At 40.8% G+C, this 144,179-nt stretch overlaps 3 protein-coding genes, 1 long non-coding RNA gene, 1 other non-coding gene and 1 pseudogene across 10 annotated transcripts in view; 2 read left to right on the plus strand and 4 right to left on the minus strand.

Annotated features, from left to right (window-relative positions):
- Positions 1-7,610, minus strand: part of LOC141418883 (uncharacterized) — a 7,843-nt gene extending 233 nt beyond the window's left edge. The window contains exon 1 of the long non-coding RNA XR_012443549.1: positions 5,020-7,610. This is a non-coding gene — a long non-coding RNA (uncharacterized lncRNA). The remainder of the gene's footprint in view (positions 1-5,019) is intronic.
- A 48,434-nt stretch (positions 7,611-56,044) lies between these two features.
- LOC109684484 (zinc finger protein 280B-like) lies at positions 56,045-93,364 on the minus strand. 6 transcript variants are annotated; one of them, XM_074061157.1, is made up of 4 exons: positions 93,220-93,364; positions 82,482-82,622; positions 74,384-74,615; positions 56,045-60,592 (listed from the first exon to the last, which is right to left on the minus strand). In XM_074061157.1, exon 4 carries the CDS (start codon positions 60,522-60,524, stop codon positions 58,884-58,886), a length of 1,641 nt encoding a protein of 546 aa, XP_073917258.1. In that variant the 5' UTR covers positions 60,525-60,592; positions 74,384-74,615; positions 82,482-82,622; positions 93,220-93,364; the 3' UTR covers positions 56,045-58,883. The 6 variants fall into 6 exon arrangements, with proteins under 6 accessions (XP_073917258.1, XP_073917257.1, XP_020016463.1 ...); XM_074061156.1 differs by lacking the exon at positions 82,482-82,622 and adding an exon at positions 92,094-92,154; XM_020160874.2 differs by lacking the exon at positions 82,482-82,622.
- On the plus strand, positions 89,089-89,184 carry LOC141419133 (small nucleolar RNA U13; annotated as a pseudogene).
- Positions 93,365-97,656: 4,292 nt separating the features above from the next.
- On the minus strand, positions 97,657-98,689 carry LOC141418905 (zinc finger protein 280A-like). The gene is given in 3 exon segments (XM_074061311.1): positions 97,657-98,070; positions 98,073-98,213; positions 98,216-98,689. Coding segments are annotated over 3 exon segments (1,029 nt in total).
- A 15,514-nt stretch (positions 98,690-114,203) lies between these two features.
- LOC109684465 (melanoma antigen preferentially expressed in tumors-like) lies at positions 114,204-118,264 on the minus strand. The gene is made up of 3 exons (XM_020160867.2): positions 117,972-118,264; positions 116,878-117,483; positions 114,204-115,040 (listed from the first exon to the last, which is right to left on the minus strand). The coding sequence occupies exons 1-3, from the start codon at positions 118,262-118,264 to the stop codon at positions 114,473-114,475; spliced, it is 1,467 nt and encodes a 488-aa protein (XP_020016456.1). The 3' UTR covers positions 114,204-114,472.
- A 13,554-nt stretch (positions 118,265-131,818) lies between these two features.
- On the plus strand, positions 131,819-131,923 carry LOC141419074 (U6 spliceosomal RNA). The gene has a single exon (XR_012443745.1). It is a non-coding gene; the product is annotated as a U6 spliceosomal RNA (small nuclear RNA).
- The last annotated feature ends 12,256 nt before the right edge of the window (positions 131,924-144,179 follow it).

A 144,179-nucleotide genomic window follows, 5' to 3' on the forward strand; every position in this document is an offset into this window, starting at 1 on the left:
CATCAGTCATACAGAGAGTAAGGAGGTTCTACCTTCAGAACTATCCAGGAAATGTCAGAACATCTGCTCAGCTGGGATGAGCTTGAAGGTCAAGATTACCAGGGCAAGACTGTACTCCTAGAATGAACTTACCCTCCCAGGATCATCTCTGGGTTTCACTCAAATGTGGACCAGGACTTAGGACCTGTGGGTCAGCACCTGTATTTTCTTTTCAAGCACATTACTTTTCTGTAAATCAATTCCTGTTAGCTAAGAAGAGGGGGAGGAATAACAGAAATACTGTCTACCATTAAATAAAAACCAAACTTGATTTTAAAATTTATTTTTAAATTCTCTGCTTATAGCAATACTAATTAAAAATTTAAAAATTCACTTATTAAAGTACTACTTAGCCTCTTCATAGTTTTCACTTGTGTATTGGGACAGAGAAAATCAATAATTACTGTTCCTGATTCAAACTAATTAAATAGCCACAGTACCTTCACCTGCACCACCTGCTGGTTGCAGAACTAGAAAAGGAAAAATTATAATGCTGTTCCCTGAAGGGGACTTGATATTTCCTGTGTAACATTTCATGAGGGAAGACTCTAGAAGTGCATCCACAAATAATAGGGTTATATCAGTTTAATGGCAGAAAACCAAAGCAACATTAATAATGTATTCTAATTCACTCTAGATATTAGATTCCCATGTAAAATGGATGGGCCTTAAAAGATTAGGGGATGGTTAGGGAGGGAAGGCCAGTGAGGTTCTGCCTTCTCTATTACGGAACTGTGTGAGGAGGCTCCAGTTCAATTCTAAGTGTGCACCTTCCCAGATTCATTTCAGGAAGAAAACTGGGTTCATTCACCATCCTGGGATGAACTATGCTTGGGATCTGCTCCTGAACTTGTTCAAAGTCCATGGGGATGCAGATGTTCTTGGTTTTGAACTTTGAGTTGCACAGTCATTGCCCATTCAGGGTTCAGGACTCTGGATGGTAGTCACCACCTGTAATGCTAGTCCTCCAAACACACAGGTGTCTCCATGAAGTGTAAGAAACTTACACTGCTGTCTATAAATATGGGTTGCATCCACATCAGTGCAATTTTACCACTCTACTTAAGGGTACTGAATCTAGAATGGCAAAACCAGTTCAAATGAACCCATGCCTCCCTCCTTGGAGGTAATTTAGGGGTATGAGATACACATGGATGGCCAAACCTACCCCACCACTGGACTGGCCAATATACTTGGGAAAGTCACATTGCAATCCCATTTTTAGTTTAATGAGGAAGCTTCCTATGCAATTCTATAGTGTCTGCGCTAATTGATATTACCGTCAACAGTGTATATAAGGGGATCATTTGTCCCTGCATAGTCACACACATTTGCAGCTTTTGTTTTCATGCCAGAGGGCATTCTGACAAATCTGGTGGTATCTCAATGTCTTTTTGATTTGAATTTCCCTAATGCCTAATAGTTTGCACCTTTTCTCCATGGTTTTACTTGCCATTTGCATTTCCTTTTGAAAACTGGCCTTTGTAATGATTGGACTGGACTGCTATTTCAGTGTTTACATTTGTTACTTTGTGTTTACTTTTTTAAGTTCTTTATATATTCTGGATATTAGTCCCCTGTGAGATTAAGAGCTAGCAAACAATTTTTTCCACTCTGAAGTTTGTCTCTTTAATGTGTTGTTTCCTGTGCTGTAAAAAAGCGCTTTAATTTGATACATTTCATTTAACAATTCGTGTTCTTTTTTCCTGACCTATAGTCACTGCCTATGCCTATATATTAAAGTATTTACACTATATATTCCTCTCATTAGTTTAAAACTCTCCAGTCTTACATTAAGGGCTTTGCTCCAGTTTCAGAAGAGTTTTGCACAGAATGGGAGGGAGAGATCAAGTATACAGTTTCCCCAAGACCACTTATTACAGAGACTTCCTTTCCCCCATTGTATGTTTTAGGCACTTTGTAAACATCAGATGGTGTGTGTAGCTGTGTGAATTTAGTCTGGGACCCTCTACTCTATGCTATTGGTAGCCGTCATCACGCTTCCTTTGTGGCTATGGCTTTAAAGTATAATGGGAAATCGCGCATTGGGAAACCTTCAGCATTGCCTTCGTTTGTTTGTTTTTCCCCAGATTGCTTTTCTGCCATGGTTGGTGTCCTTTTCTCTTCTTGCTCCTCTCACTGCACAGGTATCAACAGGCTTCAGAAAGTCTCCATTCCTCATCTATCTCAACCACTTAGGTTCAGAGCCATGAGAAACTTTAGTCTAACTTATCTCCTTTATGGGAAGGTTCCCTCTCCCACCCTGTGCTAACTCAAAACTCCTCCCACTCTTCATCTCCTAGAGGAACTGCAAGACAAAACCAAACCTGACCAATGGCTTCAGTGTTGGTGAACATATAGTATTCTGGTTCTAGCCAAGGTCATGGAACTCTCTGGGTATTTCCTGAGCTAATAATCAGACTGAAGTAAGACCCAGAGCTCTGGGATTCCCAGTCACGTTTCTGAATCCAAAGATACCTCAGACTATACAGGGGTTCTCCACATCTCTAGTATAAAGCTTGAAGAGAAGTCCAATGATTGCTGTATTTATAGCTCATGGTAGCACAAGCAACTTTAGCTGCACACAGTGTTTCAGGGAACAAAGAATGAGAAAAAAAACTGGTTTCCTTTGAACATTGCTCTGAGCATATTTTCACTGATCAATTTCTGTGGAGACACCTTCAAGAGAGAATTCTTTATAGAAAGATTAGTCCACAAATATGGAGAAAAGAAACATACAGATTATGCCTTGAACCTGTAACATAATAAGGCATTTCAGAAAGCCTAATAAAACAATAAATCTACAGGCACATCCTCATACTCTCTTAAAGTCAAATAGCAAAAGTAGATACTATTGCGAGGTATGCTGGCTCAGGTTTCTAATCCCAGGAATTTAGGAGGTGGAGATAAGAGGATCATAGTTTGAGGCCAACCTCACCAAAAGCAAGAGGCCCTGTCTGAAACTAAACTAAAACAAAAAGTACTTGGTGCAAGGTTTAAGTAGTTGTAGTTCAAACCTCAGTAGCACCAACAAAAGGAAGAACGAATGCTATGGTCAAAGAGTGAGAATACTGACCAGTAAAGCCCAGGCACAATTAGCCACTAATCAGCTGCCTCATCCTATTCCATAAAGGGTGAACCCTGTGTTACATTTCCAGAGCTGTCAGAGTGACCCTAACCGTGTTCAGAGGCACATTCTCCTTTCCTGGAAACAGCTCAAATGTTCAGTGGACCTAGCCTTAACTACTCTGGCTGATGTGTTCCCTCAGACTCTTCCTTCTCCATCTTCCCTCTGCCCCTGCCTCCTTCAGGACTCCTCATCTCTCTGGCAAGCCAGGTCTTCACCTGTGTCTAGTTTAGTTTTCAGAGAATGTGTGAATGTACTTCCTATAGTTTCTATTCTCCAGAATCCATCTCTAAAGAGGATGATCCTAGAATCAGATAAGTCCTGACATCCCCATGATCTTATTCCTAACCATTTCTAGCACATCTATCTTAGCCATTCTCTTTAATAAGACAGCATAATTAATTTGATTTGTGAACACACTATATGCTCATCTAGCTGTTCAGTGTTCGCACTGGGAGGAAACTGAATCAACCTTTTTCCCTTCTCTGTTGTGTCTTTATCATTTCTTGTCTTCTTTTTTCCTTACATTCCCTCAGAGTGCACTGAACCCCTATACCAGGTGACAGGTGCAGTAATCAATAGATGAAGGTCAGCAGCATGTCCCCCAGAGAGCAATCTTTTTCCTTTAGACCAGAATCTCCATGATAGCAACTCTTTGCTCAGGTTCCTGAAGTCACATTCTTTAGTCCTCTTCCAGAGTAAAAGGAAAGAATCCTCATGGTCTCACAGGTTGAGAGACATCCAGTGACAACAAGGGACAGTTAATCCTGACTGTGGACTAGGTAGAACAGGAAGATGGTGGTCATGTGGTCACCCCGACCTAACTTTGACAGACATGACGACCCCACAGCTCTGGGTCTTCTGCCTGCATCCTGCATCTGCAGGGAGGAAAATGGACAAGCATCTCTCACTGCACTGGGCACTTTTTAAGATAAAGTGGGATAAGACCACATAATCAATTGAATGAAAACTTTCCCTGCTTAAAGCAAACACTGCTCCAATGGCAGAGGCCTTCAACCCTTCAACATAAAGGGCCTTTCTTTATGCAGGCTAAAGATTTCTGGATGGTCAAACAGAGAAATAGACTTAGGGATGGACTTGCAGGAAAAGCTGGCCGTCAAGGTGCATGAAGGCCATGAGAGGCACCTAGGGAACTTTGATTCATGCTCTGCCTCAGTGCATGTCCCCATATGGGAAAATGAGAATATTCACATCCCCTCTTTCTTCTCTCTTCTCTCTCTCACTGTCCCTCACTCCCTACCTCTCCAACCCACATAACCCCCATACAAACCTCCTTCTCTCTTCATGTGCACCTTCTGGCTTCTCTGGCCAGTAGTGAAGTCTCAGTCTGCCCTGATCAAGCCATCATCAGGATCACAGCCTCCAACCACAGAAAACACTAGTCACATAGACAGTGACTGGGTTCTAACATCACAACTGGACAGGAAATGTCAGAACACCTCTGCTCAAAACAGGGATGAACTTAAAAGTCAGGAATCCCAGGGAAAGTCTATTTTCCCCAGCCTGGATCTTGACATCCAAGGATCATCTCTGAGCTTCATTCAAATGTGGACTGGGACTTAGAACCTATACGTTTTCCTTTCAAACACATTACTTTTCTGTAAGTCGATTCAAGTCAGCTGAGGAGAGGGAGAGGTGTGACAGATGATACACTGTCGAATTTAGACTACTATGTGAAGTGGATGGTCCTTAAAAGATTGTGGAAGCATTAGGGAGGAAAGGCCAGGGAGTTTCAACCTGGGACATTACTAAAGTATGTGAAGAGGCTCCAGTTCAATTCTAAGTCTACAACTTCACATAATAATTTCAGGGAAAAAACAGGGTTCTCTTACCTTTCGGTGACAGACCTATGTTGGGGATCTACTCCTGAACCTTCCACAAAAGGTCTTTGGCAAACAGGATGAGCTTGGGTGTTGACTTCATAAGCCCCTAGTCAGGCCCACTCAAGATGGCGGACTCTGGGAGGTGGGTGGTGATGGTCCTTCAAAGACAACAGTGTCCTCTGTAACAATGACCAACTCATTTGGCTATCAACATACTTTATCCTGTGGAGTTCTGATCTAGGATTAAATTACTCAGTACAAAGACAGAAATCATCTAACTAAAGCCGAATTTTGAAAGACAGGAAAGATGACAGGAACTATCTTTCTTTGAAGAGGAAATACTGACATTGTGAACAATTACAGGACTGGAGAAGAAGAACCCTCACCCCGAGTTAGTGTATGAGCTGAGGTCTTCAGAATGGACATGTGCTCACTGTCATGCATGCTTCTCCCTTCACATCTCAGAACTCTGGAGCTTGTGCAGTGCCAAGGATAAATATTCTGCCATCCACCCATAGAAATGCCCCTCAAAGCAAGAATAAATAGTGAGGGGAGAAGCACAAAGGTACAGCTGTAAGTCCTGAAAGATCAGAACAAGAGAATCTATTTCACTTACCTCTACAGGCCCACACTAGAACTTTGCCTTGTGGTTCAAGTGTGTGCCTGCCACAGTTGTGACTCCCTATATTTGCTCTATCACAGACCAACAGCTAATTCAACTTAAAAACTTTTTGTCACAATTGCCAAGAAGTGCTAATTATCGCAACCAAAGGTTTGAGGTTTAACAGTGGCATATTTTAAAAAATATGACATGGGACTTTGCTTAATTATTTGCCTAGGATGGCTTTGAAGCACAATCCTCCCAATCTCCACCTCTCAAGCATCTGGGATTATAGGCATGAACACCATACAAAGCCTCACAAAGTAATTTTTATTCTTCACAGATTTTACTTTGTATCATGTGTGTTAATCACATCTTATTGTCTCAGCTGTCAAACTGGGAACTATTTCATTTCCTTTGTGTTCTTCACAAAAACTATGATACAATAAGTAATTAAAAACTTAGTATTGAAAATATAGGAGGAAGAGGAAGGCTTTAGTTGGTTTCAGAGAGAATGACAAACTACATTTAAATTCTTGGGCAAATTGAAATGAAAATTTCTTTCTGCTTGGAAAGTATTATTCTCTTTGGAGAGGAAGGACAACAAAGAAAAGCAGGAAATAAATGAGAAGCTGAGTCCTTGCATTTTTTACCTAATTTCCACATTATATGACATGAAATGGTTAATCTACACAAGGTCCTACACTATATACTACGACTCAGAAACAGATTCCCAGTCCCATATTCATTCTGCCCACTCTGAGGTCCATCAAATTAAACACCGTTTACTTTCCATGCACCAAACCAATGATCTGCCTATGCTGCTACTGCTTTTACCTATGATACAGGATTCACACAGCATTTAAAGCAAACTTATATTGGGGACCTAGAACTGATCCCAGGAAACACATTCTCCTGTGTTAAGTCACTGGTCCTAGGTCAAAACATAATGATTTGATTTGATATGAAAATGCTGATATTTTATCAATTAAAAATGACCGTTACTCATAAGATATGCTTCTTTCCAGTGTCTACGTCATGAGTGTGTCCACTGAGCTGGTGGCTGTACGTGCCACACTAGCCAATCAACAGTAACTGAGTGCATTATGGAGCTGAGGCATGGGTTGGGTATAAATGCTCTTTATCAAGGTACAAGAGAGTTACAACAGAAATACAGAACTCACTCAAGCTGGACACAGTGCTCACGCCCATAGCATTAGCTACTTGGAACATGGAAAGCAGAAGTTGGAGCCCAGGCTAAGGGGAAAGTCCCGAGACTCCATCTCAACCAATGATATCTGTGTGTTGTGGCACACACCTGTGATCCCAGTCACAGGGGAGGCATAAGCAGGAGTTGGGGTCAAGGCCAGCCTGGGCATGAATGTGAGACCCTGTTTCAAAAACACCTAAGGCAAATAAGGGCGGGGCCATGACTGAAGAGGTAGAGCACCAGCCTAGTGAGCACAAGGCTCTAAGTTCAAACTCCACTACCACCATAAAAGAAAGAAGCAATTATAAATATCACTTTAACTCCTTATTTGTTACTCCTCTAGGGTCTTTAGTGGGCAGAACTTGAGCAATTTAAGGGTCATGGACACAACAATATAAAATATTTTGCCCATTGTTATGTGTTTGGGGCCAGCATCTAAGACCTGACTCCAGAACTTACAGTGGTGGGCCACATTTTCCCACAGGGCAATCAGAGATGTATTTGTGTTTTTCACATCAGTGAGTATGCCAAAGTCCGCGTGAAAATCTTCCTCTAAGAACCCTGAAATTTTATATTGATGGGCAGCATCTAAAAATTTAATAGGCTGGGGAACTTCACAACATATACAGGAATGCTGAGCTCTCTGCACTAGAGCCAATGATCCCATGACTGAATCCTAATTTTATTTCAGTAATTGAGAGCGTGAGCATTGGCCCCCACAGAGGGGTTCATATTGTGACTTTTCCATTTATGAATTTGAGAGCTGGTATCATGCATTATGGAACGTTCATTTCCCCACCTAGAACAGTGGGAATATCAAAGAAAACATCAGGTAGCATTGCACCCAAGACAACATAATACAATATATAAATGTGCATTTATGAAAGACTTTTGTAAGCAAGAAATACCTACTGAGAAAACACATAATCTCTCTCTCTCTCCTCTTTCTCTCTCTCTCTCTCTCTCACACACACACACACAGACACACACAAAGTTCATAACCAAAAAATCATAGATTCGCACAAAGCCCCAGCAATCTTCAAGTAAAAACCTCACACCCACCAAAGGGGACCCACACATCTTCTTCCAGGAACTACAGAAGCTTGACTTGTGCACTTTTACACAGACTATCAACTTTCCCCTCAAACACTTTTATTATCCTATTCCCTCTGAAAACCCAGAATCAGGATGATTCCACAAAGGGAAGACAGTAAGGGTACTGCATGTATCATAGTACCTAGATATTTTTCTTCACCAGGTAACTTGAGATTACTTACCACATTCAGATTCTTTTAAGTTCATCTGCAGAAACAAAGACATTATGAGCAATAGGTCATAGTGTGTCTTGAAGCCATGTGAATGGAAGGAGGAGAGGAGTGGAACTTGATCTGATGTATCTACTATATATCCATATCTGCAAAGATTCAAACTTCCTTAGAGCATATTCTCTAGAAACATACATTGAAAACAATACATGCAAAGTTTCTCTTGTGGTCACCTGAGCTCATACATAAATGTTGAGGCAAATATTAAATTAACCACATAAAACGAGAAAAGTAGGGAGTACTGACAGGGGTGATTTAGATACTTCCACAGACATCTGGGGATCTAAAAGCTATACTCATGTCTAAGGCGATCTAGACACAAGAGGCTATGACACACTCAGAGAAGACCTGCTGTCTCACCTCTAGTTGAGTTTGAGGTGCCCCTGAAGTAGGAGAAGGCCAAAGTAGAATTCTAAACAATCAGTCTAAGTGTTGAATCTATTTACCAATGCAAAAATGATGAGCCTCTTTACAGATTTGAAAACTTACTGGTTCTAGGAAGTTAAAAACTGAGAGGGCTGGAGGCTAGGCTCTCGTGGTACGGTAACTACCTAGCAAGCATAAGGCCTTTTGTACAAACTCCAGTACCACCCAAAGCAGTAAAGAAAGTCAAATCACTATCTTTGCTCTACATAGAGACCTCAATAGCACACATTACAGACAGTAACAATTTTATAGAGATTATTCAGAGCATACTGTGGGCCCAGATTACACACAGTATCTGTGCTCATTTCTTCAAAAGTAGAAAGCATTCTGAAGAACCCTTTGGTCTTGGATTCCAGAGAGAGGTACTTTAGTGGCTGCCAGAGGGATGGACACGGCCTGGGAAGAGCTAAGGCCTTTTAGGGAGCCAGTCCCTAACTGCAGGGATCCCTGAGACAGATTGGGCTGTTCATGGGACAGGACTCTGGGTCCATTGATGGGCCAGAAGATGACTGCCTCTTACCTGGTCCTAGGACACAGGCAATTCAAGGCATGAAGCCCCCTCCCTGTCACTGTGGAGCCCCTGCCACTGGCACATCCCAGCAGCCACAGAGGACGCCCAAAGCCTTGAGCCTTTGCTAACCTAGCGTGGCAGCATGTTAGTGAGGCTACCTTCCTACCTTTCATTTCTACTCCAACTCAGGAAGCACCAACCTGAGAAGGACCAGCAGTCAGGGTGGAAGGTCACCAGCACGGCCAACATGGCTGACAGTCCCTTTCCCTGTCTTGAGATGAAAAGTACCCTACACTCAGCACAGCCCCCCAGAGTGGTGCTGTCTCCCTTCCATTCACTCCTCACACCACAACAGTGGTGGAGACCAGAGAGAAGCCATCTCTCCCAGGGAAGAGCCTCCGAAGGATCTGCTGAGTACAGGGTAGAATTCGCAGGTAGACGTGATCCCATTCTCTCCCTCTTGAACAGCTGGGGCTGGCAAGGGACAACTGGGGACTTATTCAGGTTCTGACTGAAACACTGTGTTTAAAGCTGACCAGAAGGACCTGGCACGCAGCTCAAAGTGAACAGCGCTGACAGACACTCCAGCCGAGGCAGGGATAAAAAGAGGCTCGTCACGAGGTCATGCACGGTCCATGCATGTTATGTGGAGCATAATGACCCTTACTTTCATGGAGGTAGCCAGAAGATGGGCCAGATGCCGAGTGGGCAGCTGCAGCAGGAGCCAAGCACCAAGCACATGGCTGTGTGTGTGCTCGGCTTACCTGGCTCCAAGGCCCACATAGAGAGAACAGAGGCAAATAAACTGGACAGAGCTTGCTTCACAGGGCTCAGACAAAAGAAAAAAAGTCTGCTGCAGCATTCTGAAGCACTGTGTCCAAATAATCGTTGATTTTAAGGTATACTGGAGTGAGCTGGGAGGCAAGAGGAGGGTCCATCAGGTCCTGGCTGCAGACTGGGCCTCTGCCCCAACTGGAAGCTGCAGAGCAGGACTGTCTCCTGGAGTCTCCTGGAGCATGCCATCCCCCTGTCCCTCGCTGACTTCTCTTCTGTGTTTGTGGAGGAGGGGGATAGCTCTGCAGAAATGAATGCACTAGACAATTAAGGGGCACACACCAGCATTTTATTTTCTGACTTGCTTCTACTGGTGAGAGTGTGAGAAGTGGTTACTGGTTTTGTGGCTCTCATTTTTCCTCGTCTTAGAGAGGATGGAGTTGTCAATTCCTTCAGCAGTTTTAAAATAATGATATTAACGGCACTGAGTAACAACAGAACTTACCATTGAATTAAATATTTTTAGCCACAAATGCCCATTTAACAGTATGGGACCAGAATGCTGAGGGACATTAGGTGGTGTTGAAAGTCACCGAGCTGTACTTAGCCCTGGGGCTCTCCTGCCTTGCTGGGCTCCAGCTCTTGACCTCTAGAGTCCTTCTAGCTTTTGGACATTCTTTTGAGGCTAGTTACACTGTGGATATTTAAAAGTTGTTTAAAGTTTTATTTTGAGATGGCGTCTCATGTTGCCAAGGCTGACCTTGAACTCCTGGGCTCAACAGAGATCCTCCTGTCTGTCTTCTGAGTAGATGGGACTACATGTGTGCACCATAGCACTCAGTCATTCTCTCTCTCTCTCTCTCTCTCTCTCTCTCTCTCTCTCTCTCTCACTGTCTTCCTCTCCCCATCTCTTTCTCTGGCTATACTGGGTTTGAGCTTGGGAGAGTCACTCTACCATTTGAGCCACTCTGTCAGACCTTTTTGCTTTGATTATTTTTGAGGTAGGGTCTTGCTTTATGCCTGGGCTGCCCTGGACGACAGTCCTCCTGTTTATGCTTCCCTGCATAGCTGGGATGACAGGCAGTGCTCCCATGTCCAGATTTTAGTGGTTGAGATGGGGTCTTGCAAACGTTTTGGCAAGGCTGGCCTTGAACCATAATCCTCCTGATCTGCCTCTGGAGTAGCTAGGATTACAAGCCTGAGCCACTGCTCCTAGCCTCATGAATAAGTCAGTCAAATGAGAGATGAGAAAAGCAAGCACTGTGAATGGGAGTGTTCAGGCACCTCATGAACTAATTTGTCTGCAGCTGCCTATGTCCCTCTCTGCATAAGCAGAGCTATTAATAAATGCCTGAGATATTAATAAATGACATTTGGTAAGTGGGTCTCAAGATTAGGCTGGTTCAGATAGTTCACATGCCCTGCATCACTGCCGTGTTTCAGAAGCTCGGGGAGCTTCCCACCTGAGCATCTGAAGAGCCCACGGGAACTGCCTACAGCACTCCAGCAGGCAGATGCTGGTGCTGTACCACCACCATAAAAATTATCTTTGTTTTGATGGATTGAACTTGAAGTACATTGTATGCATCTGTGGAATTATCATAATAAATCCTCTTGTACTAGCAATGTATGCTAATAAAAATAGTAAAAATAGGATGCAAAAACTAGATGCAAAGCTAGGCATGGTGGCCTGTGCCTGTAATCCTAGCACTTAGGAGGCTGAGGCAGAAGGATATCAAATTTGAGGGCTGCCTGTACTATATAGCCAGATCCTGTCTCAAAAAAAAAAGCAAAAATACAAGCCTCCAACAAAATAAATATTAGTAAAATCATCTAAAAATATACAAGAAGAACTATATACTATGGCCAAATGGGATTTGTTCCAGGAATGAGGGGTTGATTCAACTCTTGAAAATCAATATAATTGATCACATTAACAAGCTAAAGAAATATAACAAGCTCATACCAATAGATAAGGATAGAGGATTTAACAAAACCCAAGATTCATTTATGACAAAATTTCCACATACTAGGAACAAAGGGGATTTGATTTGATAAAAATTATCTCCAAAACTTTGTAGCAAATTTTGCACTTTATATTGAAAAACCAGATTGTCCTCTGTCATCATTCCTACATTGACACCATACTAAAAGACCTAGTAAATGCACAGATGGGAAGGAAAATACATGCACTGAGGGAAGGAAGAAATAAAAACTCTATTTGCAGAAGAAAACAGGAAGGAAGAAACAGAACTCTAGTTGCAGAAATCTCAGAGGCCATCTTTGGCAGCACAGGTAGAGGGGAGGCAGCTGACCCTGCTTGAAGAACTGGAGAAGGTGAGGAGTCTTCACATAAGATATCTGCTGTAGGCAAAGCCAACAGAACATTGCTGAAACACAGTTGGCCCTTGGGCACAGGGCACAGGCCTCAGATCTGGGGTATCAGAAGACAGCTGTGTGACTGGGAGGGATCACTATGAGAACAGAGGTCCACAGGAAAGGGAAGGGATGAGGATTATAGGAGACTTGGAGGAGGAGGAGGAAAAAGAGTAGGAGAAGAGGGGAGGAGGAGGTGGAAGAGGTGAGAAGGAGCAAGAGGAGAAGGAGTAGGAGGGGGAGGAGGAGGGGAAGCAAAATGGAGGTTGTGTAGGAGGAGGAGAGGAGGAAGTGGGGGAGAGGTGGAGAAGAAAGAAGAGAAGAGGGGGAGGAGGGGAGGAGCAAGAGAGAAGGGAGAAAGAGGAAGAGGAGGAGGAAGAAAGGGAGAAGACAGGATGAGGAGAGGAGCAGGGGGGAGGAGGAGGAGAGGAAGAAGATAGGAAAAAGAGGGGAGGAAAGGGAGATAAGAAAAAAGGGAGAAGGGGAGGAGGAAGGGGAGGAAGGAGTAGGAAGAGAAAGGAAGAGGGGAGGAAGAAAAGGAAAAAAGTTGAGGAGTGGAGAAGGAGCAGGATAGGAGGAGGAGGAAGAATGGAGGAGGAGGAGGAAGAGGAGGACAGGATGAGCATGTACAGGAGGACAGCAGGAGGAGGAGAGGAGGTGGAGAGGAGGAGAAGAGGAGAACGGAACAAGTAGGAAGCATAGTTTAGGAGAGGTGGTGGAAGGAGGAAGGAGGCAGGAAGAGGAGGAGTAGAGGAAGAGGAGGAGGGAGGGGAAGTGGTAAGATGGGGGAAGGGACTGGGGGGAAGGAGAGGTGGAAGAGGAGGGGGATGAAGAGGAGGAAGAAGTGGAGGAGAAAGAGGAGGAGGAGGGAGGTAAAGAAAGAAAAGAAGGTGGACAAAGTGGAGAGGGATGAGGAAAAGGAAGAAGAGGAGTAAAGAAGGGAGGAGGAAGAGGAGCAGGAGAGGAGGAGGAAGTAGAGGAGTAGTGGAGGAGGAGGAGGGAACCTAGGAAAATGGGTTCCCCAAAATCGAGAGAAACATGTTCCATGGAGGAAGTGCTCAGCGCTATGATCTGTGTCAGATGGGGCTAAGAGATTGAGTGAGATAAAAACACAACCCTGAAATCAGTAAAACACAAAGTATTGGTGACCTCAAAAAAGGCCATTTCTGTAGAGTGGAGGAAGGTAGGAGGGAATGGGTTTAAGAAAGAAGGTGAGGCAGCTGAATGGAGCAGAGAAACAATGATACCTGGAGAGGACTTTGGAGTTACAGGTCTGTGTGTTTAAGGCACAACATTAGGGCAGCTTGTGTGGATATTGACAAGGGGTCATCACAAAACAGAGCTCCAGACTCTAGGAGTGTAGCCAGGAAGAACTCCTTAGCTCCAAATGTACTTGACATTACAGCTTCAATATTCATAAAATTTTAATTGAACTAATTAATCTATACTTGTTTTCTTTTTTTAATTTTATTTTTTATTATCGTATTTTTGTTGCACTGGAGGTACGTTGTGATATTTGGAAAAGTGCTTACAATATAGTTAAATTCACCCCTTCCATCATTCTCCTTTGTCCCCTCTCCCCGCATTTTTAGAATAGTTTCAACAAGTCCATTTTTCCATTTTCATACACAAGTACATAACATGTACTTGTTATGTACTACCATGCTCACCCTCCTACACCCTTTCCTTATATCCTCCCCCTTCCTACTAGTACCAATCCCCAGACAGGACCTGTTTCACCTTCCTGCTCTGTGTTTTTGAAAAAAAAGTGTTTAAAATATCTATATGGAGAGTTTCATTATGACATTTCCACGTATATATGTATTATATCCTGAATTGGTTCATCCCCTCCATTTTCCTCCTTTCTACCTTAGTTCCCTTCTTATGGTGATTTCAACAGGTTTAAAAATTCTATATCCATTCTTGTTTAGAAAGTACATCAACCATATTCACCTTCTTAACATCCTTCTTTTACCCTCCCCCTCTTAGTGTGACCTGGTTTTCATTCTTGCTTTTGTGTTTATGTGTCTGTTCCTTGTTCAGTGGGATTTTACCTTGGTATGGTATGTGTTTGTGCATTGTGCTTAAGTCACTGTAACCCTCCTCCACTGCACTTCCTTGCTCCTTTCCCCTTTTCCTGTGTTGTTTCAGCTTGTTTTCTTGTGTCTTGTTCCTACACAGATGTATTTCATTTCTTTTCATTCTTTTCTTCTTCCCTTGGCCTCCTTTACCAGTCCCACTTTTGGATACATTACAGCTTCAATCTTTAAAAATTTTTAAATAAATGGAATGTCTGCTGTCTGCTTCATAATTCAGACATATGACACAGAACATATCCCAATTAACATTTTCCTGGAAGAACACATTCTTACTTGTTAATGTCCAAACTGTACCAATAGCTCTGTCCTTCAATATATTTTTCAGTTGATGTTTGTGTAAGGTTTACATTAAACCTTCAAAAATACAACATTTAAGACTAGATAGTTTTCTAGAAGAGCTTCATGTTGCTTTTAAAACAATTGATAGGTCACCAAGATAGCAACAGTCACTTTACAAAGCTTTGGCTGTCAACAAGATGTTCATATGTGTGTAATGCTGCAAGTCTCAGGCCACAAAACACTCACATCCTGAGTGTGAGGTGACCAAGAAGCAGTATTTAAAGCATTTGTACATCCTTCTATGGTATTTTGTAACATATCTAAGTGCCATATTGGGACAGAATTTTGGCAGGGATTTTTGTGGGCTTTGTGTACCTTGCAATTTTTCCCATTTAAAATAATGGGAAATAGATTCTTTTTGGAGAGTTTCTCAGAGAAGGTCTGGCATTTCAGGCACAGGTGCCTCATAGTCATTAATGGCACACGACTTTCCAGCTTTGCATTCCTTTTAAGTTTTTAAATTGCTAACCTTTAAAATAACATCATTTCTCTCAAGTCTTGTTCCAGAAAGAGGCCCAGCAGGTATTCTGCTTTTCTTATTATCCCACACAGAGCCGGGGCTGTGTGCAAGTTCAGTTTCAGAAGCACGTAGTGATGTGTTACTTAGAGAAGCTAAATGGAAAAATGATTTAAATGGGTCCAAAGTTGGAGATATGGTAAGAGTACAAAATGCAGGAATTATGCATACCTTACCGCCAAAATTTCCCTATTTTTGGGAGGAATCAACGTGCTGCCGGTCCCCTTGGTTTGTGTTGAGTATGGGCTATAATACATATACACACGGAAATGTCTGAGGAAACCACCTGTAGAGCTATCTTTTTATTTATAATTAGATTTTTATTTTTTTAATTGGAAATGAGGAAGTTTATTTATTTACTTCGGCAGCACTGGGGTTTGAACTCATGGCCTCATGCTTGCTAGGCAGGCACTCTAGCACTTGAGCAACTCCATCAGCCTGTATAGCTATCTTAAACAAACGTCATCTTTAAAAAACAAAATCGGAGAACAGGAGGGCAGAACAGGTCCTGCTGAGGGGCTGGTAGCAGTGGGAGGGGTGGATGTGGGGAAAGGGGGTAGGAGGGTGAATATGGTGCAAACCCTGTGGACACATGTATGTAAATGGAAAAGTGAGACCAGCTGAAAGGATTCCAGGAATGGGGGTGGGAGGAGGGATAAAGGAGGATGGAGGAGGTGAATTCAACTATGATGTACTTGATATGTTGGAAGAACTTGTGTAGATGCCACAATGTACACTCAGCACAACAATTTTACAAACAGCACAGTCAAGAATTCCTCCATAAGTGAAGGACGTCCCTTGAACATGATTGACTGGGTCGGTAAGTGGCGTGGGTGTGGCCCCCAGAGCAGCTTATGGGCTCCCATACATGTGAGTCTCTGTCCTGTTACTATAGCGCATCAGCTGGCCTGGATGGAGGATCAGTGATGGAGGGGTAGACAGGTGACTGAATGCCAAGCGCCCATTTTTCAGCGACCAGCCTTCTTTTCACAGTGAACTGACGTTTCGGATAACCGTTAGGGGGCGCGCGCGCGCCGTCCGAGAACCCAAAGCAACGGCCGGGCTGGCGCTGTTGGTCCTGAGCCCCGCAGAACCCGGGAACTGCGCCTGCCTGAAGGGAGGGGCGTGACGCTCGGGGGCGTGGGGCGCTGGGAGGGCGTGGGGCGGCAGAGGGCAGGCGCTGTCTTTGAATCCAAGTCACGCAGGTGTCAGCTCCGACATCTTTTGAATCACCTGACATTAAGAATAGGCCAAGTGTTGTATAAAGTACTGTTTTGTTTCTCTTTTGCGGGAGGTGTCATGGGGTATGCAGACTAGAATCAGGAAACTCAAATCCCAGATTGAAAACACTGCAAATTAGTCATAATCCTAGTTAGCAAGCATGCGTTTTCGCCTTTAATTTAAAAATGTCTGGGAATTAAGACCAGAAGTTTTTCAAAATCACCTTGGCCAGCTGGAGTCTGGCGGTTCTTTCGGCTTCTGACGAGTGCACGCGGGCGCCCCCTAACGGTTTTCTGAAACGTCAACTGTTTGACATGAAAATACTTGGGTTGCTGCGAAGCTGGCACTTGGCGTCAAAGCCACCTTTCTGTCAATGCAGGGTCAGGGTGTTGGTAGGGTGGTCAGGAGTTACTGGACCTTTGGGTAGTTTGGGTGCTGTAACCCAGGCGTGACACAACTTGTGCAGATAAAGAGTCCTTACATCGTCCAGGGCCAGGCAGTCCCTGCTTTAGGTGCTGTTTATGTATTGCTTCATTTAATTCTCAAACAAACCCTGTGAGGAGCTGAGGAACAGAGTGCAAATAAGCTGCCAAGGTCACTGGAGGATCTGAGACCTGAGCTTAGGCCAGCCTGGTTCCTGAGTGGGTGTTGTGGCTCGACCGCCTCTGAGTCAAGTTAGCATCTCTAAGTATCTGAAAACGGTTGAAGAACAAGTTAAAAGAAAGAGCTCCATTTCCACCACCATTGTATATAAGGACTATCAAAAAACAAAATTTCTGGAGTACATATCAACCCTCTCCCCTTTTTGGTACTGGGGTTTGAATTCGGGGTTTCACATGTGCTAGCCATAAGAGCCCTTTTTAAGATGTACTAATGAACTCCAGAGTCCACGCAGGTGAAGAAATAAACTTAGAAAATGGAAGTAAAACGCAAAGAAGTAACTAGGGCACCAGTATCACTTGTGATGGTTATTGTGACCGTCAATTTGGTTGGATTAAGAAGTGCGTAACAGATTAGTAAAGTACATATTTGGAAGTGTCTGGGAACTGTTTCCACAGAGGCTTAGGCTGTGAGAGCTCTGACCTGATGAATGGATTGATAATAATGCATTATTGGCAGGAGGTCAAATGTAGGATCTGGGCCTTAGTTGGAGGAAGTAGGTCAGTGGATATGTCTTTGGGGGCTGTATCTTGCCTTGGCCCCTTTTTGTAGTCCCTTTCCCTGTTTCTGGCCACCATGTGAGCTACTCTGCTTCACGACATGCTCCCTGCCATGCTGGACTAAATGTAGGCCAAAAACCCTTTGTTCCTTTGGGTTGTTTCTGTCATGTATTTTGGTCACAGCTATGCAAAAGCAACTGACACACCTCTTCTCACCTGTAAAATATTTGCCAAATGTCACACTGAATTTTGCTTTTCTCAGCCTGGGGTGGGGAAGGAACAGCAGACAAAGCCTAGGACCTGCTCAAGGTAGAGAGATTGAGAGCTCGTGGAGTCAGAAGTCAGAAAGGAAAGACTTAGGGTAAGGGTTGTGGGGGGAACAGAATGTATCTCCCCAAAATATGGAGGATATTATACTGAAAGTGATGAGGCAGAAGCACATGCCCTCTATTTGTCTAAAGTCAGGACACGGATTTAAAAGATAAAAGGCATCCTGCTCCCCGACCCCCAAGAGGGGAATAAAGGACAACTAGTTATCACCAAAGTCATACTTTTGTCTTACAATATTAGTGCTCTGGGGATTTGAACTCAGGACCTTGATGTCTGCTAGTCAGGTGCTTTCTTACAATATTAGAAAGACTGAAAATTTAAAGAGACAATAATGAAACATACAATAGTTGCTTGGTGAAATGAAAATAGGTACAATCATATTTAGAACATGGTTATAATGAAAACATGCTTTTCAATTTTAGATAAATATTGGCACAATATATTTATATTATCTAGGCTCAGTGATTTCTTTATGAAATATTATAACTTCATGAAATATTATAAGTAGAAACAATCGCCCAACCCATTGTAGACAGACTTCTGCTACAAGCAATGTGAAGACTGATCTTGAAGGACGAGGGTCGGGGTGAGGCAAGAAGACCAGAAGGACTCAAAGGTGGGGGGACATTGTGGTATAGGGGTAAGCATGCTTTTTACAAGTGGAAAATTCTTGTCCTTCTTTACAGTCCATAGGAAAAGTGAACTAGGAAAATGGGGTGAAACAGCCCATACCCAGAGAGACTTTGTGAAAAATATTTTGAATCTTTTTGTGGAAAGTATGTACTGGAAGAGTTTTTTAAGCATAAAAGTGCCTATATCGGCCACATGTACATGAACTATGACATAGAATATCAGGAATGGGATAAACTGCAAAAAGTCATGGGGAAAACATAACCAGGAGTTCAGTGTGACACACGGGAGCAGTGCACATGAGGCTGGACAGGAAGTGGCACCGACTGTGGAGGCTGCAGACAGTGTGGGGACATTCAGTGTTGACATCCCGTGGGAGGTGAAACACTCTCGCAGGCAGGAGTGGCTCCAGATGCCCAGTGAGCTATGCTCCCGGTGGTGTCGGCCATATGAAGATATCCCTCTCTGGCTGTTCACTGTGTCTCCCTACTAGTGCCTAGGTTCCTTCAGAATAGAATTTATTATTTTAGTTTTGGCACTTGTGTATATACAGAGTCCAGAACACAGTCCGACACAAAGGCCAAACTCGGTATTGGTATCTAGAGTGATGAATTCAGTGTAATAGGAAATCCAGTAAGAAGCATAGAACTAAGCAGTTGAGTGGGAATCTTCTTCCAACTGATACCTGACTTTCTAGAACAATTAAAGTTGTGTCATTTATTATTAATTGTATGCTCCCTGGAATGCTTTTACCTAACCTGGAATTTCCTCATTGTCACTACTGATGCTTTCCAGTCCCATTTCCCCACAAGCTGCACATCTGGAGGAAAATCAAGAGAGAGGGTGGTGTCTCCATTCCTGCCTATAAGAAGTTAAGCAATAATGGCTCAACTCTGTCATTCCTCAGGTTCACAGACTTCCCCTGGAGCCTCTATAGCCAGCATTATATAGTAGCTAAACTGTTTTCTCTCATTGACTCCCAAACCCTTCTCAGCAAGACTCCAGAATTAGTATTGTCTAGAGTAAAGCCAGTAAGTTATTTCCTCACCACATGGATGGATGTACATCATTGCCAAATGTCGTGAGGGATGTTTGCAACAATTATCAAAAAGAAAACACTATGAGGATCTAAGCAGGCTGTATACTTTATACAGGTTGTGTTTATCTTTTTTGTTATTGTTTTATTATTCATATGTGCATACAATGCTTGGGTCATTTCTCCCCCCCTGCCCCCACCCCCTCCCTTACCACCTACTCCGCCCCCTCCCTCTCCCTCCAACCCCTCAATACCCAGCAGAAACTATTTTGCCCTTATCTCTAATTTTGTTGAAGAGAGAGTATAAGCAATAATAGGAAGGAACAAGGGTTTTTACTAGTTGAGATAAGGATAGCTATACAGGGAGTTGACCTGCATTGATTTCTATACAGATTGTGTTTATCTTGATGTCTTAAAAAATCAGAGAGGGAACTGTGGTTCAATCAATGGTCACATACCTGAAACTACTGAAGAGGACACCAGTGAAAAGGAAAGAGCTTTTCCTGAAGAGAGTACTTTTCAAGTGCATGTCGCTTTTAAAATATACAATCCTCAATCCAAAGAGGAAAATTATTGCTGAGGGAAGTACTTTTACCATACATTTTTTTATGGATGTGGTGAATTTAGTTGTTCTGGAGTCAGGTATCAGTTGGGAGGAAATTCCCACTCAACTCTATTCCATTATGAAAACTATGTCTTTCAAAGAATAATGTGCATGGTCAAACTTTTATATTAAATTTGATAGAAAATAGAGGTTCATTTCTAGATTAAGGCACACAGAAAAGTGTTCTTACTTTGTCCTACTCTGATTATTCATTCTGTCTGGCAGAAAATCTAGGAGGAAACATAGTAACTGTCAGTATATTGGTAACTGGTGATGTGAATCATTCTGGGAACTTTCTCGGTGTGGACATGAGACTGGTATATATGGAACTGAACAACAATGGACTGAGCTGCTGCTAGGCCAACTTCCTGGGTGGAGGAAGGATGGGAAAGGAGAAGAGCATCAAAGAAATGAGACATAGATGCCTTGGCCTTGGAAATCATGAACAACACAGAAAAATTAATCTGGAATGCTATTGAATACACATTGATTCAATAGTAGAGTCCTATTATTCCTCCCATATGTTTTGAAACTTATTAAACTGTTAGAGTCTTCTTGACACTTCCAAGACCATTTCAGAGTACAAGCATCAAATCTTGCTGTTTCAGAGGATTTCTCAACTGATTATAATCCAGTTTTTATCCATGAAAGAGACTCCATTCTAGCAAATACATTCTGTTGCATTTTCCACTAATTTTTGCCATTAGGATAATCAAATGTAGAAGATTTGACAATGTTAGAGGATGACAATTTAGTAACAGTCCACTTCTCATAGGTTTAGGTACATATACACTTTGTTTCCCTGAGGCAAGGAAAGCTAGGAGGTTTTGTGCCATTCTTCCTGAAGAATGTCCTTGACATCTGGCTTCATTCAAAGAGGTCAAATACACAAAGCCTTTGTTACCTACTCTAGTGAAGCTAACAGCCCTGACCAAGAACACTGTCTCTAGTGAGATTATTAAAATTAACATTTTCTTCAGAAAAAGATGAAACAATTAAAAAGGAAATTAAGAGATATGAAAGATGATGGCAAAATGGCAATGGAGTGACATTGCCTGCCATTCTTTCTCACAGATGTACCCCTAAAACAGCTGTTCTCACACCTAACTCCCTGCAGAACCGCCAAGAAAGTGAGTACTGGTGGCAAAGTAGTTTTGATTCCATTAACAGCCAGGGAGTATGCTAGCAACTGAGGCAAAGCTTAGATTCACAGACCACAAGTGCAGAAGTCCCATAAGTCCTGTGCAGAGAAACCAGCAAGAGAAATAGCATTTAGTGGATCCACCTAAATACAAACCCCCACTGGGATAAAAAAATAGAGTCTTTAGGTTTGATGGGGCACTGCTACCAGCCACAGAACCATCTAAGAAACCATAGCAGCATGTACTTTAGCTATGGGACGGAAAGTATAGCTTTGCTTGCTTCTGACCCAGGAAGGGGCTGCCGCCAGAGCAGACAACAGGCTGTGAGTTGGCTAGGTCTTGGGAAAAGAAGTTATAAGTTAGTGGGAACTGTGAGACTGGAGGCTAAGGATGTAGAACACAGATGCCTTCAACAGGCATTCAGATTTTTTATTTGCTTGTTTGTATTGATTTTATTTTTTTTAATATCCTTCCCATTACCACACATATTAACTAAGGTCTTCCCACATGACAAAGATTCTTCTTTGCTCCTATATTCCTCTAAATATACTGGAGCAGAAGTGGTGATAGGACTTCATTAGGATTTGCCATGATCTCAAGGTGATGATTTATTATCTGTGATGGCTTTTGCAGCTAAGCTCCCTCTCCCTGTGTGAAGTAGCATCAAGCATTGAAATAGAATGTTTGCAACAAGGGGATTGGACTATGAGCACATGATAAAAGCGAGAGCACACAAGGGAGGGGTGAGGATAGGTAAGACACCTAAAAAACTAGCTAGCATTTGTTGCCCTTAATGCAGAGAAACTAAAGCAGATACCTTAAAGCAACTGAGGCCAATAGGAAAAGGGGACCAGGAACTAGAGAAAAGGTTAGATCAAAAAGAATTAACCTAGAAGGTAACACACACTCACAGGAAATCAATGTGAGTCAATGCCCTGTATAGCTATCCTTATCTCAACCAGCAAAACCCCTTGTTCCTTCCTATTATTGCTTATACTCTCTCTACAACAAAATTAGAGTTAAGGGCAAAATAGTTTCTGCTGGGTATTGAGGGGGGGAGCGGGAGGGGGTGGAGTGGGTGGTAAGGGAGGGGGTGGGGGCAGGGGGGAGAAATGAACCAAGCCTTGTATGCACATATGAATAATAAAAGAAAAATGAAAAAAAAAAAAAGAAATAGAATGTTTGACTACTAAGCCACAAGCCACTAGTCTAAGGACAAGAAAATATACCATGACTCAGCTACTATCCAGTCTTAAATAATCTTTGGGAAATCCCCAACTAAAAAAGACACAGGAGAGTGAAGCCTCCAATCAAAAACTAGGCCCCATATATGTAAATACCAGTATAGGAACACAAATTTTATGAAAAAATAAGGCAACATGATTCCTTCAGATTCCAATAATGCCACAATAATAGACTTAAACAATTGTAAGGAGGAAAATTTTTCTTTTTAAAAAACATTTTAAAAATTATATTATTGTACATGGGAAGAAGAAATTTCAAACAATTCAAAAATGCAAAGACAAGAATGATCAATGAAATTAAAGAGAAGTATATGTATTTGAATGCATCCAAAGAGGATCCAAATAAGCAACTAACTGAACTCAAAGAGAATACAAACAAATAGCTGAGTAAAGTAAAGAAGACAATGCAGGATATGAAAAATGAATTCAATAAATATAAAATTCTTGAAGAAAAATAAAATTGGAAATCTTGGAAGTGAAAAGCTCAATACCCCAAATAAAAATTCAGTTGAAAAAGCCTACTTTATAGAACAGAACAAGTTGAAAATAAAAATATCAGAGACTGAAGACAAAGAAGAGGAATTGGATCAGTCAAAGATAATAAAAAAATACTATGCACAGGTAAAGTACATAATGATATGTACTGAAAGTTGTTGAATAGTGGGGGTAGGTAGGAGGGAAGTGGTAAGGGAGAGTAACAGAGGGGACTGAACTGACCAAAGTAAAGCATATTCACAGCTGGGATACATTGAGAAACCCCTCGGAATATGGACTTTAGAATTAATATTGAAAGACAGGACTGTAAAATAGGTACATTTTGGGGGGATACTTGGTGGGGAGGGTGAAAGGAGGACATGAAGGTAATGAGCTTTGCATACATATAGGAAACAGAATGATGAAACCTCTTGCAACTGCTTTAAGTGGGACAGGGAGGGGGTAGTGGTAGGGGAGATGGAGGGGGCAATCTAACCAATGTACAATGTAAGGGTATTCAGAATTGTCATAACAAATCCCTCCTGTACAATGAATGTATGTTAATAAAAATGAAAAATCCTAAAAGCCAGTGGCTCACAAACTTAATTCTAGCTATTTGGGAGGCTGAGATTGTTAGAGTTGTAGTCCAGGCCAGCCCAAGCAAAAATGTTTCCCATATCAATGGAAAAAAGCTGGACTTGGTGGCACAAGTCTGCCATCCTAGCAACAGTGTGAAGTTTAAAATAGGAGGCTCACTTTCCAGATCAATCTGGACAAAAAGCAAGACCCTATCTCCAAAATAACCAGGGCTGGAGGTGTGGCTCAAGTGGTGTAAAGCTTTGCCAGTGAGAAGCCCTGAGTTCAAACCCCAGTACTAAAAAACAAACACAAAGAACAACTAAGACATGCAAGACCTCTGGGACACCAACAAAATATCAAACCTACAAAGAGATACAAACTAAAGGCATAGATAACTTATTCAATAATACAATAGCAGAGAACTTCCTCAGTCTCAAAAAGGGAGGGTCATCCAGGTACAGGAGGCTTTCACAACACGAATAGGCAAGATCATAGACACCCCCAGAAATAATTAAAACACTAAATATATAGAGCAAAAAAAGAATAAAGAATACGGAAAACTTTGAGAGAAAAGTGACAAGTCACTTATAAAGGCAAACCCATCAGAATAACATCAAATTTCTTAACACAATGTCTAAATGAAAGGATAGAAGGACATATTTCAAGCCTTGAAAGAAAATACTATCAACCTAGATTAACATATCCATCTAAATTATTCTACATAATTAAAGGAGAAATAAAAACCATTTTTTTAAAAATCTAAAATAATTTATGACTACCAAAGCAGCACCATAGAGGATATTTAAAGGAATCCAACACACAGAAGAGGAAGATAAATGCAACCATGAAAATATAGGAATGAATAAACCTCACTAGGCAAGTAGATTAGCAAAGGAGGAATAGGAAAGAAGTGAGCATCATAAGACTAACACGAAATACTACATACCTTTCAATATTAACACAGAATTTTTATGGTCTCCACTCTCCAATCAAAAGACATAGAATGGCAAATTGGATTAAAAAGCAAGATCCAATCATTTGTTAACTACAAAACACATCTCACTGACAAGAACAAACATAGGCTTATGGTAAAAGGGTGGAAAAACATCTTCCAAGAAAATGGACCCTCAAAGCAGGCAGGAGTAGTTATACTCATATCTACTAGAGAAGACTTAAAACCAAAATTAGCCAGAAGAGACAAAGAAGATCACTTCAAATTAATAAGGGGAACAATTTATCAAGAATAAATAAAAATGTTAACATATGCCAAATGTTAGTACACCCCACTTCATTAAATAAAAAATACTGAACTTAAAAGCATAGCCAGACATCAACACAATGATAGTGGGAGACCTTAATATACAACCTCTCACCAATAGATAGGTTAACCACATCAAACCAAAAAAAAATCAACAAAGAACCTCATACTTAATTGATACTATAGATCAAGTGGAATTAACAGACATCTACAGAGCATTTCCCCCATCAGCTGCACAAAATCCATTCTTCTCAAGAGCCCATGGAACTTTCTCCAAAATAGATCATATTTTAGGACACATGAGCAAGTTTTAAAAATATAAGAAAACTTAAACAACCCCATGTATTCTATCAAAACACAAAGTAATAAAATGGAAATCAAAGTGGAAAGAAATAAAGACTGGGGCAGAAATGAATGAAATGAAAACTAATACAAGCAACCGTTATCTAAACAAACCAAAAAAAAAAAAAAGGAGGAAGAAAACCCAAATCAACAAAATTAGAGATGAAAAAACGGATATCACAACTAATACCAAATGAAATCCAAAGACTCATTAAGGAATACTTTGAAAACCTATATTCTAATAAACTGTAAAATCTTGAAATAGTGGATAAAATTCATGTGAACTGCCTAAATTGATCCATGAAGATATCAACCACCTAAACAGATCTATAATTAGCAATGAGATTGAGAGTAATAGTCTCCTGGGCTGGCAGGAGACTTCCTGAGTTAAAATCCCAGTGCCATCAAAAAAACCCCAAAACAAAACAAAAAACAAACAAACAAACAAAAACCAAAACAAACAGTCTCCCAACAAAGATGAGCCTAGATGGGTTGTTTCACTGGTCAATTCTACTTCAATCCTCCTCAAATTATTCCACGAAATAGAAAGTGAAGGAACATTACAAACTCATTCTATGAAGCCAGTTACCCTTACTAGACAAGGACATGAGAAAACAGAAAATTGTAGATCTTTTTTTTCTTTTGCAGTACTGGGGATTGAACCCAGGGTCTTGCATACGCTAGGCAAATGCTTTACCCCGGAGCTACATCCCTAGATAGACCAATTCTTTTTTTTTTATGAATACATACACAAAATTCTCAATAAAGCACTTGCAAATCAAATTCAACACTACATTAAAAAGATCATACATGCCAGGCTTTGGTGGGTGGCTCATGCCTATAATCCCAGCTACTTGGAAGGCAGAGATCAGGAGTATCATGGTTTGAAGCCAGCTCAGGCAAATAGTTCTTGAGATCCTATTTTGAAAATACCCAACACAATAAAAAGGCTGTTGGAGTAGCTCAAGTGGTAGAGTGCCTACTTAGCAAGTGTGAGGCCCTGAGTTCAAACTCCAGTACCATCAAAAAAAAATCAAACACTAGTTTCATTCCAGAGATACAAGGATGACTCAACATATGCAAAGCAATAAATGTAATATACTACCTAAATTAAGGCCAAAAATCACATGATCACCTTAATAGATACAGAAAAAGCATCAGATAAAATTCAATATCCCTTCATAATTAAAGCACTGAAGAAAATAGGAATAGAAAGAACCTACCTCATCATAATAAAGCCTGCATATGACAACACTGTACTAAATGGGGAAAAACTGAAACTATTTCCTCTACAGTCAGAAAGGAAACAAGGGTGTTTACTCTCTCTACTCTTATTCAACATAGTACTGGAATTCCTAGCCAGAGCAATGAGATAGGAGAAAGAAATAAAAGGGATACAAATAGCAAAGAAGTCAAATTATCCCATACTTAAAAAGGACAAAATTATATAATTCATAGGAAAATGGTTGGACTATAGATCATCATATTGAGTGAAATAAGTCAAGCTCTTATGTGGAATCTAGGTCTAAAATGACAATAATAAATAATGAAAATGGCACATGAATGTGAACGGGGGACTCACTAGGGGATAAAACCAGTGGGAGGTGAGAGCTATGAGAGAGAGGGATCCAGGAGGTGGAGAGGTTTGAGGTATATTGCATGTATATGTATGAGGACAGCATAACGAAGCACACCAAATTGAAATGGTTTTTGAGAAGTGGGGGAAACTGTGGAAGGGGCTAAGTGATTATAATACAAGGATGAACTTTTTCAAACTACACTGTTGCATCTATGGAATTTTCACAATGCAACTCCCTTGTACTATTAATGATTTCCTAGAACAAAAATATAATTAAAAGAGATACATAAACAACTGTTTATTGGTAAAAGCATGATGTTTTTACCTACTTAATAAAGTTTTTCCACTTGATTTTTATGCAATCAGACATACAAAATAATTAGGTCTTATAGATTTGTGTTATCACGTTATTTCTGTCTGACTTATCAGTTGTTGAAATATACTCCATTTCATTTCATTGGTGGTCTCCACAAAAGGTAGCATACAGTAAATAACCAAAATGTTTGTTAATGAAAATGTGGGAAGAGGAGGCAAGTAAACAGGCAGGCTTCAGTTAGATTACCCAGAGGATAATCAAATTAATCTAATTAAAAACTTAGATTAATTTGGACATTTTTTTCTGCTTGGAATGTGCTGTCCTCCTTTGTGGAAGAAGGATGGCAAAGAGGAACAGGAAATATCAGAAAATCTGAGTCCTTGGCTTTATACCTAAATTCCATGTTATGTGACATGAAATGTCAAGCTACAGAAGGTCTTACACTATATACTATGACTCACTGCCAGAGTTCCATCATTTCTTCTGCTCACTTTGAAGTCCATTAAATTGCACCAAGACCATTGGATCTGTCTATGTTGTACAGAATTCACACTTCATTTATAGCAAACTTACATTGGGGTCCTGGAATTGATTCTAGGAAAGACATTCTATTGTATTAATTCACTAATGCTAGGTCAAAATATAATAATTTGTAGAAGACTTGGAAATAGTGATATCCTACCATTAGTCATATGATACATTTCCTTCCACTCTCTAGTTTCCATCTTGTGTGTGTTTGTCAACTGAGTTAGCTGTAGAGACCACACAAGCTAGTTAACAGTGAGTTAGTTCATCATGGAGAAGGGCATAGATTGGGTGCTAATGCTTTTTAATGCAAGTATTCAAGAAAGTTGCCACCAGATTATGGTAATCACGGTAGACCAACTTTATTTGTCACTCCCATAGAGACTTTAATGGGCAGAATTGGAGACGTTTATTGCTCATGGTGACATTATCAAGTATCCTAAAATATTTAGCCAAATTTTGTATGTTTGGGATCAGCTTCAAAACCTACAGGGGTGGGGCCACATAGTCACTTGCACCTGCAGGGATCTGTGAACTGATCAGAAACATTACAGCATAGTTTTTTCTTTCTTCTTTTATCATTTTTACATTTACTTACATGTGTATACATTGTTTGTGCCACCTTCCCCCCAACCCGCAACCCCCAACCCCCTGTTTCCAGGCAGAACCTGTCTGCCATCTTCTTCTCTGATTTTGTTGAAGAGAAAACATAAGTGATAATAAGACATACATAGTGTTTTTGCTAGTTTGAGGTAAAGATAGCTGTACAGAGAGATTCCTAGCATTGCTTCCATGCACTTGTGTATTGCAATTCACATTGGTTCATTTCTACCAGACCTCTTTGCTACTTTTTGGTCCCCTTTCCATAGTGGCCTTCGCTAACATAAGATTACTTTATTTGCTCCTCAACAGGGAACATCTCAACTACATTCAAGCTTTAGGTTTCCTTCCCTTCCCCTATTCCTCCCGTGTGCGTTCTCCCCTTAGTGTGTGACCCATGTCCAATAATATTACTGCATTTGTTTTAGGTCTATAACTCACATATGAAGGAGAACATGCGATTTTTGGCCTTCTTAGCCTGACTAACTTCACTTAAGATGATGTTCTCTAGTTCCATCCATTTGCGAATGATAAAATTTCATCCTTCTTTGTGGCTGAATAAAATTCCATTGTGTGTAAATACCACATTTTTGTGATCCCTTTGTCAGTTGTGGGGCATCTTGCCTGTTTCCATAGCTTGGCTATTGTAAATAGTGCATTACAGCATATTTTTATATACTGTACATATTTATATATGCAGTGATTTTTATCTGAGTGAATCTGCCAAAGTTTGTGGGAAAAATCTTCATATTACTACCCTCATTTATATGACGACTGAGCTGGACAGCATCTATGAACTCTGTAGGCTGTAGTTTTACAAGGGTTATCCAGGAATGCTAAACTTTGTACCACGGCCAGCGACCCATGGCTGAGTTACAAGCTCATTTCTGTAGTTGGAAGAAACAGGTTGGTTCATGTACCTTGGTTTACGTTTTGGCTTTTTCACATACAAATGTGAGAGTTTGGGTCATTCATTTTGCTGTTTTAGTTACTCCAATTGAGCAGTGAGGATCACAAGCAAAACTGCAGGTACAATTGTAGTGAGGATTGGATAGGTAATGTACACAGGGTGCATGTAAAGGATGTGTTTGTGATGGATTTTATGTTTTAGCAAGGTGTTGAGGGCAATTGTATTGTCTAAATGGGAATTACCTCCTGAGAAAACACATCACCTCACACACACAGAGTTGCAAATACACTCACAATTACAAAACACAGAATCACCCAAGGCCCCATCAGTCCTCAGCTACACAACCCCACATAAACTAAGGAAGGCACAATTGCTTCTAAGGATTGAAGAAACTTGGCTAAAAGATTTATTTTTCAGAACTGGGGTTTGAACTCTGGGCCTTTATGCCTGGTAGGTAGGCACTCTACCACTTCAGCCACCCCGCAAGCCCTGGCTAAAAGTTTTTTTTTTATCCAAATGACTTTTTGAAAATACTTCTAGTATCCTGATCCCTGTAGAAACCCAGAATCAGGGTGAATCTTCAAAGAGAGGCCAGTAAGTTTGCCACACCTATCTTAGCATTAGTTTTTTTTCCTCACCAAGTAATCTCAGAACACTTATCAGATTCACATTGTTTTGAGTTCAATTATAGAATTAAATACATTATAAGGACCATGTCATGGTTACTTGTTTATAGATGGTTTTAGATCTCTTCCTGAATATTGCAAAGATATGAGAAAAACCAACAAAGTCAAAGGCTCTCAAAATGAGGACAGGGTACATCTTTGGAAAACATATGGGCTTTTCCTGGGAGATGTATATCTCAACCCCATTTATATAATCAATTACTCAATACTTAATCCAAGTATAAGTCAGAGGACCCCTAGCATACCATTTTTAACCTTCATGTTGTTACATGCAAATGTTCTTTTGCATCAGATGTCAGTTGGCAAAGTTTTATTCTTTCACATCTACAGAAAACAGAATCTAATACCTGTAATGTATGTATCCACTTTCTTACAAAGAAGGGTCACCTTATTTCAGTGGATGGGGACTTTTCCTCCCTCTCACTACATGGCTTCTCAACTGGGCTTTCCAAAATACTGAGGAAAGCACAGACACTGGTGTTGCTCATAATTTGCTCATAGAGCTCTGCTTAGCTTGCACAACAGTGTATGGTTGTGCTCTAAAGCACAGATTAGGCTGCTGCTGGAGCATCCTCCTCAGTAGAAGAGACTAAATGAGGTCAGGAAAGAAATGAGAAACTGATCCATTGACATTTTGTTAATGGAAAAATAAGGCAACAAGGAACAGTCAATCTTCAAAGAGAGTGATTGCTTTGAAACTCAGATAGGTGATGTTCTGAAATCCATGAGACATTCTGAACTATAATTTATGCTCGGTGGCATCTAATAAAACTCCCAAGGACTATGTCATGGACTGTGATCCAAGAGTATTCAAAAGAACATGATCTAGGGAATGGTATTGGTGAATACGGCAGAATAAAGACTGCCCAAAATTTTCTCCTCCACAATACATCTTAGATATTTCAAGATTCTGGAAATTAACAAAAGTGTTCTGTGATACAAGAAGCATTTATTTAAGAAAAATGACTGACTCTCAGAATGGCAATCTTTATGGTATTTTAACCTGTCCTAGCCCCATGCTCCACTATCTAGTGCTGTGGTTGGATTGAAAAGTAGCAGTCACATTCATGATGAAAACCAAAGTCCTGAAGCCATGTACTTTGTTCAAAAGCCAAGTTCAAAGTCTTCACAGGCACCTCTTATCTGTGAGCCACTGTAAATTTAAAGTTACATATAGCAGATTTAATATTCCCATTCCAAAAGGAAAGAATAGAATAGCAAGAAAGAGTCAGACCACAGCAAGACTGAATCCTAAGAGGGCAAACACTAAATCTTGTAGCTCCATGTCTGGCACCCTGGGCACATGGCACTGCTGTGTGAGCTCTAAGGGACTTGGGAAGCCCACCCCTACAGCTTTGTTGTTTTCAGCCCAGGCGGCCTCTCTCTTAGGCTGCCTCAACTCATTGCCTGACGCTTTCTTGGCAGATATTCCACATTCTGGCATCCCCAATATGCTGGTGTCTCCACTGCAGCTTAGACTTCACCTCCAAAGCCTCACACATCACCCTTTCAGGGCTGGCTGGAGGACATTGCCTGAAATTCCTTTGAAATCTGAGTGGAAGCCTACATGATCCCACAATTCTTGCCTTTTGCTTGCTTGCAAAACCAGCATCTTATAAACGATGACAAGATCAGCTCATGGTAGCTGAGCCTCCTTGGTCCACAGCTGCAGCAGCCTTTGAGTGCCTGGGCAGCTTAAGCAGGAAAACACTTCCAATAATGTTGGAACTGATAAAGGGGACACAGAGAGATAGACTGAATGCATTTTATATTATGAGATGGACCTAACGTCCATCTCGTTTTATATTGGGGGTCAGGAGAGCATGGTATAACTTAAGGATATGTGTTTGGGTGTCAAGTTAACAAAGGGTGGACTTGTGATGGTTAATCTTGATTGAATTGAGAAACCCCTAGATTATTAGTAAAACACACCTCTGCATATGTCTTTAAATGCATTTTCAGAGATGATTGGATCATGAGGGCTCTGATGTAATAAATGGACCAATATCTTGATGAATTCATCGACATGATGGTATTATTGGAAGGTGGTTAAAAGTAGGAGGTGGGGCCTAGTTGGAGGAAGCAAGAGACAGGGGGTGTGTCCTTGACTGCTTCTGGTCAAGTGACCACACTGAGACCAGTGCCTGCTTGTCTCCCAAGTTGCCTCAAACTCCAAATCACTCTAAACCAACTGTCACATGACAGTTGTGCAAAGGATAAACTTCCCTTTGCTTGACCAACCCTGGATAAGCCCTCAATGTGAATTGACAGAAAAAGTGGCCTGGTTGCTTGGGTGGTTTGATGAACTGTGTCTGTCCCACCAGTGTCTTAAGGACTATTGACCTTGCAACTGTCAGTGTAGCCTGGACTAAGCCTGGCTAAGGAAAGGCAGCTGCACTAGCACTGAGTGTGTACCTTCCCCATCAAAGTTCAGCTTCTACTGTACAAACTCCTCTTCTATCCACAAACACTGCAGGGGTAGAGGACACAGTCCCAGCCCCTCTTAAACTCCTCCACAGCTACAGCCTGAAAATTACTGAAATTTCAGAAATAATGATATCTAGTCAGAATTCTCAATGCTACATGTGTAAATATATGGAGGGCATTGAATCTTTATGCCAGCCAACATAAAGGCAGTCCTCTTAATGGAGAGTCCTTAATGCAGAGGAACTCTGAGCACAGTATAGCTCATCTTTAAAAGGGTATTACAACAAGAATGATGAACCCCAAGCTAATAACCAAGTGGTTGTTGGAGTTCTTAGTGATCACTATCCCTAAACTGCATAGCTCTTAGAGGTCATCATGAATATGTCGTTGTCTACCTATGACACACTCTACCAGGTTGTCCTGTGTAATGTCTCCCACCTTCACAATCTATAATCTGACCAGAAGCATGTGGAAGTTTTCTCTTTTCACACTCTTGACCATGTTAATGTCTGTAGACGGATGCATGATGTCTCCTTGGATTTTCAACACTAAAGTTATCATACAATGGACAGTGTTTGGGATCTCTGTAGGTCTGAGTTATTGGCAGGTAAGTCTAGGAAAGATGGAACTCTCTTACATAATGACTAGTGATCTCTTGTAGGGGTGATAAATGGAGGTTGTAGTTTAGAGCATCAGCTTTGGACCACACACCCAAGTACACATTTTGGCTCTCTTCCTGAATAGCCAGAGAGCTTGGTCATCTGTCTCTCTGTCTTAGTTCATTTATATGTGGAGAGGCATAGTAAAAAGAAACAAATATACCTATGTATGACTGTGATGAGGTTTGAGCTTGTTAATGTAGGTAAAATATTACTCTGATTTTTTTAACTGAGAAAGTTGCCACTGGAAATTGTTCTGGATAAGTAAGGTATTTGTCTAGGGGAAACACATATAGCTATGCCCTGATGCACAGAAACCTATACCAGCTAAAGGGATAGCTGATTCCAGGGTCAGTAGATACACAGCTAGCACTGTTACTAGAAAATCACTTCCTTTTACTAAACTCCCAATCCTTGTGCCTACCAGGTAGCTCTGATCATGATAGTACTGCAGACAAAAGCCATCCGGAATTTTCCACAGTTCTTATCTCAGTTGTGTCTTCAGACAATGAGTAACCCTAGAATACATACATTTTCTCCTTTTTCTTGAGGTTACCTGCAATCAGAGAAAAGAAAACACTCTGAGGCCTAGATCATGCTGAGTTTTTTGCTTCTCCTGGTGACTTTAGGTAACCAAGCTGGGAAAGGGTGGTCAAGTCAAAGGCCCTGTATTAATCTGTGATGATTTACTATCGCAAAATATCTAAGGCTGGATACCTTATAAAGAAAAGATATTTATTTCACAATTTTACTGATCCAAAGTCCAAGATGAAACAGCCCCATCTGTTTGGCCTACAGAGAGGATTCCCCTGGCTGCATCACACACTGCAGAGAAAACAAAAGGGATCCAGTCATGTGGAGAAGTGTCCAAGCATGTGGGGTGGGCTTGCTTTATAACAATCCACTCTTGTGAAATGTAACTCACTCATTATCGTTAATCCCTTCTGAGGGGGTGTTCCCCATGTCCAAATTACTTATACTAGTCATCATATCTTAAAAGTCTCACCACCTCAATACTGCCATACTGTGTATTATGAAGCTTCCACCACATGAGCCTTTAGGGAGCAGAGTCAAACCATATCCAAACCACAAAGGCCCCAGAAGCAAGAGTAGAGGATACCTATGGAAAATGTACAAGGTTTCCATGGATGATATGTTTGTCAACTTTTTTTTTTCCTGGTAGTGTGGTTTGAACTCAGGGCCTTGTTAGGCAGGTGCTCTACCACTTGAATCATGCCCCAGCCATTTTTTGCTTAACCTAAAGAGGAACACTTTTTCCAGAAGAAAAGGGCCCCTAACATACAGAGTACAACCTGACATGGCCAATTTTGTGTACCCTCTTTAAGTTAGGCGTTAGTTGGTATGAGTTTACCTCCTACTCTTCCTCCTAAGTAAACACTCTAATAACTAAAATGTACATGGTCACTTTTATTTCTCATATGTGATATCAATTTTAAAAGTAAATGAACCATGAAAGTAACACTCTATCTTAGACAAAGAATGGCTGTCTTACCTGGACCAATTGCATCCTTTGACTCCACTTGAGGAAAAACGAAAAGGACACAAAATATCTGTCAGCTCATCAGAAGGGCTGCTCATTAATTACGAAGGGAACTTTGCTTGATATGGACAAATAATGACTTAATGGCTTTAGCTGACTAACAAGCATGAGTTGAGCTGCTGGACCAGCCACCAGGATGGTCAAAAAAATAAACCGAAGGGAAGAACATGAAAGAAATGAGGAATACTGTTTTCAGCTTCCTATGTAATGGCAATCTAAAACAACGGAAACAATCCCCTCTGATTGAGTAAACACTAAATCTTATGATTAAGTGACAGAGTCATATCACTTCTTCAGATCATTCTGAAGGTCTGTAGAACTGACACTATTTTCTCTTTTTTAAAATGAAATTTTATTAGGATATATTCATAACATGGGGGGAATTCATGGTGACAATTCCAATTAGACTTATATTGTACATTAGTTACATTGTCCTCATCATTTCTCCCCCTCAACCTCTTCCCCGCCCCACTTAAAGCAATCACAAGAGGTTTCTTAGTTCTATTTCATATAGGTATATGAAGTCCATCTACCATATACCATCACCTTAATCTCCTTCATTCACACTCCCCCCTCACTCACCCCCGCACTGTACCTATTTTACAGTCCTGTTTTTCGTTAATATTTAAGTTGATGTTTAAACCAGTGTAAAGATCAGCTAGAGATGAATCAACTTGGGATATAACATATTTGTACATGGAAGCAATGCTAGGAATCTCTCTGTATAGCTATCCTTAACTAGAAAAAACGCTTTGTCTTTCTTATTATGCTTATGTCTTCAACAAAATTAGAGATAAGGGCAGAACAGGTTCTGCCTGGAATCGAGGGGGCAGGGGTGAGAAATGGCCCAAACAATGTATGCACATGTGAATTAATGAATTAAAAAAAGGGGTGTCTCAATGTATGCCCACAGTGGGTATACTTTGCTTTATTTTGTTCAACTCTTTCCATTATTCTCCCTTACCTTTTTACCTCCCACCCCCCCCCCCATTTTCTTTTATTTATTTATTTTCATTTATTCACATGTGCATACATTGTTTGGGTCATTTCTCCCCTCTGTCCTCTCCCCCTCCCCCCCCCACTTCCAGGCAGAACCTGTTCTGCCCTTATCTCTAATTTTGTGAAGAAAAGACATAAGCATAATAAGAAAGACAAAGCGGTTTTGCTAGTTGAGTTAAGGACAGCTATACAGAAAGATTCCTAGCATTGCTTTCATGTACACATGTGTTACAACCCATGCTGACTCATCTCTAACTGATCTTTACACTGATCCCCTTCTCATATTGACCTCTGTCGCTTTAAGGTTTCTGTACTAGCTCCTCTGGAGTGGGGACATCAAACGCTTTCATGTTTTGGGTTTTGTACCTATTCCTATATCTCCCATATGTGCTCTCCTCTTGTCATGTGATCCAAGTCCAACAACATTGCTGCATTTTCCCTACATCTAAAGTCCACATATGAGAGAGAACATATGATTTTTTGGTCTTCTGAGCCTGGCTAACCTGGCTCAGAATTACGTTCTTCAGTTCCATCCATTTACTTGCAAATGGTAAGATTTCATTCTTCTTCATGGCTGAGTAAAATTCCATTGTGTATAAGTACCACATTTTCTTGATCATTCATCAGTAGTGGGGCATCTTGGCTGTTTCCCTAACTTGGCTATTGTGAATAGTGCTGCAATAAACATGCCACCCCCATTTTTCCACAGCTTTCAATACACATCCTTATTTTCTCTACCTTCACATCTTAGGTTACACGGTATTTCTGATACTCTACCATTCTCTTTTTCCTTTCCTCTTCCCCTGAGTTCCATAGAGCGGTTCCTCTGTGACAGACATGTTCTACAAATGAGTTTGTGTATGATCATGCTTGATTTTGTGTAATGTTTATCTTTGGCTCTGTCTTCCATGTAAGAGAGAAAACATGCGGGTTTTGTGTTGCAGAGCCTGGGTTACTTCACTTAACATGATGTCCTCCAACTGCAACCATTTACCTTCAAACCACCTGTCATTATTCCTTATGGCTGAGTAATACTCCATTGACACTATTTTCTTGACCTCTATCAAGCCTATTTCAACCTCCACAGATCCTCATATGTAGATTAAGCACTTATCATTAATTAAATAGGATTTTGCCATTGATAGTGGACACATTTTTATTAAGGAAATAGGTTTAATACCAGGTATAAGACATAACTATATTTAATGACTAATTATTGAAGAGTGGAAATACCAGCATTATTACATTTTTAAGTAACCACTGCAAATCATACATTTTTCCTCCTAGTCTTTCTTTGCTACGTCATATATTAGTATGCACTATTTGAGTTGCTGTCTGTCTTCAGACCAGCCAACCAACAGTGAAATAGGGTGAAATGAGGATCTTTGGCCTCTGTTGATCTCTGAGGCTCTTTAACACAACTCTACATGAGAGCTGCAGCAAGGGTGACACATTAAGCTGATAAAAAGGTGAAACACTGACTTATCTGTCACTGTCCCAGGGTGTGGTAGCTAACAGGGCTTCAGCACTTTTAGGGGACATACTTTTTACTGCCATCAAATATCCCTAAAGGATCTACCTATTCATATCAGCTTTGGGCTGGTACTGAAGAGTGATCCAGCACTGACAGAGCCTGGGGGTTCCAAATAGTATGTCTCCATTCTTAGTACCTGGAAGTGGACTAAAGGTTCTAGGGCTTTCTACGTGATAACTTGATAAAATCTGTGACTTTAGTGTAATACCTGCCCTGGAACATACGATTACTAACACTACCTTACGAAGTGGACAATGTGTAAGATTTTATAATGCTGGATAATTATAGACATTTATACAGATGCTGGACCCTCTTGCATGGTGGGGACTAATGATCTTGCAGCTGAGTGATGAGCACGGGTCAATTGCTCAAAGCCCCAGCATTGTGGGCAGCATGTCTAGGTTCCTATCTTGGTTGTTTCACTTGAAAGCATACAAACTTGAGTATATTCATCTCTGTGTCCTTTTTCTCTACTCAGGAATGGGGATAGTCAATAGATCAGGAAGAATATCTGAGGTGTTATTGAGTGACTTAATGAATGTAGGTTACGCAGTATAAATACCCAGGAAGGGTAATTATTGGAAAAATGCCCTGCCATATATCTCACAGCTTAACATGAGACCCGGTATGCCCCAGGATTCTAAATTTCCAGGTAATTGCTCTTTATATGACATATGCCTGATTGGCCTGAAAGCAGTCACTTTAATTTCACTCACATTCAGGTTTGAAGGAATCACATAAAAGTTTCAGAAATTATGTCTCTGTCTGCCTGAGTGTACACTCAGTGTCCACTCCAAAAGAATGCTTCAGTTGCTTGGTCATGGTCAACAGGTACCTGTTTGAATGAGATGAAGCCCAGTGTACAAAGTGGAGCAGTGAGATCATGAGTCTAGTGTTATAGCATCTGTGAAAAACGCCACCTTACACTTTTTATTCCTCGCAAATACAAGTGCCCCTGCATTTAGACAAATGTCAAGACACGAGAAAGCCCATAACTTAGATTTATGAAAGGCTCTGAATGGTCAGGAGAAATAAGCCATATGATACATAAAAACAGTATGTATTTTTAAAGTTACAGGTCTATCTGCAAATCTAAACAATTATTTGTGTATATAAATCTTATTGATCATATCGAGGTATATCCTCATGACTGTCAGTCAGTATTGACTCTCTGTGTTCTCAGTCACCAGTCTCTATTTCTCTACTTTTTTGTATTGAAGGAATGCTCCCCAACTCATTTTATGAAGATACTATGATGATAATGTTCAAAGCAGACAAAATCAGTATACAAAAAGAAAAAAAATTTCAGGTTGTTGGTGGCATAGCAGAGTCTGTGATCAGAAGATTTCCATATTCTTTGTGCCCCTTAGAGACGAATCCATCACAGGACATGTGGGTGCAAATGGAGTTTATTAAAAGTTAGGGAAGGAGATTACAAATGGGAGCATGGTGGGTACAGGTGGAATCTGCAGGCAGAGAGAGCATGCTTCTCTTCTCCAGGTGCTTTTAAACCTACACTAACCTAGGGGCAGGGAAGAACCAGGTGATTCCCATCCAATAATCAATGAGTGGGGAGGGGCATAGGTGGTTCCCAGGTCAGGTGAGGGAGGCCTGAGCCAGAGCATGGTCAATCTGAAATATAATATTAACTTTCTATGAGTCCTGAACTTTCCCTAATTTTAGCCTGCCTCAAGACCAGTGTCTCTCAAGTTATAGGCATAAAATTCATTAAATTCTTATCAAATTAGATTCCACAATATGCAAGGAGAATCATATAGCATGGATAGCTGTGGTTTACTGGATGACAGCAAGCCTGTTTCAATATTTGAAAATCAACCAATATAATCTACTATCTCAATAGGTTAAAGAGAAAAGAAATCACATGATCATATGAATCCATGCTAAAATCTTTGACAAGTTCAACAGCCATTCATGATTTAAAAACCAACCAACCAAACCAAAAAATAAAAAAGTACAAATCTCTTGTTACAAAGGAAAAGGCCTAAATAAACTCTCTAGCTGCACTAGTTCTTAGATGACTTAAAAATCACTAATTCTGGTGATTAATAACTCACACATCTGGGAAATACATTACTAATCTCCCACCAGCTTTGATGTAGCTACACCTCTGCTGTGTGGGTTATCATGATGACATTTTCCTAGGTTACTTTTCAGGGACTTGAAGGCCACATTTGCTGAAAACATCAACTCTTCACTGGGCCTGCAGATACCCCATAATGGGGCTGGAACAAGATGAAAAGCCTCGGAATCTCTGTCTTCATATTGTATCTATGTCTTCAGGCTAAACACCTACCTGCTGCCATGATCAAAATACCAGACCATATAAGGAGGGAACAGAGGTTCCTGGAAGATCTTCACCTATTCCCAGAAAGCACATGAATATTTCTCCCTTCATTAGCCTATCTCTCTCTCATTGTTTCTATCCTACATCTGTAACTTCTCATCTCCCTGCAGAAGAATCAAATCTTTTCTCAGTTACACACTCAGAAAGTTAGGAATAGTGGAAAACTTCCTCAATAAAGTTATACAAAACCCAACAGCTCCCACTAAATTTAATGACAACATACTGAACGCTTTGTGCCTGTCATCATGCATGCAGTTGCATGTTTTTGCAGGACATAATTGTCTCCATTTGGCATTTCAAAATAACAAAAGCAGCAGCAGCAGTAGCAGTAACAGTGATACTCATATAAGAAATGAGTTCAGCAAATTTCCATGACATAAGATTAGTATAAAAAATGATTCACATTTCAGCAAATACTAACTATAAAAATATGGGGACTTAAATAAAATACAATACCAGGTATAATCTGACAAAAATGAAAGAGATATAAATACAAAACCAAAAAATAAGACAAACACCACAAAATGTGTACAAATCTTATATCCAGAGAACTTTACAATTCTGAAAACAGTAAGCAAAGGAAAAGATCTAAATAAATTGAGAGCTGTATTACATATTCATGAATTCCAGGACTCAACATAGGAAGAAGTCAATATTCCTTAAACTGATGTACATATTTATTGCAATTCCTATCAAAATCACAGCAAGATTTTTATAGTTGTAAAGATTATGCTAAGTTGTACACAGAAAAGCAATGGAATATCCATGACAAAAACAATTTTGATTTTGCAGTGCTGGGGATAAAATTCAGAGCTTTGCTTAGGTTAGGCCTTTAAATGTTTACTACTGAGCTACATCCCAGCCTTCTTTTAAAGCTAAAACAATATTTTAAAAGATGAATAAAATAGGAGAAATAAGACTAAATTATCAAAAGTATTATCTACAAGACACAGATGCACCAGAATATAAGGACATTATTGTTGGCAAATGACATGTTTAGATAATAGGTATGTGCCTAAACTCATCTAAATGCATATACACAATGGTAAAAAATCAAAACTATGTGGTATTGTTAGGAAGAAAAGACATATCAATGAAACTGGTATGGCCTGACAACATTTCAAAAGTTATAGACACCATCTCTCTCCACTGACCTCTTGAATTACTCAGAGCAACCAGAGAGGGCACAAGAGGAGCTGGTCATATGGTAGACGAGGACTTCCTGGACAGCTCCTGAATTCCCAAGTGCAGTGATGACCACCCTTTTATTAAGGAGATGAATCTTGGGCCTACCATCTGCTCGTTTTCTCTGATTCTAAAAATTCCCCCACTTGTTTGGTTCTAGTTGATGTTGAAATGCATCACAGTTATTTGGAAGAAATCAAAAGTGTTGCCCAAAGATAGCTTTTGCTTAGCATAACAGAGTCTCCCAAGAGCCACCAGGAAAGATGTTTTCTCCTGCTTCCTGTATGGTGATTGACTCCTGGAGCCCTGGGTTCTTCTGCCATATACAGGTTACTCATCTCTCCATTCTCTACTTATTACTAGGAGCAGGGAAACAGGAAGGGGGAGTAATTATATTATTGGTACATAGGGTTTTTGGTGGGGGGGAGGAATTATAAAAAAAACACCCAGCATAATGTTTGTGGAAAAAATTTCCATCTCAACAACTATTCCTCAGGAACTGATTGTGATAATGAAATTCTGATACTTCAAGAAACTTAGGCTCAGTATTATGAAAAATATGGTTCTATCTTGGCCCATGGCTGGTACAGAAGAGAATAAAGAAGCTGAGACTTGGGATGTCCAGGCAGAATGATCCTGTCAAGAGGCTCAGTCTGTAAAACATCTTTAGGGAGGCTGAGTTTCCAGGATTATGACAAAAAACCAAAGAAACTGAAGGTGACAAGCAGTGACCTTTAGTGGAAGTCAGAGTGTTGGACCAGATGTGATAAAGAGAGTGCAATACAACACAGAAACTTCACTTTAGGGCAAGGATGAATAGGGCCTAGAGAGTGGACAGGTAGACCTGGGCACTGAAGCAGCAGGGTCCTGGGGCTGTCCCTGAGGGTCCTGGGAATGATCACAAAACAGCCGGAGCTCACTGTCCCAGATACTATCCCTCTAAGCCTCTGGGGTGTCTAGGTCACACTTCTCTGTGGTCTTAATACCAGCACAGCTCAGAGGGCCAGGTTCACACTCTATGCTCAGATGGGCTTGCATAGCTCAGGAGAGAAGAACAGATCTACAAGAAGGGCCAGTCTCCACCTAGAGTATATAGAGTGATGAAGAAATGTGGAGTCTCTGGACCTCCCCTACAGGACCTCAAAGAACAGAGGTCAGAGGCCCACAGTCTGGACTCCTCCTTTGTCCCTCCTCCCTCCCTTTCCTCACTATGGCTCCTAAGAAGAGGGAACTCAGAACAGCTTGAGGCTTCCCACCCAGCTCATGGCCTCCAATCCTAGGCATTATCACCAAATTCTAAAAGCTATCTCTGAAAGTGTAAGAGAATATGTTCACGTGCCACGTGGGATTTGAAGGGTGATGACTACACCCCTTGAAATGGGTGAATTGCCTCTCAATGCCCAAGTGCAGAAGAGAGAAGAATTAGGAATTAGGAGTCTGCCTATGCCTCATTGCTCTTCTCTTTCAAAACTGCCTGTGTCTATGTTGTTCTAGAATTTATGTATGGGAGTGGAAAATATTTATATTTTTCTTTTCCCTTTCTGCAATTTAAGTCAGTGAAAGACTGAGAGGAAGAGAGAGAAACAGAAGGAGTGGTCGGGGGAGGGAAGATCCTGAGTGGGGAAAAGGTTTTGCTCTTCCCTGGGGATAAGGAAGAGAGAGTTGCTCCTGGTGTCCTGTCTTCCCACTGAGCTTCCTGTGCTGCCGCCTCCCATTAGGGAGGCTGAGTTCAAGGATTGTCCTTTAAGCTTCACTGTGATCTGAGCAGACAAGTCCAGGTGGAGCAGGGCTGGGTGAAGAAATGAGATTAAGAGTCCATCTTTTTGAGGAGGATAAAATGGATGGTGAAGACAAAATATGGGTATGTCTAAATATTAGCAAGGGACACTGTGGCCTGTCCCTGCGGGCTCTGTGCTATGGATTTCAACTGAGAGCCACCACCTTGCTCTGATCACTTTGCCCCTTGCTCATATGGACCAGCCACTCTCCTTACAGGCTTCTGGGGAGCCACAGAACCTGCCCCCCATGTCCATCCCCACCCAGGATCCGTTTTCCAGACTGAACATATTAAGGGGCTCAGGGTAGGGTTTGGACAGACCACAGGAGGCTGATTTGCACAAAGGGCTCCTGCCTCACCTTGTGTTGCTGGAGAAGATAAGAGGTACATGGGGAGCCCAGGCCCAATTAAGCATCCCAAGGACACACAGCTATACAATTATCTCCACCACACCTGGGCTCCTTTCCTTCTTATTCATCTTATTTATTGCACAGGAGTCTAGAGGCTGGGGACACATCACTGACAGTAGCACATTGTCATCTTGTCTAATATTGAGAAAACCCCTGCAATTCAAGGGTGAGCCTTTGAGTCCATGATAAGTCAAGACAGAACCAGAGAGTGTTTCCACTCTGTCTGACTTAGGATAGTCAACTGTCCAGAGGTCTATCCAACTATTTACTGAGTAGCTGTTTTATGGTTAGGCCTAGGTGAAGGGGCTCAGGATATAGGGTGAATAAGATAAGGACAATCCCTGTACTCAAACAGAGGGCACTACCTGATGGTAGCCACTCAAGTAAAAATAATTTGGCCTCAGGAGAAATTCCTATTTGGGCCCTTACATAATGAACTACACTTAGTATAAAAAACAACTAAAAGTTTAACTCCTCAATTTATGGTGGGTCCATGTCCCAATAACCCCACCATAAATTAAAAATACCATAAGTAAAAAATACATTCAATATACCTAACCTTCTCCAAACCATAGCTTAGACTAACTTTCCTTAAATGTGCTCAGAATGCTTACATTAGCTTACAGTTGGCAAAATTATCTAACATAAAGCCTGTTTGATAATAAGCATTGACCTGTTCGTGTAATGTATTGAATGCTACACTGAAAGAGAAAGAGAGTCCTCATCTGGGTGCACTTCTGCACCATCACAAAATTGTAAACTGAACCATCATAAGCCAGGAATTGCATGTACTCTTGTACAAATATCGAAGTCTAAGCCAACCACAGCAGCTGAGCTACTGCCAATTACAGACGGTCACATATTCAGATAAGGTGAATATTAATCCATAACCACTTGGGCTGTCTCTGGGCCTCAGTTTCTATTTCTGCACCTCGCTTTCATTTTCTGTCCATTCATGAAAGGAGTTTTATGTATGGCCAAGCTGGCTAAAATTAGATGAAAAGTATGTGTTTCTGAAAATTGAGCATTAGTAACAGTATTATACTGATGCAAAAATATAATTTTGTATTCTGTTAAGACAAAGTTTTCTTAGTGTATTGATCCGCTCTTAATAGGAAATAATGAAATGTTTTTCTTTACTTTTGAAGTAATTGACCTAGGAAACAAAGCATCTGTTTATCAGGGAGAGTCCCCACACTTCAGGTGTCTTTATTAGGTTACTGATTACTTAGAAAACCAGTCTTCTCTTTAAAGAGCTAACTACAATTATCTTAATTTCATATTTGTCTTTTAAAGTATTTAACCTATTTCTCTGGTTAAATGAACAACTATTATTTCCTATTTTGACCAAGTGTTTTAAATCTTTGATACTTCTGAAAAACTTCCCCAAGTCAAATTCTAACTTAAGTCATTTATTTAAAACATCAAATTAATTTTGAGATTTTTCCAGTTGAGTCACCAGAAAGCCACAAAAGATATGTCTCTCGCTTTGTAAAAGAGAGATATTAAACTTAACTAAGCTTATTTGATAAGCTAAATTACATGGGAAGCATTGTCAAATAATCAAGTAATGCTAAACCATGTTTGGGTTATAGTTACACAGATACTATTAAATATATGTTTCAGAGTTTTGTGAAATTGATAGAAATCTAATATTCTTGGTACAACACCATCAGTCATAATTCTAATTTGTATCTTAGAATGTTGTATGCAGCACAAATCACTGAATTTGCTTGTCAATTCTGTTATCTTTGTGATAAAATCTCATCAGATCTTTAACTTCTGTCATGTTAAATCTTGCTGTCCACTATTGTTTATTCTGGTGCTTTGCTGAAAGCTGCTGGCAAGTAACTATCATTCTATAGTTTTGCTGTGTCTTAAGGAAATTCATGAAAAGAACGCTGACAAGTACAGCTTTCCAATAGCTCTAAAATCACACTTCTGGACTGGGTAAGAATTCCAGAGCGCTAATGAAGAAATTGACTTCTATAAACTTGGTAACCTAACATCAAGCAGAAAGAATTAAGTAAATGACAGAGAAATACCTGGGCAGATTTTCATACTAAGTCAATCTACATTGAAATTGTTAAGATACACAGTTTGCACAAAGTCCATAAGATGGATCCAATAGCTGATAACCTATTTAATAAGCAGTGACATGCACTTGGAGAAATAAAATTGGTATTTAGAAGGATGTAAATTCACTATTAGGCATGGAGGGCCTGAACAGCCACTGTCTTTCCTGAGTCCTTATAAGCTTCCATTTATTTAGTTTTTTATTAGCATATAATAGTTGTGCAGGGGGATACAGTGTGACATTTACATACGTGCTTAGAATATATCTTTTTTTTTTTTTGTGGCAGCACTGGGATTTGAATTCATGGCCTCATGTTTGCCAGGCAGGTGCTCGTACTGCTTCACTCACTCTGTCAACCCCCTTTTCTTTGTGATTTTTTTTTAAAGATAGAATCTCATGAACTATTTGCCCAGGGTTGGCTTTGAACCGTGATCCTCCTGATTTCTGCCTCTTGAGTAGCTAGGATTACAGGTATGAACCACCAACGCCTGGCTGTTAGAATATATCTTAATTAGATTCACCTATTCCACCATTCTTCCTCAACCTCCAACCTCTTAGAAAAATTTCAACAGGGTTCGTTATTCTATTTTCCTGCGTGAATACAAAAATACATCCACCATATTCATCCTCCTCCCCCTTTCCTATGTCCTTCTGCCTCTCGCTGGCACCCACCCTCAGAAAGGACCTGTTTTACTCTTCTGTTCTTCCGACAAACCCTAAAGTTCCTACAGACCTGAAAGATAACCTTAGGTTAGTGGCAGCAACTGTAGTTGCTAAATAAGAGGTTGCCAATATATAGACAGATTATATCTATACTGACCAACTCTAATTAAGCCTCTTAAAGTGCAGATCTGCCCCAGGCTTGTGGGTGCCACCAGGAACATGCTGCACCACTGGCAGGTGTTCTTTTTCTCTTTTTTTGTGAAACTGACTGCCCCTCACACACTGAGAGAAGTCTTTGGCAAAACAATGTGAGAGGAGCCAACCAAACCTGCCCAGTGGGGAGCCGTACTGTGCTTGCCACCTAGCCAGCATGTCTGTCCTAGGGAGGGACAGGAACCAAGGGAAAGCCTCTGCCTAAACAGACTCACTTATACAGTGGCCTGGGAGGGGTGCCACCCAGAGGGAACATATGAGAACTGCAGACTAAATCCTGAGTAATTGGAGGGGAGTGTCTCTAGTACTCACCGATCACAGAAGAAACCCACTCCTCTCCACAACAAGGAAGAGATGTGGACTTAAGTTGCAATTTGTCTATCCCTCTTTTATCCCATTTTTCTTCCTTTTCCAATTCTTCTCCTCTTTTTCCTTTTCCTTCTGTTCTTTTCTTCTCTCCTTCCTCCTCTTCCTACCTTCCCTATCTCCTACTTACAAACCACTTAAAAAGTGGTTTATCTACCACCTTCCTATATTACATCATTTCTATCCTTCTGCAATCCCTGACAATAGCACCCTACTCCACAAGAACTGAACTACACTTTTACACAGAGTAGGGTCTTATTAACGTGCGGCCCCACACTTCACACCAATTCTTCCCTACCCTCACCCTCCTTCTTTTTAATCTCTTCCACTTCCATTATTTTTACTAAGTTTTAATCTCTGTGGAAACAGCTTTTATTTTTCCAGCACCCCTCTGTTTATAGATAGTACTGCCAAGGGTTTTATATTTCACATAAATATCTATTTGGCATGAGTGCATGAGTTTGTTATTGCTAAGTTATACACCCTACTCAGTGGATAGCAATGACACAACAGCCTAGCCAATAACCAATCCTGCCAGAACATAAAAATTAATTCAAGGGAAAGACTCTAGGTGACTAAAAACACCAAACAACTAATCAACAACAGATGAGCAAATCTGTTGAATCCCATGAACTATGGGAACTAGGAAAAGGCAGGAGAATATGACTCCTCAAAAGGTCAGCAAACACACAACAAAGGATCTGACCAACAGTGAAGAGGATGAAAACTCAATCTCTGAACTCAAAACAATGATAAGGGGCTGGTGGAGTGGCCAAAAAAAAAAACCCCAAGAATGATAAGAATGATTAAGGAGATTTTAGAGTACATTCAAAAATGAGTCAATGAAATCCAAGAGAATATGGATACATAGTCCAAGAAGGCATAGAAAAAACTAACTGAAATAAAATGCAAACAAAATATGAAAAAAATCAAAAAAGATATAAAAAATAATAAAGATATAAAAAGTCTCAAAACAAAAAAGACCAGATGGAAACCTTGGAAATAAAAAGCTCTTAAGTCAAACAAAAAAGAGACTCCACCAATCTGCAACAAGTGGAAGACAGAATTTCAGGATTTGAACACAAAGTTTATCTAATAGAAAAACCAGATGAATACAAAGAGAAAAGAATAAACATAATGAAAGGAATATGCAAGACTTCTACAACTTCATTAAAAGACCAAATTTACAAATCATGGGCATTGAAGTAGAAGAGGTACAAGCCAAAGGCACAGGAAACATATTCAACAAAATAATAGCAAAAAATCTCCCAAATCTTGAAAAAGAGACACCCATTCATGTATAAGAGGCCTCTAGGACACCAGACATTATCAAACTAGAACCTCTCCATAGCATATTATAGTTAAAATAATAAGCACAGAGAACAAAAAAAGAATATTGAAGGCTGTAAGGGAGAAAAATCAAATTACCTATAAAGATAAACCTATTAGTATAACAGATTTCCCAATAAAATTTTTAAAAGCAAGAAGAGCATGGAATGAGGTATTCACATATTGAATGAAAACAATTACAAAACTAGAATACTCTACTAGACAAAGCTATCATTCATAATTGAAGGAAAAATAAAAATCTTCCATGATAAAAAGAAACAAACAATGTATGACCACTAAATCAATACCCCAGAAGATACTCAAATGAATCTTATATACAGAAGATGAAGATAAACACAGCCACAAAAATGGGAATACTTAAATCTTAGAATACAAGCAGGTAAGCAATTGTAGAGTAGCAAAGAATCAACTATACATACACACACACACACCCAAAGCAAAAAAAGTGGCAGGAATTACCACATACCTCTCAATATTAACACTAAATGTTAATGGCCTCAACTCCCCTATCAAAAGACATAGATGGGCAAGCTGGATTAAAAAGGAAGACCCAGACAGGAGATGTGGCTCAAGTGGTAGAGCACCTGCCTTGTAAGTGCAAAGTCCAGAATTGAAACCTGTCTGCCCTCCCACAAAAAAGGAATACCTGACGATTTGTTGTTTACAAGAACTCATCTCACTGACAAAAACAAACATTGGTTTAGGGTGAAATGGCAGAAAAATATTCTACAAATAAATGGCCCCTGAAAACAGGCAGGAATCTAAGTCTACACTTACATCAGATAAAGTAGACTTCAAACCTAAATTAGTCAGAAGAGACCAAGAGAACCAGAGGGGAATGAAGAGAACAGAAACTCAGATCCAGACTCCAACAAAATGAAGATAAACTATGCCAAAGGACCCAATGAAGCCCACAAGAATAATTTAAAAGAAGACATACTACAAGTACTCAATGAGAATTTTATAGAGATGATACTGGATAGGGTTAACCAAAATGTACAGGAGACACTCAAGAAATTCCAAGACAATAAAAATAGAGAATTTGAAAAAGCAAAAGAAGAAATAAAGGAAACCATAGAAGCACTGTATAAACACCAAAGTGAAAGAGAGAACACAACGAATAAATGGATAAATAAACTCAGGACAAAAATAGACAGCAATAAAGAAGAAAACTGCCAGGATATGGAAAACCTCAGAAAAAAGAACAAAACAGACCTGCAAAACAAAACGGAAGGCCAATCCAGCAGAATAGAACAAACAGAAGACAGAATCTCAGAACTTGAAGATGAAATGGTAATTAAAGGAAAAACCGAAGAACTATTAATTAAACAACTCAAGACCTGTGAAAAGAAAATGCAAGAACTCACCGACTCCATCAAAAGACCAAACTTGAGAATCATGGGCATCGAAGAAGGAGAAGAGGTGCAAGCGAAGGGAATGCGTAATATATCCAACAAAATAATAACGGAAAATTTCCCAAATCTAAAGAAAGATATTCCCATACAAATGCAAGAGGCCTCCAGGACACCAAACAGACCAGATCAAAATAGAACTACTCCACGACATATCATCATTAAAACAACAAGTTCAGAAACTAAGGAAAGAATATTGAAGGCTGCAAGAGAGAAAAAACAAGTAACATACAAAGGTAAACCCATCAAAATCACAGCAGACTTCTCAACAGAAACATTAAAAGCAAGAAGAGCGTGGGGTGAGATCTTCCGGGCACTGAATGAAAATAACTTCAACCCCAGGATACTCTACCCAGCAAAGCTATCATTCAAAATAGATGGAGCAATAAAAGTCTTCCTTGATAAGCAGAAACTAAAACAATATGTGACCACAAAGCCACCATTACAAAAGATTCTGCAAGGGATCCTGCACACAGAAAGTGACACCCAACTTAACCATGAAAAGGCAGGCAGCACCAAACCACAGGATAAGAAAAAGCAAGATAGTAGAGAGTAACATCAAGTTAGGTACACACAATCAAACCTTCAAACAACTAAGACAACTAAATGGCAGGAATCACCACATACCTATCAGTATTAACGCTTAATGTTAATGGACTTAATTCACCCATCAAAAGACACCGTTTGACAAAATGGATTAAAAAAGAAGATCCAACAATTTGTTGCTTACAGGAAACTCATCTCACCGACAGAAATAAGCATATGCTTAGGATGAAAGGCTGGAAGAAGATTTACCAAGCCAATGGCCCCCAAAAACAAGCAGGAGTAGCAACACTTATCACTGACAAAGTAGACTTCAAACCTACATTGATCAAACGAGATAAAGAAGGACATTCCATACGAATAAAAGGGGAAATAGACCAAAAGGAAATAATAATCATCAATCTGTACGCACCCAATGTCAACGCACCCAATTTCATCAAACATACCCTGAAAGACCTAAAAGCATATATAAACGCCAACACAGTGGTTGTGGGAGACTTTAACACTCCATTATCATCAATAGATAGGTCATCCAAACAAAAACTCAATAAAGAAATCCAAGATCTAAAATATGCAATAGATCAAGTGGACCTAGTAGATGTCTACAGAACATTTCATCCAACCTCTACACAATATACATTCTTCTCAGCAGCCCATGGAACCTTCTCCAAAATAGATCATATCCTAGGGCACAAAGCAAGCCTCAGCAAATATAAGAAAATAGAAATAATACCGTGCATACTATCTGACCACAATGCAGTAAAAGTAGAACTCAACAACAAAAGTAAAGACAAAAAACATGCAAACAGCTGGAAACTAAATAACTCATTACTTAATGAAGAATGGATCATCGATGCAATAAAAGAGGAAATTAAAAAGTTCCTGGAAGTCAATGAAAATGAAAACACAACCTACCGGAACCTATGGGACACAGCTAAGGCAGTCTTGAGAGGAAAGTTTATAGCCATGAGTGCATATATTAAAAAGATTGAAAGATCCCAAATCAATGACCTAATGATACATCTCAAACTCCTAGAAAAACAAGAACAAGCAAATCCCAAAACAAATAGAAGGAGAGAAATAATAAAAATAAGAGCTGAAATCAACGAAATAGAAACCAAAAAAACCATACAAAGAATTAATGAAACAAAAAGTTGGTTCTTTGAAAGAATAAACAAGATCGATAGACCCCTGGCAAACCTGGCTAAAATGAGGAGAGAAAAAACCCAAATTAGTAGAATTAGGAATGCAAAAGGGGAGATAACAATAAACACCATGGAAGTCCAGGAAATCATCAGAGACTACTTTGAGAACCTATATTCAAATAAATTTGAAAATCTTAAAGAAATGGACAGATTTCTAGTTACATATGATCATCCAAAACTGAACCAAGAGGAAATTAATCATCTGAATAGATTTATAACACAAAATGAAATTGAAGCAGCAATCAAGAGTCTCCCCAAAAAGAAAAGTCCAGGACCTGATGGATTCTCTGTTGAATTCTATCAGACCTTTAAAGAAGAACTGATACCAACCCTCCTTAAACTGTTCCACGAAATAGAAAGGGAAGGAAAACTGCCAAACACATTTTATGAAGCCAGTATTACACTTATCCCAAAACCAGGCAAAGACACCTCCAAAAAGGAGAACTATAGGCCAATCTCCTTAATGAACATTGATGCAAAAATCCTCAACAGAATCCACTAGAAAAAAGCATAGGGAAATGCTTCAGAACATTGCAATGAGCAAGAGTTTTAGGACAAGACCCCAAAAGCACAGGAAATAAAGGCAAAGAGACATGGGATTACATCAAACTAAAAAGCGTTTACACAACAAAACAATCAACAGAATGAAGAGACAACCTATAGAAGGGAAGGAAGTATCTGCAAACTTTATATCTGACAAGGGGCTAGTATCTAGAGTACATAAATAACTCCCAAGATTCAACAGCAAAAACAAAAACAAAATAAAAGACCCAAATAACCCAATTACAAGTGGGCAATAAACCTGAGTAGACATTTCTCAAAAGAAGACAAACAAGTGCCAACAGGTATATGATAAGTAGTCATTATGGAAACACACATCAAAACCACAATGAGATATCCCCTCACCCCGTAAGGATGGCTATTATCAAAAAGAATAAAGAAAGCAAATGCTGGAAAGGTGTGGAGAAAAGGAAACCTTGTACGCTGTTGGTGGGAATATAAATTTGTACAGTTGTTATAGAAAACAGGACAGAGGTTCCTCAAAAAAAAATTAAAACTAGTACCATATGAATCTAGCAATCTCTCTGAGTACACAAAAGGAATAAAATCAGTATGTTGAAGAGACATCTATACTCCCATGCTTGTTGCACCAATATTCACAATAGCCAAGAAATAGAAACAACCTAAATGTCCACCAACAATTAATGGATAAGGAAAATGTGGTACACATACAAATAGAGTACCATTCAGACATTAAAAAATGAAACTGTATGACTTTCAAAACATGGGTGGAAATGCATACCATTATGCTTAATAAAACATGTTAGCACAGAAAGACGAGTAACTACATGATCTCACATATGCAATATAAAAACATTGATGTCACAGAATTTGACAGCAGAACTGTGGTTACCAGAGGCTGGAGAGAGTAGGGATGCAGAAGAATGGGGAAAGGCTTATCAATGGGTACTAAGTTACAATTAAATAGGTATACTATTGACCAGTAGGGTGACAACAGATGACAATAATGTATTGCATATTTTTAAAAGCTAGAAGAAATGATAAATGGGATGATAGATACGTTTAACCCGATTTAAACATTAGGCCATGTGTAAATGTATTGAAACTTCACATGGTGCCACATTAATGTGCAGTTTTAAATAAACTTAAATAATAAAAAATGGAAGATTACCCACCCTTCCTGCTCAGCATCGCTGTTCACATTCTCTTGAGAAATGCAGCACAGGCCCTATGCATTCCCTCAGAGGTTGAGCAGTTTGAAACTCAGGATTTCAAACTTAGGGGTTCTGAACTCACTGGGCTGTGTAAAAGGCCAAACTCAGATAAACTCAAAGGTCACAATTTCCCCAACTCGTCTTCTTGCAATGGTGTTGCTTTCTGAGCTGAGGACAGGTGAGAGAAGTGGAAAGCCAGATTTGTACCACACACAAACCTTTCATCCTGGAGGAAAAACAAGAGCCAGCAAAGCACTCAGCATCAGCCTGTGCTGCCAGTGAGTCGCTGGGACACTGGTCTGTGGCCTGGACTCCTTTTCTCTTCTTCCTACTTCTTGCTTACCACCCAGGTTCATGAAGATTTCAAGAGACTGGCCTTTGGAGTGATCCCTCTGCCATTGTCTCTTATTCCAAAAATGTATCTTTTTTTGGTTTCAAGATACAATTCTCAGGTTATGGTGACTTGAATTTAGTTTGGATCTGGGGAGTGTTCTCCAAAATCTCATGTATTAACGTGTTGGTCACCAGCTTAGGGCACTACTGAGAGGTAATGGAAACATTAGGAGGTGGGGCTTAGTAGAAAGCAGTTATGTCACTGGGGAAGAAGGGGCCCAGTCCCTTCTCTCTTTGCTTCCCAGCCACCATGAAGTGAGCAGCTTTGCTTCATCATGCACACCCCGCCATGATGTTCTGCCTCACATAAACCCAAAAGCAATGGAGCCAGCTGACCATACACTCAAACCTCTGAAACCAGAGCCAAGATAAATCATTTCTTTCCTGTTTGTCTCAGATATTTTGTCACAGCAAGCAAAAGCTAACTAACACAGGAGCTCAATGATACCATGGAGAGGAGAGTCACTTTAAGTCACCAGTGGTCACTATCCATACTAGGTACAGTAGAAAGCTGGATGAGTCACCAGGACATGGATTCGTGGAACACAAAATAAACACTTGAGGTCCCCCTCCTACTTCTTTAAGCTCATCACTGGGGACAAAGCTGCCCTAACCATGTCAGATAAGGCTGCACTAGTTAGGTTTTCTCAAGTAGTATGAGTTAGCAATTATGAAACTATATAATGTTCTTTAGCCTAATAGAAATTAGCAAATAAGAGGGTATATTATGACTAATGAGGGCCATTTTTTTCTCACAAAAAAGAAGGAAGATATAATGTGAAGAAAAGGTTAGAATGAATCTAGGTGTGTTGGAATTAAATAGAGGCTATCAGTATCGACCTCTTTCTAGATAGATATGGGGAAACTACATATATAGTATACATTCAGAACCCAGTGAGGGGATCTTTTATAAGGCTAAGGTATTAGATATAAAAATTCATATGTAATGTTTATGTCATCACCACCAGGAATTGATCTCAGTATACCAGAACCTAGAAGGAAAGTTTCATACTTTCTCTTGAGCATGTTGGCTCTTCTAAGGAAAAGAAGTTCTAGATATAGCCTTATGTTGAGAACACAGGTCTAAGCAAGTTCCGATCCAGATTTCCAGGGAGAATATTATGTATATACCATGCTATAACCTGTTGTTGCACCTGTCAGTGGTGTGTGTGTGTGTGTTTCACTGGGGGTCAAACTCTGGGCCTCGCATATAATAGACAAATGCTAGACAACTGAGCTACATCCATAGCCCTACTGGTGTATTTTAACTGCCTATCTACCCATGGAGACGTGGCTATCTGCCCTGATGGCCGGTTTACTACTGACTCCAAACACTACTACCACCTGTATTCATGTAACTGCAGCTTCTTCTACTGAAGTATGTTCCCCATCCCACTTTGCGCTTGACCATGTGTTCACTTTGGGCAGTGCGATGTTAGTGAACCTCATACTAGTTCAAGTTTGACTTGGAACCTTTATTGGAATCTGGTTGAGTAAAAGGCTCCTGTTTTTTGTAGTAAGGAGATGACATTCCGGGAGATTATATCTTATCAATTATCTTTCTTCCTTTTCAGGGCTATCTCAAAGCAAAGGAATCAGGACACATGAAGAGTCCTCCATTTGGAGTCATGGGTAGGACAATGGACAATTTTGGTCTTCAAAAAAACCATCATTAGTTTGGCTTTAAGAAGCCAGCAGCTAGGTGCTACTGAAAAGGTAAGGGAGGGTGCTACCTGGTAACAGAATAGCTCCACACCACAATTTGAAACTATGTTTAGTTTTAGTATGTGAGCTTTCAGAAAGTCAGTTGCCATTCCACCTCTGTTGCATTTCATATTTTTATGCACTTCATGTAATTCGTGAGAAACCGCTGTGGCTAATCTGAGGACTTATGATTTTATCCCACTCCATCAGTTCGGTTGCAGTGTTTATATCTGGAATTTAGGGTGTACATAAGTATGTGACTGTCCTGATTAGTGTGCTTCATCCGAGAAGCACCAACACAACACTAAGAGATGTTCTCCAAGACTGCAGAAGCAAATTCTTTACTATTGTGTTTTATTGGTAGAGAGCACTGAAGAGCTAAAACTATATGCCATACATGTCAAATTTGAAAGCGATTGTATTAATCAACACTTTCCTGAAGCTGTTAAAAACTATGCCTTATTTTTGGTAATCTTTTCTGCTTTTTGTATTATTAATTTTACTCATCAAATTACCTTCAAGAAATCATTGTTGCAATATTTAAAAACAACTTATGTGTACCAAGTTCATTTTCTGAATGAGGAATATAATTAATGAACTATTTTAATGAAAATCAAAAGTCTGCTTCTTAGAAAAGGTAAATCAGAGCCAGGTACCTGACAGTGGCTCACACCTGTAATCCTAGCTATTCAGGAGGCAGAGATCAGGAGGACCGCAGTTTGAAGCCAGCAAATAGTTTGTGAGACCCTCTCTTGAAAAAACCCTTCACAAAAAAGGGCTGGTGGAGTGACTCAAGATATAGGCCCTGAGTTCAAGCCTCAGTACTGCAAGGAAAAAAAAAGGTAAATCAGAAACATTGATAAAACGATGATAAATCTGAGGAAGGGAAGTATCTTTTATAAAATGAAAGGAAATAGGATTCTAAGTAATGAAGATAATATTCTACCCAAGTGCACTGCTTTCGCTTAAAGAAAGGAAGGTTTATTTTGTCTTGCAGTACTGGGGATTGAATCCAGGATCTTGTGCATGTTAGGGCAACTGCTCTACCGCTTGAGCCATGTCTCCAGCTGCCCTTTTTTGTTTATTTTGTGACACAGAGTCTTGTGGTATAGCTCAGACTAGCACCAAACTTGTATTCCTCCTGCCTCAGTCCCGAGTGGTAGGATTACAGTCATGCTTCACCATGACTGGCCTAAGAAAGGTTGGTTTCTAATAAGAAAGTTGTGAATGCAGCCAAGCAAAACCTTGAGTCAGTGAAGAAAAAGTAAGTAATTGTCTCAATATATGTTGTAAGCGATCCAATAAAATAAAACAACTCTTTAAGAATCCTAAAAATGGAAATAGTAATTCCTTAAGCAATATACTCATTATCTTTAATAGTAAATCATTTTCTATTAAACCAAGAACAAGAGGTCCACCACATATATCATTGAGTAGACGTTCTGGCCAATGAAATAAGACTAAAAATAAATACAACCAGCAGTAGGTACTAAATAAAAATTAAATAGAACTAAAAATATATCATATTATTGGTAGAAAGAAAACAGAGCAAAAAAAGTTTTTCACAAAACATTTTATTACTATAATTGTTATTTTACTTAGCATTGTTCACAACATTAATAAAATAAATTTCATCTGGAAGAACAAGCAGCAAAATAGACAAAATTCACAAAGGTTAATAAAATAGTAATCTGGACAGATATCCAATATATTTGTAAACAAAACAAAGTGACATTGCTTTAAAAAATATAGCGCTATAAATACAAAAACGGAAAACTTCTGAAAGACTCAACTTACAATATTAATTTTCTTTTGGTTGTAGGCACAGAAATTGACTCAAGATAGCTCAATTCTAAGACAGAAGCAAAGCCCTTGACAATGATTTCTTCTCAGCTTTTTAGTGACTATATAGAAAACAGCTGAACTGGAGTGGAAGCAAATTGCCTTTAGAGAGAAGGAATAAGTAAGGCTTTAAACAGCAGAGATTTCTACTTACTTACTCTAAGAACCTTGGTGAAACTCAATGAATCAAAGGTGAGGAACAAGTCATGCAGACCTGGGGAAAGAACATTCCAAGAAAGGGAAAAGCAAGTGCAGCCTTTGAATCAGAAGAGATGTGACTTACTTCAGAAATAACAAGGCCAGTATGTCAAAACAGTGCATCAGCAGAGAATAAGGTAGTAAAGCAAGGCAGACAAAGAAAGCAGGAGGTAGCCAGGGGCCAGACCACTGGAGCTTATAATTAGCAATAAATGACAATTTGTACTCCTTAGGAGCAAGCGCTAATGAAATATCACTTAACACTAAGCAATCCCTCAAACATAGAACTAAAATAGTTCTTATTTTTCAGTAGAAACAGAGTATACAATAATACTCTGTAGATTTAGTTACACACAGTACAAGTTTCCACCAGAACACACTGGATAAATGCATACACTTTCTACACCTGAAGAAAGGGTTTGGGATCAAATTTTAGCAATGTCCCTTGGCCTAAGTAAAATAACTGAAAAGGCCTAGTAAAATCTCCAATGTGCAAATGAATCAGTCAAGCATGAAGTAAACAAATACAACAGAATCTACTCACAACCACTTCTCTGTAACCCTTCCTTCCTCAACTCTAATGAGGATGCCACGGTCTGATGATTATCTCTTTCCAGCTCTCTGTGAAAACAGAAAATTTAACTAGATTGAAGTAGCCCAGGGTAGCCTGGAACTCATGATTCTCCTGCCTCAGATTCCCAAGGGCTGGGATGACAGGTATACTCCACCACTCATGATGAGATAAGGTACCTTTAAGGGAAGGAATGAGAAAAGTAGAGATGTTTACAACCAGTGTGCTAGATTCCTTGACTGGAACAGAGCGATGGTGCTCTCTTGAGGATGGAGGAACAACAGATGGCACCAGACCCAGAAAGACAACCCTGGGAACTCACAGAAGCAGTAGAAGCTGCTGATGTTTAGGAACCAATATTCAGAAACTATATTTGATGCTTGGGAAGGGCAAGGAAAGAAGGTCCCTCTACAGTATAGTGATATATCAAATAGCACAATATATCCAATGAAGGATAACTCTAAACCTTAGTACTTAGTAAGTCTTAGAGTTAACAACAGGACATTCCTTGCACACTGGTGCCCTTTAAGTAAGACCCAAACAGTGATAGTGCGATCAACTGGGAAATAATACATATAACAAAGAAAAAACTATTAATTTATACACTCACATCCAAAGCAATACACAAAATTTCAAGCTTCACAGTGTTCAATTACCTTTAGATACACATTTACCAAAAAATACAAGGACAGGTCCTATACTGGGTTTAATTTTAATCAGCTGCCCTGGGCTATTTTTGTCCACTTTAACCACTGTTCTTGGACAAGCCCCCATTCCAGATTAACAGCAGCAGAACTAAATTTAGCACAGGCCATGAACTGGAGATACTATTTGTTCGGCCATTCTCAGTTAAAATGTGAGTCCAGTATAGTTTAGACTATAGATGCCAGTGCTTCTTTCTCTACAGTAACACAGCTTTGTCACTGCTGCGGTTGAGAGTGAGATGGCCTGTTCATTCTCCACTAATGGCTAGTGAAAGGGGGGGGAGTAAATCCGTTTTCTCATTAGATCATTCAAGAGGAAGTCCATTGGCACCAGTTCCCATTCTGTTAATTACTGTTGCTTCTTCATATGAAGCTAAAGCTATAGCAGCAGTCTGATGTCTGCAGAGGATCTTCACAAACTCCGGCATTTTACAAGAATGGTTTTGCTTCTTTGATGTTCTTCCCTTAGGTAAAGGCACTATGGAGCAGTGTTTCTTCTGCCTTGGCTCCAATATTAGCGTGAACGTGTGCCTATCTCTCATTGGGACAAGGAGCCACTGCTCTCCCTTGACTAACCAGTGCCTTTCTGATATCCATTCATACCATATCTAGGCTTTCAGAACCAGGTGATTTTATGCCAGCAAAGAAGCACTTCTGTGAGTTCGTGAGCAAACTGGCCAGGAAATAACAAAGTCACTCCAGTCTGATTAGTGTTAATAATGAAATCTGTAATATGTGGAAAATAAAATTAAATACTTCAAAAGCTGTACAAATTCATTATGTAGAACTTCCAAGCTTATGAATAACATGAAATACCAAAATAATAAATAGATTTCCACTTTTGTTTTCCTTTCTCTAATTCAAACATACACACAAACACTTTTCATGTGTTGAGCTAGTTAACATGAAAACTAGGTAATATATCTTAAATACCTCAAAATTCAATCAAACAACACTGCAGAAGCTGGGAACGTGACTCAGTGGTAGAGGACTTGCCTACGATGTTCCCCAGCACTGGGGGAAAAATACTGCATTATCATGAACTTAAAAAAAATTCATTAGTTTCACTGTTTTTGATGCTACTGACTGATGTATTGTTTGCGTTTTTGTTTCTACAGAAGTTATTTCAATTGAAGTATTTGCTTTTGGTTGGTCAAAACTAGAATTAATGCAGCTTTTTTGAAATTCTACTTTTAGACTTGGGGGAAGATAGTTCACAGTCAGTTGTGCTCACAGTAATGGATGCTATGTTTGCTGACTCAGGCTGAACAGGTCCCAGTGACACTTGAATAATGACTTTTGTCTCGGGAGGCAATCCTTCTAGTTGCTTAGGCTTCTTAAACATTTGATGACACTGGGTCTTATGTTCCATTTTCTCCTTGAAAGTTAAGAACTGAAGCCGACATTTAGAACACTGGTGAACACTCCTTTCCCAGTGTCCCCTATAATGACACATGTATGGTGTTCCAGCTTTGAATATTTTGAGACAAAATGGACAAAGCAGATTTTTAGTGTTCACATGGCACTTTGTGAAATGTGCTTCCACATCGGCAAAGGCCGATGACCTATAATTGCAAACCTGGCACACATAGGGCATCTCCCCAGGCTTATGATTGTCCTTCATGTGTTGTAAGAGAACCTGATCTGTTTCAAATGACAACTCACAGATTTTACAGATAGAAGAGGGCTCCTGGGTAGTGTGCACACTGTCAACATGAAGTTCTAGCTGGAAGGGAGTGGGAAACTGGCGGTGGCAGTGCTGGCAAGTGGTGGGGTTTTCCCAGCTGTCACTCCTCTGCTTCTCGAGTTCCAAGTAACGCTTTACGTGATTCATAAACTTAACATTTTTTAGAAATTTCAAGCAGCACAGGCATTTAAAGGTTGCATAAGTCTTTTGTTTTGGATGCCCATCTCCTTTATAATGTCCATAGTAAAAGTCACTCAATAACATAATTAGATTTTCTTTTTTGGGATCAGCATTCTTGTTCGGACTTGCTGGACTTGAAAAGTCTATTTTTGTCAATCCATTTTCCCTATCAGGATTTAAATCTGTGGGCTTGAGATGGGCACTGTCCTTTGGAAAAGCTGTTGGAGAAAGTACTTCATTCTGAACATGGCTCAATGAGGCAGGAACATCACTGGAGGGTGTACTTTGCTGAGGACTCACTGTATGAAAAATGCCCAAAGGGGACAAAGTTGAAGAACATCCCTCTATGATTCCATCACTGAGTTTAGGTCTTTGGGGATTTATGCTATTTACTTCAGAAGTGGAACGTCGCTTTGCTGTACAAGGACTTTCATTCACGTCTCCTACTGAAAGTCCTGCACTTACTGGATGATGCAATGAACTTGTGAATGTAACCACAGGAGAACATAACTCTGAAGATCTAGCAGGCACGACTTGTGGTGAATTATCTTTATAATCAGGTATAGACAAAGGCTCAATAATAATAGGACTATCTGTTGATCTTGATTCAGATGGAGATGCTGGCAAGACAATCACTGTTTCTGATGTGGAGGCCATAGGACTTGTAGGCTGCACTCTGTGAGCATTTTTTTTCCTAAGGCGGCCATACTTTTTTCTCCTTGAACATGAACCTGGGGTGACTCTGTTCAAAATGTTTGAAACCACTGGTTTTGAATTTGAAGTTACCCCGACAAAGATCAGCTCAGCATCTTCATTTACACGTTCCACCCCAACAAAAATCAGTTCAGCATCTTCATCATCTATTTCTTTGGTTTCTTTTAATCTCTTCTCTGGTTCTGGATTTTGTTCTTCCTCACATAACAAACATGGTTGTTCCATTTTTTACTTTTTTCATTCTTGAAGGGTGTGGTCACAAGTTCCAGTGCTTCATTTACATAAACTGCCACCTAAGTACAAACATACTACATATCAGTAAGTAGAGAAAAATGCATTAGCACATTTAATTCTCCTCCAAAACTCTGAGGTAGTAATAAACATCCTTATTGTACAGGCAATGGCACTGAAACTCAATGGCAGCTTAAAACCTGTAAGATACAGGCTCTGGGACTCCAGAATCTTTTTCACAGCTTTGTCCTAAACTGACTATGATCTCTTCCATTTGCAAAAATATCCTCCTGCAATTAATTTCCAGGGGAAAGCATATGGAAAGGATAAGTATTTTTGCAAAGGCACCATTGTGCAGTGTTTAAAACATGGGCTTTAGAGCTGGAATTCTCAGTCCACCACATGCCAGCTGTATCTTCTTTAGTGAGTTCCTTGCTTTTAAGTGTATCTTGGTATCTTGAGGCAAAATTCTTATTTCTTAGACTTACGGTAATAACCACTTTTTATAAAGCATCAACTGTTCCATGGCAGTTTGTTTCACAGAATTAGAGGAAAAACATATTAAATGCATGTATCTCAACTGATCCATTAATATGGAGGAGAGACATCAAATTTATAGAGTAAGAGTATCTACACATAGCCAATAATGTCAAGTGCTTGGTATATGCCAGTCATACAAATTAGGAATTAACTTTCTTATAATCTCAACTTGGGACTTATTTTTTTCATTTTTTTTAGCATATAGTCATCATACAGGGACTGGGGGGAATTTGTTGTGACATTTCTGAGTAGCCTTATATTGTACATTAGTTAGATCACCCCCTTCATCTCCCTCCCTGCCACTCCCTTCCTGTCCCACTGAAAGCAATTACAAGGAGTCTCATCATTCAATTTCTTTTATGTATATGAAGCCCATCAACCCTATTCCTTTGTCTTCATCACTTCCATTTACCCCCAATTCCCACCAGTACCTCCACATATGGTGTACCTATTTTACAGTCTTACTTTCATTATCAATTCCAAAGTCAATGTTCACAGGGGTTTCTCCATGCATCCCAGCTGCAAATATGCTTTATTTTGGTCAGTTCAATCCTGTCACTCTCCCTTACCCCCATTATTTGATAGCTTTTAGTACATATTGTTATGTCCTCCACCTGTGCATAGTATTTTTTTGTCTTTGACTGATTGATCTAATTCCTCTTATTTTCAGTCCCTGATATTTTTATTTTCAACTTGTTCTGTTCTATAAGCTAGACTTTCGAGTTTTTATTTCACTTATTAAGCTTTCATTTCCAAGATTTCAATTTTATTTTCTTCAAGATTTCTATATTTATTGAATATATCTTTCCTATCTTGCACTGTCTTTATTTCATTCAGCTATTTTTTTTTAAATTCAGTTAATTTGTATCCTCTTTGAAAGCATTCAGCTACTTACACATCTCCTCTTCAATTTCATTGCTTATTCTTGTCATTGCTTTTTTGAATTCATTGTTTAAAATTTCTTCTTCCTTACAATCACTTAAGTCTTTTGGTTTTTGAAGGAGTCATGTTGCCTTGTTTATTTCAAGTAACTTGTATTCCTACATTGTGTTTACACATCTGGGGCCTACTTTTTCGGCTGAAAGCTTCAATCTCCTGTGTTAGTTGGGGATCTCCCAGAGACTACTTAAGACCAAATGACAGCCGGGTTGTGACCTATTTTCTTGTCATTAGATGTGTGGCTCATTAATAAAACACTTTATTTCAATGCTTGACACTGGATTCAACCCCCTACTCCACACAGGGAGAGGAAGGTTGGCTGCAAAAGCTATCACAGGTAATAAATCACCACCTTGAGATAACAGCAAATCCTAATGAAGTCCTATCACCACTTCTGTTCCAGTATATTTAGAGGAATATAGGCGCAAAGAAGAATCTTTGTCATGTAGGAAGAACTTAGTTAGTAAGTGTGGTAGTGGGAAAGGAGACAGGATATCACTAATGAATAATACAAACTGAAGGACTTCACAAATCAGGAAGGGGTGGCTGCCTAGCTTCCTAGTATGGAAGTGGAGTGAGTGAGACAGATCTAGTTAATGTGTTGGGGAAGAAAGAAGAAAGAGAAATGAAGAAAATTAAATACATAAAGACAATCTGGCATCTAAATTACCTGCTAAACTACAGGTAACAAAAGTTTATGGATGGGAAGAAAATGTGGTATCTATACACAATGGAATTTTATGCAGCCATGAAGAACAAAATGTTATCATTCGCTGGTAAATGGATGGAATTGGAGAACATCATTCTGAGTGAGGTTAGCCTGGCCCAAAAGACCAAAAATCGTTTGTTCTCCCTCATATGTGGACATTAGATCATGGGCAAACACAACAAGGGGATTGGACTATGAGCACATGATAAAAGCGAGAGCACACAAGGGAGGGGTGAGGATAGGTAAGACACCTAAAAAACTAGCTAGCATTTGTTGCCCTTAACGCAGAGAAACTAAAGCAGATACCTTAAAGCAACTGAGGCCAATAGGAAAAGGGGAACAGGTACTAGAGAAAAGGTTAGATCAAAAAGAATTAACCTCGAAGGTAACACCCATGCACAGGAAATCAATGTGAGTCAATGCCCTGTACAGCTATCCTTATCTCAACCAGCAAAAACCCTTGTTCCTTCCTATTATTGCTTATACTCTCTCTACAACAAAATTAGAAATAAGGGCAAAATAGTTTCTGCTGGGTATTGGGGGGGGGAGAGGGAGGGGGTGGAGTGGGTGGTAAGGGAGGGGGTGGGGGCAGGGGGGAGAAATGAACCAAGCCTTGTATGCACATATGAATAATAAAAGAAAAATGAAAAAAAAAGTTTATGGAGGGGGAGCTAGAAATAGAGGAAAATATGAGTGAGAGAGCAGTTGTAATTGTAGACAGAAGGAAAGTACAGATGGGGAAGGGAGATTGGAAAGGGAAGGAGAAGATATGGTTTAAGATTGAATACCGAAAGGTGGGTGTTGTGATTCACATATAATGACTAGAGAAAATGAAGGAAAGAGAAGCAGAACTAAATAGAAAATGAGAGAGTACAAAGTTACCTTAACCAGATTAAACACACACACACACACACACACACACACACACACACACACACACACACAAGCAAAAAAAAAAAAAGTCTGAATGTCCAATGAAGGCTTCTGCGTTCTGGGTCCTCAGCCCCGCCCCCAACCCCAGCCTCACAGTTTCCACTAAACTTATAGCTTCTCCTTCTCCCAAGACTTAGCCAATGCACATCCTGTTGTCTGCTCTGGTGGCAGTTCTTTCCTGGGTCAGAAGCAACTGAGCTATGCTTTCCATCCTACTGCTAAGGTACTTGAACCTGAAGACAGTTCTTCTAGTATAAGAGAACTAGATCCTCTGCTTCTGATCTTTCAGGACTTTAGCTGAACCTTTGTGTCTCTCTCCTCACTGTCTAAAGAGTCTCCTAGGAGCAGATTACAAAAGCTTTGGTGTCCTGAGAAGCAAATGGAGAAGCATGACCTTGAGCATATTTACAGCCTGTACTCTTTACGCCAACCATAAACTCTAATTTTTCAAAAAGTCAAGAGCACTTCTTCAAAGTACTTTCTTTTCTCCAAAGACAGGCTGACGTAGATGATTTCTATCTTTGTACTGAGGGGTTTAATTCTAGAATGGATTATTCTCAGAGCATTAGTAAGTGTTCATAATAAAGTAGGCTGAGAAGCATGTAAGTTGGTCAGTGTTATAAGGACACTTTTATATCTGGAGGGTCATTTTCACTGGTAGTAATGGATACCACCCAATGTCATGGCTCATGAACAATCTGACTCCAGAACTCTAAGTATTGACTCCTATGAGATCTTCCTCCTGTGAACTTCAACACCACCAACATCCTGTTAACCAGAGACATCAAAGACCAAGAGCAGACCTCTGACAGAGCTCTTTACAGCTGGACAGTAAGAGAACCGACTTCCTCCTGAAATTAACCTGCAAAGGTACAGACCTAGAATTGAACTGGAACCTCGTCAGTTCTGTAACAGAGAGGGTGGAAACCATCACTTTTGCCTTCCCGCCTTAATCCTTCTCCTAATCTTTTAAAGACTATCTTTTTCATATGGTATTCTAAATTCCACAGAGCAGCATCTGTAACATCTCACCCTCTCCTCTACTCACATGAATTGACTTGCAAAAAAAGTAACATTTGTCTGAAAAGAAAATGCAGGTGCTGACTCAAGATGTCAAGGTTTCAGGTCCTGGTCAATTTTTGAAGAAAGGGAGAGAGATTGTGTTCTGGAAAGAAAGACCCAGAATAAGGATTTCTCACACTTTGTTTCATTGTAATCTGTTGTGTTCCATAAAAACCCTTCACACCTCAATCCCCTGAAAGGCGGAGATTTGAGACTGAAAATTCTCCTCTATGTTCCTCAGGACTGAATAAATCTGGTTCCTCCTACTAATTTCTGTCTTCTGGTTTTTCAGTATCATGCCAAGCAGCAGTAATCTTAGATTCAGCAACAGTTTCAGTGAAATAAATAATAGTTCGAGAGTTGCAGGATGCACAGCGGAGGCATCAGTTTCAGGTTATGAATGGAGCCCAGAGATGTCCAGGGAGGCCAAGCTCCAGACTGGAGCAGGGAGATTCCTGGCTTTCAAGCTTATACCAGCTGAGCAGATGTTCAGGCCTTTTCTGAGCAGTTCTGATGGTAGTACACAGTTACTCTCAATGTAACTGTTGTTTTCTGTGGTTGGAGACTCTGTATCTGGAGACTCTTAAGCTGTGGTCAACAGACTGAACCTTAACTCATGCAGCATCAGAGAAGCTAGAAATTAATAGTCCAGTAAATACAAATGTATATACAAGAGAGAGGAGGTGAGAAAGGGAGAAAGAGAGAGAAAGAAAGCCTCACACCCTGAGAGCTGGCTCTTAGCTTGGAAATCATCACTGAGTATGGTTCTCTGTTAGGCCCTCCAGAACTCTGAAGCCTGAATAGAAAGAAGGTTCCTTGTATTGAAGGTCCCTACCATTGGAGCAGGGTTTGCTTTAAGCAGAGAGAAAGATTTTGGATACAATTGGTTCTGTGCTCTTATTGCACTTAATCAGGAAAACAGGCCCAGTGGAATGGGAGACACCTATCCCTTTTCTTCCCTGAAGATGCAGGATGTAAGCACAAGACCCAGAGCTGTGGGGTCCTCAGATCTCAGGTCAGTAGTGACCACAGGGCTCCCATCTTCCTATTACATCCACTCCAAAAGCAGAATCCACTGTGTCCTGGGGTCCACAGATGTCTCTCAACCTGTAACCAGGAGAAAATTATTTACTTTTACTTTGGAAGAGATCTAAAGTATGTGACTTCAGGTACCTGAGGCAAGTATTGTAGAGGTTCTGTCCTAGAAGTTCTTAGGAACTGGACTAAAGGAAAACAGTGGCCTGCGTGGGAGAGGCTGCCAACCTTCCTCTATTAATTACAGAAAAAGAAAAAGAAGAAATGGAAAAAAAAAGGGGAAGGAAAAAATTCAACAGCTTCCACATGCAAACATTCAAAAGCTGGATGAAGACCTAATTTTTTATAGGAAATCAGATTAACTGTCATATTAAAGATAATGGCTTAGTAGATGGACCAGAAATACAGGAATAGGCACAAGGACAGAAATACAATTTTGATGGTTTCAATACTGCTCTGGTTCCTGGTGACCATCCTCCCTGGAGATGGAGCCTGAAGAATGGAATATAGCAAGAATGTTCCCACATTTCTCTGAAAACGAATGTGGTGAAGACTTCACTCCCCAGAGAGATCAGGACACCCGAGGGAGGCAGGGGCAGATGGAAGATGAAGAGGGGATCAGCCAGAGAAGGTAAGGCTGTATCCACTGGACATGTGGGCTAGTTCAGAGAGAATGTACCTGTGAGCACACTAAGGGTCACTCTGTCAGCTATGGAAATGTCACTAATAACAAGGGGTTCACCTTTTATGAAATAGGATGAGGCAGCTGTTTAGTGGATGTGCATGACTGGGCTGCAGTGGTCAGTATTCCTAATTGCTGATGACAGAATCTGTTCTGGACTAACAACTCCAGACACTGAAGATATGCCTTGGAATTTATTGTTTTATCTCTGTGGCTTTCTGAGATGCTCGACTGTGATAGACAGGTTAAAGGCACAAACTAGGTATTTCTTTCCACCCATACTCATGGATTAATCTTGCAGTGTAAAAGTTTCTCTTGAAAGTGCTGCCACAGAAATTTATCAGTGAAACTATGCTCAGAGCAATGTTCCTGGATCCAGGGGTTCTTATCTCACACCTTGTTATCTGAATCACTATGTAAAATAAAGCTGCTTCCACTGCTGATGAGCTGTAGCACAGCAGTAATTAACCTATTCCTCAGGCTTCAGCACAAAGATGAACAAAATCCCTGCACTGACTGTGGCATCTTTGGATCCAGAGAAGTGGCTGAGGACCTCAAAGCCCTGGTGTTATGTGAGTTTGAGTATTAGGTGAGGAGAAAACCATCAGAGCTCCCTGGCCTCTGCTAGTACCAGACTATTATAGTCACCGACACCGAAGGCACTGCTAAGGGCCAGGTGAGTCTAGCAGATGTCCCAGAAGATGCAGAGGGGAAGAAGTACTGAGTCACCACAAGCTGGAAGAGGGAACCTTCAAACCTTCACAAATAGGAAACAAAGAGTAAAATTTCTCATGAGTCTGAGCCTGAGTGGTTGATGTGGACTAGGAATGGAGACCTGCTGAAGTCTGTGCGGTGAGAGAAGAGCAGGAGGAGGAAAGACCACCAAGCCATGGCCTCCTGATCCCTTTTCCCACCCTTGCAAAAGAGGGGCTGTCTGTGCAAAGGTGTTTTCATCACTACTACCCCAGCCCTTCTCTGAGTCCTGGTGCAATAGCTCAGATCACAGCAGACTGAGGAGGATGGAGGTTTGCTTTCCCATTGGGGGAACCCTGGGAGGAAGCACCAGCATCACATGACAATGGTCTCTGCTCAGAGAACTTTGCCAAGTCAGAGAGAACACAGCTACTGAGTCCACATCAGTGAACACAAGGCCCAGTCCTCTTGCTAGGGCTCCTTTTAGAGAACAGTCCTTACTGAGCAGTGTACGGATCACGAGGCAGTCCCAATGTACTTGCTTGGACATTTAATTAGTCTGATGAAAGGGAAGAAGCACAATAGAAAATGTAAGATATGCAGCTGCATGCCATGTATACAAGAATGAAGTCCAGAGTGGCATGCATATTCTCTTATATTTATTTCCTTCCTTCATTCAGTGCAGAAGTGTGTCTTCTGTTGACAATGAGGCAAAAATCTCTCAATCCTTTCTCTCATATATTCCCACTAGTATTACTGGTGGGATTGTGAGTTGTCACAATTTTTTAGATCATAGGGTAGATTTTGTCTCTGAAGTTAACATTTGTTGGTAATTCAGTAACTCTTAATTTAATTTGTTACATGATGGTCACAGAACTCCTGGAGACTGTCCTCGGTGCTGTTTCCTCCAATATCCACGTGCTCCTGTGGTTCCTTAACTCAGTACACGAGGCTCATGAGTCCTCTACTTTCTCCTCATGGACCAATGGGATCCACTGCATTCTACTAAACAACCGTTTTCTTGACCCTGTGTTCAACTCTCTATCTTGAATTAACTCAGAATCACAATTCAAAATGTCCAGAAACAAAAATCACGCTCTTTTTCCTTAGTTCTATGCTTCTCGCAGGGATTACTATTACAGTGAATTCCTCTGGTCATTCTAGATACCAAAACTGAATTGGACCTTTCTATCTGGCTGTGTTCTGGACTCTGTATATATACAAGTATAGAAACTAAAATAATAAATTCTGTTCAGAAGGACTGTAGGTGCTAGTGGGGACACACAGGGAACAGTCACAGAGGAATATCCTCATATGGCTGACACGACCACAAACATACCTACACTGGGCATCTGGAGCCACTCCTGCCTGCTGAGTGTGTCTCACTTCCATAGGATGTCAACACTGAATGTCCCCACACTGTCTACAGCCTCCAGTCTGTGCCACTCCCTGCCAGCTCCGTGTGCACGGCTCCCCTGTGTCACACTGAACCCTGGTGTATGGTTTTCCCCATGACTTTTTATACTTTATCCTATTCCTGATATTCTGTGTCATAGTTCACATACATGTGGCTGATAGAGGCAATTTTATGCTTAAAAAATCCTCTCAAAGGCGCTTTCTACATAAAGATTAAAAATATATTTTATATTCAAAGTCTCTCTGGGTATGGGCTGTTTTTTCATCCCCAGCATCCTACCTTACCTCTCCTATAGATTGTACACAACGACAAGTATGTTTCACTTGCAAAAGGGTGTTTAACCCAGGACCACAGTCTCCTCCTACCTTTGAATCCTTCTGCTCTTCCTGCCTTACCCTGACCCTCTTCCTTCAAGACCAGGTTCCACAATGCTTGCGGAGAAGTTCTGACCACACTGAGATGGGTGATCATTTCTATTTATAACATTACTTTATAAAGAAATCTCTAAATTTAAAATTTTAACTACTTATGCTAATACTTCTTTTCTAAAATTGAAACATTAAAATTTTCAGCAAAAACACAAGGATGACTGTGCTATATCTGACAGTAAATCTATTTCACTCTACAAAGCAACTACTGCACGTTGTATTATTGTTTCATTAAACATTTGATCTTTTCTAATATCATAAGAGAAATATATGACTTTGGTTATGACTACGTGTCCAGTCATCAGTAGAGAATTGGAGATTCTGCAGCATTTGAATGCAACACTGACTTTAATTGTGAGCAATTTTGTAAAGTGTCCCACCAGTGAGCCTGAAGGACTATTCATCATCATTTCATGTGAAAACTTCTGTTAAGGAAAACTTAGTATGTTTGGTGGTTTGAACACCAGACTCCGTGTCCCTGTCTTACACCACGATAGCCAAGTACACAAACTTCAGTTGACTACTTCCCACTTCCCAAGTCAAAACTCAACAATCATGCAGTTGGAGTTTTTCACATGGAATCTTTAATGTGTGATGGGTTTCTGGAAGGCTCCCACTCTGTGCAAAAATGAGACACAGATAATGAGATTAATTTTAACACCTGGCTCTGTCACTGTACAAACTGATACATGGGTTTTCTGTAACATCGAGCATCTTCTGAGTAGTGAGTGAGACACCCAAGGTGTAGTCCTGCTTACAGTGTAACCTGAACTTGGCCCTGTCAACCCTTTGGGGCCTCATTCCACCCTCGTGAACTTTCAGGTCATTATAACCATGCAGACCAGGGCTCATGTCCTATTACCTTTATGTAAAAGTAGGTAATGTTTACAATGTTGGAATTTCCTCAGTGATCATGCCTGAGTTTATGTTAACGAGGTGATTTATAATATATTCCTAGATAGTTTAAGGAGGGAAGATGGCCATACCAGAGTGTAGCTTTGAGCACAATATATCAGAGCAATATCCTGACCTTCATGGGGGTGAGGCAGATGGAGACTGAGTTTAATACCATCAATTATATTTGAGCTCCCATTTCTTAGTTCTTTTACTATTATAATTTTTTGATGGGACTGGGGCTTGAACTCAGGGCCTCACGTTTGATAGGCAGATGCTCTACCACTTGAGCCACTCCACCAGTCCTGGACTTCCATTTCTTGAGTAAATTTCCTCTATACCAAGGTGCTGGTAGAGCCTTGTAGCCTGAGAATAGGGAAGCTGCAAGCCTGGAAACTCCCAGAACTAGACCTCAGTGTCTCTTAAACTGATTTGTCCTCATCTGTATCCTTTATAATAAAGGATGCTATTCTCAAGAATAGTACTTTATTAGAATTCTGTTACAAATTCGGAATTACCAAACCTATGGTGTCTGTGGGAACTCCTTAATTTGAAATGGTGGGTCCCCTGAACTTGTGATTGATGTACAAGTGGGGAGGGAGAGAGAGGGGCAATAATATGAAGGATTGTGCACACAATCTGTAAGATTTGACATCAATGCAGGTAGTTAGCATCAGATATGCAATTTTAGATCAATTCCAGCTGACGTTTCTGAACTGCAAATGAAAAAAATTCAATCTGTAGTGAGCAAAGCCCCAGACACACAGCAAGCTCAAAGATGGAGACAGCATTGCACTATCAATGCACCTGTGCACAGCTGTATAACCTGGAGAGTCAAATTAAGGATACATGTCCATGTATAAACTCACATGTACCAAATACTTCTGAGAAATACTTGCACACAGGGGAACATTTATACTGAATTAACTTCCCAAAGTACTTGGGATGGTAGAAACTCTAAAGACAGGTCAGGAGGTTGCCTCTGAACTATGAGGATAGTAGTGAACAAGGAGGCTAGGCAGTTAGCTGAAATTAGATGGTATAGCTAGTACAGAAAAATGCCTGAAAAAGTCCATTATGACCTCCCTGTGGCCTTAAAGGGCAGAAAGAAGGAAAAGCAGGAAGAACCAAAATGAGGACACTATAACGACTACTAGGATTTTCAAACACTCCCCCCCTTCCCACAAGTATAAAGGGCACAACCAATTAGCATAGAGATTGACCAAGCTCTGAGGAAAATGGATAAAAACCTTAGACCATGTCACTTCTCTGACAATGCTCTCTTGGGACCCCTGCTAGCTCTGGGGGCTCGACTCTGCTATTTTTCTATCTCAATAAACTCTTCTACTTTAACTCACTCAGGTTGTCCATGATTATCATTCTTTGACATTGGAAGACAAAGAACCAGAGTTCAGACAAAGCAAGTTAGCAACAAAACTACCCCCACCAGTAGTTAAGGACAGACGACCTGCCAGGTGACAATGACTCTGGATAACAACTTCTCCAGAACCCTGAAGAATAAGGACTGAGATAATGACCAACCAGGCCACACCTGTGACTAGGACTGTTCATGCGTACTTTTTGTGATTCTTTGCCTATTTAAAGCTAAAGTTCTTATCTGTACCCTGAAGATGGCTGAAGAATGGGCTGAGTGCTTACTTTGCCTCTTCCCTCAGCATGTCCCAAGCTGTGAAATAAATCTCCTTCTCTGCCCTTCGCCATGTCTCTTTATTTGGCGTATAGGGGCAAATGGTCAAACCTGACATGTGGAAGCGCAGGAGTTTTGGCTTGGGGTCCAAACTCTAGTTTCATTTTCTCAAACACAAGTTTGTGACTGTTGTGGCTATGTGTTGCATGATCAAACCCAAATCTGTGATTGCTTATGGGAAGATCAGCTCCAAGTGAAGATGTTTTTCCATCAGGATATGAAGTAAGTGTTCCTGAGAATCACTGCTCTACAGTTGTCTTATGCTGCCTGGCCAGGGTGCCAAGGTAATTACGTTTCCAGGAAGTAATGCTGACCTCAGAGAATAAGCTGGAAAGTACTCACTCCTCTTTACACACACACATTTTCTCCTGTTCGTTTTTCCCAAATCATTTTCAGCTTTTTGAAAGAGTTTATGAAAATTCAGTTTATTTCTTCCTTAAGTTTTGGACAAAATTCACTGCTATCTTCATCTGGGCCTGGGTTTCTCTCTCAATCTCCCTTCTTCTCTCTTTTCTTTCTCTCAGAGGTTACTAGGAATTAAACCTAGACCAACTGCTCCCCAAGCCCCCAGTTTTCCTTATGGGAAGGTTTTATTTAAGTACAGTTTCTACAATTTCAATGTATTTAAAAGACGTAGGGCTATTCAGTTATCATTTCTTCTTGAGTGGACTCTGGCAATTTATGTTGTTGATGGACCTTGTCAATTTCATCATGTTGATTTACTGGCATAAAGATGTTCCTAATATTCCCTTAGTAGCCTTTTGTATTTGCAGGGTCTTTCTCTTTAGTGTGTGTCAAGTCACCTGTCTCACACCTTATATATGGTATATGGTAATTTTCTTTTCTGATCAATTCCTGTTGGAGATTAATCAGTTTTATTGATTTTCGCCAAGATGAGCTTTCTGATTCATTGATTTTTCTGTAATTTTTTTCTTTAATCCCCACTTTACTCTTTATTATTATTCTTAAATGTCTTAACTTTGAATTTAATTTGCTCTTTTTCTAGTTTCCTAAAAATCACTAATTTGAGGCTTTTCTCTTTTTTTATTGGCAGTGTTGAGTTTGAACTCAGGACTTCATGCTTATTAGGCAGGTTTTCTAATACTTGAACCACACTTCCAGCCCTTTTTGCTTTAGTTATTTTTCACGTTTTTGCCCAGGGCTGCCTCAGACCACAATCCCACTACCAATGCCTCTCTGAGGAGCTGGAATCACAAGGTTGTACCACACCGACCTTGTTTATCGTGATGGGGGTCTCCTTAATTGCCTCCTGCATCCATAAACCACCATCCTCCCGATCTCTGTCTCCCAAATAACTGCAATCATAGGCATTTGCCACCTGGCAGTGCATAAAATGAACTGATTTTTTTTGTTCTTTGCAGTACTGAGGCTTGAACTCAGGGACTCGTGCTTGTTAGGCAAAGGGTCTATCACCTGAGCCACACCTCCAGCAAAATACATTTCCCTTTTGGTTTTTTTGTGTGTGTTTGTGAGGTACTGGGGTTTGTACTCAGGGTATCGGGTGTTCTACAATTTGCAACATCCCCTAGCTCTGCCTTTCTGCTGTTAGAATAGTTAATGCTGTTAGTTTCCCTCTGGGCACTGCTTTAATGACAATCCACAAATTCTGCATTATTTTATGTTTTCATATGCTTCTAATTCCCCTTCTCTGGCCTATGAGTAAAGCGGGCTTCCATAAATTTGGGTATTTTCCAGGATCTTTTTGTTACTGACTTCTAACTTAATTGTATTATGGCCAGAGAATATACTGTGTATAATTAATTATTTTATGTTTTTAATGAGTTATAATATGGTTTATCTTCACAAATGCTCCATGCATACTTGAGAAAATTTTGATTTCTGCTTTTTTAGGGTGGAATGTCAGATAGACAGCTATCAGGTCAAGCTGGCAGATACTGCTATTCAAGTCTACGATATTCTTATTTTTATGTGTGTGTGTGTGTGTGTGTGTGTGGTCTTTTTTTCTGTCTACTTTATTCTTGCTGATTTTCTTCTTGCCCATTTTATGAATTTTGATCAGAGAAAGGTATTAATATCTCTGATAAATGTACATTTGTCTATTTCTCCTCACAGCTAATTCGTTTTTGCTTCATGCGTTTTGAAGCTTTTCAGATAATGGATATGCATCTTGTATTGAGTGGCTATTAAACCAATGCTTGACCTTATACTTCAGTTATGGTATTTTTCACTGCCAGACATCTGTTTGGCACTTTTTTACTAAGCTACTGGGATATTTTTGTGCCCATACTCTCTAATTCCCCTTATTTATGTATAAAACATACCTTATATTGCTTGGATTTTATCTTGTCTTTGTAGCTATGCATTTTTCTATCCATTGTTTCTGCAGGTTTCAGTCTATTTTATGTGCTGAGAGTTTTGGCTAACTTTTTGGCGGTACTGCAGTTAGAACTCAGGGCCTTGAACTTGCTACCCCAGTGCTCTACCACTTGAGCCATGCCCCCAGCCTTTTTCTCTTGTTATTTTTCAGGTAGCATCTTGAACTTTTGCCTTGGTATCTTCCTACCTGTGCCTCCCATGTCACTGGGATCACAGACACACACCATCACTCCGGGCTTACTGATTGAGGTTGGGTCTCCAGAGATTTTTCCCTGAGCTGGCTTCAAACTGCTGGGGTGACAGGCATGGCCCACTGCACCTAGCTGTGTTGCAATTTTTAAAATTAAGACCTTATGTCTGTTGAAACTGTCTCTGAGTCCTTCAAAGATAATCTGCTTTTCTTCTGCCAGTCATCTGGAAGGAACCAAAACCTTGACATGACTTTACATTTTTACCTTGAGACTTTTTTCCTCGGTTGTACTGGAGTCTGAACTCAGGGCCTCATGCTTCTTAGGCAGGTGCTCTACCACTTAAGCCACTCCTCCAGCCCAGCTTGAGACTTTTTTGACTGTCCTGATTGTGTGAGCAAATCAACTTTAAGGATGACTTGTGGTTATACATATACTCTTAGTGGAGATGTTTCTTTAGATGGAAAATCATTCTTGCCGTTCTGGGGACATTGGGAAGCTGCAGAGAGGACAGGAAGGCAGAGATTTATTCATAATTCATCATTGATGGAGATGAACTACAATTTCGCCTCCACCCTCATTATTTCACAGTTGGGACCAATCTCTATAACAAAAGAGATAACAGAAGAAACACAAGTTCATTAATGTGTGCAGTTCACATCGCATAGGAGAATCCTCAGTGAAAGGTAACTCAGAACAGTGGCTTAAAACTCTTGGCTTATATAGCATCTCCAACCAAGAGTTATACAGTTTTAGAGGAGTGACACGAGAAAAAAAATGAATTTAAGTTGTCATCAGTGATTAACCATGATTCCCATCTTGGTAGTGGGGGAGCGTAATGCCTTTTATCTTTTAAATCTGTGTCTGCCTTTGGACAAATAGGGGACATATACTTCAGCCTCATCACCTTCAGTACAATAATACTCCATACTTTGGGAAGATACATTCTGTTTCCCCCACAACCTTTACCTTAAGTCTATTCTTTCAGACTTCCTCCTCATGAGCTTTCAATTTCTCTACCTTGAGCAGGTGTTTTTCTCACCCCAGGCTGAGAACAACAAAATTCAGTGTGACATTTGGAAATATCTTACAGGTGAAAAGAGGTGTGTCTGTTGCTTTCGAATAGTTGAGACCAAAATAACTGACAGAAACAACCTAAGGGACGAAAGGTTTTTTTGGTCCAGAATTTTAGGGGTTTTAGTCCAGCATGGCAAGGAGCATGTCATAAAGCAGAGTAGCTCACATCACGGTGGTCAGAAAGCAAGAGAACAGGACTGCAAAGGGGCCAAGGCAAGATATGGCCCCCCAGGCCACACCCCCACTGACCTACTTCCTCCATCTAAGCTCCACCTGTTACCACCTCTCATTAATGCCATCACGTTATCAATCATTAATTAGATCACAGCCCTCATGGTCTAATCCTCTGTGGAAACACCATCACAGACACACCCAAACATGTACTTTACTAATGACCTAGGCATTTATTAATCCAATCAAATTGACAGAATTAACCTTCATAAGTGACATTGGTGCAGTAGTTACTTCTTCGGGGTTCCTACTTCTGTTTTCGAAGGTTTTTTTTCACCTTGGTAGACTCTATAGTTCATTAGTACATCTTAAAAAGGGCTCTTCTGGTTAGCAGATGTGAAACCCTAAATTCAAACCCCAGTTCCAAAAAAAGGGTAGGGATTTGATATGTACTCCAGAAGTTTTGTTTTCCACTAGTCCTTATCATAATGGGGTAGAGCTGGATGAGAATTTCCTACCAAATGATAGCTGACTCTAGGACAACTAAGTCATCACATCCATGATAAGATGTATGGTGGAAGCTCTTCCCTCAGCACTCATTTTCCTCCTTGGACTAAGGACTGCATACTTTAAAACCCACATGCACTTGAGAGATACACTCTTTGGGAATAGCTCTTGGCTTTTCACTGGTGTCCTCTGCAGTAGTGGCAGGTATGTATGTGACCATGGATTCAACCACGGTTCCCTGTCTGGTTTTCTAAGACATCAAGAAAAAACCAAACTGTATAAAGTGTACAGCCTGGTCTGATCTTCATAGCGTTTTCTTTTCTCTAATTGCAGGTATTCCTCACAACATTTGGAAGAGATGTGTATTCGTCCACGTGGTAAAGAAATAACTTACTTTCTAGACAATACTCATTCTGAGGTCTTGCTGAGAAGGGTTGGGGGGTTCAATGAAAGAAAAGAAAAGAATTTTTCTAGTATAGAATGGAGGCTCCAGGGAAAGTCTGTGAACCAGAGGAAAGACAAAGTTGATGTGAGCCATTATTGCTTCACTTGTTACAGGCAGGAATAGAGAAGCCACCCTCTCTATTGATTTTCCTCCAGATGTGCAGCCTGTGGGAAATGGCACTGGAAAGCATCAGTAGTGATGAGGAAATTCCAGGTAGGTAAAAGCATTCCAGGAAACATACAATTTATAAAGAATGAGGTAACTTTAATTGTTCTACAAAGGTATCATTTGGAAGGAGATTCCAACTCAACTTCTTAGTTTCTGGCCAGAATGCCAGAATGAGGTCATTTTTTTCCAACTTGTTTTTGACTTTTTACATACATTTTTGACTCAAACCAATAGTAAAAATAAATAAATAAACATGAAGTCCTACTTACACAGACACATATAAATAATAATACACCTGTGATCCCAGCATTCAGGAGGCTGAGGTATAGGACCACAGGTTTTAGCTTGGGCTACATAGTGAAACCCTGTTTCAAGAAAAAAAAAAAAAAAAAAGGCTCACCAATGAACCTCTAGTAGCAGTTTGAAAAATACTAAAGACAACAACTCAGTGATTTGTGAAAACATGTCAAGATTCATTGTAGCCTAAGTGGACCCTTCAATCTAAAAATTAAATGGGCATCTAATATATACCATGTAAATTGCATTAAACTTAGTTAGAATATTACTATCTAATTTTGGAACATATGGCTATTATTTATTCTTGTAAACATACATATCATATTGAAAGTCAACTAAAGTATGTAACACTAAGCATAATAAATTTCTTTTCCCCACTAATTCACTTACATATTTGGGTTGCCTAATAGTAGTGAGATACTGTGCCAAGCACTAAATAGATCATGAGGAATGCATGAAACTTACAGTCTGTGTGTCATGGATTGTATGATTTCAATTTCAAAATTATGATCATGTAAACAATGAATGTATAATGTCAGAAGAATAGAGAAAGAGCTGAAAACACTGCTCTTTGAAGTCAACTACAGTAAGTTTGGTCTGTCTGTATATAGCTTTAATCACCTAACTCCTGATGAGGCCTCTTAGCTCAGTGCTTCTCAGCCTAAGCATTTCTGACATTTTGGACCAGACAGTTCTTTACATGAGTAGCCTTCAGGTGCACAGATGTTTAGCAGCATCCATGGCCTTTACAGATACCACAGCTGTGGTAACCAAACGTGGCTCCAGGCATTACCAAAGGTGCTGTAGGAGAACTCTTGCCCAAATCCAGCCTTCTTTTCAGGGTCACTTCCACATTTCTAGTAATGACATTCTAGGTAATTCTGCCTGCATGCTCTAACATCCTCTTTAAAGAAAAACACTTTAAGCCAAGTGCTGGTGGCTCATGCCTGTAATCTATGTACTCAGGAGGCAGAGATCAGGAAGATCGAGGTTTGAAGCCAGCCTGGACAAATAGTTTGAGAGACCCTATCTCGAAAAAAAATCACAAAAAAGGACTGGTGGAGTGGCTCAAGGCGTAGCCTGAGTCCAAACCCCAGTACTGCAAAACCAAACACACACCCTCTAATCAGAACTAATATTCTCTCTGATTATCACAAGATCAGAGGATAATGTGAGAACTAACGTCACCAGACTTATCTGAGGATGAGTTTATAACCTGAAGAAATTTCTTATATTGGGTTTAAATAGCCCTAAAATACACGATTCCTGAATTCTTTTTTTTTTTTTTTCCTTTTTAGCAGTACTGGGGTTTGAACTCAGGGCCCCATACTTGCTAGGAATTCCTGAATTCTAGTTCTGTGTTTGTTTGAAAAGAACTCTGACTCAATGCTACCTATTTCTGATGATGGTGCTATTGCTTAGATCCTAAGAATGTACTAAAGCGTCTCAGTGGATTCACTTTTTCTCTATTCTGAAAAACCTGTTCAAACCTTCCTCTCCTCTCATCAAATTTATCACAATACCTTGTAAATGATTCTAAATAATTCTCAGAGCACGGCTCATTCTAGCCACTTTTCATTTCCATTCCTATTAATGTTCCCACCTCCAACCCGAGGCCCATCTACGTTTAGATCTACTTCATATTTGTATATCTGTACTATAGTCAAATTGTTCTGTATACTCTCTTCATCCTTTAAATTATACAGCACACTACTACTAGATTCTTAAAACACCAATATTGTTCCTGTTCCTAAATGTTAAATGATCCAACTCTAGAGAATATATTTTAGATTGTGTTATGGACCAAATTCCCCAAAATTCGTTTGTTGAAGCCATTACTCCAAAATGATGCTCTTTGGAAATTTGGCCTTTAGATTTAGATGAGGTCATGAAGGTGGGGCCCTCATAATGGAATTGGTGCCTTTAAAAAAAGAGACACCATCCTGTTTCATCTTCCCCTCTCCCACAATATGAGGACATAGCAATCGGTCACACTCTACCAGATGGAAAGAGAGCTCTCAGTGGGGAACCAAATTGGCTAACACCTTAATCTCAGATTCTGAACCTCTAAAAAAAAAAAAAAAAACAACTTCTGGAGATTTTTAAAATTTGTTTTGTCGCTAGTACTGGTACTAGGTTTGAACTCAGGCATATATATAACTTAAGTTATATTCCAATTACACTGATGGACTTTCAGTCTGCTGATTAAGCTTGGATTTTTGGATGGTGTCCATACTCTGAATCTAACAACATATTCAATGTGAAAAATGAAAAGTGGCCAGGTGCCAGTGGCTCACATCTGTAATCTTAGTTACTCAGAAGGCAGAGATCAGGAGAATCTTGGTTTCAGGCCAGTCTAGGCAAACAGTTCGTGAGACCCTATCTCAAAAATATCCAACACAAAACAGGGCTGGTGGAGTAGCCCAAGTGGTGCCTGCTTAGTAAGAATGAGGCCCTGAAAATTAATGCGAGTCAACTCCCTGTATAGCTATCCTTATCTCAACTAGCAAAAACCCTTGTTCCTTCCTATTACTGCTTATACTCTCTCTTCAACAAAATTAGACATAAGGGCAAAACAGTTTCTGCCGGGTATCGAGGGGGTGGGGGGGAGAAGGAGAGGGTGGAGTGGGTGGTAAGGGAGGGGGTGGGGGCAGGGGGGAGAAATGACCCAAGCATTGTATGCACATATGAATAATAAAACAATAAAAATTTTTTTTAAATGAGGTCCTGAGTTCAAACCCCAGTACCACCAAAAACAAAGAAAAATGTAAAGTGAAGCAAGAATCAGGAATAAAGCTAGGAAGTTATATGAGTGAGTTCACTCAGAAAAATAATAGCCACAGGCACTTTTCCTGTAGGGACACACAGTCTCCTCTACATTAATGGATCAATGGATAACCTCTATTTTTAAATTTATCGGAATCTTGAGATAAAGACTGGAACAGCTGGTCATGCAAAGATCTACAAGATCTAAAGATTTAGTCCTTAAAAATAATTCACATCTCCACCAAGGAAGTCACTAAGGGCTAAGGGAGGGGTCAATGAGAGTGTTTCATTCCAAAGATAGCAGAGAGTCAGTAGATGGTGATCCACCTCCCAGGTTATTCATGTGCGTTCAAACAATGACTCTTCTAGTGGGGCTTTGTTTTGGTCACACAACAGTTTTCTGCAGGCATTAGTCCTTCTTGAGTAAATCTGAGATTAGATCTTAGGCCACTACCCACACCACCTTCCCTTGCTTATCACTTTCTTCATCCCTCATGCCCCACTCCCTTAATCGCTCTATATCCACAGCACTCCCCCAACAATAAGTCCACACTTTTGCTGCCTTAGAATCTAGCAGCCATTACACACAGATCCTTGGAGGAAATGGGAGCTTCAGGATCCTTAGAACTGCAGGGAGCATTTACATTCCATTCTTGGGGAACAAAAATAACTTGTCAGGTGTGGTGGTGCATGCCTGGGTACAGTGTGACCCTATCTGAAAAACAAGCTGAAAGCAAAGGCCTTGTGCATGACTCAAGTGGTAGAGTGCTTGCTTAGTAAGCATAACCCGAGTTCAATTCCTAGTACCCCAACAAACACATAAAAGCAACCAAAGATAAATTCACCAAAGACAGTTGAATGGAGGGAAGGGGTAGTAAATATTCAAACCTGGACAACAGCCAAGTGACTGCAAAGATGGGCACCACTGAAGTGCACTGCCACAGGAAATGGGACAGTGCAATCCTGGATTCAGAAGAACGCCTTGCTTAGAACCCACGAGGAGGCCAATAGTTTAGGGAAGACTTTCCTCAGAATGGTATGTTTAGAGTCCTTGTGAGGCACATAGAAAACCAGCCTTTTTCCCTTTTCCTGCCCTTCCTCCCAAGAGCAGAAATCTACAAAGGAGCTATGGATCAAGGCGGCAGTTCAACCTAAAAGTGACCTGTTAGTTGAAAGGCAAGTTCTTTCATCGAGTGTTTAGGAAGGGTTTGGAATTATCAGGTGAATGAGAATGATTTACACAGAGGTTCTTGTGGAGGAATGCACACACATACATACATATACACAGTCAATTTGTTAAAGCAACAGGGTAAGGTCAGACTAAGGACCTACAAAATTGCCAAAATTATCAAAATCAAGTTTCTCTGATTCTGGAAACTAAGCAGCAGCTTGCAAAAATCAGAGGATTCCTCTAGAAAATGCTTTGGTGGTTTCTCAAAAAAGGTAAACATAAAATCTCAAAGAATAAAAAAGAAGAAAAAGGAAAAATGAATTGTGGTATATACACAAAAGTTAATTCAGCCAGAAAAGAAATGAGCTATACTGCCTCATGCCTCAACATGGTTGAACCCTGAAAACATGCAATGTGAAAACATGTCACATGTTGTATGATTTCATTAATAGGAAATATTTACAATAGATCAACCCAAAAACTAATCACAAATTGGTGGTTGCCAGGAGATAGAGGAGGGAAAATGGAGAGAAACTGCTTAATAAGTAAGGGGTTTTATTATGGAATGGCAAAAACATGTCAGTGCTAAACAGAGGTAGCAGATACATAATATCGTAAATGCATTAAATGCTATTTAACTGTTCATTTTAAAGTTATTTTGTGCTGGGCACTGGTGGTTCACACCTGTAATCCCAGCTACTTTGGAGGCTAAGATTGGGAGGATCCTGGTTGGAGGCCAGCTCCTGCAGGGAGTTTGAGAAACTGCATCTCAACTGATAGCTGGGTGCAGTGGCCCACGCCTGCCTTCCCAAGCTATGTGAGAGGCTGAGATCGAGAGGATTGTGGTTCCAGGTCAGCCTGTTCAAAAAGGTTTGTGAAACCTCCCTGACAATTGAAAAAAGCTAGGTGTCCTAGCAAGTGCCTGTCATCCCAGCACAGTGGAAGGGCAAAAATGAGATCCTTTTTCTAAAATAAGCAGAGCAAAAAGGCTGGAGGCATGTGTAATAGAGCACTTGCCTCACAAATGTGAAGTCCGGAGTTCAAACTCCAGTGCTGCCAAGAAATACCATTTTGTGACTTTCACCAAATTATTTTCAAAAATAAAAAGGAGGGCTAGTAGCAAGCATTAGGTCCCCGAGTTCAACCCCCCAGTAATGCCAAAAATAAAATAAAAAAGGGGATACTACTACCAACTATACAAAAATAGAATTATAAAGGAATATGATGAACAATGGTAACAGATTACAAAATCTACATGAAATGGACGAATTCAAGAAGACACAAACTATGTAACCAATCCAAGAAGAAACAGAAAATATGAAAATGCTAAAACAAGACATCAAATTGGTAACCAAAACTCTTTCCCAGGGTCTAGAGGTGTGGCAAGTGGTAGAAGTCCTGCCTAGTAAGCACAAAGCTCTGAGTTCAAATCCCAGTACCACCAAAAACTTTCCCAAATAAAAGCCCCAAATCAAATGGCACTGGAGAATTATACCCAATGTTTTGCTGGGGGTTTTGCCTGTTTGTTTGTTTTGTTTATTCACTGTTTCTAGTGCTAGGGATGGAACCCAGGACTTCTTCCTGCATGCTAAGTAAGCAAGCACTCCACCACCCCAGTCTCCATCAAATGTTTGAAAAAGAATGAAAATCATTCCTCCTGAAACTTCCAGAAATTAGAAGAGAAAACTTTCCAATTTATTCTACGAAGCAGTAGTATTGATACAAAAATCAGACAAATTACTCTGGGCACCAGTGGTTCGTACCTGTAACCTGTAATCCTAGCTGCTCAGGAGGCAGCGATCAGGAGGACTGGTTTGAAGCCAGCTCAGAAAACAGTTTGAAAAACCCTTTTCAAAAAAGGGCTGGTGGAGTGGCTCAAGGTGTACTGAGTTCAAACCCCGGTACTACAAAAAAAAAAAAAAAATCAGACAAATTACACACACACACAAATACTATAGACAAATATATACCTTATAGAAGAAATAAAACGCTAGCAAACAAAATTCAGCAACACATAGTAAGTATTATATACTATGACCAAATAGGATTTATACAGAGAATGCAAGGTTGGCTCATTTTATAAAAGCAAACCAATATACCATTTTAACAAAAGGAAAAAAAAAAAGGACACCTGCATGCAGAAAAAGTTTTTGACAAAATCTAACAATTTTACATGATTAAAACAAACAAAAAAAGCAACGACAACAAGTAACTAGGGAACTTTCTCAACCAAAGGGATTTGTAAAAAAAATTCCCACAGCTAGGGATGGAGGTATGGCTCAGTGATGGAGTACTTGCTCAGCATTCCTGAGGAACTGGGCTCAATCCTCAATATTGCAAAAGCAAAGCAAAACAAAACCACCAAAGTACGGGTACTAGCCTAAGGAGAGAAAAACAGATCAAGTGTAACAGAATTTAGAGACCAGAAAAAAAGCCTATATATTAGGAATCAACTGATTTTCAGTAAGAGTTCCAAAATAATTCAAAGGGGAAACAGGGAGTAACCTTTACAATAAATAACACAGGGCAACTGGATAACCACTGTAAAAGAATAAAGCTGGATACCTGCCTCACATTATTTACAAAACAAACAAAAAACTGGAAATGAATCACAGATATAAATCAAACAGTTAAAAATTACAAAATGAGAGAGAATAAGACTTCATCAAATTTATTTTGAGCTGGGGCCATGTGGCAGAAACCTGTAATCCCAGCACCAGGGAAGCTGAGGAGAGAAGATTGTGAATTCAAGGACACCCTGGGCACAGAGCAAGACTCTGTCTCAAAACACAAACAAACTAACAAAAATCAAGAAAAATACTTTGGTGCTTCAAAAAACACTATGATGAGAGTAGAAAGACAATCTGGGAATATATTTGCAAAGCATATATATGACAAGCAACTTGTATCTAGTATCTATAAATACCTCTAATAATGGCATAAAAAGATTTAAAAATGGTTGAAGGACCTGAATAGGCATTTCTTCAAAGATGAAATGCAAATGGCCAAAAAGTCTATGAAAATATGTTGAACAGCACTGAAATCAGAGACACACAAATTAAAACCACAAGACATCATCCCACATCCACCAGGATGGCTACTAACAATAAAAAATAATAAATAAACAGAAAATAACTTTTCCCAAGGAAGTGGAGAAACTAGAGTCCTTAGGCACTGGTCCTGGACTGTGAAACAGTGCATCTGTTATGGAAAACAGTTCAGAAGTTTCTGGCAAAACTAAAGATATAACTATCATACGATCTAGCAATCTCAGTTCTAGATATATATCCAAAAGAACTGATAGAAGGGTCTTGCAGATACATTTAACACACCCATGTCCACAGCAGCAGATACATTTAACACACCCATGTCCACAGCAGGACTATACACAATAGCCAAGAGGTGGAAGAGTTCAATGCCCGTCAACAGATGAATGAATAAACAAAGCGTGGTACACACAAGCACTGGAATACTAGTCCACCTTACAAAGGAAGGAAATCTTGTTACATACAACACAGATGAATCTGGAGGGTATTATGCTAAATGAAATAAGCCACCACAAAAAGATAAATAAAACAGTCAAATTCATATAAACAGAAAGAAGGGGAGGGGGGAAGAAGGTGGATGGTGGTAATGGGCTGAGGAAGGGAGTAGAGGGAATTGGTTGTTTAATGGTTATGGCTTCAGTCTTGCAAGATGAAAAAGTTCCAAAGATCTGTTTTACCCCAATATAAATATTACACTTAAATTACCAAACAGTACACTTAAAAATAGTAAGGATGGTAAAGTTCATGTTTTTTTTCCATATTAGAAAAACTGGGCAAAGGATTGTCTATTTTTCTTTTTCATTTATTTATTTATTTGGTGATCTGCTTTAAAGAATTGGTTAGCAGTTACTCAAAATTAAATACACAGCTATAATATGATTCACCAATTTCTCTCCCAGGTATTCCCAAGAGAATGAAACACAGTAAGTGAAAACTTGTTCATGAATGTTCCTAACAGAAATATTGATGATGGTCAAAAAGTACAAACAATTAAAATGTATGTAATTAATTAATGGGTAACAGTAGTATATCCACACGATGAATATTATTTAGCCAGAAAAATAAATGAAGCAGAGATACATGTACAACACGGGCTGTTGAATAAAAAGCCATGCACAAAATGCTACATATTGTATGATTCCACTTAAATAAAAATGTTCAGAATAGGCAAATTCATAGACAGACATAAACCAATGGTTACCTTGTGCTGGGAAAAAACAATGAGTAGTATGAAAAAATGGCTCCCAAAATATCAAGTTCTAGTCCCCCAAACCTTTAATAAAACCTTATATGGATAAAGGGTCTTTGGAGATATGATTAAGGATCCTGAGATGGGGAGATTAATCTGGATTACACAGGTGGGCCCTAAATGCCATCCCAAGTTTCCTTGTAAGAGAAGTGGAACTGCTGAGCATGGTGGTATGTGCCTGCAATCCAGCACTTGGGAGGCAGGGGCAGGAGGACTCTGAGTTTGAGGCCGACGTGGGCTACATAGTGAGACCCTGTCTCAAAAAAAACCCAAAAAAAAACAAAAAACCCAGCACCAGCAAAGAGAGATTTCATACACACACTAGGACAAGGTAACGTGAAGATGGAAGTTTAGAATGACATGGTCTTAGGCAAAGAATGGCACGTCCACAAAGTGGAAGAGGCAAGGAGTGGATTCTCCCTTAGAGTCTCTGGAGAGAGTAAGGCCCGACCAACATCCATGTTGATTTCAGTCTCATGAAACTGATTTTGGATTTCTTGCCTCCAGAACTAAGAGAATAAATTTTTGTTTTAAGCCTTCAAGTTTGTGATAATTTGTTACAGCAAGCACAGGAAATTAAGGGAGTGACTGATAGTCTGAAGGGTTGAGGAAATGTTCTGGAATTAGATATCGTTGATAGTTGTAAGATTTTGTGAACACGCCAATAAATTATGTCTCAAAGGGAAAATGCCTTAACGTTTTCCCTCACACACACATGTAACAAACACCACCCATCAACTGACACTAAATTTTCAAATCCCCTATGCATACTCCATTCATAACGAGGGTTAGGTACTTCAGATTATGGTAAGAATGCAAGCCTATCTATTTAACAAAGAGACTTAAACGAGATGGATTAGTCGATTTATAAATTTGTAGCAGGAGTCCCATCTTTCCAGGGATGGAACAATTAGGTCTTACAGAGTGAACACATCTCTAATATTAATGACTTGGAAGTCCAAGTTGTTTTAAGCAGCATTACCAAATATCCTGGTTTGATCATGGCAGTCCCAGTTGTACCTACTGTTTTTCTATACTTATTAATAGCACCACTTTTCACTCTTGTAAAGTACCCCAGTTTAGGTGGCAAATTATATAGCCAACCTAGTTATAAGCGTTCTGGAGGCTGTGATAGTCCTGAGAACACACAGGTAGGCTGGACCCTGTCATGAATTCTTATGTAATTGAGCTTGTAGCTCTCCGCTACTGGGAAGCCAACCAAGGGAAAAATCCTTGTAAGATTTTTTCAGAATATCCATACTTTGTTTTCAGCTTGTATAATACTTACTTCTTAAGATACCAAAAGTTAGAAATAGATATTACATCCTTTTTTGACAGCACTGGGGTTTGAACTCAGGACCTCCTGCTTACTAGGCAGACCCTCTATCACTTGAACTGTACCCTCATCTCTCTCTCCCTCTCTCTTTTTTTTTTTTTTGCTTTAGTTATTTTTCAGGTAGGGTCTCTTGTTTTTATCCAGGGCTAGCTTCAGACCATGATCCGCCCATCTACTGCCTTTCACATAGCTAGAATCACAGGCATGGCCGGCACGCCATGCTTATTGAGATGAAGTCTTGCTAATGTTTTTGCCTGGGCTGTCCTTGAACCATGATCTTCCTGATCTCTGTCTCCTGAAAGGCTGGGGTTAGAGACATGAGCCACCATGCCCAGCAGCTGTTTTCTTTTCTTGATGGTAATGGGATTTGAATTCAAGGCTTTTCACTTCCTAGGCAGGTACTCTATCACTTGAGCTATGCCCCCAGCCCATTTTTCTTTTCTTTTTTGCTTTTTTTCTCAAGGCATTTTTATTAGTTGTACAAGGAGGGTTCACTGTGATATTTCTGAGCATGATTACATTGTTCATAGGCTCACCCCCATCATCTCTCTCACACACCTGTCCCCTACTTAAAGCAATTCAAAAGGTTCTGTTGTTCTATTTCATATATGCCTATAAAATACATAACCATGTTCACCCTCCTTTATTCCCTCCATTCATCTCCCCCATTCCCTCACACGACCTATTTTACAGTCCTGTCCTTTATTCTTAATTCCAAAGTCAGTGTTCAAAGGTGTTTCTTAATGTACCTCAGCTATGAATATACTGTACTTTGGTCAGTATATTCTTACACCCTTTCCCTCCTATCCCTATTATTCAGCAGCTTTCAGCACATATTGTCATGTACTCTTGTACATTGCTATGTCATCTACCCGCACAGATGCAATGTATTTCGATAACATTGACTCTATTGTTCTCTTTTCCTTTCCTCTCCCCCCAAGTTCCACTATTACAACCGTGTTCTATACATACATGCAGATATGATCATGCTTGTTTTTGTGTATACGTTTATCTTTTGGATCTATCTTACACATGAGAGAAAACATGTGGCCTTTGTCTTTCTGAACCTGGCTTACTTCACTTAACATGATGTCCTCCAATTCTATCCATTTACTTGCCAACAACGTAGTTTCATTCTTCTTTATGTCTCAGTAATATTCCATTATGTATATATACAACAGTTTCTTAATCCCATTCATCAGTTGTAGGGCATCTGGGCTGTTTCCATAGCTTGGCTATTGTGAACAGTACTGCATTAAACATGGGTATGCAGGTGTCGTATTCCTACTCACATGTATTCTTACTTACGTGGTAGTTCTACTGTTAGTTTTTTAAGGACTCTCCATATTGCTTTCCATAGTGGTGGTTCTTCAGTATTTTTCAGATAGGGTCTCACATTTTTTGCCCGGGCTGGCTTGGACCACAATCCTACTTATTCTTTGACCATGACTGGCCTCATTATTACTTTTTGATATATTAAACTGACTCTAAATTAATATTGCTGCCTTATCATTCCTGGGAGCAAAAAGTAAAACAAAAAAAAAAGAGGTGGGGAGCAGTAGCTTAGTGGTAGAGCACCTGCCTAGCATACATGAGGCTTTGGGTTTGATCCCCAGAATCACAGGAAAAAAATAAAACTTTGATAATGTTTGGTATTTACTACTTTTGGTGAATTATAGCTGTAAAACATATTCAATCAGTAGAATTAAAATATATTGTTGTCACGAGAGACTCAGAAACAAAAATGATACAAGAATGATACAAAGATGACACATCTATACCAACTACATGGGAAGTGGCTAGGAAGATTAAGGCTTAAGAGCACCTCAGGCAAAAAGTGAGACTCTTATCTCAAAGAACAAGCTAGGCTTAGTGGTACACGCCTCTAATTCCAACTACAAGGGAGGCAGAGGTATATGGATTGTTGTTCAAGAATAGTACTAGGCAAAAATGTAAGACCCTATCTGAAAATTAACTAAAGCAGAAAGGACTGGAGGAGTGGGACAAGTGGCAGAGCAAGTACAAGGCCCTAAATTCAAAACCCTAGTACAGGCAAAAAAAAAAAAAAAAAGTTTTCACAGCTTTGAGTCTCACAACTGCAGAGAAAAGGAGAAACATCAAAGTAGTGTCTGAGAGAAAGTGATAGAAGATCATCCATTCATTCCACTATACCTTGGTGAGCTTACTAGGGGCCAGGTGCTGGGGAGGGAATACAGGAGTGAAGCAGACAAAACCCTCTCTTTAAGGAGCTGGCACCCCAGTTAGGAGTAATCAGAAAATAAAAAAGAACGTTAGCAGTCGCAGCAGAAGGAGGTCGTTACATAAATGCTAGAGGAAAAATAAGGTGGGAAATGGAGGCAGGTTGCTGTGTATGTATGATGTGGTTGTGTGTGTCTGGAGAAAAGTATTCCAACAAAGGGAACAAAAAATAGCAAGGCTCTGAGACTAAGCACGCTCAACCATGTGAAGACTGGTCACGAAGCTCACGGAGGGGAGCCAATGGAAAGGGAGAAAAGTTAGAGAAGATACCAAAACACGTGCAGACTGTGTATAGTCCCCCAAGATCATGACAATCAAAACCATATGGGTCATTTTAAGCTCTCAGGATTTTATGCTGAACGTGGTAAGAGATTACTGACAGATGTTGAGTGACCTGACTTTCATTTTCATAAGATTGTTCTGGATACTGTGGGGAAAATAGATTGTAGAGTATAAAAACAGAAGCAGAGCAAATTAAAAAGCTACTGAAAGCGTGATGAATGAGTGTTCACATGGCTGTGTGACACAGCCTCCCTCAAACCTTTCTACAACACTGGCATGTTACCTGTTTGATGTATTAAAAAAAAAAAAAAGCAGCAGCAACTGAACAGCCAGGCATGGTGGTACACACCTAAAATTCCAGTACATGGGAGGTAGAAGCAGGAGCATCAACAGTTCAAGGACAGCCTGGGCTACATATCAAGACCCTACTTCAAAAAATGAAATTAATTTAAAAAAAAAAAAAGAAGCTACTGAAGCTGGGCACTGGTGTCTCATGTCTGTAATCCTAGCTACTCAGGAGGCAGAGATCAGGAGGATCAAGGTTTGAATCCAGCCCAGGTACATAGTTCTTGAGACCCTATCTCAAAAAAACCCATCACAAAAAAGGGCTGGGTGAGTGACTCAAGGTGTAGGCCCTGAGTTAAACCCCAGTTTGCAAAAAAAAAAAAAGCTACTGAAATAATACAAACAAAAGATGATAGCAGTATCAGATAGGATGAAGAAATGGAGATACTAAGAAAGAGTTACATTCTAGATCAAAATCTTGAAGAACAACAAGATTTATTGGTGGATTGTATTTAAGATGTACAGGACAGAGGAGCTAATACAATAAACTTAAAATGACAGAGTTTGGGAAGGTGACCAGGAAGTAGTGAAGGGGTCTGGGGGAGATGAATCAATTCAGGTTGTAATACACTTGTGCATGGAAGCAAAGCTAGGAATCTGTCTGTATAGCTATCCTTATCTCAACTAGCAAAAACACTTTGTCTTTCTTATTATTGCTTATGTCTTCTCGTCAACAAAATTGGAGAAAAGGGCAGAACAGGTTCTTCCTGGAAGCAAGGGGGGTAGGGGGGAAAGGGAGGGGGTGGGGGACAGGGGGAGAAATGGCCCAAACAATGTATGCACATATAAATTAATGAATAAAGAAAAAAAAAAGACGAGGAAAAAGAAATGTGCAGGAGAGGATGATGACGTACAAGAGGTGATGCTGAGCAGGACAATGTATGAGAAGAGCTCAAATTTGGAGTGGGATCTTAGCATGTAACATTATTTAAAACATAAGACTGGATGACAAAACATGGGAAGAGTCTGAAAAGAAACCCTGGGACATTCCATTGATCAGAAGAGATGAGAAGGAGCTAACAAAGGAGACTGAGGAGGAACAGTTACAACCATTTGGGTGGAAGGTAAATTAAAAATGTGAAGCAAAAAAAAAAAGAATAAAAAAAAAGAAAAACAAAATAAAAAAAAAAATGTGAAGCATACCAAGAATTAAAATAAAATACTATTTTCAGGCAGGAGAAAATGAACATCTCTGATAAATGCTGCCAACAGACCAAATAAAACCAATAAAATCAACTAATACCTTGGATTAAGCAATGTGGAATTCAGTGATAACCTTGACAAGAGTAGGCTTAAAGGAGAATGGGAAAAATGGAGATAGAAAACAGACAACTCTGGAAAATGTTTCCTTAAGGACAAGCCACCAATATAAAGTAATGGAAGAAGAAGGGGGAATCCATCAAACAATGGACTCTGAAATAAATGTGACAGTATGGTTCATTCTCCATGGAAATTTACCCAGAGAGACAGAAAACTTAACCCAAGACAAAGAGGAAACTTGTTAGAATATCCTTGAATACGTAAGTGCACCAGTAGAAGTTCTGGCTTAGCAAGGAGCCAATAAATCACCTAGTCACAAAACAATGCCTGAAATTATACAGAGAACTAGAATGGTAGATAAATGCATTTGGTACACAACTTCCAAAATGGCCCAAAATGAACCCTACCTCCTGGTATTCACATTGTGATAGTCCTTTCCCACAGTGTAACAAGGATGACCTGTGGGACCAAACACACACAGCAGAAATGATGGTATGTTTCATCTGAAAACAAGTACTAAAAAACACTCCTTCATCTTGCGTGCAAGCTCTCTTGAATCACTCATTCTGAGGGAAACCAGCTGCTATGACATCAGTAGCCCCATGGAGAGGCCCACAGGGTGAGGAACTGGGGCCTCCTGCCAATAACCAAGTGAGTAAGCTTAGAAACAGATTGTCCACTCCTAGTCAGCCCTTCAGGGACTGCCAATCAAGCCAAAAACTTCAGGCAACCTTATGAGAGATTCTGAGCCAGAACCAGCCAGCTAAGCCACTTCTGGATTCCAGACTTTCAGAAACCATGAGGTAAAAGAAATGCGTTATTTTAAGCTACTACTATGTTGCAAGGTATTTTTTAATAACTGATAACTACTACAATGGGTGTTACTGAGTTGCAGTCACAAATTTCTAGGCATAGAATTTTTCTATGATCTTGCCAACTGTCACGGAATGAATTCAGATGACCTACCCCATGAAATACAGTCTTTAAGAAAAAGGACAGAAGGCTGGTTGTCAGTGGCTCACGCCTGCAATCCTAGCTACTCAGGAGGCGGAGATCAGGAGGATTGCAGTTCTAAGCCAGTCCAGCCAAACAGTTTGTGAGACCCTACCCCAAAAAAACCCATCACAAAAAAAGGATAATAGAGTGGCTCAAGGTATAGGTCCTGAGTTTAAACCCCAATATTGCAAAAAAAAGGTATAGCGATAAAGAAGCTAAGCCCATTTTTAACAGATACACATTTTCCCTATTGAACTACCTCAATCATTAACTGAAATCTTAGGGTATCTGTATCAACTCATTTTAGCGCATAAGATGATAAAAGAGGTCAGTTTTACACACATCTATGGTGTTTCCTTTTTCCTTTCAGAGTCTCAGGTGAAAGAAAATACTGCCACCACCACTTTCTCCTTTTTTTAAAAAAGAAATGTGGAGGGCTCCAAAAACACCTAAATCGACCATTGGCCTGAATTTATCATATACATTCAGATTCCCTCAGGAAAACTAAACTGCAATGTTTTAAAACAGGAGAGAACAAGAGACGAAAGCTGGAGGAGAAACCATATAACCTTGGTTCTTATTATAGTGATCCTTCTCTTACCTCAGACATACATGGAAATCTCTAAGAACTTGAGATATTCTAGGCAAGTCAAGGTCCCAACCTTGAGGTAACCAGAGAGAAGTAGGATTAGTTCCACATTACAAGATTTCTTTCATTTTGTTCTGATTTTAGCAGTGCTAGGGATTGAACCCACGGCCTTGCACATGCTAGGCAAATGCTTTACCACTTGAGCTATGCTCTGGGCACTTTTGTTTTTATTTGTGAGACAAGGTCTCCCCACAACTTTGCACTGGAGATCCTCCAGCCTCCACCTCCCAAGTAGCTGAAATTGCAGGCGTGCACCATCACATCTAACACTACCATTGGGATGTTAATTAATCATCTCACATTTAATCAGAGAGGAGAACTCAATTCCTTTCCCCAAAAGCCGCCCCTCCAATATACCCTACCTCAGTAAAGAGAACACCCCAACTGAATACTGTCCAAATCAAACCCTGGCTCGGGGGGTGGGGAGGTGGGGGCTTCACTAAGGTCAGAGGCTGCATTGGAGTCCACGAAGGCCCATAGTAAGATCAAATAAAAAAAATTAAATGAGGCACTGCGATGTGGATAAAAAGTCCCACAAATGAATGTGAAATGCTTTAAAAGCCTCAAGCCTGGAGACTTCCAGAATGGGGGCGGAGCTGGAGTTACGAAATTGGCTCCCTCCCACCCCCCTTTTCTGTTCTGGAGACAGGGTCTCTCTGTAGCCCAGGCTGACCTCGAACTCGAGATCCTCCAGCCTCAGCATCGCCAGCGCGGGGATCACAGGGGAGCCCACCGCGCGCGTCTCTGGGCCGAGGATTTTTAACGCTGCGGAGCCAAGCGGGGGCAGGGGCCTGGCCGCGCTCGGGGAGCCAGGGCGGTCAGGTTTCCTGGAGGCCTCGCAGGGCCCAGCCTGGAGTTAGCGGGGGTGGTCACAGCGTCGCATGTCGGAGGTAGGGAAGGGGACGTGCGAGGAGGCGTGGGACCCGCCGGCCACCGCCAAGACAGACACCCCTTTCGGAAGGCCGCGGCACTGAACGGGCCTCCTGGACAGCGCACGGCCAGCCCGCGCGGAATCCGCAGTGGAATCCCTCCCGCTCCCCTCACGGTCGCTCGAGCTGCGCCATGTCCCCGTCCTTACCCGCGGCCAGTGGCATCCCGGTGCTACCGGAGAAGCATGGGCCTAAAAGCATTCCAGGGGCAAAGCCCAAGGCTACGATCCCCTCCCCAGCCCCGGCCATGCAGAGCCGGCAACGCCATCGCCGCCTCCGCCCGCGCGCCCAGGACGGCCTGTGATTGGCTGTTAGGTGGGAGGCGGTCCGTCGCACGTCTGCAGGCGCTGCGATCTGATTGGCCGCGAGGCTCTCCGAGCGCACGTCCTCTAGGTCTGGGGGGGGGACCGCGAGGCAAACTGAGAGGGCGAGGGTATTGGCAAAACCCCTGAGCCCTTAGAAGAATTTGGGGCTTTGACACTAAAGCCAAAACTGGGCGTGATCTCCCATACCGGTAATCCTGAACTGAGGAGGCTGAGGCAGGAGGATCGTGAGTTCCAGGGCAACCTAGTCTACATAGAAGACCCTGTCTCCAAAAAAAAAGAAAAAAAAATTCCAAAGCCAGGCAGTGCTTAGGGACAGGTTGGACTCAGTCCACTGGGGATAGTTGGCCCATCAGGAGTCCAGCTGTCCTAGTCCTCGGGTGTGGCCTCTTTCCCATAAAAGCACTAGCCGACTGTCCCATGATTAAGGTAGGTGCACAAGCAACTGAGCCTTGCGCCGTATGCATTTGAGGACAAATCCATGCCACCTGTTTTTGTACAGCTTGCAAGGAACAAAGAACAGATTTTACTCTTTTGGGGGGGGAGGAGAATATCATTTTATGGCATGTGAAAATTATATGAAATTCAAATTTCAATATTCATAAATAAAGTTTTGGAACCCAAGATGCCCATTCTTTGCTCTGTTTTCCTGTGACAACAACAAAATTTATTAATTGCCAGAGACCATATGCAGTATTTGCTCTCTGGATCTTTAGAGAAAAGGTTTGCTCACTCTAGGTTTATTTGCCGCTTTTGATTTTTTTCATTTTTCGACTCTTTGATTTTTTTGGAACTTCTTTTTGCAGTGCTATGCATGCTAAGCAAATGCTGTACAACTGAGCTGCGTCCTCCAGTTTTTGATTTTTTTTAATTGCCCAATTCTGCTAGAAGTTGTCTGTTTCCGTAACCTTTTTTTAAAAAGAAACTTATGGTTTTATCAATCTGTTCTTTTCCATTTATTTTTCCCACTCTTTATTATTTCCTTCCATCCTGTCTCTGTAAGTTTGCTCTGTTGCTCCTATTTGCAATGTTTTTACATAACTCTTATTTAGAAACATAATTTTCTTGTATTTAAGTGATTCTTTTATCAATTTCTAATTAGATTGCATTACAGCCAGATCACACAGTCTAAATATTATTGGCTGCCTGCATTTGAAGCTCTCTGTTCAGTCAAGTATGCCAGTCAAAATGAAGAAATCATGGATGTGAAAGAGATATGTACAATGGCTAAGGCGTATGTATGTGAAATGATCTCTTTTTGGCTGCACAATAATTCAAATATCCGTTAATAAGTGCTATTAAGTTCTATTTTTCTAAGCTCTGGACTTTATTCAGATTTTACTAGTTTTTCCAGTATCCTTTTGCTGTTTCAGTCCTACTCAAGATGCTGAATTACACTTAATCATTGTGTCTCCTTAGCCTACTTAGGTCTGTGACAATTTCTTAAGCTTTCCTCACTTTTCATGACCTTGACAATTTTGAGTCAGGTTTTTTGCAGAATGTCTCTCAATTTGGGTTTGATGTTTTTCTCGTGGTTACACTGGCGTTTTTAGAGGTATATTGGGGACATCATGTGTCCTCATCACGTCTCATCAAGGATATATGCAATCAATATGACTTATTGATTTCCCTACAATAAAGTACTATTTCCCCCTTTATACTCTACTCTTTGGAAAAAAGCCCCCAAATCCTGCCCACATTAAGGGAAGTGGCATAAGGTCTCATTGAGGAAAAGTACAGAAATAAATTGGATTTTGTAAAGCTTTGTTTCTCCTGTCTGTAGACAGTGCTGACTTGGATCATTAACTTTTCAAATTTCCTTGGTCATTTTTCTTCTGAGACAGGGCCATGCCATGTTCATACTTTGATCCTCCATGTATCACACTTGCATACCACATGTCAACATTTCCTCTTTTTAAATACAGTCATCATCCTGCAGTATCCATAGAGGACCGGTTCCAGGGTCCCCATGTAGATGGCAAACTGTGGATGATCAGGTCTCTAATATAAAATGACCTGATATGTTTGCATACCATGCAGCATTCTTTGGCATACTTCATGTAATTTCTAGATTTCTAACAATATGTAATACAGTGTAAATGCTATGTAAATAGCTGTTATGCTCTATTTTTAGGGAATAATAGTAACAAAAAATGTCCCTGCATTTTAATTCAGATATAGCTTTCAAGATAGTTTCAATCCATGGTTGTTTGAACCCATGGGTATGGAATCCAGGGATAGACAGAGCTGACTGTATCTGCATTTAGAAATGCAAATTTCCACAAACTGCTTTATTCCCATCCTTTGAATTTTGTGATTGTTTTCAATATCACTGAGTTCAACATTTTCCTTCTTCCACTGGGATTTCACAGAGGAGCTCTGGACTATTTCAGATGAGCACCAGGACCATGGTGAAGTAAGCAAGGACATAGAGCACTACATTAAGGAGGCATTCACTCACTCCAGGTTCCTGGAAGCCCAGGGAGAACAGTTCTGCACCTTAGGCTCCTTGCTTCCCTTGGCCTGGTCAGAGCCCTATTTATCTGTATTGCCTAGTTTCCAAACTTTTTGGAATTTTTACATGACCATTCTATTATTGATTTTCAGTTCAATCCCTCTGCAGTCAGAGGGTAGCTACAAAAAGCCCCAGAGCTGACAACCCAATCAGTGGTGAACTACTGTACCTGAGTTTGAGAATGAGACAAGATCTATGTTAATTAATTCAATGAAACCCCTATAGTAGCCAAGACAATTTTGAACTCCAAATCTGATTAAATTAACTACCAGATACAGAGACTTAATGCAAAGCTAGAATAATTAAGACAGTATGGCATTAACACAAGACAGAGAGCTGGACAAATGGAAAAGTCCAGAAACATATGTGTAGTCCACAAAGGTTACATTCATTACAGTGGAGAAGGAGTGGTCTTTAGGAAATGGTGTTGGTTGATTTCAATGTTTGTGATAAAATAACTGTGATGCCATGATTTCTCATTTGAGAAGGTTCAAAAAACAACATGTAAAAGGCTAAAAAGTAAAGCTTCCACCAAAAAAAAAAAAATAGGAATATCTGTCCTTGGTAAAAAAATAATTTCTTAAGGAGCATACATTTCACCACCCTTAACATATATATGTACATTTTTGAAACCACCATACAGACCAAGGCTGGGACATTTGCAGTGTCCCAACATTTCAACACTCCCCTTCCAAGTTGACAAACAGCCCTGTTTTAAAAGGGTTGGAGGGAGTAAGACTTGAATAGATGCTTCCTAAAAGAGGATGATATCCAAGTGACAAATAATGTAATGAAAAAGATATTTTCAAGATCATTACTCATCAGAGAAATGCAAATTAAAACCAGGATGTGGTATCAGTATAACTTCAAGAGAAGAACATTAATTAAAAGGACAGTACCAAGCGTTGGATTCCTAGCAGTGAGTCATGCCCCCCCAGCCTTATAATGACATTCTCAATATTGGTACTGGGCATATAAGTTTTTCAATCATTTTGGAAATGTATTCGGCAATATCTACACTAAGATGCTGAATATATGCAATTCCTGCATTTCTCATAACTATATATAAGATGAGAAAAAATGACCTACCAGAAAACATACACAAGTTTATAGCAGCCTTATTCAAAATAGTCTAGAATCAGCCCCAAAGTTCATCAACAGTAATGCAGATACATATTACTGTGTCATCATCATTGAATAGAATTCTACCCAGCAATGAAAAAGATCATGGTACTACTACATATAGCAAGAATGCATCTCATTTGTTGAAAAGAAGCCAAAGACAAGAATCTACTGTACGATTCCATTTATTTAACATTCAAAAATAGTTGCCTAGGGCTGGTGGAGTGTCTCAAGTGGTAGGGTTCCTGACTAGCAAGCAGGAGGCCTTGAGTTCAAATCCCAGTACCACAAAATAAAAAATTAAAATTAAAAAAAAATAGTTGCCTAGCATGGGCAAGGCCCTAGATTTGATCCTCAGCAATACACACACACACACATGCAAAAACACAAAAGCAGGAAAAACCAGTTTATGATGGTAGAGGTTAGAATAATGATTACTTTTGTTGCAGGCTTTGAGTGGAAAAGGACATGAAGATTTCTGAGCTATTTCTTGACAGTAGGGAGCTAGAAGTGTCATTGTACAACCTGACCCTTGGTGATATTTGCTTGTTAGCATCAGCCATGAAATACAGCTGGCCTAGCCTCATTTCTGCCTTACAGTTTCTATAAGTGGGTAGGACATATTTTTAGTCAGAACCCTTGCTGCAAGGGAGTCCAGAAAATCTAGTTTTCATACTCTTCCTCTTTTTAGTTTTCACAGGTGACAGGCAAGGGTCAGTGTTGCTCAAAACAATGGATGCTATGCCTCTTGTTGAATGAACTGAGGTTTGAACAACAACCTTTGCTTCAGGAGGCAATCCTTCCAGGGGCTCTGGCTTTTTAAATATTTGATGACTCTTTGTTTTGTGTTCTGTTTCCTCCTTCAAACTCGAAAACTGTAGCCAACACTTGGAACATGGAAAGGCACTCTTCTTGCTCCAGTGCCTCCAACAATGATTCATGTATGACTTTGAAGTTTTGAAAATTTTGAGACAAAATAGACAAAGCAACTTGTTGGTGTTTTCATGGAATGTTCTAAAATGTGTTTCCACATCAGCAAATGCTGATGACCTGATGACCTGAAATTGCAAACCTGGCACACATAGGGCATCTCCCCCAGCTTATGGTTGTCCTTCATGTGTTGTAAGGAAAGCTGATCTGTTTCGAATGACAACTCACAGATTTTGCAGACAGCAGAGGGCTCCTGGGTAGTGTGTGCACACTGTCAATGTGACACTGCAGCTGGAAGGGAGTGGGAAACTGCCGGTGGCAGTGCTGGCAGGTGGTGTGGTTTTCCCAGCTGTCACTCCTCTGCTTCTCAAGTTCCAAATGATGCTTCATGTGATTCATAAATTTAACATTTTTTAGAACTTTGAAGCAGCTGACGCATTTAAAGGTTGTGTAAGTCTTCTGTTCTGGCTGCCCATCTCCTCGATGTTGTCCATAGTAAAAGTCACTGAGTAACAGGATCAGATTTCCATTCTTGGGATCAGAGGTCATGTTGTTTTGACTTGCTAGGCTTGAAAAATCTGTTTTTACCAGCCCTTCAAAACTATTTACTGGTTCTGGATTCCCAAGAGCAAAAGGTACCTTTTCATTGGTATAAGTCCAAGGAAATGTTCTATTTTGAACATGTGTTGACCAGAAGCAGACACCTTCTGTGGGTGTGCCTGTGTCCATTACAGGAGAGATGCTGGAAGGGATCACAGATGAAGCATGTGTACTTGGGACTTCATATCTGAATTTAGACCTGTTGGGATTTATGCTGTTTACATCTGATGTGGAAAGTTGCTTTGAATCACAAGGATTCTCATCTCTGCCTCCTAAAGAAAGTGCAGTTCCTGCTAGACACCGAGTTCTTGGAGAAAACAAACCTGATGAATTGAGGGGTACTTGTGGTGAACTCTTATTATAGCCAGGCTTAGATGAAGGCTCATTAGCAATAGGACTATGCATTGATGTCCATTCAGACTGAGAAATCAGAGTGAAACCCACTGCTTTGGCCATTGGGGTCATATGAATTTCAGGCTGCAGTTCATGAGCAGGATCTTGACTGAGGTAACCTTTCTTTCTTTTTCAGCTTGGGGTGGCTCTGTTCAAAATATTTGAAGTAACTGGTTTTGCTTTTGAAATCACCCTGACAAGAGGGCATCAGCATCTTCATTTACATGTTTCATGCTATTGAAGATCAGCTCAGCATCATCATCTTTGTCCCTCTGACTGTATTCTCTCTGATGCTTCTGTGGTGGTTCTGGTTCTTGTTCTTTTGTACTCAAGAAGTGATCTGCCATTTTAGAACTACTTTTTTGGTAGAAACAAGTGATTCCTTCAACTTCCAGAGCTGTCTTTATCAATGGCCACCTTGAATGCAAGCATGTGAAAGCATTGTTTATTTCAGATGACATTTCATTACCTTATTTAATTCTCCTTTAAAAAAGAGAACAATTGACATCATTGTTTTGCACAAAAGAAAACAATCTTGATTTTATTTTTCAACGGTAGGGATCAAAACCCAAGGCCACATGCTTGCCAGGCAAGTAATCTACTACTGAGCTACACCCACAAGTCTTGAACTATTTAAGGCACATGACAATATAGGGAACTCAAAAAACTAAACTCTCCCAAAATTAATGAACCAATAAAGAAATGGACAAGTGAACTAAACAGAACTTTCTCAAAAAAGAAATTCAAATGGCCAAGAAACACATGAAAAAATGCTGACCATCTCTAGCCATAAAGGAAATGCAAATTAAAACCACACTAAGATTCCACCTCACCCCTGTTAGAATAGCCCTCATTAAAAACACCACTAACAACAGGTGTTGGCGAGGATGTAGGGAAAAAGGAACCCTTTTATACTGCTGGTGGGAATGTAAACTGGTACAACCACTCTGGAAAAATATTTGGAGGCTTCTTAAAAATCTAAACATAGATCTACCATATGATCCAGCAATACCACTCTTGGGGATATACCCAAAGGAATGTGACACAGGTTACTCCAGAGGCACCTGCACACCCATGTTTATTGCAGCACTATTCACAATAGCCAAGTTATGGAAACAGCCAAGATGCCCCACTACTGACAAATGGATTAAGAAAATGTGGTATCTTGGAGATATACCCAAAAGACTGTTACTCCAGAGGCACCTGCACACCCATGTTTATTGCGGCACTATTCACACTAGCCAAGTTATGGAAACAGCCAAGATGCCCCACCACTGACGAATGGATTAAGAAAATGTGGTATCTATACACAATGGAATTCTATGCAGCCATGAAAAAGAACGAAATGTTATCATTCGCTGGTAAATGGATGGAATTGGAGAACATCATTCTGAGTAAGGTTAGCCTGGCCCAAAAGACCAAAAATCGTATGTTCTTCCTCATATGTGGACATTAGATCAAGAGTAAACACAACAAGGGGATTGGACTTTGAGCACATGATAAAAGCGAGAGCACACAAGGGAGGGGTGAGGATAGGTAAGACACCTAAAATATTAGCTAGCATTTGTTGCCCTCAACGCAGAGAAACTAAAGCAGATACCTTAAAGCAACTGAGGCCAATAGGAAAAGGGGAACAGGTACTAGAGAAAAGGTTAGATCAAAAAGAATTAACCTAGAAGGTAACACCCACGCACAGGAAATCAATGTGAATCAACTCCCTGTATAGCTATCCTTATCTCAACTAGCAAAAACCCTTGTTCCTTCCTATTATTGCTTATACTCTCTCTACAACAAAATTAGAAATAAGGGCAAAATAGTTTCTGCTGGGTATTGAGGAGGGAGAGGGAGGGGGTGGAGTGGGTGGTAAGAGAGGGGATGGGGGCAGGGGGGAGAAATGAACCAAGCCTTGTATGCACATATGAATAATAAAAGAAAAAGGAAAAAAAAGAAAAGAAAATGTGGTATTTATACACAATGGAATTTTATGGAACCATGAAGAAGAATGAACTCTTACCATCTGCAAGTAAATGGTTAGAACTGGAGAACATCATTCTGAGTGAGGTTAGCCTGGCCCAAAAGATCAAAAATTGTATGTTCTCCCTCATATGTGGACATTAGATCAAGGGTAAACACAACAAGGAGACTGGACTCTGATCACATGATAAAGCAAGAGCACACAAGGGAGGTATGAGGATAGTAAGACACTCAAAAAACTAGATAGCATTTGTTGCCCTCAATGCAGAGAAACTAATGCAGAAACTTTAAAGCGACAGAGGCCAATAGGAGAAAGGGACCACAAACTAAAGAAAAGGTTAGTTCAAGAAGAATTAATTTAGAATGTAACAAATATGTACAGGAAAGCAATGCGAGTAAACTCCCTGTATAGCTATCCTTATCTTAACTAGCAAAAACCCTTGGTCCTTCCTATTATTGCTTATACTCTCTCTTCAACAAAATTAGAGATCAGGGCAAAATAGTTTTTGCCTGGTAACAAGGAGGTAGAGGTGGGAGAGGGAAGGAGCAGAGGGAAAGGGAGGGGGCAGAGGGAAGGGGGAAGAAATGACCCAAACATTGATGCACATATGAATAAAAGAAATAAAAAAAGAAAAACATGGAAATGGTACCTATAAAAAATAATAAGGCACATGACAATTCCAAATTTATCTCCTCCTTCCCCAAGTCTTCTGCACAAGATTTAAGGAAGTACAATTCAAATATTTCAGATTGTGTGTCAGGAGAGGCCTCACTGGCTTTTCCCCAGTCCCAGAAGTACCCACTTAGAAATCTAAGCTTTGTAACTAACTTTAACAAAGCTTAGCTCTCAAACACCTGTTGCTCTTCTCAGAGCTGTTCCTTTTCTCAGAGCAGCCATCACTGGATATCCTCAAAGAACGAGTTCCAGGACCACTACCATATCCCCCATCTGGTATACCAAAATCCTCAAGTCCCTCATGTAAAATGACATCCTCCTGTGTACTTAATATACATGATTCAGTGTAAATGCCATGTAAGTAGTCGGTATACTGGATTGTTTAGGAAATAGAAGAAAAAAGTCTGTACATGTTCTACACTGATGATTTTTCTAATATCTTGATGGGTGGGTGGTGAATCCAAGGATTAAGAACTCATGGATAGACAGTGTAAACCTAGTTGCTCAGTTCACAGACTTTGGGTTCATTCTTTGCCTCACACTCTCAGCCTCTCCCTCTGTCTCTTTAAATATCCTAATTGTACTGATTACAGAAAATGCTCAGGACTACTTCATAGAAATTATACTTTATCTTTACATTACTAGAATATTTGTGGTAGACATGCATTTCTAAATATTTCAACCCATAAACCCAGAACATTAACGGTAGCCACTAGCAAACTAAAATGGTGCAGTCAGTCTGGGACATCTTTGTTTGTTTTGAGACAGGTTTCTCACTATGCAGCCCAGGCTGGTCTCTAGTTCATGGTTCTCCTTCCTAAACTCCTGAGTGCTGGGATTACAATTGTATGCCACCATGCCCAGTCAGTATGGGATATTTTATCACCTCCAGAGAATCCCCTACAGGGCTGTCACCCACCCACCACATCTTCGGTGAGGTCAGCACACAGGCCTCTCTGCAGCCTCCCCTAGTCCTTCATAATGCACGTCCACCTGGCCAGCCTTTGTGCCCTTCAGATTTAGGGTTCAGCTATGACAACATGGGGATCTTTAACTCTGGTGAGAAACTGGTTTTCAAAGGAAGAACTTAGGTGAAGAAAATCTTTGACAAATATTTAAGTATCAAGAATTTTCAGAAATGAGAAGTCTTTGAATTGAAATGATCTGTGAACAAAACTTCTTCCTGTTGTCTGTAGATCTTCTGCTGGAGCTTGGCGGTTGCTCTACTACTGGAGGGATGACATGGTCAGGCTTGTTCAGTCCACAGGACAGGCCCACCTTCTGTCTGAGAAGGTTCTCATCCTACACCCTCACAGCGTTGTTCTGTTGTGTGTGGCGGGGGGCACAGTTAGGTAGAAAAACGTGCAAAACAGTCAGACCTTTTCAATCTGGGCCAGAAAAGAGCACCCAAATGCAGCTATGTCATTTCTACTTTCCTGCCAGCCTCTTCCCCAAGACATAAATCAAAGCTGCAGCAGAGCTTGGACAGAGAAGAGAAGCCAGAACCAGGCTGCCAACCAAGGAAAGACTGCTGTCTCAAGGGCTACCTCAGGGCTGGGAGATCTTGTTGTGGACATGAATACCATGTCCCCAAGGGTTTTGAATATGACAACTGATGGCATCTTAGCTCATAAACATTGTGTGAGGCAATATATCATTACTGAGTTACACATTATACAATGTATACATGTACTGAAATATCACATAGTGCCCCATAAAGATGTAAAAATTTTATGAGTCAATTTTAAAAAATGATAATTTAAAAATAGAGAAAAGCACCCAAAGAATTAAACAAGTAAGTTTTTTTTTCAAGAAAATAAGATTCATCAAAGGATTTTAAGTAAGCTAGTGAGACCAGAGTATTCAAACCAGGAAATCAAACAGATCCTCTGTTATTTGCTATTCACTGAGATGTGTGGTGTGAGAGTTCCAGGAAGCCTCCTCTCTGATTTCCTCATACTTCTGTCATCATTCTGTCCAAAGATGGCAGGAGAATCAACTGCCCAAACTCTATCAGGCAGCAAACAGGTTTAGTCCATTCTCCAGGATTTCTTCTCACTCCTCCTTCCTTCAGAAGCAGAATCCTGGTGGGAAGATTCTAGAAGTGTCAGCTAGAGTCAAAGGCTGGCTCAGGTATAAAGCCAGCCCTTCCACTGAGACAGAAAGTAGTGGAAACCATGCTTATGGGAAATGGTTAAATTGATGAACAGTGTTAAGATAGTTGCTCCCTCATTTTAATTTCTTTCCCTCAGATGGACATCTGAGGAAAGCCCCAAAGATAGACATCCTCTATTATTATTGTAGCCAACTAATTAGGTAATATTAAAATCAGATGACCAGAACATGAATTAGCAACAGGAGGCATACCTTTTCTGGTAAAGGAAATATTTATGTCTCCTTGCAAAATGTATCCTTTTTGGGCACTGGGTATCAGACAGAACAAGTTAGTTCTAATACAACTAAAGACTACAGAATGTGGCAGAACAGCCTCACAGTTGATTCTCCATCAGTCTCTTCCGAGGTTGATGTGCCTTCAGGAAGTCCCACCTGGAAATGTTCTATGGACTCTTTCAGATAAGTAATTCTAGTGATTATATTAAAACATCATAAATAAGTTGTTCAAATGACGGAATACTTGGATCATTTATTCAAGAAACAGGATAAGAAATAGTTTCTGGATCAGAAATGAGAACATGCTGAACTGTTTTATCATGTTTTTAGGGGGAAAAAACCCCCATAAAACTGAAAGTTAAATTTTGGGGGGGATACATGGGAAGGTGCCCATCAACTGGAATCAGAGTTGGAATTGCTGATGGGGGAAGGGTTTTTGTTTATTTGTTTTTGAGACAGAGTCTCACTATGTAGAATAGGTTAGCCTCAAACCTGAGTTCCTCCTGCCTCAGCTGCCAGAGTACTGGTGTTACCAAATTTGAGTCATTAGGTATGGGAGCCAGAGAGTTCTTGACCACATGGGAGAAATTGTTTAGGACAGCTGCAAAGGAGACTTAAATGGGAGTAGGGTTTATTAAGGTAAAGCAAAGCAGAGAAAAAGTGCACTCTCCACACTGGAGAGTGGGTAGGCTGGAGAGGGAGCTTGGCGCAAGAGGTTCCATCAATCTTTCATTGGAGATAGGAGTGGTCAATCCTGGAAAACTGGGTTATTGTGCCATTAACTTCCAGAGACCAGGTTATGTGTCATCAACTCCTCCCAGGGGAATTCATGGATTTGAAGGATCAGACTGGGACTGTCACTTTTTCAAGGCTGCGGGAGCTTCCAGTTGGCAAGACCTGGCTGATATGTTGCAAGTCATTCCTTCAACATCAGCAGTCCGAGGCTTCAGATTTCCTAACTCCTGCCTAACTCCTGAATCACTGTAAAGGCCTTCATCCCCTTTCCTGGGGGAATTACTGTTTTTGAGATAATGACATCAAATGAAGACAGGAAGAAGAGGGGCTGGCAGAGTGGCTCAAGTGTAGAGTGCCTGCCTAGCAAGCACGAAGTTTGAACTCAGGGGAAAAAAAGGGAAGAAGAAGGGTAAATAATGGGCGAATTATCCAGTCAGAGGAAAGGCATAGAGGCACAGGCACTTCTAGGCCCTATAACAGGAAGAGAGGCAGGTGTAGATCTAGAAAAAGGACCAGAGAAGAGGAGAGATGAAATGGGAAGAGGACACTGAGGTAAGACTTGTTGGTAATGGCAGATTCTGGGATTTATGCTAAGATGGGAAGTTACAGGATATTTTTTTGAACAAAGAGGTGGCACAATGTTATTTATATTTTAGGTTTCATTAAAGTAAAGCCTTCTGCCATTATATCTATCTATCTATTTTTTGCTAGCCCCTGCTGTGGTTTGAATGTGTCCATAAAGTTTCATGTGTTGAAAATTTAACCCCCAAAGTCCACATTAATGGTATTTAAGAGGATGAACTTTGAGAGGTGACTGAATCAGGAGGGTTCTGGCCTCATGAGTGGATTAATCTAGTCATGGATTAATGGGTTAATAGGTTATCATGGGAGTGGCTTTGTTATAAAAGTGAACTCCCTCTTAACTTACTTGCTCTATTTCACTATGCATTGCCCTCCCAGCATTTCATGACCCAGCAGGAAGACCCTCACCAGATGCTGAGCAGATGTTGGTGCTGTATTTTTGGACTTTCCAGCCTATGACAAAACTGTAAGAGGGCAGGCAGAGTGGCTCTGCCTAGCAAGTATGAAGCCCTAAGTTCAAACCCCAATACCACAAAAAAAAAAGCTCAAACTATAAGAAATAAACTTCTTTATAAATTACCTGTAATGTTCATTTATAGCAATAGAAAACAGACGAAGATGCCCTCTCTCTTATAGATTGAACATGTCCTTCCCAAATTTTTATGTTGAAGCCCTAACACCTAGTGTGGCTGTATCTCAATAGAGAATCTTTAGAAGGTAAACAAGCTTAAATGTGGTCATAAGGGTGGGACCCTAGTCTCATGGAGTTAGTGTCCTCATAAGAAGTGATATTGGAGAACTAGGAAAGGCCATGTGAAAACATAGTGAGAAGGCAGTTGTTTGAAAGCTGGGAAGAAACCCTTTACCAGAAACTGAATCACCTGCAACCTTGATCTTGGGACTTCTAGCCTCCAGAACTATGAGAAAATAAATTTTTGTTGTATAAGCCATCTAGTCTATGGTATTTTATTACAGCAGCTCAAACTAATACACCCTCTATCCCTCTCCTCTTCCTCAGGTACCCTAAATATACATATTATTGATCTTTCTTCCTTCCTTCCTTTCTTCCTTCTTTGCTTCCTTCCTTTTCTTTTCTTCTCCTCTCTCTCTTACTGGGGTTTGAACACAGAGTCTTGCACTTGTCAGCCAGGTGCTATACCACTTGAGCCACATTCCCAACTCTTTTTTCTTTATTTTTCAGATAGAGTCTCACATTTTGCCTGGGCCACCCCAAATCACTATGCTCCTATCCATGCTTCCCATGTAGCTGAGATGATAGGCATGAACCACTAAGACAAGTTTATTAGTTGAGGTGGGATCTTGCCAACTTTTGCCTGGGCTGGCTTTGAACCCTGATCCTCCTGATCTCTGGCTCCTGAGTAGCTAAGATTACAGGCGTGAGCCACCGGTGACTGGTCCTGTTGAGTTTCTTGAAGTTCTCCCACAGTTCACTGGTATTCTGCTTGTTTTCCTTTTTCAGTGGTTTAAAAAATCATTTTGGAGGGTTTCCATTGCTGACTTCCTTTTTGATAATCTTTTCCTCTACAATGTCTAATCCTTCATTAATCCCATTCAGTGTATTCATCTCAAACACTGTAATTTTTACTTGTAGAACACTTGAGACTTGATTAGGCACCATGGCTCAATCCTGTAATCCTAGCTACTTGGGAGGCTGACATAGGGAGAATAGCAGTTTGAGGACAGACCAGGCAAAAAAAAGTTCACAAGACCCCATCTCAACTAATGGCTAAGCATGGTGGTACATGTCTGTCATCCCAGCTATGCAGGGAAGCACAAATAGGATCAAAGTCCAGGCCTGCCAGGGGATAAAAATAACCAAATGCAAAAAGATTGATGGACTGGCTCAAGTGGTAGCAAAAAAAAAAAAAAAGAAAGGAAATTTGATTTTCCATGTTCTACTTAATGTTGTTTTAAAAATTATCATAGTAAAAAAAATTAAAAATAAAAATTATTATAGTAATTAACTCATTAGTTGTGCAAATCATGGTTTCAAGGTGACATTTCCATACATGAATGTATTGTACTTTAATTCTATCCACCCTCCATACTGCCCTCTTTTTTCTCTTCCCTGTTCTGTTTAGTACTCTTCCTTAATAGTTCTTCTATTTTCTTTTTTTTTTTTTTTTGTGGTACTTGAGTTTGAACTCAGGGCCTTACACTTGCTAGGTAGGCACTCTTACTGCTTGAACCACTCTGACATTCCTTTTTATGTTGGGTACTTTTGGGATACAGTCTCTTGAACTATTTACCTAGAACTGGTTTCAAACCACAATCCTCCTGATCTCTGCCTCCTCAGTAGCTAGGATTACAGGTGTGAGCCATTGGCACCTGGCTTTTTTTTTTTTTTTTTTTTTTTTTATAATGGCCATTCTGACTGGGGTGAGACAGACATTTAAGGTACTGGGGTTTGAATGCAGGATCTTGTGCTTGCTTAGCAAGTGCTCTACCATTTAAGCCAAGCCCACAGCCCTAGATGGAATCTGTGTCATTTTAATTTGCTTTTCTCTTGATAGCCAAAGATGTTGCACATTTTTTCCATGTATTTATTAGTCATTTGTAGTTCTTTTGAGAAGTGTCTGTTAAGACCTTTTGCAGTGCTTGGTTTTGAACCCAGGACCTTGTGCATGTTAGGCAAGTGCTCCACCACTAAGCCACATACCCAGCCCTTGCCCATTTATTGATTGGATTATTTGTACTTTCTTAATTTTTTTGAGTTTTTTTATGTATTCTGATTGTTAATCTTTTGTTAGATGAATAAACAGCAAATATTTTCTCTTATTCTGTAGGTTGTTTCTTCCCTCTGTTGACTTTTTTTGCTGTGTAGAAACTTTTTAATTTGATGTCATCCTATTTGTCAATCTCTTGCTTTTATATCCTGAAATACTGGAGCCCTAACCAGAAAAATACTGCTTGTGCCTATATCTTGATGTGTTTCCCCTGTTTACCTCTAGTAGGTTCAAAGTTTCAGGTCTTGCATTAAAGTCTTCGATCTATTTTGAGTTGATTTTAAAATTCTTTTTCTTTCTTTTTTGGTGATACTGGGGTTTGAACTCAGGGCTTTGTGCTGCTAGGCAGGCAGTCTTGAGCCATGCTCCCAACCCATTTTGCTTTTAGTTCTTTCTTGATTATGTTCATGAGTTTTTGCCCAGGACTGGCCTCAGACCACAAAACTTTTACCTATGCTCAGGTGTTTCCCACAATGTCTGGCTTGTTGACTGAGATTGGGTCTTGCTAACTTTTTTTCCTGGTTGGCCTTGAACCAAGATCCTTCTGATCACCTCCTGAGTAGCTGAGATTATAGGCATGTACCACTATGCCAGGGGCCTTAGTTGTTTTTTTATACAGGGTGAAAGACAGTGATCTAGTTGCATTCTTATATATGTGGATATCCTGCACCATTTGTTGAAGCAGCTTTCTTCACTGTGTTTTTGGCACTTTTATCTAGAACTGGTTGTGTGGATTTATTTCTGGGTTCACATATTCTATTCCATTGTTCATTTTTATGTCAATTCTATTCTGTTGGTCTGTTTTTATGTCAATACCATGCTGTGTGTCTTTGTTACTATGGTTCTGTGCTATATATATATATATATATATATATATATATATATATACACATATATATATATTTTTTAATGGTACTGGGGCTCAAACCCAGGGCCTCGTGCATGTCAGGCACACACTCAACTACTGAGTTACATCCCTAGCTGCTCTGTAGATTTTTTCTTTTTCTTTTTTTTGGTGGTACTGGGGCTTGAACTCAGGGCTTCATACTTACTAGGCAAGTGCTCTACCACTTGAGCTACCCCACCAGCCCCATAGTGCAAACTCTTAATGAGTCCTAAAACCACCAAGAGCTGAAACAAGCCCAGCCATGTAGACCTCATCACTGCCCTGCACCTACTGGAAAGCAAATCTATCACATGGTTCCACTGTTCTTTAAAGTCATAGCATTCCACACTTCGATGGCTTTTGGTACTTGGTTCTCAACCACCAACGTCAATCCGGGAAGGTTTATGGGTGTTCTCAGTTGGGACATCCTTTGCTCTGTGTTAATATCCACTGCTATTGCCAACAAATGATACTTCTATTCAAGCACTGTTATTCCTCACCAATGCCTCCTCTTCAACCCTCTAAAGTAACTACGCCCAAGGAAACAAAGAGCATCCTGTTTTAGAAGCAACTTGTAGTGCTATAGTTTAAATGAATGTGACCTTCCAAAACTGCTAAGTATAGAACATACGTATGTATAGTGTTAAGAAGTGGAGTTTTCGGGGGAGTTATGAATGGGATTAGTGTTTTTAAAAATGAGGTGGAAGAGAACGCCCTGGTCTCTTTCATCCCTTCTGCCCTTCCACTACATGTTTTCTCCAGAGGATGAAGCAACAAGATGGCATTTTGGAAGCAGAAAGTCAGCCCTCGTAAGACCCCAAATATGCCAGCTCCAGAATCTTGAACATCTCAGCCTTCAGAACTTTGGGAAATAAACTGATATTATTTATAAACAATCCAATCCGTGGAATTTTGTTATTTCAGAAAGAATGGCCATCTTGTTTTTTCCTTTGACTTCCTTTACCCAGCTAGCTAATAATGTAACAAGTACTTAAACTGCTTTTGTGAAAAGTACTGACTCCTGGGCAGTCTTTCTGCAGGAGAAAGACTGCGTTCCTACTTCCATTTTCTCTGTGTTTTTGCTCTAAGCCATTCCCTTTGCAGTCATTTTGCAATCAGCTTGAGTTCCAGGAAAGACAGAACTGACAACATCTTTATGACAAAGGACTGAAACTACCCCCTAAGGAATAGCAGACCCTTGCAGGATAGACCAGCACCACCCGCCCCCCCCCCCAGCCCCACAAGCGCAATTACACTATAATGATGAGGCTGCACCCTGGAGCAGGAATATCACCTCATGAGAACCAGATTGCTCCCCTGAAGTGAAATCTTCCACCACCCTTGAAGAACCAGAACTGAGATAACGAGGCTACACTTGGACCAGGACTATTTAACTACGCTTACCTTTCTTCCCTTGCCCCAATTATTCCTGTTTAAACCTAAGGCTCATGTCTACACCCAGAAAGATGTGAAGTGCTTACTTTGCCTCCCTCAGTGGCATGTGGGCGATGTAATGAATCTCCTTTCTGTGCCCTTCACCATTACTGTCTATTTGGAGTATAGGGCAAATGGCTGGACCTGACATGAAATTCCAGGAGTTTGGCCCTGGGGCCTAAAACTCTGGTTTCAGTAATAATTGTTATCCTGCGTTTGACCATCCATGTCTGGGCACTCTGGTGCATGCTTTACATACATTAGTCCCAACTGTGCATATCACAACCTCTATTTCTCAGCTGAAGAACTAAGAACTGGAGTGATGATGTCCTGCCCTTGCTCTTCTTCGCTGGATAACCTGCTCATTTGGCTCAATTTTCTCAAATCCAAAGGTGCTGTCTTCCCATCCTGAGGACTATTCCTGTAACTTGGTCTGTGTCAAAGGATGCTGGAACAAGGTTTATCTCACGAAAGTAAGAGAGATCTTTTCCTAATTTTACTTTTCAGGGACATCCTATCTCTGCATTTTTTTCCTCTCACAAATGTTAAAGTGTGCTCCACAAGCTGATGGCCCCCCCCTCTTTTTTGTGGGACTGGGGTTTGAACTCAGGTTTCACACTTACAAAGCAGGCATTCTACTGCTTGAGCTGTACCTCAGGTCCCTTTTGCTCATTTATTTGGAGATGGGGGGGGCGTCTCACAAACTACTTGCCTGGGCTAGTCTTGAATGTAATCCTCCTGATCTCAGGCTCTCAAATAGCTAGGATTACAAGACTGAGCCACTGGAACCCAACACCCATTTCTTTTTAATGAGGCATAGGGTAGGTGGCTGGAAGGGATCAACAAAAGAAAGAATAACTGCTATGGGAAGAAAATGGAGAAGGGCCTAACTGCTGTGTGTGGCAAGATAGTGTAAGGGGACCAGTGTGAGGGGAAATAAAAATGGCAGAAATGTCTCTAGGAACAAATGGCAGAAATAACCCTGGGGATGTAAAGGGACAAATGTCAGAAGTTTTAGATAAAGGAGATAGGAAGGCATACTTAAAAGCAAAACATTTAGGGAAACTGAGAAACCAGCTTTGCACACAGGGGCTGAGGCAAAGTAGTTTCTCTTCCTAGATAAGGAAAACAAGATAAACTGTTCCTAAAGGAAGACATCTAAAAGGATGAGATATAGACGCCTAAAAGGAGAGTAACATAGCAAACTTCCCCAAGATAAAAGGGTCTCACCAGAATAATGGGAGGTAGTTATAAAATGTAGGTGATAAGTTTCAAGGACAGCAGGAAGTAAAGAGACCCTCTTGGAATCTCCTATCCTGATAGGAATGGGGTGGTGGCAGGCGGATGGTCAGGTTCAGCAAGTTAATCAAACAGCCAATTGTAGCTACAGCTTCAAAGGAGAGTGGGCAACAAGTAGAGTGGTGCCCAAAGTCAGGTCCCTATTTAATCTCATGAACTTCAGCCATCCTTTGATTTAGCTCTTTAATTCCCACCCGTCAGAGTGCTCTCCTATCTTTTCAATAAACTCTATGCTTGATCTCCTGTCAACTCCTGGTCTGTGGCATAAACTTGCTTTAACTCTTAACTGCTTGTCCAGTGCCTTCAATCAGCTGCGCCAGGACACAAACTCGGGGAACAATCCAGTTTGGTGTCAACAGGCCATTCACCAATGACACAGCATGAATGTCAGTGAGTAGCACCAAGTGAGGAGCCTCCAAAGAACTAGTAAGATTGGACTTGCTCATACTCAGGGCAAAGTGCAAAGGGAGTCCTATCCCCAGGTCTTGGTTTGTGACCTTTGGCTCAGGTGCTTCTCTGGGAGGCTGTATTACAAGATGGGGCAGTCCAGGGCAGGACACAGTAGCATGGGAGAAGCAGTGGCTGGCACACAAGCAGCCTTACTGTTCTCTGAGCAGTTCAGTAATCTGCTTGGTGACCATAGCCTGACATTTCCTTCACTTTTGGATAAATTGTCTTATTCTCAACTCCCAAGTTTCACATTCATCTGCTTCTACCACCTAAGAGCTCCCTAGGACCTGGCACAGGCCTGTCTACTATTAGGACCCCAAATCCAAGGCATCTCACTGGTTCTGAGGTGGTTTACTACCTCCTTAACAAAGGAAAATGGTCATATGGCAAGAAGTGATTCTCTCATTAGTAGGACCACTTAAGGATGTTCTCTATATACATTTTTTATAATATGGGAAAACATACACCACTTAGATGCTGTTGAGCTCAGAAGAAAATGACAACAGGACATGCTCAGAGAATTATTTGGTGGTAGTGGGCAGTTGAACTCAGGGCCTCATGCTTGCTTGATAGGGACTCTACCTCTATCCCTCATGCTCCCCTAGTCCTTGATGCTTTGGTTTTTTTCTTCTTTATTCACATATTCATATGTGCATACATTGTTTAGGTCCTTCCCCCTATCCCCTCCCTCTTCCCTCTGCTTTGGTTATTTTTAAAATAACCTGAGTTGGCCTAGACCACAACCCTAATGATGATCCCCACATACCTGGGATGCCAGGTATGTGTGACCACATCAAGCTGTTATTGGCCGAGATGAAATTTCTTGAAATTTTTGCCTGTGCTGGGCCACCTTTCCAATCTCCAGATCTCTGCCTCCCAAGTTGCTAGGACTACAGGCTAGAACAACTTGCCCTGCAGGATGTAATATTTTTTATCTAAGAAAATGCGGAAATGTTAAATATGATCTAAGTATGCTAAGCAAGCGCTCCTTCACTGAGCTACATCCCCAGCCCAATTTCAAAGTCTTTAGCTGGCCTCTAGCTAAATTCAGGAAGGGGCTGTACCTGGCAGGATGGCATGCATGGGTTGGTGAGGTCCAAGGAAGAGCAGAGGCTCCAGCTCATCTGTAGGCTGAACAGCTCCTTCCAATACTGTTACCAGAATCTAAGGTTTCTACTGATCATTACCGAAAATCTGGGAGACAGACATTAATAGAAGGAATTAAGATTTATTCAAGGCCAACCCTCAGGAAAATAAAGTAGATTTTTCTGTCTCAAATCTCCATCTTCCGGGAGCCTACAGGTGCAAAGAGCTTTCAAGGAACACAAGGAGGTTACAGTGAAACTGGGCAGGAAATCCCAGTGTTGGCTGGGGTCTTTTCAGAACACAGGTTCCTCCCTCTTCTTCTCAAATTTGATCTGGATTTTGGATTGACTTCCTGGAGCCAGCATCTGTATTTTCTTTTCAGACAAAAGCCAGTGCTTTTCTGCAAATACATACATATGAGCAGGGGTGGAGGGGCAGTTAACAAAGCCCTTGTTTTTAAAATTTAGAATACCTTGTGAAAAGATTAGGGAAAGAATTAGGGAAGACTGGGAAGAAAGAAAAAGTAATAGTTTCCACCTGCTCTGTTACAGTGCTAGGGGATGACCTGTGCACACTGAAGCACTACACAGCAAAAGGCCAGGGACCCAGTCGATGCATCTATCAGAGAACAGGGAAATGAGTAAAGGTCTCATTTGGGTTAGCTGTTCCAGCCCCTCTAAAGAACACTTCTTGAGGTGCTCCTGCTATTGGTACTTAGCATCATGCCCTGAGAATGCAACTTGTGTGCCCTGACCCACTGACCAGCCACAGAAATAAGCAAGGAAGCAAAAGAAGTCCTAGAGACTACGGCGTGAATGATAAATGGTGCCATGAGATCTTGAGGCTGAACCTCATCCAGCTTACACTGTGTAAACCTCTTGAGTGCACAGTGCCTTCAAGAATGACATTCCTGTGGACTAAACTACAGAACAGGTTCATGTATCACAGTATAGGTTTACATTAAGGTTACTTTTATTTCTGGCCATTTCTTTACAGTCATCCATGCAGGGACAATTCCCACATGTAACTTCCAAGCCTAAGTCCCTTCTAGAAATTCAGATTCATATTTCTATTTCTGTAAGATGCATCTCCTCAAAGATCCCAACAACTCCCCAAGTCAACATCTGTCCCCCACCCCTGATCACCTTTTTTCTTGTCCTGCTTAGTCTTGGCTTCTGTGTTCTTTCTAGGTACATTTACATTCTAAGCTTCAGTGTCCACATGCCCAGAATAAAGCTGATGATGTGTGTTGGCAGGAATCACACATCCTGGCACAGGATAGACTCTGGATCATAGAAGGTCCTGTCACCACAGTGAGGACAGGGGTTGGTACTAAGCCAGACCATGTTGTGCCGCCCCAATTTGTGTAGCATTTGCATCAGCCTGGCATGCAGGTAGGCAAGCCTCTCCAGGTGGAGAGTACCTCCAACATCTTCATAACTCTCCAGTGGGGCAGGATACAGCACACGGCTTAGCTTGATCAGCCCAATGGTATGGTGCAGGAGGTTCTCCAGCACAGCCATGGAGATGGGGTTCCCACAGAAGCTGAACATAATGAGCTGGGAGCAGTGGCTCAGGGCAGGCAGAATGGCAGTGAGGTGGGGGTCCGTGATCCCACACTCATCTACGCTCAGGTCCTGGAGGGTGGCAGAAGTTTTCTCCAGTAGAACTTGGAGAGGCTCAGGACTTACATTATTCAGGCTGACCCCACTTAGATCCAGGTTTATTAGTTGACCGATGTTGGGGCACTGGGATAGATGCATCAGGTCTGATTCCAAAAGCAGGCAGTTGGTGATTGAGAGGGTCTTCAAGGGGCTCATCAAGCACCTGGGCAGAGACAGACAGTTAGTACTAGGGAATGGTGGTGGTGAATAGTAGTAGGAGGACCCATGCCTCAAGGGGGGAAGAGCCAAAAACCCAAAGCTTTCCTGATGATCCACCTCCAAGATGCCACTATGGAAAGGGCATCCTTACATTGTTAGAGATAGTAGTCCTATCTCTACTTCCTATTTTACTGTATGACTGGGTTCAAGTGAAATGAAATCTCAAATGTTTCCTTTGCTTATCTGCTGAGCAGAGTAAAACACACATCTCTTATGTGTTATGAGCACAAAAGAAGACGACAATAGGATATGCTCAGAAAAGAGCCTGGGTCAAGCCAGGCACTGGTGGTGGCTCACGCCTGTAATCCTAGCTACTCAAGAGGTAACAGATTAGAAGGATCGAGGTTCAAAGCCAGCCGGGGCAAACAGTTCACAAGACCCTATCTTGAAAAAAACCATCACAAAAAAGGGGCTGGTGGAGTGGCTCAAGGTGTAGGCCCTGAGTTCAAACCCCAATACCACAAGAAAACAAAACAAAACAAAAACCTGAGCCCATGTCTGAAGCAAGGAAGGGCATCAGTGCATCAGTAAATTTTAATTTCAGAAACACAAATGAAAATGCTTTCAAATTAACAAAAAAACAGGAGAAATTAATTTAAGAAGAAAAGATTTTCAACTTAGGCTTATTCCAGCCACTGCATGGGCCCTAGTCATCTGTGTCTCTGTTCCCTATGAGACTTCTGGGAAACATTTATGAAGGACAAACTTGGGCAATGTCAGCAGCATCCTAAGGGGGCTGCCAAGCTGCAGAGGTATGTTTAAAATTCCTCACTCCTGCTACTTCTCATCTCCAGAATCAGGCATTTCCCACATATTCACTGACTTGGAGTTCAAAACAGCCCTATCTGGACAGGAAATATGAATTAAGTTTGAAGTGAGAGGCTCAGGCTGAGAAAGCTGGTTAAGTCCAAAGCTCACTATCTAATGGGTTTTCCCTTCAATGCCCTCTTCACCTAGTTATTTTTAGTCATCTCAACTTAGACTCAGTTCCTAAGGAAGAACTGCCAAAGCCAACCTCCCCAAACCCAAATCCCTCATTAAATAGTCTCTTTTCAAGGAGTCACTGTCAACAGCATCTACTATAGTCTGTAACTCTGAATATGGTCCATCCCTCCCAAAATTCAGGTTGAAATTTAATGTCTATTATGATATCTTAAGAGGTAGGATCAGGTGGGACCTTTAAGAGATAATCAGAGCTGTGTGTCCAGGAATGGATTAATCCAATCATGCAATCAATGATTCAATGGGCTGTCTCAAGAATGGGTCCACTAAAATTTGGTTTGCCTAGATTTCTCCCTTTCTTTTTGTTTTGACATATGGTCTCACTGTGTATTTCAGGCTGGCCTCAAAGTCAAGAGCCTCCTGCCTTTACCTCAGTCTCCCTAATGCTGAGATTATGGACTTGCACCACCACAACCCATGTAGGTCTCTTGCTATAACACCCTGTTCTGCTTTGGGACGTGCCCAGAAGGAAGGCTATCACTGGATGCAGACTCTTGGCCTTGGACCAGAACTGTAGGCCAAAATAAATAATCTCATCTCTTTATAACTTACCCAGTCTGTGCTACTGTATTATTAGCAACAGAAAATGAACTAAGACAACCTCCAACTTTTTTTTGGATAGTTAAATGATACCATATTTGGGAACGAGACAATGTGTGGACTTCTAGGGACTTACTCACTCTTGCATTGTTTGTGGTTGGCACAGACCAGATGCCAATTATTGTTCCTGAAATAAAGAGGCTTTCTCATATCCACAGAACAATCTCACCATCCCTCACCTTAGCATGTGGTGTAGGCGGCCTTCAAGGAAGGAGATAGAGTCCAAATGTAGCTCCTGAAGATGATGTAGATTAAGGAACTGAGAGCTGAACTGCCTGACACATTGCTTCTCCTTCTCCAGGGAAGTGTCAGGAGATGTGTGGGTGTGGGATAGGAGGAGCCTACGCAGATTACCCATCCGGCCCAGGTAAGGAGCAAAGTTTTCCAGGATGGACAGTTTCCAGGTACAGTTCACTTCTAAATCCTGAACAGAGTTCAGCTGCAACATTTCCAGTATCATATTAATATTTTGCAAGGGTATTGATAAAATCCTTAGCTTCTTGCAGCATAGGTGTAGTAAACCTTCCTTCTGCTTGACCTTCCCAATGAGGGAGGTAAGCAATTCATCATGGCTGCCTTTCTTGAGGCACAGGTCTATCAGCACCTTCATGGGAGCCAAGGGCTCTTTTGCCAACATCTTGGAACCATCTACTTTTTGCTTCTTTGTGAATTGGCTGGCCTCAGTTTCCATTGATGAGCACAGACCAGCCCTGGTTCCAGACCATATGCTCCAGAAGTCCTGATGAGCATTCTTACGTAAATCTAGTACTTGCAGTTTCCACCTCCTGTGCAAAAGAAGTAATTAACTCAAAATAAGAGGAGGAGTCTCAGAATGCAGGTGAAGAGCAAATGTCTGACTTGAACTTGTTCTCCAAACCCCACACATCAGCTGCCCTCTTCCTTACTGGAATCCTGCTTTTCCTCTGATCCTTCTCTTAGAAGGATCTCTTTCCCCTGAGGTCCTTGCTAGTACCCATGCTCCCACCCCCAACTTTGTGGCACTGGGATTAAATCTAGGGTCTTGCAAGTGCTAGGCAAGTACTCTACCACCAATCCATATTCCCAGCCTCTACTTCTCGTACCTTTAACTGCCACTAGGAATGAGTGGATACACATTCCTTCACTATCTGTCTGGTGGGCCATTTCCAGAGACACCCCAGCAATGGCTTCTTCACTGTCACTACCCAAAGACCCTGCTGCTCTCCATGCTCCTGACCCTAGCCATGTCTTGCTCAGACTCCTAGGGCCTCCCAGGCTTCTGGGTCACCCTCACCTTGGGCGAACATCTAGAGCAAGTAGTGCATCAAACCCACTGAGTGCAGCTTGAAAGATCTCCTGATGAGGCTGCCATTCCTTCATCAGGGCCCCCAGAGGGAGGCAGGCGAAAGGCCAGGCCTGCACCATTGCCTTTAGGGCCTTGCTGTGTTTTCCAGCACAGGCCGCTGTGAACAGAGGCGGGAAGAGCTCCACGGGCAGCTCCTCGAGAGCAGCGATGGCCAAGGCCTCGTTCTTCAGCAGGCTCTGTCCAGCCAGCTCCAGCAGTCTTGGTGGGTCACACAGGCTCATCCTGATGAATCTGCTCCAAAAGAAATCCTGAGGAAACATGCAGGCAACAAGGCATCTTTCTCAGGTTAAGCATGAACAACTTTATCTTTTCCCACCCTTCAAGGGACCAACTCAGGACCTAGGTCACTGCTCTGACAACAGCTGAGGAGTACATGGTTTATACAAAATCTGTTCTGTACTTAATGGCAGCAAAACCACAGCCGTATCTCTGTAAGCACCAGGATGAGCATCTGGCCTAATACAGAGGAGGCAGCAAGATGACCAATGGACTCATGCATATCCACTCACAGCTCCATTTAATTCTAGCCCCCTTGGGGAAGTGAGTACAAAGGATATTGAAGCTGACTTGGCCTTTTTGGGGGATAAGTTTAAGAGTATAATCATTTGAAATACTTGGTACCAAAAGTGGGATTCCAAATGTTTCTGGATGTTGCAGTATTTGCTTATTCATAATAAGATATCTTGGGAATGGGACCCAAATATAAACACAAAACTCATATTAATATGCATCACCTCATAGGCTTATCATTAACTTGTGATGACAACACTTAAAAATCTACTCTTATCAATTTTGAGGTACACACTGCTATTAACTATAGTAACCATGCTGTACCCTAGGGATCTTTTAATAAGCCTTCACTAGCCAGGTCCCAGTGGCTCATGTCTATAATCCTAGCTACTCAAGAGGCAGAGATCAGGAGGACTCAAAAGCCAGTCCTGGGCAAATAGTTCACAAGACCCTATCTCGAAAAAACCCATCATGATAAAAAAAAAAAGGGCTGGTGGAATGCCTCATGATTCCTGAGTTCAAACCCCAATACTGCAAACAAACAAACAAAAAAGCCTTCACTCCAATAAAAAACAGAAGGAAAGTAAATACGGAAAAAAGAAAAAGAAAATAAAAAAGACTTCACTGCTAAAAATATTTTATGATGTATTTTTAAGCTTTTACTTGGAAAAAAAGCTTAACAAGTTATATGTCAAAGCCATAAATGCTACAAATTATAACTACTGGTCACACACTGAATACATAAAATATCAGTAAAAAGTAAAATTTTAACAAATCAGGTGTCTTTCCAAAAGAAAAAAAAATTAATCATTTAAGAAATTATAACCAGGTGTGGTGGTACATGCCTGTAATCTCAACACTTTGGAAAAGCAGGCAGGAAGATCATAAGTTTGAGGCCAAACCAGGCAAAGGTACCAGCAAGACCCTGTCTAATAGAGTAAGGCTTGGTATCAATAGCTCACACCTGTAATCCTAACTACTAGGAGGCTGAGATCAGGAGGACTGCAGTTTGAGGCCAGCCCTGACAAAAGTTTTGTGAGACCCTCCTCTCTACCAGTAGCTGAGTATGGTGGTTCATGCCTGCCATCCCAGTTATAGTGGAAAGTATAAGATAGGAGGGTCATAGTCCAGGTCAGCCTCAGCAAAAAGTGAGACCCTATCTCAAAAATAACCAGGGTAAAACGGGCTGGAGGCATAGCTCAAGCAATAAAGTACCTGCCTAGCAAGTGCAGAGTACTGAGTTCAAACCCCAGGGATTAGGATCATAGCTTGAGTGGTACAGTGTTTGCCTTGCAAGACCCTAGGTTCAATTTCCAGCAATGCTCCAGGTTTCTGGATCCCTCCCCTGGATCCCCAGAAACTGTTATAGGCCTCTCTGGGCACGCCTCTCCTTTGCACCTAACAAGCTTCCAATGGAGGAGAAAAATCAAATTCCATTACTGGAGCTCCACCCAGTGAATCTGGGTATGAGTTTTTTTTTTTTTTTTTTTTTTTTACTTTCTCCTGATTGAAACCCATGACCATTTACTAAAGGGAAAGAAATAGAAAATCAACTGAAAGTTTAATTGTGGGAGGGATTTGGAGCCACAAAGAATTTATCTAACATGTTTTATGAAGAGCATGGTGTCATCACAAATGGGGGCAGGGGTACAGATGATGAACTAAATATCCTTAAGTATCACACTGTCATTTACAATTTACATTTCCTACACAGCAAATCACATGTCCATTTTGAAGGAAAGGTTCATAAGCATGGCCACCTAACACACCTCTGATAGAAAGAAAACTCATTTTTGGCCAGGCCTTCTATTTAAGTAGAAACAGAAATAACTATTTCTACTGGTTTCAAATATCTCTCTTTAGTAGTTAATGCTCATGGAGTTATTTAAAAGAGGATCCTCTATACATTTATTTAACTGGATTATCTTCTGACTTTTCTTCTTGTGTTCTGTTTTACAATGGTGTTTCCAGTTTTAGGCTTACACAACAGGTTCTTATACTTCAGTTATCTGTCCCTTCCTCAAATACTAATTAATACATCACTGGTCAAGAAACCTACCAGGCCAGATTGGCCAATACCCTAATTCTCTCAAGATTGAGGAATTTTCAAAACTTAAGGGGAGGAATTTTAACAGGTGCTTAAAAACCACTTTTGCTAAAAAACACTGACTCCTTAGTTGGGCCCATGAATTAACTAAAAGCAGAAAAGCTTGGTATCCCTGCCTCTATTTTGTATGTCTTTGCTCTCTGCAGTCACTTTAAACCACTGATTGTAACAGGACTGATCAATAACATCTTCATGACAAAGGACAAAAACTACCCCTAAGAAACAGAAGAGACAAACAGGACAGACCACCTACTTGGCAGCAACTGACTTGTTTATCCCTGATCAGTGATAACACAAATAACTTCTCTGAACCCCTTTTAAAACAAGGACTGAGATAATGATTCACTGGAAACACACTGTAAGAATCAGCTTAGGTTGGGTCTTTTCTGTCAAAGGTTTAATCAGTAATAACTGCCTTACTAACCTGCTTCCCATATGCTCACTTCATGGACTCTGCTTAACCTGGTAAGTTTCTAACAAGAACAAAGGGTTGTTAACCTCAGCTAGACAAAATTCTGCTAGATGCCCTGGTTCCAGAACTGATAACCAAAAACAGGTATTGCTTCCCTGAACTTTTAAATTTGTCCCTAAAGCCCCCTCCCAATCTGGCCCCTTTTACAATCAGCCAATCCCATAGACTGTAAACCTGAAACCTGCCTAATCCAGGGAAGGGGCAACATTGTGTTAGAGATAAAACCCTAGCAGACTTTGGTGTGTTTGCTTCTCAGACTCTTTGGTGAGTACCCTTTTGCAGAAGTAAAATTTGCCTTACCTCTTGACTTCTGAGTTGTGTTCTCTTGTGACACCCCAATATCTTAAAGATATTTCTGACACACACCTATAACAAGGACCATTCAATAATTCTTCATGTTTGTACATCAGATTTGGCTGAACATGAACTGAAGTGTTTTCTTACCATGGCATGCCCGTCACAAAATAAATCTCCTTTCTCTACCCTTCAATAATGTCTCTTTATTTTGACGTATAGGGGCAAAGTGGTGGGATCTGACATTTGAAGTCCTAGGAGTTTAGACCTGGGACCTAATACTCCAGTTTCAGAGTCAGTAACAAAAATTTTTTTTGGCTGTGCTGGGGATTGAACTCAGGGTCTGCACCTTGAACCACTCCACCAGCCCCCTCCCATTTTTTTGTGAAGGGTTTTTTCAAGATAGTCTCTCACACTATTTGCCTGGGCTGTCTTTAAACCACGATCTTCCTGATCTCTGCCTCTAGTTAGGATTAGAGGCATGAGCCATCCTTGCTGGGCTAAATGCAAGAATTTTGACTGATAAAAGTTTTTGTTTTGAGACTTTAAACTGGTGGTCCTCTTGCCTTGGCCTCTTTAGTGATGGGATTACAAGATGTGCCACCACACCTGGAGCGAGTTCTTTGTTTTTACTGGCTAAGTATCTAAACATAAGACATTTATTTTCCCAAGGGATTGGCTACTATATAAATACGTTAGGAGAAAAACTTGGCATAGAGGGAGAGCATCAGGTCTTGAATTATATACATTTAAGCCTATTTTATGAGCTCAAAAATATCATTTAAATGATGGTGTTACTTTCAACAAAGAAAGACAGGCATTTTTTTTCCCTTCTCAAAGGCTGTTATTTAAAAAGCATAAAGCATTAAACATGTACAAAGCCCAGGCACGATGGCTTAAGCCTGTAAACCTATCTACTCCAGAAGAAGCAACGATCAGAAAGATCTTGGTTTGAGTCAAGGCTGACAAAAAAGTTCTTAAGACCCTCATCTCAACCAATAAAAGCTGGGTGTGGTGAGGTGCATCTGTCATCCCAGCTACGAATAGAATAGTGGTCCAGGTTGGCATAAAAGTGAGAACCTATTTGAAAAATGACTAAAGCAAAAAGAGCTGGGGGCATGGCTCAAGTGGTACAGCACCTGCCTAGCAAGTATATAAGGCCGAGTACAAAAAGTACAAAGTAGTAAATGCTTATGGGTACAGATAGCAAGTGTTTTAACATAAAAAACCCCCTGCGGCCCCATGACAGATTGGCCAATTTGATTTAGTAAGTAGTATATAAGTATTTAATCACATTTTCCTTTCATTACTATCTCTGAAATTGTGGTCTGAATCCTTGTGATATCACATAGTTGACACTAAGGAAATTTTGTTTACATATTATTTCTGAAGTTATAAATTAAGACTGTTAATGATTTTTGCAGAATCTTTTTAGATCTTACTCTGTTACTTTCTATGCTGTTTATCAAGTTTGAGGAAACATCTACTTTCGATTACTTTCATAAAATGCAAACATTTTAATAAAAATGAAGAGTTCCTGATACCAAGACAGACCAATTAAAAAGATTTTTCTTATACTTTGTTTCCCAGAAGATGCAATGATCAAACAATATTTAGGTATCACCTGTACTGCTTCCAGCCTAACTGCCTGAAGATGTTTGAGCAGTTCTAATGGTCTTGACTGTGAAACTCTTTGGGGGTGGGGAGTGAGGGGGTGGGGGTGTGGAGACGGGACTGGACACAGAGCAGAGGGTCTAGAGCCTACAGATGTGCCTCTATATAGGCCCATGGAAGAGTCATTTATGACCTCTACCCATAATAAAATCTACTTATAACTTTGTTTCACTATATGGTTCTATAAAAAGGTAAGTTTCTTCTTAGGTACAGGCTACCAAGGAGCTTCAAGGTTGTAAATCATTCATTTTATTTCCTAATTAGGAAAAGACATGGAAGATTACTGGCCATAATCCTTGCTTTGTAGGAAGCACTATGCACTTGAAGCCAGGAGGCTTATGCTTTTTTCCTAAAGATCCACCATAGTTTTTTGTGAAGTGCTTGTGCAGGTATTAAACTGGCTATTTGGTGCTGGGATTTTGCTTTCCTGTTTCTGTTATTTACTATTCATAAAAAACAAAAGCAATCCTCCCTCCTCCAATCCCAAACAACTGCAAAGGTTGGTAGTATAAACACTGCAATGTGATTGTTTAATTTAAATCTGTGTGTCAAAACAAAGTGAATCTGCATTTGTATTAATTTTGACCAAGCAACTAAAGTACAATGTCCTTTGTTTTACTGCTCTGAAAACTAATTTTATTAGCCTGGGGAGTGATTTTTCTTTAGTCCTCAATGTGTAGGCTGTTTTGTATATTCATGAACCACTGACACTTTTGCTATCATATACTGTTAGGCTTGGGAACTTCTCTGGTAAATCAAACAAGTATTTTCTAGAACACATACAGAATAGTGGTTTTTAGGGAAAAAACTGATTTAAGTTGCTAAAGTTAAAGGAGAACAAATTTGTATTTCTCAAAGTAGGTTCTGATACATCACAAAAATTATAGTGTTTATAGGTAGACACTAATTTTAAATATGAAAAATCCAAAACACTCCTTTATTTGTGCACCAATGAGTGAATTTAGTGCATGTAGTGAACTTAACTTATAGGTGAACCTTTTTTTGTATGAAATTATGTGGAAAAATTTTTAATAAATGATTCACATTCTGTGGTTTAAACAAATAAAACAAAGCCAGGTATGGTGGTGCCTGTCTTTAATTCCAGCTACTCAGCAGGTGGAGATAGCAGGATCATGGTACAAGGCTGGCTAGGACAAATGTTCAGACCCTATTTGAAAAACAAACTAAAAGCAAAGAGATTGGGGTCACTGGCTTAAGTGGTATATCACACACTAAGCAAGCACCAGGCCCTGAGTTCAATTCCTACTACTATAAAAAAATAAAATAAACCACCAACAATAAAAAAATCCTAAAGTCTCTTGTTTGATGTAAGAATTAGGCAGGGAGTCAGGAAACCTGATAGCTGAGACTGATAGCTTGTATGTTGATAAGGAATTACATCCTGGACTGCTGATCTTAATGGAACTACTTGAGATTTACAGCAGAGTCTTGCTGACCCATAATCCTCCACAGCTTGCAGAAAAAATGACAGCCTAGTCTGAACTTCCAAGGCCAAGAACTACATCACTGGAAATGTGGGAGTAGCTGACATATACCCCAAAAGTTAGTAACACATTAGTCCAGTTTTCCAGAATTGACCACCCTGTGTGTGTAGACCACAATAAAAGTCCACTCTTTGGTGTCTAAATACCCTGACGCTGTGAATGTGACCATTATTTGAGAACAGGGTCCCTAACACACCATGGTTGCTTCTTACAAAACAGCAGCAGGACCCATTGGCAATGTGGGAAATGATTTGAGAAAATAAAGGCTGTTCCTGTTTCTGCCTTCCCTAGGAAGGGCATCAGGATGGAGAATCCCTTGTAGCTTCTCAGTGAGAAGGACCAGGGCAACAGGGCTTCTCCAGGTACTAGAAACAGATCAGAGGGCCATCTTACCAAGATGTCTTCTCTACACGCTGGCCCAACACAGACTGGCAAATCTTCCAACACTTCGTTCTCCAGATGTCCTATCCTGTCAGTCACCAGCTTCCACACAAGTCAGAGCAGTAACCAGAATGCTCCAAAAACAAGGAGACTGTTTTAACATATCCTTAACGAAGCAACAGCCCTGGGAGAAGTGCTGAGGAAACACACTGCAGGACTCCATCCTGCCCTGTCAACGGGGACTCTCCTCTTTTTGGTTGTTTTGGGTTATTTTGTTGTTGTGGTTTTATTTATTTATTTTTTGAGAAAGGATCTCTATGTAGCCCAGGCTGGCCTTGAACCCGCGATCCTTTCTCTCTCACCCTCCCCAGTACTAAGGTGTGCATCACCGTACCAAGCTCAGGAGTCTGCTTCATCTCCCTATCTTTTTTCATTTTTTCCTTTTTCTTAGTTTCTATCTCCAACTCTCAAAACTGAGGACGATCTCGGTGAGAGACCCCGTGCGGGTCACAAGTGACTTTTCCTCAAGAACCCTGACCCTGACCCTGCGTCCCTCCCCCCATCCCCCTCCCCCTCTCCCTCCCTCTCCCCCCTCCCCCTTCCTCCCACCCCCCTCCCCCCCTCTGCGCACAGCTGAGTTGCCTGCACCTCTCCACATCCCCACCCTCTTCCCCCTCCCCCTCTCCCTTCCCACACCCCTCCCCCTCCGCGTCCCCCTCCCCCTCTTCCCCCCTCCCCCCCACAGCTGAGTTGCCTGCACCTCTCCACATCCCCACCCTCTTCCCCCTCCCCCTCTCCCTTCCCACACCCCTCCCCCTCCGCGTCCCCCTCCCCCTCTTCCCCCCTCCCCCCCCACAGCTGAGTTGCCTGCACCTCTCCACATCCCCACCCTCTTCCCCCTCCCCCTCTCCCTTCCCACACCCCTCCCCCCTCCGTGTCCCCCTCCCCCTCTTCCCCCCTCCCCCCCCACAGCTGAGTTGCCTGCACCTCTCCACATCCCCACCCTCTTCCCCCCACCCCACCCCTCCCCCTCCCCTTCCCACACCCCTCCCCCCTCCGTGTCCCCCTCCCCCTCTTCCCCCCTCCCCCCCACAGCTGAGTTGCCTGCACCTCTCCACATCCCCAGGGGCCGCCCCATTTCAACGCCCCCCGACCCCCGACCCCAGGCAGCAAAAGTGCGGCCAGGCGCAGGCCAAGTCTCAAATTCCTCGACATGGCGGGGCGGACTTGGGTTCTCACATTGCCACCTAAGCGCTTCGGCCCTATATTGATAACTCACTTTCGGATGGATGACGGGGACCCCCCTCCCCGGACGGGTGGGGACCAGGAGAAGGCCAGGGTCACCCCATGAGAAAAAGGGGAGGAAACAGAGTTTGAACTTACCTTTCCTTCCACACCACGCACCTCACCACGTGCTGGAGCAGGCGGGGCGGCCAGATGAAGAGAACCTCACGGTGACTCAGCAAGTTTCCTGGCGCTCGAAGACGCCAGGTCCACCAATCCCGGCTTTCCTTTCCTTCTCGGGAGAAATCTCGCGAGATCCAGTAGGGGCCTGCGGAGAGTCTAGAAAGTTCTGAACGCTGGCTGTGCGTGGGAGGGGTGGGGTGGGAAGAAGGAGTTGAGGAGAGGAGGGGCCGGGGATGCGCAGCCCTGTGGACCATCCTGCCAGGCAGCCTGGGGAGGAAGGCGGGAGGGGGGGGAGGGGAGGAAGGCGGGAGGGGGGGAGGAGAGGAAGGCAGGGGGAGGGGAGGAAAGCGGGGGGGGGGGGGGGGGGAGGGGAGGAAGGCGGGGGGAGGGGAGGAAGGCGGGGGGGGAGGGGAGGAAGGCGGGAGGGGGGAGGGGAGGAAGGCGGGGGGGGGAAGGAAGGTGGGGGGAGGGGAGTAAGGCGGGGGGGGAAGGAAGGCGGGGGGCGGAGGGGAGGAAAGCGGGGGGGGGGGGTGGGAGGGAAGGCGGGGGGAGAGGAAGACGGTGGGGGGGGGGGAGGAAGGCGGGAGGAGGCCTGAGTGGGTGGAGGCGGGAGTGGACAGGTGGGGATGCCGGGTGGGAGGGGACAGGCTGTGAACTGCAAGTAGGAGAGGGTGGGGACACAGGACTAGGTGGGGGTTGAAGGGTGGGGCCAGGGGATGAGGTGGGAGGAGGGGGAGCAGGAATGGAGGGGGCTCCTTCCTGGGGCCAGGGTGTGAACTCTTACTCCATGGCACCCCAGATCCCCTGAGCTATGGTGCTAGCTGCCCTCCTTCCTTCTTCTTCCGGGAGAACCGCTACACTGCTCTTGGGGTGTGTGTTGGGGGGGGTCCCGTACTCCCTCCTCTCTCGACCTATTTGTACAACCCTGAACTGAAAAAATCTCCGTCTGGATTCGGTTCACCTGCCCTTCCTCTAGGGTTTTCCTGACTCCTTGCCTTGGGTTGTGTTTTCCAGCGCTTTGTCACGGGACCACCTATTCCTACCTTAGCTCTACCCACTGGCTTTACCTCTACCCTAGACCCCTACCCAGTTAGTTCAGCTTCTGCTTGTCCTGGGTTTCTTCTTTTTTATGTGATGAAAAGTCCTGACTGGGGAGCAGAGCCAAACTGCACTGCCTGCCTTCACCACTGGGGGGGTGTTTTCTCCATCTGCGGCCACCTGGGAAATGGGGGCCTGGAATGGTTTGAAAGGCCTGGTCAGTTTTGGGCACTTGCTTCTGCCCACTCTCTTTGGGCCTGGGGAAGGTGGAGTCAGGATTCTGGAGATCTGTGGAAGATCCTCCTTGGTGAAGAGATGGGGGAGGGAATATCAGCAAAGGGGAGGCCACATTCAAGGTCATCCAAGTTTGGGCTCAGGATCTCTTTGGGTCTTTTGAATTTAGTTTCCTTGTTCTGTCCTGGGGTCTTCTCAACCTCCACAAACTGTATTTCTGCAAGGGGTAGAGAGCTCTGGGGCTAAGTCTCTGTCATTCAAGTGACCCCCTTGCCCCCCAAACTCTCAAGCCCAGGCTGTGGTGACCCTGGTGGCTAAGAGAAGCAGGCAGTGTGGTGGTTGTGGGAAATGGTGAGGGAAACAAAGTCACCAAGACCGCTTTGCAGGAAGCAGGAATTTTATGATGCTAGCAGTAATTATTTTCAGTAATAAATATTTTAGTTAATTATTGTTTCCTAGCTTTTGTGAAAACACAAAGGATATAGACTCTAATTTGACAGGTGATGAAATCAGACATAGTTAAAGTACATGATACAAAGTAAAATCTGTGAAGACTTAAACTTGTTTTGTAGGACTGGACATGATTGCTCATGCTTATAATCCCAGTTACTTGGGAGGTGTGGATTGGGAGAAATGTGTTCCAAAGCCATCATAGGCAAAAAATTTAGTAATATACCATTCCAAATTCAAAAGCTGACATGGAGACACATGTCAGTAATCAAAGCTCTACTGGAGGCATAAAAAAACCTGATGGAGGTCAAAAAAAAAAAAAAACTGGGAACACTCTTTGAAAAATAACTAAAGGTAAAGGACTGGGAGTGTAGCTTAAATTGGTAAAGTGCTTGCCTTCTAAACATGAGGACCTGTTTTGGAAACCCAGTTCCACCAAATAATCATATTTATGTCTGAGTGCATAGAAATCAGAGTTAAACTTCATTAAGAAGGACAGAAAAGCAGCCCTTCATCACTAAGCATTTGTCTACCTCTTAATATCTTTTTTGAATGTCTCCTCCTTTCTGAAGAAAATGAATTTAAACTGTAACTGGACAGAGTGTTGTTAGTCAGGGCTCTTTGGTTCACTGGAGTAGGTTCAGAAGGCTCTGTGTGCTTGACCTCTGGGAATGAGGTCAGATCTATAGAGATTGGCATGCAAGTTTCTTGCTCTTCTGACCACAGAGACAACAGGATGTGTGCACACACAATTGTGTGAGAAGAATAAACAACGTAGAAATGGCTGTTACAAAATAGTTGTATTTTAATATTGTAGATTTTATATTTTATATTTTCCTGACAAAAATTCTTGGATAAATAATAATTTCTAATCAATTGAAAACATTTCTATGGCATGACAGAAAACAGTATCAGTATGACTGGATGCTTTTATGCTGAAATGGTCTTGGGAACATTAAGAAGACAAAATCAGTTTAATGAGTTCCCACACATGTGGGAGGAATGAGGGGAATCTTGCATTGAATCAGTGTGCATTGAAGGCCATTTCATAATGAGTACCCTGTGCTGTTCCTGATTTCCTAGCAGCAAGGCCAAGTCTCTGTGTCTCTCCTACTTCTCTCCTTTCCCAGCTTTCCTCCAGCCAAGAGGGATGGTCCAGAAGCTGCAAAGTCCATGGTTGTTCACCTCCCACATCCATGCACTCCAGCCTCAGGTCCACACTGAAAAATCTCCCTGAGTGATTCATATCCACAATTACCAATGTACTGACAGTTACTCTGTTTCCTCTTAGATTTTCTGGTAGAAAAAGTACAGTTTCTGGAATTTATTGAAGTAGAGTCTAACTGTATTTTAATCAAGTTTAAGTATGAAAATCTGGTTGTGTGTGTCAAACTTTGAAAGACATAATTTCCATAGGAGGGTGCAGATGAGTGAAAATCTTCTTCCAACTGATACCTGACTCTGACTCTCCAGGATATATACGTTACCACATCCATTAAAAACACTCTACAGGAGAAGCACTTCCCTCAGCACCAGTTTTCCTCCTTAAGTTAAGGTTTGTGTATTGGAAAACTTAAATGCACTTGAGAGGTAAACTCTGCAGGAAAAGCCTCCCGCCTTTTCACTGGTGTCCACTGTAGCCGCTTTGTTTTGGGTTGGACAGTATGTGATCATTGACTGAGCCACTGTTCCCTGTCTAGGGAACAGTGAGACTTCAGGAGAAAATCAACCCTTAGAAAGTATGCAGCATGATCTTATCCACAGTGTTTTCTATAATTGCGGTTGTCTCATGAGACATGGGTGAGAGGTGTGTATTCTGAAATCATTCTCTTAGTGAGGCAGTAGTTTTCTGGTTTTAGTCTAGAGAACCCCTATTCTGGGTTGTTGCAGTGAAGGAGATTGGAGGTTCAATGAAAGAAAAGTATTGTGCTCCTGTTGAACTATGGCCTTTGTGACTCTAGAGAAAGTCTGTGAGCCAGAGGAAAGTCAAGGTTGATGCTGTGTGAGCCAGTGTGACTTCGCCTGGTTTAGGTATGAATGGGTGATCCTTGCTTTTCGCTTTCCTCCACATGTACACACCACAGAGGACCTGGAGTGGGAAAGGATTAGTAGTGATCATGATAAAATTTCAGGTAGATAACAGAATCCCAGGTAGGATCCAGCGGGAGAGGGTCCCACAAGCAATTAGGTTAGTCCTTCTGTTTAGGGGGCTGAGGAAGGCAGAAAGGAATCAAAAAGGGAAATGTGTGGGATCTGTGTTGTTCTTTGCATATTTAGTGGGATCATCTCGCTGTGCTTGTGCGATATGAGTGTGCTTTGTTTCTTGCTCTGTTAATTTAAGATGATCATTTCTACAACACTTTTACTCCTTACTGTGCCACTGGCAATTCGCAAAGCCTTTGGCTGTTATTATTAACACTCTCCTATGCAATTGTATGCAAGAAGTTTTGTGTTGAATTTTGGGTATTGGCCTAGGACAAAGCAAGTATGGTGGAGCAGACTCTCACGGGCACACACTTGAACCACGGGACAAAGTTTTAGTTTGTGCCTGCAGAGTTACTAGAACTAGATCCTCTTGTTCTGGTCCTTCAGGATTAGTAGCTGCACCTTTGTGCTTCGCTCCTCACTATTTGCAACTGGTTCCAGGTGCACGCTCATGGATGCATGGCAGAATATTTATACTGGGCTCACTACAGTAGCTCCATTGTAGTGAGAAGTGAGAGGGTTAAGCATGCATGACCTTGAGCACATGTCCGTTGTGAACTCCTCACCTCAATCACTAACTCTGGGGTGAAACAGGGTACTTCTTTCCCAAAGTTAAGATTTCCTCCTTAATGATAGACAGTCCCTGTATTCTTTTCTCTATTCCAAAATTAGGCTTTAGTTACATGATTTCTATCTTTATATTGTAGCCTTTAATGTTTGATCAGGACACTTGTTCAGGAAACTCCACAGGATACATATGTTGACAGGCAGTGAGTTGGTCTTTTTTACAGAGGACACCTTCATGTTTGGAGGACTAGCATTACAGGTGTGACCACAGTCCAGAGTCCTGAACCCTGAATGGTCAATGATTGTGCAGATGCAGGTTCAAAACCAACAGCATCTGGATCCCCAGGGACCTTTGAGCAAGGATCAGGAGCAGGCCACAAGGATAGTTCGTCACAGGATGGTGAAGGAACCCAGTTTTCTTCCTGAAATGAATCTGAGAAGGTGCACACTTAGAATTGAAATGTAGCCTCTTCACACTGTTCTGTAACAGAGAAGGCAGAACCTCATTGGACTTCCCTCCCTAATCATTTCCATAACCTTTTAAGGACCATCTATTTTACATGGCATTCTAAACTCTAGAGTGTATCAGAATAAATTATTAATTTTGCTTTGGTTTTCTGCTTTAAAATGACAAAACCCTGTCGTGTGTGAACGTACTTCTAGCATCTTCCCTCGTGAACAGTTTTAGAGGAAATATCCACAAATTCCCCCCACAGGGCAACATTATAATTGTTCCCTCTGTAGTGTTGCAAATGGCAGGTGTTGCAGGTGAAAGTTTTGGCTTGGCTACATCCCCCCTTCACAGGAGACCTGTGAGCCGTCTCCTTATGCTGTGCCTCTTTCAGTGTAACAGCACCACTATTTCACCTATAGATTGCAACTCTCATGAAATGTAAGATGTTTTTAGGTTTAATACATATTACCTTCAAGTGTGCTGTTTCAACAGCACATATACTAAAATTGGAACCGTACAGAAAGATTAGCATGGACGCTGCGTAATGATGACAAAAAAAAATGTGAAGTGTTCCATATTTAAAAAAACTATGCTCAAGTAACCAGATCATTTTGGATGGGAATGGTGCCAGTCTATGGTCTGAGGACATTTTCTCAGGAAAAGTTGTGTTCTGTGCCTGGGTGATAATGATAGCTAAGAACTCAAAGGAATGCCAAGTTATTAACTTGGGGGGCCCACATTGTTGTTGCAACACCCTTTCAAAGGCGACCTAGAGGTCTCAGTTGTGCAGGGGTCTTGGTCCCTCCAGAAACCAAATGATTTCCCTTCCCAGATGCATCAGGGAACAGAGTTCTGGGTTACTTAACATCTTTAAGTATCAGTGTCCTCCAGGGAAAAATAGGAGCGCCTTACTGCCTGCCTCATTTTACATGTATACTTCATGAGTTGTAAAACATCATAGTTAGATAATGAAAGAAGTAAACATCCTTTCTCCATTGCCTTGCAGCAATCTATATGCCTTTTCTGGATTCAACAGTCCTGTCCAGGTCAATCCTTTGGCATTTAATAAACATCAGAGAGCACATACGAAACACTATTTCTTTATTTTAAGGCTTAACCTCATTTAAATATGGTTCGGCTTATAATATATAAAGGCAGGCTGCATTGAATTTCTAGCATAGCTAGCTAAGTACTGAGAGCTTGGGACACGTGAACTTTTCTGGGTTCATGTGTCTCTAAGTGAGATTTGGATGCAGGTCATCCAGGAACCAGCATGCATGCTCAGTCAATCATTGTGTTCTTCTGTTTTTTCTATACTGCCTCATCTACATTAAGGGATTGTGCACACAACTCATATGATAGACGTGCTAGTGCACACTGAATTCTGTTACTTTCCTGCAACTTCCTCTGTCTGAGCTGGCTCTTTTGGAGGCAGAATCAAAAGTTCAAGTTCAGGATACAGAACTATTAATTTTCCTTTGGTTTTGTGCCATTAAGCTAACATAGCCCTATCTTTTGTGAGTGCACTTCCAGTCTCTGCCATCATTAACTGTTTCCAAGGAAAACACAAGATTTCCTCTCTAGGGAGAAGCATTACCCTTATTTCTTCTGAAGGAGTGCAGCTGGCAAGCAATTCAACTGAAGGTACTATGCAAATTGAATAATTAGTTTGAATCTGTAACTGTAATTATAGATTTTCTGTGTCCCAATAAACAAGTGACAACCATTACGAGGAGCTTCTGCAGTATTTCCATAAGTGAAGTTTTTGATTTAGTCTTATCAGTAGAGCTACAAGCACAGAATTTGGAAATGAATGTTAGTCAAACTTGGTTTTCATTTAATGACAGACAGTATTTTCAGTTGATGCATATACCTCATCCAGTTATGGAACCTAAGCAAATTAGGTATTTTGGTAATGGTAGCCCCATAGTGCCACTTTTTAATTAACAGACTTTCTAAAATTCTAGAACAGGTTTGAATTGATATAAAGTTGAGTACAAAGACAAATCAAGTTCCTATATCTGCTCCTTGTCAATGCAATTGGCACATGGTTGCCCTCATTATTACATTTAGTAACCTTCATCATCAGCTTGGAACATCCCCCGAAATTGATAAATACAAAGTGACATGTTGTTTTTTATCTTAATTCAGAAGTTTACATGAAACTTCAGTGAATAGCCTTGGCAGAGGGTTGATTGATCATCTGTAAGAATATCATTTCATTTGTATTTTTGGTTTCATAAGAGGTAGTAAAGTTTATTAGGAAAGGAGTATGACCTGATAACAGGTCATCTGTAAAGCAAGAAGGAGAATGAGAGTGAAAAATTTGATCTGTGCTTCTCCCATATTTTTCATTACTTTTGTAATAATGTTTAATGTCATAGACTTTTGTGATATTTTTATCACTTCCTGAATGTGTGTTACATTATACCGCTCTACTTTCTAATGCTTCCGAATGAAAGCTTGAAATTACTGATTTTATATCTTTTAAAATAATACATGCCATCCAATTCTACAAGTTTCCTTCTAAGTATTACTTTTGTTGTACTTTACAATATTAGTCTCTTGAATTTACATTTCATTTTTTTCAACATATTTATAAATGTATTTTGAAGCTTCTTTTTTCATGTGGGATTTGAATCTGCTTTGTTTCATTTTCAAATATTTTGGGATTTTGTATGTTTCCTGGCATCATGATTTGTAGTTTTGTCTCACAGTGTTCTGAGACCATACTGTTGACCCTTGAAAAACATGGGGTGGAATGGGGCATGCTCTTTTATATGCAGATTTTTTAAAACTTTTTTTTGTTGTGACAATTTTAAACAATTCACAGGTAAACTGCATGACTAATTTTGTTTGTCATGAATGCATAGAATGAACATCTATTTTTTTTATCCTATGCTACCTTACAAAATTTTCACTTTGCGAGAGTGAATATTATCAAAATACATTTATGTAATTGTTATTATTGGAATCCCTTACTATGTACAATTAAATATACTCCAATTAAAACTTCATATGGAAACAAAACACCGAAAATGTTAAAACGCTTTACAACGTTCAATGTTAAAATGTAAGTAAAACACACTTACAGACTATACCTAGCTCCTCACACTCGAGAGAAATGAAAACAAAGCTATGATCAACCATATAAAATTAACTGCGGTGCATGCTGAACTGCTGTAGTAATTCCCTAGTCACCTTCCATTACTGTGGCACTAAGATCCAGTACTGCTAAAGATCTGCTTATGACATACTGCATCTCATTGTGACATCAATCACCTGGGCTGTTCATTTCTCCAGTAAAATACGTGATGGAGTAAAAATTGATCTTTTGTGCTTCTCCCATCTTTTTCACTGTATATAACACATAACATAGTAAATGTGTCTTATTTAATTGTTTCTGTAATCATAAAGCTTCTACTTAACAACAGATTATCAGTAGTTAAGTTTTTAAGGAATAAATATCATATCAGGGATTTTTGATTGTGTGAGGGTTATTTTAGCCTGTTGGGTTTTTCAAGGGTCACCTGTACTTTGCATGATTTATATTCTTTTAAAATTAGAAAAAGGTATGTTTTATGCTCCAGAATCAGCATTCCAAGTGTGCTTGAGAAGGATGTGTATTTTCATACCATGGATTCAATAGTTCACAATTTTAGTTCTTGAATATAATCCTGATATTACTTTGTTAACTGTATCCACATTAATTTTCTCCCACTTGAATCTGTTAATTCATCATTGTACTCCAAAATTTGGAATTCAGATTGCGTGTGTATTATTACAGTTTTATCATCCCTCTTTTTCTTTACCTTATTGTTCTTGCCAGACTGGGTTTGATCTCAGGGCTTCACACTTGCGAGGCAGGGGCTCTACTGCTGGAGCCACGCCTCTGGTCCTATCATTCCTTTGGGAAACCAAATTTGTGAAAATTATTTCACTTCCTTTAGTTCTTTAGACACGTGTTTCAATGTTTTATTACATGCAGTTTTGTCTCTGTATGTGTTAGTTGTTGGTTTCAAGACACCCCCCATGAATTCCACAATCTGTATGGTCAAGTCCATTATGTTACATGGTGTAATATATGTATATAACCTAAACACATCTTCCCATGTATTTAAAATCATGTCTAGAATACTTAATACCTAAGATAAAGCAAATGCTATAGAAAACCTCGATATTGTATTTATTAGGGGACAATGACAAGGAAAACATTTGTTCATATTCACTGTGGACTTTTCCTCAAATATTGTTCTCTGGTTGCTTAAATCCATGCATAAGAAAACCATGGATAGTGAAGTCAGGTTATATAAACACATGCAGTTAGTTACCTAATTTTAGGTCTTTATATTCTAGGTTCAAAGTCTAGGTTTCCCAATAATAGCCCTGATGAATTTCTCTTTCTCCTGAGTATTTGGCCATCCTGGTATGCCCAAGACCAGTCCCAGGCTTGGTGATCTCTTGGAAGATTCAATGAACTCAGCTGAGAGTCACTCACATCTTTGAATTTTTATTCTAAAAGGGTGCAAAAGAAAAATGAGCAAAGTCAAACTCCATATGGTGCTATATCCAGAAAAGGCTAGCACAAACGTTACAGAACTCTCCTCCAGTTGAATCACATAAGCATGCTTAATTTCTTGATCTGGGAACGTGAGAGCGTGTGAATACTCTCTAATGGGAATGTCAATGGGGAGTCAGGTACTAGGGATTTCAGTGGAAATGTTATTGCCATCTGTCTAGTGCAAACCAATGTCCACTTTTCCAGAAAACATTTGCATCACAAATGATGTGGCTTGCACGGGCACTTGTGACAGTGTGTGCTATTCCTTCAATTCTGGTAATCATGGGAATACTCAAATCCAGTTCTCAGGTGTCAGACTTAGACCATTTTTGTAACCAGTCCCATTAAGGATAGCAATATAAAACTATCAGACTTCAGTCTAAAACAAGCTTTATTACATAATTCTGTAAAGGGCTCTATTTTATATAGTTCTGAGCATGTCTTATGTTTGTATTGCTATCCATACATTGTAACAAAGTCTTTGTGTGCCTCAGGATTGGTTGTTGCTACTGCATGTGTTTGTGCTTTTAATTTGTTTCTTTAGTGACTTGGCTGAATAATCTCTATAAAATTGTTACTGTCTGTAATGTGTGCTATTGAGATCTCTATGTAGAGCAAAGATAGTGATTTGACTTTCTTTACTGCTTTGGGTGGTACTGGAGTTTGTACAAAAGGCCTTATGCTTGCTAGGTAGTTACTGTACCACGAGAGCCTAGCCTCCAGCCCTCTCAGTTTTTAACTTCCTAGAACCAGTAAGTTTTCAAATCTGTAAAGAGGCTCATCATTTTTGCATTGGTAAATAGATTCAACACTTAGACTGATTGTTTAGAATTCTACTTTGCCCTTCTCCTACTTCAGGGGCACCTCAAACTCAACTAGAGGTGAGACAGCAGGTCTTCTCTGAGTGTGTCAGAGCCTCTTGTGTCTAGATCGCCTTAGACATGAGTATAGCTTTTAGATCCCCAGATGTCTGTGGGAGTATCTAAATCACCCCTGTCAGTACTCCCTACTTTTTTTGTTTTATGTGGTTAATTTAATATTTGCCTCAACATTTATGTATGAGCTCAGGTGACCACAAGAGAAACTTTGCATGTATTGTTTTCAATGTATGTTTCTAGAGAATATGCTCTAAGGAAGTTTGAATCTTTGCAGATATGGATATATAGTAGATACATCAGATCAAGTTCCACTCCTCTCCTCCTTCCATTCACATGGCTTCAAGACACACTATGACCTATTGCTCATAATGTCTTTGTTTCTGCAGATGAACTTAAAAGAATCTGAATGTGGTAAGTAATCTCAAGTTACCTGGTGAAGAAAAATATCTAGGTACTATGATACATGCAGTACCCTTACTGTCTTCCCTTTGTGGAATCATCCTGATTCTGGGTTTTCAGAGGGAATAGGATAGTAAAAGTGTTTGAGGGGAAAGTTGATAGTCTGTGTAAAAGTGCACAAGTCAAGCTTCTGTAGTTCCTGGAAGAAGATGTGTGGGTCCCCTTTGGTGGGTGTAAGGTTTTTACTTGAAGATTGCTGGGGCTTTGTGCGAATCTATGATTTTTTGGTTATGAACTTTGTGTGTGTCTGTGTGTGTGTGTGTGAGAGAGAGAGAGAGAGAAAGAGGAGAGAGAGAGAGATTATGTGTTTTCTCAGTAGGTATTTCTTGCTTACAAAAGTCTTTCATAAATGCACATTTATATATTGTATTATGTTGTCTTGGGTGCAATGCTACCTGATGTTTTCTTTGATATTCCCACTGTTCTAGGTGGGGAAATGAACGTTCCATAATGCATGATACCAGCTCTCAAATTCATAAATGGAAAAGTCACAATATGAACCCCTGTGTGGGGGCCAATGCTCACGCTCTCAATTACTGAAATAAAATTAGGATTCAGTCATGGGATCATTGGCTCTAGTGCAGAGAGCTCAGCATTCCTGTATATGTTGTGAAGTTCCCCAGCCTATTAAATTTTTAGATGCTGCCCATCAATATAAAATTTCAGGGTTCTTAGAGGAAGATTTTCACGCGGACTTTGGCATACTCACTGATGTGAAAAACACAAATACATCTCTGGTTATCCTGTAGGAAAATGTGGCCCACCACTGTAAGTTCTGGAGTCAGGTCTTAGATGCTGGCCCCAAACACATAACAATGGGCAAAATATTTTATATTGTTGTGTCCATGACCCTTAAATTGCTCAAGTTCTGCCCACTAAAGACCCTAGAGGAGTAACAAATAAGGAGTTAAAGTGATATTTATAATTGCTTCTTTCTTTTATGGTGGTAGTGGAGTTTGAACTTAGAGCCTTGTGCTCACTAGGCTGGTGCTCTACCTCTTCAGTCATGGCCCCGCCCTTATTTGCCTTAGGTGTTTTTGAAACAGGGTCTCACATTCATGCCCAGGCTGGCCTTGACCCCAACTCCTGCTTATGCCTCCCCTGTGACTGGGATCACAGGTGTGTGCCACAACATGCATATATTATTGGTTGACATGGAGTCTCAGGACTTTCCCCTTAGCCTGGGATCAACTGCTGCTTTCCATGTTCCAAGTAGCTAATGCTATGGGTGTGAGCACTGTGTCCAGCTTGAGTGAGTTCTGTATTTCTGTTGTAACTCTCTTGTACCTTGATAAAGAGCATTTATACCCAACCCATGCCTCAACTCCATGATGCACTCAGTTACTGTTGATTGGCTAGTGTGGCACGTACAGCCACCAGCTCAGTGGACACACTCATGACGTAGACACTGGAAAGAAGCATATCTTATGAGTAACGGTCATTTTTAATTGGTAAAATATCAGCATTTTCATATCAAATCAAATCATTATGTTTTGACCTAGGACCAGTGACTTAACACAGGAGAATGTGTTTCCTGGGATCAGTTCTAGGTCCCCAATATAAGTTTGCTTTAAATGCTGTGTGAATCCTGTATCATAGGTAAAAGCAGTAGCAGCATAGGCAGATCATTGGTTTGGTGCATGGAAAGTAAACGGTGTTTAATTTGATGGACCTCAGAGTGGGCAGAATGAATATGGGACTGGGAATCTGTTTCTGAGTCGTAGTATATAGTGTAGGACCTTGTGTAGATTAACCATTTCATGTCATATAATGTGGAAATTAGGTAAAAAATGCAAGGACTCAGCTTCTCATTTATTTCCTGCTTTTCTTTGTTGTCCTTCCTCTCCAAAGAGAATAATACTTTCCAAGCAGAAAGAAATTTTCATTTCAATTTGCCCAAGAATTTAAATGTAGTTTGTCATTCTCTCTGAAACCAACTAAAGCCTTCCTCTTCCTCCTATATTTTCAATACTAAGTTTTTAATTACTTATTGTATCATAGTTTTTGTGAAGAACACAAAGGAAATGAAATAGTTCCCAGTTTGACAGCTGAGACAATAAGATGTGATTAACACACATGATACAAAGTAAAATCTGTGAAGAATAAAAATTACTTTGTGAGGCTTTGTATGGTGTTCATGCCTATAATCCCAGATGCTTGAGAGGTGGAGATTGGGAGGATTGTGCTTCAAAGCCATCCTAGGCAAATAATTAAGCAAAGTCCCATGTCATATTTTTTAAAATATGCCACTGTTAAACCTCAAACCTTTGGTTGCGATAATTAGCACTTCTTGGCAATTGTGACAAAAAGTTTTTAAGTTGAATTAGCTGTTGGTCTGTGATAGAGCAAATATAGGGAGTCACAACTGTGGCAGGCACACACTTGAACCACAAGGCAAAGTTCTAGTGTGGGCCTGTAGAGGTAAGTGAAATAGATTCTCTTGTTCTGATCTTTCAGGACTTACAGCTGTACCTTTGTGCTTCTCCCCTCACTATTTATTCTTGCTTTGAGGGGCATTTCTATGGGTGGATGGCAGAATATTTATCCTTGGCACTGCACAAGCTCCAGAGTTCTGAGATGTGAAGGGAGAAGCATGCATGACAGTGAGCACATGTCCATTCTGAAGACCTCAGCTCATACACTAACTCGGGGTGAGGGTTCTTCTTCTCCAGTCCTGTAATTGTTCACAATGTCAGTATTTCCTCTTCAAAGAAAGATAGTTCCTGTCATCTTTCCTGTCTTTCAAAATTCGGCTTTAGTTAGATGATTTCTGTCTTTGTACTGAGTAATTTAATCCTAGATCAGAACTCCACAGGATAAAGTATGTTGATAGCCAAATGAGTTGGTCATTGTTACAGAGGACACTGTTGTCTTTGAAGGACCATCACCACCCACCTCCCAGAGTCCGCCATCTTGAGTGGGCCTGACTAGGGGCTTATGAAGTCAACACCCAAGCTCATCCTGTTTGCCAAAGACCTTTTGTGGAAGGTTCAGGAGTAGATCCCCAACATAGGTCTGTCACCGAAAGGTAAGAGAACCCTGTTTTTTCCCTGAAATTATTATGTGAAGTTGTAGACTTAGAATTGAACTGGAGCCTCTTCACATACTTTAGTAATGTCCCAGGTTGAAACTCCCTGGCCTTTCCTCCCTAATGCTTCCACAATCTTTTAAGGACCATCCACTTCACATAGTAGTCTAAATTCGACAGTGTATCATCTGTCACACCTCTCCCTCTCCTCAGCTGACTTGAATCGACTTACAGAAAAGTAATGTGTTTGAAAGGAAAACGTATAGGTTCTAAGTCCCAGTCCACATTTGAATGAAGCTCAGAGATGATCCTTGGATGTCAAGATCCAGGCTGGGGAAAATAGACTTTCCCTGGGATTCCTGACTTTTAAGTTCATCCCTGTTTTGAGCAGAGGTGTTCTGACATTTCCTGTCCAGTTGTGATGTTAGAACCCAGTCACTGTCTATGTGACTAGTGTTTTCTGTGGTTGGAGGCTGTGATCCTGATGATGGCTTGATCAGGGCAGACTGAGACTTCACTACTGGCCAGAGAAGCCAGAAGGTGCACATGAAGAGAGAAGGAGGTTTGTATGGGGGTTATGTGGGTTGGAGAGGTAGGGAGTGAGGGACAGTGAGAGAGAGAAGAGAGAAGAAAGAGGGGATGTGAATATTCTCATTTTCCCATATGGGGACATGCACTGAGGCAGAGCATGAATCAAAGTTCCCTAGGTGCCTCTCATGGCCTTCATGCACCTTGACGGCCAGCTTTTCCTGCAAGTCCATCCCTAAGTCTATTTCTCTGTTTGACCATCCAGAAATCTTTAGCCTGCATAAAGAAAGGCCCTTTATGTTGAAGGGTTGAAGGCCTCTGCCATTGGAGCAGTGTTTGCTTTAAGCAGGGAAAGTTTTCATTCAATTGATTATGTGGTCTTATCCCACTTTATCTTAAAAAGTGCCCAGTGCAGTGAGAGATGCTTGTCCATTTTCCTCCCTGCAGATGCAGGATGCAGGCAGAAGACCCAGAGCTGTGGGGTCGTCATGTCTGTCAAAGTTAGGTCGGGGTGACCACATGACCACCATCTTCCTGTTCTACCTAGTCCACAGTCAGGATTAACTGTCCCTTGTTGTCACTGGATGTCTCTCAACCTGTGAGACCATGAGGATTCTTTCCTTTTACTCTGGAAGAGGACTAAAGAATGTGACTTCAGGAACCTGAGCAAAGAGTTGCTATCATGGAGATTCTGGTCTAAAGGAAAAAGATTGCTCTCTGGGGGACATGCTGCTGACCTTCATCTATTGATTACTGCACCTGTCACCTGGTATAGGGGTTCAGTGCACTCTGAGGGAATGTAAGGAAAAAAGAAGACAAGAAATGATAAAGACACAACAGAGAAGGGAAAAAGGTTGATTCAGTTTCCTCCCTGTGCGAACACTGAACAGCTAGATGAACATATAGTGTGTTCACAAATCAAATTAATTATGCTGTCTTATTAAAGAGAATGGCTGAGATAGATGTGCTAGAAATGGTTAGGAATAAGATCATGGGGATGTCAGGACTTATCTGATTCTAGGATCATCCTCTTTAGAGATGGATTCTGGAGAATAGAAACTATAGGAAGTACATTCACACATTCTCTGAAAACTAAACTAGACACAGGTGAAGACCTGGCTTGCCAGAGAGATGAGGAGTCCTGAAGGAGGCAGGGGCAGAGGGAAGATGGAGAAGGAAGAGTCTGATGGAACACATCAGCCACAGTAGTTAAGGCTAGGTCCACTGAACATTTGAGCTGTTTCCAGGAAAGGAGAATGTGCCTCTGAACACGGTTAGGGTCACTCTGACAGCTCTGGAAATGTAACACAGGGTTCACCCTTTATGGAATAGGATGAGGCAGCTGATTAGTGGCTAATTGTGCCTGGGCTTTACTGGTCAGTATTCTCACTCTTTGACCATAGCATTCGTTCTTCCTTTTGTTGGTGCTACTGAGGTTTGAACTACAACTACTTAAACCTTGCACCAAGTATTTTTTGTTTTAGTTTAGTTTCAGACAGGGCCTCTTGCTTTTGGTGAGGTTGGCCTCAAACTATGATCCTCTTATCTCCACCTCCTAAATTCCTGGGATTAGAAACCTGAGCCAGTATACCTCGCAATAGTATCTACTTTTGCTATTTGACTTTAAGAAAGTATGAGGATGTGCCTGTAGATTTATTGTTTTATTAGGCTTTCTGAAATGCCTTATTATGTTACAGGTTCAAGGCATAATCTGTATGTTTCTTTTCTACATATTTGTGCACTAATCTTTCTAAAAAGAATTCTCTCTTGAAGGTGTCTCCACAGAAATTGATCAGTGAAAATATGCTCAGAGCAATGTTCAAAGGAAACCAGTTTTTTTTCTCATTCTTTGTTCCCTGAAACACTGTGTGCAGCTAAAGTTGCTTGTGCTACCATGAGCTATAAATACAGCAATCATTGGACTTCTCTTCAAGCTTTATACTAGAGATGTGGAGAACCCCTGTATAGTCTGAGGTATCTTTGGATTCAGAAACGTGACTGGGAATCCCAGAGCTCTGGGTCTTACTTCAGTCTGATTATTAGCTCAGGAAATACCCAGAGAGTTCCATGACCTTGGCTAGAACCAGAATACTATATGTTCACCAACACTGAAGCCATTGGTCAGGGTTGGTTTTGTCTTGCAGTTCCTCTAGGAGATGAAGAGTGGGAGGAGTTCTGAGTTAGCACAGGGTGGGAGAGGGAACACGTAAACCTTCCCATAAAGGAGATAAGTTAGAGTTAGACTAAAATTTCTCATGGCTCTGAACCTAAGTGGTTGAGGTAGACGAGGAATGGAGACTTTCTGAAGCCTATTGATACCTGTGCAGTGAGAGGAGCAAGAAGAGAAAAGGACACCAACCATGGCAGAAAAGCAATCTGGGGGAAAACAAACAAACGAAGGCAATGCTGAAGGTTTCCCAATGCGCGGTTTCCCATTATACTATAAAGCCATAGCCACAAAGGAAGCATGATGACGGCTACCAATAGCATAGAGTAGAGGGTCCCAGACTAAATTCACACAGCTACACACACCATCTGATGTTTACAAAGTGCCTAAAACATACAATGGGGGAAAGGAAGTCTCTGTAATAAGTGGTCTTGGGGAAACTGTATACTTGATCTCTCCCTCCCATTCTGTGCAAAACTCTTCTGAAACTGGAGCAAAGCCCTTAATGTGAGACTGGAGAGTTTTAACTAATGAGAGGAATATATAGTGTAAATACTTTAATATATAGGTGTAGGCAATGAGTATAGGTCAGGAAAAAAGAACACGAATTGTCAAATGGAAATGTATCAAACTAAGAAGCTTTTTTACAGCACAGGAAACAACACATTAAAGAGACAAACTTCAGAGTGGAAAAAATTGTTTGCCAGCTCTTAATCTCACAGGGGACTAATATCCAGAATATATAAAGAACTTAAAAAAGTAAGCACAAATTCACAAATGTAAACACCCAAATAGCAGTCCAGTTCAATCATCACAAAGGCCACTTTTCAAAAGGAAATGCAAATGGCAAGTAAAACCATGGAGAAAGGGTGCAAACTATTAGGCATTAGGGAAATTCAAATCAAAAAGACATTGAGATACTGCCAGACTTGTCAGAATGCCCTCTGGCATGAAAACAAAAACTGCAAATGTCTGTGACTATTCAGGGACAAATGATCCCCTTATACACTGTTGACGGTAATATCAATTAGTGCAGACGCTGTAGAAGTCCATAGGAAGCTTCCTCAGTAAACTAAAAATGGGATTGCAATGTGACTTTCCCAAGTATATTGGCCAGTCTAATGGTAGGGTAGGTTGGCCATCCATGTGTATCTCATACCCCTAAATCACCTCCAAGGAGGCAGGCATGGGTTCATTTGAACTGGTTTTGCCATTCC

The sequence above is a fragment of the Castor canadensis genome, chromosome 18, assembly GCF_047511655.1.
Source record: "Castor canadensis chromosome 18, mCasCan1.hap1v2, whole genome shotgun sequence".
In the NCBI taxonomy this organism is placed as follows: domain Eukaryota; kingdom Metazoa; phylum Chordata; class Mammalia; order Rodentia; family Castoridae; genus Castor; species Castor canadensis.

Coding starts and splice junctions, on each gene's coding strand:
- LOC109684465 (XM_020160867.2), bottom strand. CDS start 118,264: ATGAGCCTGTGTGACCCACCAAGACTGCTGGAGCTGGCTGGACAGAGC. Junction 117,484..117,971: donor GCTCTAGATGTTCGCCCAAG/GTGAGGGTGACC, acceptor TCTTTTGCACAG/GAGGTGGAAACTGCAAGTAC. Junction 115,041..116,877: donor CGCCTACACCACATGCTAAG/GTGAGGGATGGT, acceptor GTCTCTGCCCAG/GTGCTTGATGAGCCCCTTGA.
- LOC109684484 (XM_020160875.2), bottom strand. CDS start 60,524: ATGGAACAACCATGTTTGTTATGTGAGGAAGAACAAAATCCAGAACCA.